General features: G+C 39.8%; 8 protein-coding genes across 15 annotated transcripts; 4 read left to right on the forward strand and 4 right to left on the reverse strand.

Moving 5' to 3' along the window:
• Positions 1–1,093: 1,093 nt before the first annotated feature.
• LOC115785524 (creatine kinase U-type, mitochondrial-like) lies at positions 1,094–7,794 on the forward strand. The gene is made up of 10 exons (XM_030737230.1): positions 1,094–1,239; positions 3,357–3,519; positions 3,815–4,013; positions 4,100–4,195; positions 4,274–4,495; positions 4,624–4,709; positions 5,774–5,897; positions 6,125–6,259; positions 6,384–6,509; positions 7,522–7,794. Exons 2-10 carry the CDS (start codon positions 3,380–3,382, stop codon positions 7,636–7,638), a joined length of 1,245 nt encoding a protein of 414 aa, XP_030593090.1. The 5' UTR covers positions 1,094–1,239; positions 3,357–3,379; the 3' UTR covers positions 7,639–7,794.
• Positions 7,795–14,868: 7,074 nt separating this feature from the next.
• Positions 14,869–22,268, reverse strand: LOC115785797 (corticotropin-releasing factor-binding protein-like). The gene is made up of 7 exons (XM_030737662.1): positions 22,142–22,268; positions 21,909–21,996; positions 20,960–21,117; positions 19,862–20,072; positions 18,612–18,766; positions 15,775–15,895; positions 14,869–15,456 (listed from the first exon to the last, which is right to left on the reverse strand). Exons 1-7 carry the CDS (start codon positions 22,220–22,222, stop codon positions 15,302–15,304), a joined length of 969 nt encoding a protein of 322 aa, XP_030593522.1. The 5' UTR covers positions 22,223–22,268; the 3' UTR covers positions 14,869–15,301.
• A 12,209-nt stretch (positions 22,269–34,477) lies between these two features.
• Positions 34,478–44,457, reverse strand: LOC115786069 (homeobox protein orthopedia B-like). 3 transcript variants are annotated; one of them, XM_030738094.1, is made up of 3 exons: positions 44,385–44,457; positions 38,209–38,603; positions 34,478–35,793 (listed from the first exon to the last, which is right to left on the reverse strand). In XM_030738094.1, exons 2-3 carry the CDS (start codon positions 38,599–38,601, stop codon positions 35,290–35,292), a joined length of 897 nt encoding a protein of 298 aa, XP_030593954.1. In that variant the 5' UTR covers positions 38,602–38,603; positions 44,385–44,457; the 3' UTR covers positions 34,478–35,289. The 3 variants fall into 3 exon arrangements, with proteins under 3 accessions (XP_030593954.1, XP_030593952.1, XP_030593953.1); XM_030738092.1 differs by lacking the exon at positions 44,385–44,457 and adding an exon at positions 38,899–39,119; XM_030738093.1 differs by lacking the exon at positions 44,385–44,457 and adding an exon at positions 38,938–39,117.
• Positions 44,458–94,518: 50,061 nt separating this feature from the next.
• On the forward strand, positions 94,519–106,117 carry LOC115785476 (secretory carrier-associated membrane protein 1-like). 4 transcript variants are annotated; one of them, XM_030737138.1, is made up of 10 exons: positions 94,527–94,773; positions 95,635–95,715; positions 95,949–96,059; positions 97,696–97,707; positions 98,018–98,129; positions 100,428–100,556; positions 100,814–100,973; positions 101,644–101,745; positions 101,832–101,949; positions 103,366–106,117. In XM_030737138.1, the coding sequence occupies exons 1-10, from the start codon at positions 94,717–94,719 to the stop codon at positions 103,525–103,527; spliced, it is 1,044 nt and encodes a 347-aa protein (XP_030592998.1). In that variant the 5' UTR covers positions 94,527–94,716; the 3' UTR covers positions 103,528–106,117. The 4 variants fall into 4 exon arrangements, with proteins under 4 accessions (XP_030593001.1, XP_030592999.1, XP_030592998.1 ...); XM_030737139.1 differs by lacking the exon at positions 97,696–97,707 and having other exon boundaries at positions 94,522–94,773; XM_030737140.1 differs by lacking the exon at positions 95,635–95,715.
• A 156-nt stretch (positions 106,118–106,273) lies between these two features.
• Positions 106,274–119,154, reverse strand: LOC115785916 (LHFPL tetraspan subfamily member 2a protein-like). 2 transcript variants are annotated; one of them, XM_030737851.1, is made up of 3 exons: positions 119,054–119,154; positions 109,847–110,550; positions 106,274–108,764 (listed from the first exon to the last, which is right to left on the reverse strand). In XM_030737851.1, the coding sequence occupies exons 2-3, from the start codon at positions 110,250–110,252 to the stop codon at positions 108,508–108,510; spliced, it is 663 nt and encodes a 220-aa protein (XP_030593711.1). In that variant the 5' UTR covers positions 110,253–110,550; positions 119,054–119,154; the 3' UTR covers positions 106,274–108,507. The 2 variants fall into 2 exon arrangements, with proteins under 2 accessions (XP_030593711.1, XP_030593712.1); XM_030737852.1 differs by lacking the exon at positions 119,054–119,154 and adding an exon at positions 116,284–116,393.
• Positions 119,155–129,976: 10,822 nt separating this feature from the next.
• LOC115785573 (betaine--homocysteine S-methyltransferase 1-like) lies at positions 129,977–133,373 on the forward strand. The gene is made up of 8 exons (XM_030737311.1): positions 129,977–130,079; positions 130,854–130,986; positions 131,148–131,260; positions 131,366–131,557; positions 131,696–131,843; positions 132,160–132,342; positions 132,543–132,771; positions 132,929–133,373. Exons 1-8 carry the CDS (start codon positions 130,062–130,064, stop codon positions 133,104–133,106), a joined length of 1,194 nt encoding a protein of 397 aa, XP_030593171.1. The 5' UTR covers positions 129,977–130,061; the 3' UTR covers positions 133,107–133,373.
• Positions 133,374–134,425: 1,052 nt separating this feature from the next.
• On the forward strand, positions 134,426–138,247 carry kgd4 (alpha-ketoglutarate dehydrogenase subunit 4). Of its 2 annotated transcripts, XM_030738158.1 has the most exons (6): positions 134,426–134,611; positions 134,689–134,751; positions 134,923–135,077; positions 137,246–137,309; positions 137,480–137,682; positions 138,009–138,247. In XM_030738158.1, exons 3-6 carry the CDS (start codon positions 135,024–135,026, stop codon positions 138,024–138,026), a joined length of 339 nt encoding a protein of 112 aa, XP_030594018.1. In that variant the 5' UTR covers positions 134,426–134,611; positions 134,689–134,751; positions 134,923–135,023; the 3' UTR covers positions 138,027–138,247. The 2 variants fall into 2 exon arrangements, with proteins under 2 accessions (XP_030594018.1, XP_030594017.1); XM_030738157.1 differs by having other exon boundaries at positions 134,426–134,751.
• A 387-nt stretch (positions 138,248–138,634) lies between these two features.
• On the reverse strand, positions 138,635–141,616 carry pdxp (pyridoxal (pyridoxine, vitamin B6) phosphatase). Its single transcript, XM_030738159.1, has 2 exons — positions 140,834–141,616; positions 138,635–139,762 (listed from the first exon to the last, which is right to left on the reverse strand). The coding sequence occupies exons 1-2, from the start codon at positions 141,429–141,431 to the stop codon at positions 139,416–139,418; spliced, it is 945 nt and encodes a 314-aa protein (XP_030594019.1). The 5' UTR covers positions 141,432–141,616; the 3' UTR covers positions 138,635–139,415.
• Positions 141,617–143,454: the final 1,838 nt, after the last annotated feature.

The following is a 143,454-nucleotide window of genomic DNA, read 5'->3' on the forward strand; positions in this document are numbered from 1 at the left end:
TGGGTGAAATATTTAATTGTATGTTGCAGCTTCATGGACAAGTATTATGTTATGGCCAGTAATAGTCTGAGATTCAGTGAAATTAACAAATATTAAAATAGAGAGCATTAAAGGGGCTGTGGACACCTAATATCATAGAGAGGAAAAGCTTTATTAAATAATTAATCAGTGATTGAATTTTTAGCCAACCAATTAACATATCAAAGTGAGATTAAAATATGAAAGGGTAACAATTTTCAATCCAGTAGAAGCTACAATGACAATAATTCATGCTACTTCTGTGTTTGTTGCAGGAGAAAATCTGGCAGTGCTGAAGGGGGAGAAACAGAGTGTGGCAGTCATGATGAAGACAGAGTGAAAAAGAAAAATGGCATGTTGTGTATCTCAGACAAGTTCAGCTAGTGATAAAGTCATCATTCAAACGGTTGCTGAGAGGATGTGACAAGTTGTTAGTGCCGGATCTGCTGTCAGTTTTTAGTGCGGATAAACAGACTGAGGGAGGGTGGCAGCTCTAGGTTGCAAGCATTTGTCTCTCAGTAGGGATTTTGTAGCAGATCAACCATCACAACTCCTGCTTCTGAGGGGCAGATGGACAACAGTTGAAGTTTATGACAACACTGTGACGATTTGTAACGCTGAAAGAGAGGGTATCTGAATTTGGAGAGACGATTGATACATAATGATGAATAAAACAGTGGTTAAAAACTCCAAATCAAATTTTAAATTACTAAATTATTTTTGATTGTATGTTAAATGTACACACCATGACAGGTATATTTCTGCAGAAGGATAACTTTTTAAACATTTGTAGACCTTCAGACCCTGGGAATCTGAAAGATATAATTCCTTCAAAATAATGTTTAGAATAATTGCAGTAAAATTAATCTGATACGTCTACAGCTGACTGATCAGCCCACTTTTGTTATTAATGTGCATGGAGGATGGAGCCAGTTTAAGCAGTGTTTTTCTGCTTTGTAAGGAAAAACAGGTGCATTTTTACCTATACATGAAAGCGCTCATGTGCATGAGTGCAGGTATAAACAGGCGGCCCGACATGATGACTGACAGCAGAAAGAGGATTTTCTGTTTGTTGCCCAGTGAGAGGCTAATCCTGAGCCAGTGGCCCCATCTTCCTCTGATCCCATTCCTGTTCTTCTATCTGCTCTCACTCTGCAGGTTGAGCCTCCTTGGACTGAGTTGCAGGTCCTTCTGCTCCCTCCACTCTTCAGCTTTCCTAAGGTAAGCAACTGACTTTGCATTGTTAATTTTTCAGCTCCCTTCCTCATCTACATTTCCTGGCTGCTTCTGCACCTCTCTTGGAGAAGCGCAGTAGCTGTCACACCATCTGAATAGACTTTTTCAGTCATTACATGATTTCTTTATTTTCCAGTTTGATACTTTTATTATTCTAAAACAAAAATACCAAAAACTGAACTGGCTCCATTAATTAATATTTACAGCTCACAATATATTACACACACAGCCACTTGCATTAAGGCCACTTAAGTTGCCTTCTATTCCCAGGTACCTGCCATCTGTCAGCTACAATTCTCCTTAATTTATATTTGTTGTCTAGCATCCAGCAGTGTTTCATACACCTAAGTTAATCTAATCTTAATTTATTAGAAAAAAAAACACACTAAATAAATCAGTCAAACTGTCTGTAGACGTAGTTGTATGTCCTTACACATACTGATGGTAAGAAGGTGCAGGTGCCTCCCCCTCTACTTACTATGTACTCCCTGATGGAAATCCCGTTAATCCCACTTTTTCCCATGACTTTAAAATGTCCTTTAAGACCCTTTCTCCTTTACATTTCATCCCTCTTCTTGGTGTTTTTTCTTTCTAGGGCTTTCTGACTAATCTGTTTTGTTTTTCTAAAAAAAACAAAACAAAACAAAACACAAAAAAATCCTTTGCGTATTTCCATGAAATATGACTTTGACCAGATGGCCTCTCACTACATCTGTTTGTTTTTTTGCTCCCAGTTTGTCCTGTGTAAGCGTGTCCTGTGTAAGCCCCCCTCAGAATGTCAGAAAGAATCATGTGTTTTTTCCAGGGATGATTCCAGCTCTAAGCTGGCACTTTAGCTTAACTTCACTAACCCCTACTATCAGTCTGTGTGTGTGTGTGTGTGTGTGCACGTGTGAGTGTGTGTATGTGTCTGTGCATGTGTGTGAAAGAGAAAGAGCAATGCAAGTTTGACTCCTAATGTAATGTGGAACAATACAGCAGAATCTCATCTAGAGCTGTAATGTCATGTTAATGTATGTTGCTATATATAAAATGCTCATTATACTTTTAATCTCGAGTAGCACAAAAAAAGTTGCATAGAAAATAAAATGAATTGTCCTTCTTTGCAAAATGTAATCATAGACTGACAAACCTTACATGGAACCAAGACAAAAATAATTATTGGACAAATTATTGCTTTTTTTCTAGGCATCCAATCACAAATTACCTGATCACCTGAGCCAGTGACTCTGTCAGGGTGACCAATCAGAAGGCTTCCGTGTGCTTCACGAGTAATCTCATCACCCAGACTGCAGGCATATCTGTTACTTAAGCAGTTCATAGCTTAAGACTATTAGTGGTTTTGTCTGAGTATGTACTTATGAAGACGTGTGTGAACACATCTTAATTTAATAAGTCGTAAACTTAAAGTGATTTTTGAACTTTATGACAAAATGCAGAAAAATACCACCAGCTTCAGTCTGAATCCTCACAAACTTTAATACAAAGCTTTTTTTCTGCTTTAATGATTTCTCCCTCTGAATATCACGGTCACATTGCAACAGTGTGGCCACAGCCACCACTATCTGCACTGCAAAACAAAAATAGGTTATATCAAGTCTCATTATTGTAAGACTTTCGAAGAAAAATGCACAGACTTGTATAACTCTGTAGAACAAATACTTTGCAATGCTTTAAATAGCTTACAGGTTAACTACTCTTTCTGCTCTCCTTTGGGTGCTGTCTGGTTTAACGATCTGATTCCCAATTATCAGCTTTCCCTGAATGCCACCTGTGACCTTTGGGCTAGATGCCTGTAAAGTTCAGCCTTTGTTAAACCAGAAGCTCAGTATGCTATAAGATAGTGCACAAAGACCTAAAAGACATGGCCTGAAACACTCTAATGATACTTTAACCATTAGAATAACGTGTTTTCCAGGGATGATCGTATTCAATATGGATTATAACAATTAAAACTCAGTTGCAGTACATTCCCACACAAATACAACTTGGCGTGGTGCTTAAACCACCAGACTGGAAATTGTATTTGTACTATTCTGGGCCAATATATCACATTTTAGAAGTTCCTAAAGAGTAATATTTGTCCTCTGCACTTTCACCAGATAACAACTCAGACCTCATAAGAATGGCAAGCTCTTTCACCCGTGTGATTTCTGGCCGTAACACTGCAGTGATGTTGGCCATGGGAGCTGGCACTCTGACATCTGGATACCTCCTCAGTAACAGCACTGAAGCTGCTGAGAGAAGAAAGTGCTATCCACCCAGGTACTTCAGTATGAGTGTGTATGTGTGTATTGGTGAGTGCCATAAAGTGAAGGGAGATAAAATTGACAGTTTGTCTAGATAGCTGGTGAATTTTAACAGTACTGTTCCGGTCACCTGCAGGCCTACATTGCAGAACTTCTTGGCAAAACTCTCTTTGAATTATAGTGGATAGCAGAAAGACTGTTTTCCCCAATACTACTAAAGCACCACTACAACAAAGTAATTTATTTCAAACATTATTTAGCTGGTTACAAGCTGTGCGATGAAAATGACTTATCTTTCTAATTTTCTACAGTGCTGATTTCCCTGACCTGAGGAAGCACAACAACTGCATGGCATCGGCCTTGACCCCAAGCATTTATGCACGTCTGAAGGATAAGAGCACACCCAATAACTGGACCCTGGACCAGTGCATCCAGACTGGAGTGGACAACCCTGGGCACCCTTTTATTAAGACTGTGGGAATGGTAGCTGGAGATGAGGAGACCTATGAGGTAAGAGTTCAGATTTGCACTATGTTAATGTGTTTTTTGTCCAAATAAAATGGGGAATTAAATGCTTGATTCTTTTTTTTAATCAGGTGTTTGCTGAGCTTTTTGACCCTGTTATCAAGGATAGACACAATGGCTACGACCCTCGCACAATGAAGCACCCAACTGACCTGGATGCTTCCAAGGTTATACTTTGCTTCTCTTCACTCCTTTATTATCTACTCTTACATGCCTAACATAACTCAAAGCTTTGTCCTCCTCAGATCACCTCAGGATTTTTTGATGAGCGCTATGTGTTGTCCTCTCGTGTCCGTACTGGTCGTAGTATCCGTGGACTGAGTCTCCCCCCTGCGTGCACGCGCGCCGAGCGTCGTGAAGTGGAGCGTGTGGTTGTGACAGCTCTGGCTGGCCTGAAGGGAGACTTGGCTGGTCGATACTACAGCCTGGGAGAGATGAATGAAAGAGAGCAGCAACAGCTTATCGATGTTAGTGAAGAATCACATATATATGCACACATAATCACTCAGACACAAGGTATGTTTTTGTTTTTGTCTTGATTACTTTTGCTCTCTAATGTCCCCATGATTCCTGTGTCCCCATACTGGCCAATCAGGAGCACTTCTTGTTTGATAAACCTGTGTCACCACTGCTCACGGCAGCTGGGATGGCCAGAGATTGGCCTGATGCTCGTGGGATCTGGTAAGACTAGGAGTATGATAAACATAGAAGAAATATAGTTATTTTGTAGCTCAATAATCTACTTAGAAACCTAGTTTGGGAGATTTTGAGTTAGAGACTTACAGAAGAATAGTATTCTTTCACATAAGACAATAGTGCCTGTGCACCTTGCTGGACACGCCCAGTTTGCACGATAACTCAGCTTGCTTGCAAGCAGCAGCCAGCAGTAGCTGCAGCTTCTCAGTATCAGTGTTCTCCAGGAGGATATGTTGATTAGAGAATGAACAACAGAAGTTCCAGATGAACTACCTGTCACTGCTCCCTCAACAACACTGCCTCACCTCTCCTCCTGGAGACAAGCTAAAACCACACCCCACCACACATGTGGTTCAGAGAAGCAGAACACAAACAAGACAAATGCTAATTTGTGCCCATTATAACTTCTTTTCATCAATTCAGCAGTACGTTATTAGATCATGTACCAGTTTGTTAATTACAGTAGGTAAGTTTAGGGATACTGTCTGACATCAGATGCCATTAAATATCAGCTGTACACTGTACACACTAAAGCGATTAGAAAGATGTTTCTGTAAAGTTATGAAAGAACAAACTGTAACAAAAACAATAACGGGTAATATACTGTACAAAACAATGCAATGTCCCAGTTATGATTATATTATATGTGTTCTGGGAGTGACCCAGCAACAGGGAGACTTCAGCAGTACACTGTGGTGAAATGGTGAATGCATCATGTGTGAGGCTATCAAATCATCTTGTTGTAATGAAAGTTTTTGTTTCATTTCAGCATATATAAAACTAACTATATTACACTTACTATTTATTACAGTAAATCAATGAGAAACAAGTAACCTATAAAAGAAAATATATCTGGGACATGGAATTTTTTCACCTTTTAGAAGCATCTTTACTTACTTACTTCCTTTTTAAAACATGTCATTTTTCTCCCTCATGTGTGCTTTGTTGACTTTTGCTATATTGAATGCGACTGTATGACCTGGTGTGTTAACATGGCTATCAAAACATAGTTTTGAGCTGGAGTTTAATTCTTTCTTCCTGGTACTCAGGCACAACAATGAGAAAAACTTCCTGATCTGGATCAATGAAGAGGATCACACAAGGATCATATCCATGGAGAAAGGTGGAAACATGAAGAGAGTGTTTGAAAGATTCTGCAGAGGTCTGAAACAGGTGTGAATTTTTTCAATGAAATGTTGATTCATTCGGTTTATAGTTAGTCCTTTGGTCATTTCTGGTTACAGGACTGAATTGAAGCAAGTTTCAAGAAATAGCCTGTAATAGAATGAACAAAAATCAAGAAACAAGACATTGTCTGCTAAAATTTTAGTTTTTTTCTCTGCCCAGAAAAACCCTGGGATCCACATGTAAATATTATTAGTCTTTCTCATAACTTCTAGGTTGAGCATCTAATTCAGGAGCGAGGATGGGAGTTCATGTGGAATGAACGTCTGGGCTACGTCCTTACCTGCCCCTCAAATCTTGGCACGGGCCTTAGGGCTGGTGTGCACGTTCGTCTGCCCCTCCTCAACAAGGTAATTCAGGAATCATTCTGACATTTCATATCACATCAGCTGCATTTACATGCACACACTGAGTCATCAATTTTTCTTCTCATATCTGACCAAAACTTGAATTTGTTTGGTGTTTATAATCTAGGATCCTCGCTTCAAAAAGATTCTGGATAATCTGAGACTGCAGAAGAGAGGCACAGGAGGTGTTGATACAGCTGCTACTGGTGATATCTTTGACATCTCTAACCTTGACCGTCTGGGCAAGTCAGAGGTAAAGGCTCAGGGAATGAAGACAACAGCTAAAGCAAGTAAAGCTCAAAATGAACAGCAGACAAATGGAGACAGAGTCAGACAGAGGAGAGCAGACATTTGTAGCAGAACAGGTGCAAGCTTTGAATAAGTGTACCCCTGCTGTTCCTTAATCTGTAATCCAGGCAGGGATGCGCCAGTAAAGGTTAAATGGCTGCCGTTTCCTGAGTGGAATTTCTTTGCAGGCTGTATCAGATGCTGTGAAAAGACCTCAGTGTGCGAGGTCAGGGCTGTAGTGGGGGGGTGGTTCCCTCCACTGAGCCCAAAGGGGGCAGAATTTGTGAATGGCCTCAAGGGAAGCCCCTGTCTGACAAGGGTAATCTTAGGGGGTACAAGTTCAACTTGCCTCTTATAAAAGGTGGCTCGCTTATATACCTTTGCAGTGCAATTACAGCTTACCAGGTGCATACTGGTGTTGGAAGGGTTGATGGCAAAGGAATCAGGTATTCTAGTACTGCAAGCAACAATGAGGTTTTATTTAAAGTAACTTCAAATGAAGAAACAAAAGGAACTGTTATCTTAGCTGCAGGTTTTCTCAATGTCACTGTCCTTACTTTCAATGTTGCATTCTTTTTATATTTAATTTTCTACACCGCATATACAGATTACAAGTTGCTATTACTGTTTTTCTGGTGTTTCACACAAGATGTTAAACCTACATAACTTTGAAGGTCAACAAAACAAATACTGTAATTGTGTTTAAAACTCCAGACTTTTGCCATATGTCACGCATAATAAACAAGAAAAAACTGATTTATAAAGTACATATGATGACATTATTCTTTTTTTTATGCAACCAAGCTACATTATTTCATTTATTTCAACTCCTTCAACTTGTAAGAAGATCTACTCTTTGATATCAGTTCTGTTAACATTAAATGATGTATTCAGGGTCAGATTGTGGTGTGGTGAAGCAACTTTTTACATGCTGATAAGGCAGTTCTTGCTGACACTGGCTACATATACTTTCACAGGTTGAACTGGTGCAGTTAGTGATTGATGGCGTAAACTACCTCATTGAATGTGAGAAGAGGCTGGAGAGGGGGCAGGACATCAAGATCCCATCCCCAGTTCCTCAGTTCAGGAAGTAAGAATCACCGCTACTGGGAATCCTGGAGTAGCGCACGCCCTCCAGTCACTGGTCGTTGAACTAATATTTTTGGCATGTATGACACTGTACTTACATGCATAATAATTCATTACATGTACATGACTTCTGAAATTAATAAAGTCCCATGATGAATTAAGTTCTGTTGTTGTTTGGTGGTGGTGTTACAGCCGTTTAGGTGGTAACTGCAGAAAGACCACAAATATAAAACTAACTTGTGAACAATGGTAGAAAGGAACTTAGTACATTTACACAGCATTATGTACATTTGGACTCCATTTCAGAGGGATTCATTTACTTTTACTATTTACTAGCTTAAAACAAGTGGACAAAAAAGAAAAGAAAAAAGAAAGCCACCAAGTACCAAGGGTTTATAAGATCTCAATGAAACATTTCATAATAATAAAGTTTTATAATAGACTGGTTCATCCTCAATAAAATACCCCTTATACACTTAATGTCAGTCTCTGCACTCTAATAAAAGTCAAAAGGCCACTTTTGTGCTAAAGTTTGCTATTAACAATTTTTAAGCAAGGTTTTAAATTTGGGACTTTTAGTGGTGTATTTGAGCATTAGTGTATTAGTACTTAAACAGATGAGACTTCCTCACAAGTACTTATCAATCAAATTACCAAAAAAAAATGTGTTAATGTAATTAAACATGTCCTCCTAATTTCTTAACTCATAAAACTGATAAAACTATAATACCACAAATGCAAAACAAGGCTATAAAAAAGAATGCCATCAGAGCCAAACAATGATTAAAGTACAGCTCAAGGGACGATATTATAAACGATCAAACTTGACCCCAAAGAGCCACTAGTTCCCCCTCTTTTTCAGACACAGGAGGAAGAGAAGCATTGTTATCCTTCTTTGGCTTGGTGCCAGATTTGATAAGAAGGACCTATATAGGACAATAATGTCATGACCTTTACAGCTCTATAATTAAGTGCTGAACCCCGCTTGTCCTGCACTTTGACTCACAAAGAAGACTAACTACTCTTACTGCACCGAGTCCATATTCTTCTGATGATAAGCCTTGTTTCTGACTCCTAACTATAAAAAAAGAACAAATATGTCTGCAATAAAAGAAAAAGAACAAATAAGAATGAAAAAAGAACGACAATCTGAGGTTAATGTGACATTCTATCCTCAGCCTCTAAAATGCCACCTACATGAGGCCTATAATCCACTGGTAAAAGGCTAAGCTCATTACTGATGGCTGGATAGAGTAGACAGGCCAAACAAAGGCGGGCTGGTTTATGGCATATAGAGCCAGTTACAGCTTATTTGCAGTCTTTGGCAAGAAGAAGGAGGGATTATATTTTATAACTAAAGGCATCCTGCCAGTCCAAACTGATGATTTAATTATTTGGGTAAGTTGTCTCTTTAAATTGTGCTGCTCTGAGAGCATTTCTAAGTCACTCTTCCTTTTCTGGGAGCAGATTAATGACGTAGATCTATTAATGCTATTATAGATCAGCAGTAACAAGCTCAGACGCTGTGTGTGTATGGCTGCTGTTAGGAGAGAATTATCCCTGCCATTGTTACATTTTGAATTAAACTAGAATTTATTTGATGGATGCTAAAACTAGGCTCTCTAAGAGGAAGTGCCAGATTGTTGCACGCGGACTGGGATGCATCATCAGCACACTTGTGCTATATCTAGAAAGCCTGCAGAGCTTTTACAGCCATGGCAAGAATATTACAGTCATTGCTGATATATGCACAAATATGTGACTTCACTCTGGCTAATCAGATGCTTATTGGCATGGGAATTCCTGGCAAATGGATTGATAATGAATTGGTGGAACTCTAGAGAGCAATCACTTGAAACAATAAAATGTGCAGCGTGATGGAGAACTTTCATTTGAGACCAAAGGTATCACAGGTTTCCGGTTCTCCGTACTTTCCCAAAATGAGGCTGTTTGTGTCTTTTGCTGTCATCTGTATTATTTTTTATTCTTTTTTCTTGGTCAGACTTTGTGAACTATTTTTGTTTGCCTTCAGTATATGGTTACAATGTTTCATCTGCCAGGGCGGAAATCCCAATAGCTGTAATCAAAAGTGGAATTGTCCTCACGGTTAGAACCACTGCCCCACCACCATAAGTAGGCTTAATTTAAAATCATGAGAGGCTCTAATATGTGCATTTTATAACACACTGATAACCAAAGAACCTTTTAAGGATGTGTGATTTTTGAACTTTGTTTGTAGCTTCAAGGAAGGCATTGAAATCTAAAAGTGATCCATTGAGAGGAATTTGATTTTGGTTTTGTTTATCCCCAGTTATTCTCTATAGTATGCTTTTCCTCTAATGTTTGACCTATTTAACATATACTGTATTTTTAACATACTGCACCTTATTACTTCAGACTTCACTGTCTTTTTCATTATATGCAAATAATTATCTAAATGTAAAGTAGCGGATGGATGGATGGATGGATGGATGGATGGATAGATGGATGGATGGAAGGATAGATAAACCAACCAATCAACTAGTTTATTCAGACAACATATTCTTCAACTGGTACATACCATGCTTCATTTTCTGTGTAGATTAAGAAGCCATGCAGCAGAGGGCAGTGTGGGAAAAATCCAAAGGTGGCTCTTGAGTTTCCTGAGATTATCACTGCTAAATACTGTGAGCTGTATATGATATAAACACGACCAAACCTATTGTGTGTGATTCTGTTGTTACATGCAAATTATGATGGCTATCATTTGGCTTCTTGTATTTGGCAGTTTCTTTAATAAATATGTTCTATTCCTAAGTTAAAGTGTTTACAGACTGATTTAGAGGGATATTTATAGCTGTACATTTAAATCAGCTTTCGCGAAGTGGAGCCATAGCATTAATGACCAATTCTGCACTTCTGAAGGAGAAGGTCAAGTTCACACCAAGCTGGTTATCACTTATCAAACTCTATTCAGAGTGGGATATTGCTTTGTTCAGTTTCTCTTGAGCCAATGAAAACGAAAGAAATTGGAATTTGACCTTAAATACACTCCAGTTTCTGAATGTTACTTTTCTTCTCATAGCTGTGTGGAAAATCGAATCTTCATCACTCAAGAAAATCATCCTTTGATGGCTGTACATGGTTAAAAACTGACAAATTAATATGTAGTAAAAATAGCAGTAGAAAATAGTAGAAAAAAATAAGTATTATAATTAGGCTCACTAAAACTGGAGTACAATCTTCCAAAGTGGTCTGTACCACACAGCAGGCCATTTTATTTGTCAGATAATTTCAGTTCAGTGACCCCAGTTAGAGGAGGTGAGGCCTAGGCTTCAGCTCCCTGTGTCCACCTGTCAATCAAAGCAACCACACCCATAACTTTACACTCCCTTAACAGTTCTCAAATGGATGAATTCACTCAACCTACAGCTGTAAACAGGGACAACCTCTGGAGCTGAAAAATGAAGCCAATGCCGAGGTATCAAGAACTGTAGTTCCTTTTAGCGAAATTTTTGTTTTGAGGCTGTTTCCAAACAGGAGTCAATCCCCATAGACCCCATAGTGTTAAAATGTCCAAATTCACACCATTAAAAAGCATATTTGAAGCATGGTATAACATGGTATTGGCCTCTGTGGATAGTTGCCTACTTCAGAACAGCTTTGTCAAGGTGATTTTAAAAAAAAAATAACTCATCCACTTTGATAGCTGCAGCCGCCATCGCAGACTTTGATCGGCAGTTGGAGCCAATCAAAGTCTGATAGGATTCAACCACTACTACAAGTCATTAAAGTGGACATCCTCAGTGTGTGTGTTTGTGTGTGTGTGTGTGTGTGTGTGTGTGTGTGTGTGTGTGTGTGTGGGGGGGGGGGGGGGGGGGGCATTTTTAATAGATTATCTGACTAATATCTGCATGGTACAGATCATCCCAGAAGTTTGTGCTTTAGTTTTTGTGAGTGAAATTCTAGTATTTTATTAGTCCATTGCTTAGGACTAATTAGCCTATATGGCTGTCTGTGTGTTCTACCTGTATATTTTACAAATGCAGCTTGCTAACCAAGTTTGCTAGTGCTAGCTGATAAATTAGCACTTCACCGTTTCATCCATATAAGGTAACTTCTGACTCCAAAAAAACCAACATGGCAGCAGACAATAATGCTAATACTGAAGATTCAAAATGGTAGTCTAGAACCAATGAGTGATATTATGGTGGCTCAGTACATCTTTTTCTTTACTAAAGTTCTATCCACAGAGATCAAAACAGTTTTTGTTTAGTAGTTTTAACATGGGAGCTAATGGCATTGACTTATTTGACTTTGCTATTCCAGGAACTGCAGTTTTTTTTTATGGCTGTTGCTTGATTTAAACACACGTAGAAATATCTTCCATGAGGTGTATCCATACAATACACTCAAATAAAATGAAGAGTTTACTGTAAATTTTGTTTTGTGACTCATGATGTCAGTTAGCTGATTAAGACAAAGCTATTTGGCATTGTAATTCCTTATAATGTCTCAAATTCTCAAATGAATGGAAAGGTGCACAATAGGAGAGTAGTAGAGTACAGCATAACTATGATTTTTAAGAATCATAGTAGATGCAACATTGATAACCAACTGATACACCTGAGTATATCACAGTAGTGAGTGAAAAATGTACTGGATGTAATGCATTGCATATGTTTTCTCTGCAGGCCAGTTGCTCTTGTTAACTGAAGTAGACTGATTTATGTTAGATGTGTGTGTGTGTGTGTGTGTGTGTGTGTGTGTGTGTGTGTGTGTGTGTGTGTGTGTGTGTGTGTGTGTGTGTGTGTGTGTGTGTGTGTGTGTGTTCACTCATAAAAGTTACATTGTCAGTTTAATGTACTGCCTTTATTTGTCTTGCAGTGGAATGAAGTTGATCCATGTGCCTTCCATCGTAAAACATTCACATATAAAAATCAGTCGGGGATTATTTGCTGCTGGTCTCTCCAGCTCCCAACATGAGTCAAGCTGTTTGATAAAAACAGCTTGACTTATTGAGATCATGTTATTTTTCTCTCTGCTTGTCTCTATCAATAGGACTATTACATTTCATATTTTATATGTTTGCAAATTGTATCGATGTAAATTAATGTATAAAGCTTCTTTTTAGTCATTCAGTTAAATAGTTATACAGATTTGCATTAACGTGCAATAAATTATTAGCAAAACAATAAATGATAAACACAAATCTCAAATTTGCTGAGTGACCTCCATGATAACAATCATTGCAAACTGAGGATATTATTCATATTAAGTAGTACACCAAATTAGCTTGTGCTATCATGTTTTATTATCACAGGCGATAAGCCAGTGGCCACAACTCTAAAATGTGATCTAAGTGTACAAAGGCTGAATTTCTAACAACTTACAAAACTGCTGCTGCCACTGAAAACACTTCATTTTTACTATAGTAACACGTGTAAAACACAGGAATGTTTATATAATCGCTTAGAGGGTTATTAATGCCTTTAACCTTTAACTATCAAGATCTGTACACTCTCAGAAATAGGGGTACAGTAAAAGTCCATTTCTGTGCCTACAGATACAATCTACACAAATGTACCACCTAGCAATACACTTCAAGGTGTGTGTGTGTGTGTGTGTACATTTTTGAGGGCCTTTATAAAAGGAAAAGACAAAAAAATTGGATTATATGCTACTAATCGCATACTGTGGAGAACAGCTTTTTGGGGATAGATGGAGAAAGTGACAGAAAGGAGGATGGTGCTGAATAGGATTAACAGATTTTTCTCTCTGATGTGTATTCACCAACCAGTCCAGTGTAAATAATAGCTTAAATAAACATTACTTTCTCGTTCCCTTACATCAGTGTTAATAATAATAATATAAGCAGGCCTCTTTCTGTACAGGGCCACACTTCATCCACAAGGACTCGTGACCCATTTTAGCCTGACAAACTCATTTTCAGTCCACCATCACAGGCCACTATAAATACATTAGGGAGTATTCAAGGCTGATGTGCTTAGCACTAGAAACAACCCCCCCCCCCCCCCCCCCCCCAAAATCTGACTATTTTCCTTTCAATGGCACCCAAAATGCATTTCATTCTCTAATGAAGACTGAAAATTACAACAGATCGAGCGAAAAAAAAGACATCCGCTGGTTAATTGAATCATCGCGGCTGAGCAGGTTTGAGATTAATTCCACGTAAGGAGAAGATCAAAAGCGAGCCACTCAGAAGGATGTCAAGAGGAATAAGAATGCTGAGGCTTGTGGGATAATCCCATTAAGAGCTGCACATTCATTCAGACTTATGATCCACAGTTGTAGGCCTATAGTATATAAGAGATTAGGGTTAAACAGTCAGTGACGGAGAGGGGTCACAGTTTTAGAAAACTGTGGTGTTATAATTATGTGCCGTCTGTATTAATCCCTTTTAATTATGAGCATTGATCAGCCACTATGAAAGCTATTTTAGAGTTTGCATCTGGAACCAACTGGATTATAAAAAATAAATAAATAAAAGAAATGCTTGCGTCATTGCTTAATACTTATTGCCAGGAACATAATCTTAATACAGTGAAATGCACACATGTTTAAATTGTAAATACACACTATGATCACTGTCATTTAAGCTATATTATGGACATTTTCTCTGATTAAACTGCACATTAATCTGATCTAAAATTAGACTTTATTTTTTAGAGTCTTGCTATAAAGTGTGTGTGTGTGTGCAATAATATGAACATTTCACTGGTGGAAATAATTCACATTAGCAGATGCTAAAGAAACAAATTTTCCACTTGCAATGATCAATGCCATCCATCAATGTTTTTTAACCACTTATCCAATTCAGGGTCACAGGGTGGACAACTGTGAGATGTTATTTCACCATATGACATGTCACAGATGTTATAGGGTGAAAGGTGGGGTATACCCTGGACAGGTTGTCAGTCCATCACAGGGCTAACACAGAAACAATTCACACTCACACCTACGACCGACGTACATGTCTATGGACTGCTGGAAAAAGTTGGGTACTTGAAGAAAACCGACAAAGGTACTCATGAGCAAATCACTTTATGTAATAATATATTGTTGACCAAACTAAAGCCTTTTTTTTCCCAGCTCTATAAAAATGTGGTTGTGGGTCAGATGTGTGGATCTCACAGAAACATACCAATAAAACAAAGCACTGAGGGAATATCCAGTTATATAATGAAATCAAAGAAGACTTGGAAAAGGAGAGCTGCTCATAAAAACAGTGAAAATGTGCTTCATCATGCAGTTCATATTTATTTCTTAAATTGTCAAGGCAATATAAAGAAATGAGGCTTCAGGGATGTCAAAATAACTAAAAACGACAAACAACAGATGGAAGGTTGAAATTAAAGTCCTAACCAAGCAGCACAACGTATTACAGCGTTTAATAACAAATAATTAAAAAGAAAAAAATCCACCACCATCTATAAATTTGAGAATAATATTATTTTTCAATAAATATGCTATGATCAAAGCTAACATAATAGCTTTCTAAAAAAAATATTTGGCAAATACGATACAAAATACTTACTAATACAATTAGTTAAATGCAACACTTTCATTAAAGTGGCTTTTTTTACAGAGAGAGATGAATGACTGTGTATATATAGATCTATGTATATGTGTGTGCATGTGTGTGTCTGTGTGTGATGCTGTGACATCTTATTCCACAGTACAGACGTTTTCCACACTGTTCTCTCGGGCTTTGGGAAGCTCATTGTGTTCCAGTAGTCTGTACTGGAAGGAAACACGGTTGATGTAGTTCCCACTGGACACCAGCCTGACCACTGAGTTATCACAACCAATCTTCATCTGGGCTGGAGAGCCACAAGGAGAGAAAAACACATACTTTATGCTCTACCACCCCAGAATTCTTGTTCCGTAGCCAACTGCACTTATTCTGTTTGCATGGGCAACAATAACATTTACTTTTTTCTTTATTGCATTGGTATTGCAGTATTTCTCCCAATAAAAATAGCAAAGATGTGTAATATATACAAAATATGATTTGCAAGTATTTGGATATTTCACCACATGGGATGTTATTATTTTAAAGGACTCATTTATAGCATGTCATAATTACTAATAATGGAAGTGTTTCTTGGATACAGTAAATTGGATGGGCGTAGACTCACCAAGTCCACTGAGGGAAAAACAGAGGTCAGCGACAGGGAACATCTTACTGGTATCCACCCCATTCCCTCCCAGCAGCTCCACATAATCACCTGACCCCGAACAGCCGGACCCCACCAGTCTCTGTAAAAAATTATCAACAAAATATTTTAATAGTAAAGTCCAAATAAGGCAAATACTTACTTTACCATATGGAAAACTGCCATAAAAAGGGTTTCCTGTGGAGATCTTTGGACCAATAATAACACAATATGTAGCAAGCAAGGCCTGATTTGGTTTGTATATTGTGTCTATTTTTATATTATGAGGACACACAGGTGAGGCAATACATAATTCTTTGAGATGGAGTGTTTAGTAAGGCTGCCACAAAACAGGAAACAAGACAACCAAGTGGAGAGGCATCCCAGGGTTTCATGCTTCTCCACTGAGTGACAGTTGGTGGTTGTAATACAACAGAAAAGTAACAATGCAAATAATTAAAATCAAGTAAAGATGACTGATTATCAATCTGGATGTTAAAATTTAAAAGTATTCCAAAATCAATATAGCAAATGGTTGATCTAGAAGAAAATGCATTTGACTGTTTTTCAGAATACTGATGCCACTTAGTATAAAAGTAAATGCATCAGTTTCAGTTTCAGCCTTTGGTCCATCATGATTTTGTTTTTATATAAAACTTTATTATATAACTTTATTTGAGTGTAAAATTATTTATACAAATCATTTCTGTAACACTTGAATTTGGAACACTGTTCCTCAGACTTTGAATAGAAATAAGCTGACAGGTTGTTGTTTCTGAATAATTCAAAATGTATAATTTACCAGAATGTCAGCAGTCTAACAGCCACTATCAAACCAACTGCCAACATCCACAGGAATGATTTTATTCACTCTTTATGATCAGGATTTATACCACTTTTCTCCTTTTCTTAGTCAAAGAGATTTGCACTGTCTATAACTGACAGACTTTGTAACTAGATTGGAGCTACTGAGTATGTATTTTTTACATTTATATAAGCTATATACAGAGTATATAGCTATATACAGAGTAGGTAAGGAGGACAGGAAGTCAGGGACAGGAACATTTGGTCAAAATCTGGTCAATTTTCAAAATAAAGGATCCACTGCAGACTACACTCTGCCTTTGAAACACTGTGATTTGAAGCCCCGCACGGAACAAAACTGCATTAGAGATAAAAAGTCTAAGATGCAGTTTATTTCAGGGGTAAGACTTAAATATTCAGTTCAATTTTATTTATATAGTGCCAAATCACAACAGTCACCTCAAGGCACATTATTTTGTGAGGTAAAGACCATACAATAATTACAGAGAAAACTCAACAGTCAAAACGACCCCCTATGAGCAAGCGCTTGGCGACAGTGGGAAGGAAAAATTCCCCATTTACAGGAAGAAACCTCCGGCAGAGAGAGACGGGACAAAAGACATGCTGTGGATATAACTGGTAAATGCTCACCTGTGTTCATCTCCTAACTTTTAAAAAAAATAAAAAATTCATTTCATAAACTGTTAAAATAATTGATTTTTTTTTAATTAACAGTTTTGACTCAATTAGTCATTACTATGCTTTATTAGAGCATTCAGAACTGGGCATCATGCTCTTCAAAGTATGTGGGTTTAACATTATAAACTACATAAAATGTTTAATATTTAGTTTAGCTAGCATAGCTGACTTCTATTTATTCATCCGCAGCAGTGTTTTCATTTAGCCTCATTAGACCTTTTGCCACTGAGGTTTTTTTTTTTTGTCACCTGTTGGAGCAGGACTTATGAACACAGTAATTTACAACAGCAGTGTGGCTCAGCAGCCAAACAAAACTTTGCTTTTGGATGACTCTCCAAAACTCCTGGATTACATTCAATGACAATATTTTTAGTTGACTGTATAACCTCAGCATGTGGTGAATACAACAGAAAGATTGGAAACTATCCCAGTAGGAACCTGGATGAGTGGAACGGTCATCAGTCTGTTACAGGGCTAACATAGTGGGACAGAGGACCATTCATAATTTAAAATCACCAATTAACCCAGTACTTCTCAAACTTTTCCAGGAATTCCCTACTTCAAGGTGAAAAAGGTTCATGTGCCACTTTTTGCCAGTCATTAAGAATATAAACCTCCTGTTTATTTGTATTTTTTTTATTTTATTTTATTTTATTTTTATTAAAGAGGTCATATTTATTCAACTTTGTTTCACTTTATATTCTTTTCCCTTGGACTTCCATGCTCCACCTGCAGTGGGTGTGTTCTGAACCCACCCCACAGTTGGAGGACCGCTGAATTAAGCCAACCTAACATAGTGTACCTTTGGCATGTGTGGAGAAGCCTGAATATCTGAAGAAAACCCTCTCAGGCATGAGAGAACATAAAAGGCTCTAGTTCAGCTCCAGGTTTCACTTTAGTTTAATATCAGTCTTATAACTGCCTGTTTTTTTATGTTCCTATTTTTATCAGTTTAGTTAAATAGATGTAGAAAGATCACATCCTACTGCTAATCACACCTATTGAGCTCTGATTGGTCAGTTAAGGTGTCTCCCCTGTTATACTTCAGAAAATGGAATTAGTTTTCATTAGAGGTCATAAATCTTAATACTGAATTAAAATTATATTGAATTAAAATAATTTGCAAACCAATACTAAAATTTGTGCATCATAGACAAACATGCAAATCTCATAATGGCTTAAAAAAAAAAAAACACTCTTGAAGTGTTTACAGTGTTCAAATAAATCTAAAAGTCTATTTAAAGTATCATACTCTGTAAGAAAAGAAGTTTGTGTGCATGTGAACACATGTACGTGCAAGTGTGTGTGTGATATACCTGTGGACTTAGCTCATTGCTTTTGGCCTGCCCCAGGCTCAGTTCTGTCAGTCGGATCTCCACAGGGTAAATGATGGAGAAGCTGCAGTTCTTGCGCTGATGTGGCATCACCATGGTGAAGCTTCCCTCTGGACTCTGAGACATGATGTTACAGGCTTTCCACATGAACAAATAGACACATGCACACACAGAAGAAGAGATTTCAAATTTCCAGTTCCCCATAACCTGAGAAACTCATTATTGACACTTCATGTCACAAAGAGGACATAATCGGGGGGGATGGCAGAAGGAAAAGAATATAATGGAAATCCAATTCCAGTTCTGATGGAAGGAAAGAGAGGAAGAGGAAGAAAGCTGAATTGATAACAGCATTATAGTCAAGGGAGTCTGAAAATGTTGCCCCTTCTGGCATGTTGCTCACTATACATTTTTGTGATAAACAAACTGGGTTAATCAAATGCGAAGTGAGACTTTTGGAGGTGAGATTTGTATATGTTGTATGTGTATCAGTTTCCTCCTATTTTTAGTAACTGTTCTCAGTCACAATCACCATCTGGACTTCTTACAGCTTACCATTTATCAGTTATGGTAAATTTCAACCATAAGTAACCATTCAGTCGCCACTTTTCCTTCTCCTCCATTTCACAGGTATTCATTTCACTCAGTTTATCCACTGTGTTTAGCAAGCTTTAGACTGTGGTGTTAGTTTACAATTTCAACTGTTTATCAATACTTTTATGAAGCTGTTTCAGCTCCATCCTGGTAGCTAGCCAAACCTTTAGATAAAAAGGAATGTTCTAGAAACATGTTGATTGTTTATATGTATTAAATGTGTTTGATCTGATGATATATAAGGCCTGGACTGCAGATGGCTGGAGTTAGTGGTCAACAATGGAATAAATACTGGTATCCTATAAATAATTCATGGAAACTGCTGTTTTTGTGTCTGTGGTCTTTATTTCTTTGTCTTACAGCCAGACAGTGATTGTTATGTTTCTTGACACAGTGTTACCACTGTGCTCGTCAAACAGCTGGAAAACAGGTGCATTCGTCTCAATCTGTTCCTCTCGCTCTTGGCTTTGATTAAAGCTCGACCAAGCACAAATGTCCAGGAAGTACACACATGCATGCACACAAATGTAGCCCTCATTTCACAAGACACATACAAAAAAGCAAACACAAATCTGACTTTTATGCAAGGCCTTGGAACTGGCCATAAATTGATCTTAGTGATTCTTAACAAGACTCACGGAAAGGGTTGTGCAGCTTCTTGACAGCAAGGGTGAAGCCACTGTCAGCGCTGTGGATGCGAAAGAAGACCATGGCGACATTCTGAGAAGAGCGGCTGGTGGCTCCTGGCGCTGCGGAGGAACAGTAGTCTGTGTAGCGCTGGTACATAGGCAAAGGGTGGTCCTGACTGCTGGGGAACTTCTCTCCCTTCAGAACCCAGCCATCAAATATCTTGAGCAGGAATATATGACATGGAAAAAAAAAAAAGTAATCTTTACTCACTTGATGTAATTTCAGTAAACCTATTCCCCACTCCTGAGAGAGCGCGGGAGTGGGGAATACATACACAATATGGAGCAGTGGCTAAAAAGAAGCCTTATTTTATAAAATGTGGAAGAGGACCTTAGAACAGATGGCAAAGAAGCCATCAGGAGCCAGCATGTTCAAACTAAATATTTTTAAAAAAAAAAAGAGAGAGATGTATATCTGCTCTAGTATGTAACCAATGAGTTGATGAACATGCTAAAAAAAATCTTGTTTTCTACTACCCTTTGCTAGTTAAGACATGACTCATCACTTTGTGTTTTATCGGATAATCCGACATGACATACAGCACATTCTGCACTGCTGTGCTATGAATTCTATTTAATTACATGCATAATCCAACATGAATTTCATTCTAAAAATATTCTGTAAATCTCATCTCTTAAAATGAGGTGTGCTGTTTTGTTATGTTCAGCACATTCATCCTGCTAATATTTACATAAAACTGCTCTTGGTTTCTAGATCGCATGCCTGCAAACCCAGGTATTATGAAATTCTAATGTCCCTCTTTCCCTCTGCCATGAACTAAAATCTGCACTGTAACTGGCAGGCTTGGCTTCAGAACTAAAGCTCTCTCTTCCCACACTTGCTCTGGGTAATGTGACCAATGCAGAAAGGATCCAGTGTGGTGTTTGGCCCTTAAACGCTGCCTTAACCCCTTTTGGCATGATTTTAATCACAAGAAAAAGATGAAATAGAATTCGGGTTTAAACCGAAAAGCCTCAAACTTCCTGCCTTTCACTTGAAAGAGAGTTTGGAGATGTGTGGGAGTTATTTTTAGTGAGTAGGCCAACCTTTATGAAGTCTCCAGCGCTGCAGTCGATACTGACGTCAGAGAGCTCCAGACTGATGACTTCACTGGGCTCAGCTATGATGAAAGCTGCACACGCCAGCTGTGGCTTTGATGCCACAAAGGTGAAGAAGCCGTCAGTAGCCAGCATGTCCAAGCATCCTACAAACCACAAACACACACAGAGTCAGGTTTCCATTTCAGAGAAAAATACACAGGTTTGTATAAATTTACTAGAGACCAGTACCTACGTAGGGCTTTTCTGCTCCAATTGAGCACTCAAAGTGCTCTCTACTACAAGCCTTATTCATCCAGATGCTTTTTATCTTACACACTTACACACACACACAGAGTTGGATGCGTCAGGGGAAACTCAGGGTTCAGTATCTTGCCCAAGGTTCCTTCAACATGCAGACTGGAGGAGCCTCAAACTGGTAGATAGCCCTTGTTATCTCCTGCACAGATGGCCCTAAAACCTGATCATAATCATAACTAACCTTAAGCCAGTCCCAAACCTACCCTGACCAAACCAAGTAAAGTAAAGTTTAAGGATTTTCATACAGGATGAAAAATGGATGAAAGTCAAGTCACCGCAACCATATTTACATTCCCAGAACCAAGGTGAGGCAAACGCGCGCGCGCGCGCGCACGCACGCACGCACGCACGCACACACACTCCCACAAAGAATGGGTTCAAAACATAATGGATTTGAGGTTACTCTTAACAATTGCTCATGAGGTCAAAGTATGATGTAATTACCTTCAAAACACAACTTCCGTAGTCATTTAAAAAAATGTTTGCTTGGATTAATTATTTATTATTTAACGTGTTTAGTTCCAATTAAATGACTGCACGGGTAGTGGTGCATAAACAAACATTTTCACAATTACAGTTTTAAATGCAGCTATTGTTATAATTAGATGATTAAAAGCTATTATTAAGCAGCTCTTACTGAGAGGTCGGCGGAAAATAAAATCCTCTGATTCTCTTTTCTGGGCCAAACTTAGCAGAGAATATAATCCATCTGAAGCTTCGTTGTCCTGAAGGGAAGAAGCAGAAGAAGAAGAAACGCAGACTTCAGATGTCAGTGGGCTGCCCACAAAAACTTGACAGACATAAGTTTAGACCGCCTTACTTAATCAATAATTTCACTTTGTTTGAGATTAACTACAAATTAGAGCGTACCTCGATGTAGCGAGTGAGCCCCATCCTTAATGAAAGGGAGATCAGAAAGAGAAACAGCTGTGTGCGCAGAGCCACCGACATGCTGAATGAAGTGTGTCTCTCGAGGAGTGTTTCCTGAAGCGGAGGGGGGAATAACGGCGCTGCCTGTGAGATCGCAGCTTTTATAGCAGCCCAGAAGGGCAGGCAGGCCGACATCAGAGGGTTAGTGACAAACAATTAGCCGGGCGGACTTACAATGACTTTGATAATCAGAGAATAAAAGCGGTCATTCAAATCTTTATTGGGGGATTTAGATGTGCTTGACTGTGTAGAAACGAGCAATTATTGCATATGAATTCATTAAAATAAATGTAACAATGTGAACCTGACAAATTTCATAAAATTGCTACACAGCATAACATTGGTTAGGCAGGCTAATATACTGCTTTGTGCTCAATTTGGTGATATTTAATGAAAAATATAATCAGCAACATATTTGAACGGCCACATACTATTGGCAGTGATTTCTCTTGTCTCTAGAGCGCTGACAGAAAGATGAACCATAACTACTGCAAAAGATATTCCTTCATTTGATGTTTTGGTGGTGATGGAAACACATTGGTCCAGAAACTATCACAGATTTCAACAAGGCTGAAATCTGGTGACTGTTCCAGGAAAGTTGAATAAATCACATCATTTTCATATTTAGCAAATCCTTCTGTGACATCTCTTGCCCCGTGGATAGAGGTCCTGGAAGAGACCACTCCCATAAGAATAGAAACGATTCATTGTAGGATAACTAGGTAGGACAGGGCAACTAGGATCACCCAGGATAACTTTATTTTGATTTGCCGTGATCCTTAACTCTAAGGAAACAAATGCACCCAAACAGTGATAGCAAAATGCTCTTGAGGCTTCACAGAGACTCTGGATCCCCTCACTGTGGAGGTCAAGCATTCATGCCTGTGCCAGTCTCTGTCTGTGCGTCACACTTGCCCATCTGTGAGAATAGGGTGAACGATGACTCATCTGATATCACTTTTTCCACGTCTCCCCAGACCAGTGCCTGTGGTTCTTGCACCACTGAACCCTTCAATACGCATTCATTTTTGTAATGAGGATGCACTTCAGGCTTAATAAAATATGACTGTATTTTTTTTTTTTTTTTTGATGGACTCTTCTTACTGATACAGTCAGGAGGAAGAACTCTCTCTTTGTTTTTACTTGCATATCACACCAGTGCAGGAGCATCAAATATGAAATGACAGAGCAGATTTTCTGCATTTTTCATAGATCTAAATGCTGATGTCACCTTATCATTCCTATGAAAACACCTGTTAATGGAATAGAGCTATTTGACTGAAGCACCTGCCATCTGTGCCCCAACAATGAGCCCTCTTCCAAACTCACTTCGGGCTTTTCCTCTTGCCCTCTTGATGCAGAAGCAGAATTGAATGGGCCTGCTCTGCATTTTTATAGATGACTGGATGTTAACTGCTTAATTGTATGGTGCAGTGGTCCAGGGTGGAAGCATCTGCGCTCTTCATTTTTTCCTCTAGTTTGGCACACAAATGAATATATTGAGACTTTGGCGAAGAGAAAAATGAACCTCATGTGCTCTTTTATATATACACTTTTCGGACATGAATGCTCAAATTGCAAAAGTTATGAATTCTCAGACGTCTTTTGAGATGCTGAATGACTCAGAGTTTATGCAGTGCCAGTCATGAGTCAACCTCGAGCTTAAGAAGCACTTTCAATTTGGTGTCAGTGTAATTCTTGTGCCTGGCATTTGGGCATTGGGGGGGGGGGGGGGGGGGGGGGGGGGGGGGGGGCACAGAAGTGCAGTGGTTAGGCTCTGGGTTTGAATCTTCTAGCTGGTTAGGGGTTTTTCTAAGCATGTATACTCTGACTTCCTCTCACAGTCCATAAACATGCATGTTAGAGTAATTGCTAATCTAGAATTGTTTTTTTGGTTGTAATTGTATGCTGTATCCTGTTTATAGTGCACTCAACTGGGATAGGCTGGAGTTATCAGCTATTGTGTCTTTTGTCTCCTCTTCCTCGTGTCTGTGCTTCTCCTCTCTGGTCAGTAACGTGTGGTCTGATATGACTAATATTCATGACAACTATTGATTCACTTGCTGGTTACTATTATAGATAAGACTCAAGAGAAATCTGTGACAACTGAGCGCACTTTCTTTTTTAAGAACCTGTTTTAGCTCCCTGTCTCTAATAGAAAAATTATGAGCAAGCATTCACGTATAATCAGATTAGACTGTTAGAAGTTTGATAAAAATTACTTTGTTTTCCACTGTTTCAGATGCTGTTAGAGGTGGAGTAGGATACCACCAGATTTAGCTTGAGACATGGTTGTGTTATAACCTGCTTGTATCTGTGTTTAGAGAGATTCACAATATGATTGCTTGCTCAGTTCAGTTTTTTTTTTTTTTAAACTTGTTTTTGCTTGCCAACTCAACAGCCAGGGAATCAAAACGGACAGCTGTAGTCAAAATAACATCTTTGGACAAACTGAGAACAAACTGAGGAATGAGTCATACTGTATCCTGTACAAAAAATAAAAAAAAGACCAGAATAGGTGTCCGGAAGGAGAAAGTGAGAAAGAACAAGGGAGAGCGAGAGGTTGTGATGCAGTTCAGCTTGTTTTAACATAGGAAAGTCATTTAGATTAGACCACTTTTGGTTTTCTGTGCCGTCACTGTGAAAGGTCAAACTCAGATGTAGCTGAGAGTCAGAGACGATGATCAGCCTGTCAGCACTCATACACACATCTGATAAAACAGCCCTCACTTTCTCTCATTCATCTGAAATGAAGATGAGAGATTGTGCACAGAATTATCTTGAACTAATGATAGCTGACATTTTTTTTCATAGTTATTGAGGTCTGTGACGCCACACTGGACAACGAACCACAAAAAATAAATAAATAATGGACATAATGAATAACATTTAGTGTAACAGTCCCTCAGCCTGTTGACTTACAATGCTGATGACCTATTCGAGGTGTATTACTTTCATCTAAAAGCCAGTAGTCAGTGTTAATAATTAGTTGCCTCGCAGAGTCATTGTGTTGTGAAGATGTCTCAACCTATTAGCCAGAGTCTCACTATTTAATGTGTGTTTTGCTAATCTGAATGACAGCACAGGAAAGGGAAAATGTTAGCAAAATGCTATGTGGTGTGTGCATGCGTGTGTATGTGTGTATTTCCATGTGCTAAGTGCTTGTCCCTTAGCAATTTCACGCAAATGTTGTGATGTGTGTGTGATGTGGAGCTGTGATACATACAGTACTTGTTAAAATCCAATTTATTAAATGAATTGATAGAATTTAATGAACACGTAACCCCAGGGTTTCATTATACTGCTCTAAATGATGAAGAGATACGGCAATTCCCTTAGTGCTGGTCTATTTGCAGAGTTCATCTTCTAATCTAATAATCATATCTAACCACCGTTCGTCTCCTATTACCACCCCCACTGCATCACACTTGCTGAATGGAAGGTGAGAAAGGATGGATGGATTCACGTCCTATGCTACCCATGGATGAACTTTCTCTGCAAATGTGTCACACCTGGGAAACCATAATTTAAAAAAAAAAAATCCAGGACTGGCATGACTAAACCAAGAAGTACACGGAGTGAACAGGGCAGCACTCAAAAGCATAGCATTATTTGTGATATGAAAACACTGACTGAAAAGCAAATGCAGTACATTTGAATTTAGCTGTTAAAATCTGAACATGAAATTCAGACACAGTTAAAATGTATTAAATTTAGAAACTATGAATATCATCACTCAAGTGGAGGAGCCAGCTGAATCTGTCTCCACAAGACAAAAGGCTACAACACCATCTGGTGGCAAATATAGAAACAGGTCTATTTTTGATTTATCAGGCTGCAAGAAATGCATGAATCAGTGGTAACTTCTCAATGATGCTACAAGTGGCAATGACAAATCCTTCCTACAGCTTTCTTAAAAAGGCAGCTGATTTGGTTCATCAGGATTTTCCTGAAGATAAAAGCAGCTAAGAAAACTTGAAGGAGTGTGATTTGCTGCATCTGTGATGATTGCCCCAGCTGGTGAGATGTGACAGTCACCCCTCCATGTGGTTAAAGATAAATCACAGTGATTGTTGACTACAGGCATTAGTGTCTTAACCCTGCCTTACTGCCCAGCATGCAACCTCCTTTTGAACACCTGCTCCCTGGCAAACATGGCACATATAGCTAAGTATTTTTGATTTTTTTGTTCATTGTGTGTTGCCTCCTTCACTCACACATGAACGCACACTTCTTGTGTGGATCTGCCTGTCAACACAGCAGTCCAGCCTGGCTCTCCCCACTGCCTGACTGACCCATTCATCTCCTGTGAGGGCTGTAATGAGCTGACCCTCCCCATTTGGACCAACCTGACAGAGAGAGATTACTTTGAAGTCTGCATGGATCTTCTCCTTTGTCTCCTCCTCCCCATTCCTCTCCCTTGAAAGTGGTTAATTCAAAGCACATTAATGAGGAGCAATGGATAACACACTCTTCTTTTAATTACCTTCCAACCGAGTTCTTCAGAGGAGGTCTGGTGACTCCCATCTGACACTGGCCTGTTTATTTGGTTTGCTTTTACCAGTTAAAGTCTTTTGTGTAATGTATTATGCAGTCAGAAGAAATTATAATGAAGCATGTATGGGTCAGAGGTACTACACAAATAATGGATGCAGAAAAGGCATTTTCATAAAAACTGTTTTAGTTTAACTCACATCTTTTTCATATTCGGCCTGTTAATGGTACTGAGGTATCGACCAGACTGAAATGAGCCACTGGAACATGTTGTGAAGAGATTTTTGTTGTCTATTTCCTGGTAAGCACATTCACAAATTATACAGGGATGATTGATAGTGCATGCAGATGATGAGAATGATTCTACATAATAGTATAATTACAAAGTGTGATGCAAAATAATTGTTCTGGAGCCAACAGGGACCGCTTTTCCCAAAGAAACACAATTAGGCAAACTGACATAAACAGAGAGCAAGATTTCACATAAAAGCTGAGGAAGGAAGATCATCGCTTAAAACTAATTAACTCCTGTTTTGTCTGAGTGAGAAAATAGATGTTTCAACCTAAAAAGGATCCCACTTTCATTTGTATACTCCTACTGTACTTGTGTAATATTGCATAACTCTAACTAACTCAAGCTTGATCCTGAATGCCAGTGATCTCCAAACTTGGCTTGGTGAAATAACACATGCCAAAGTTGAAACTACAGACACGGTGTCTTGTAAGAGTGCTTTCTGTTGTAAACAAAGGCACACATCACCCTCAATCACAGGGATTCAGATGCTGTTGTTTTTGCAAAAAAGGTTAATAATTTAGGATCACTTTTTATTGTTCTGGAACACACTTTGATTCTCCAGGCCATGCTCTTATTTGTACAAACCCTCAGGAGGCTCCTGCATGTCAGGCAGTGGCCTTTCAGCTCATATCTTGGAAATCATTTTTTCAATTGCAAACAGTGACTGCAAAAAAAATAAAATAAAATGAAAATAAATAAAAGGCAGACACTTGTTTTGTTTTTTTTTAACCAGGGTGAGTCAGTGGCTAACTCAAGCACCTGTCTGCCACTGTGTACCAACTGTGCAACCAGATTTTCATGGTTACCTGGGACCCAGGTTTGGGTGTGGCTGGTTTAAGGGAGCTTGTGAGTAACTTGTGCCGTGACACTTACAAATACACTCCAATGCTATTGCCATTTTTGAGGCAGAAGCTGTGCAATAGGCCTTTAAGTGGCTTTTAAAACCTCTTACTCTTTTAGTACAAATGACCTCAGGTCAGTTCCAAATACTTCTGGCTGAGCCCTGGACTGCAGTATTTAACTCTTAACAACATAGAGGAGAGAGAATTTTTCTTGCTGTATATACTGAACGAGCTTCCTTGAATGCCAGCATAATTCAATTCTTTTAACTCAGCTCATACTGAACTTGTACAATCAGTTTAAAAAAAATAAAAAGTCTTTGTCCCATCAACATATAATTTTAAGTTCCCTGGTTTGAATTTCCTTACACTCTACTACTCGAGGCAGGTGGGTGGGCCTTTAAATGTGTTCCTTCATCATTCAGGCTCACTGTGGTCTAGCCAGTCTCATCCAGCCTAATAAACATTGATTAGTCCACATAATCAATGCACTCAATGACAATGATTCAGTGCACTGCATAAATTTATTGACTGCATTCAGCTATAAACAGCAGCTCTTTTGTTCATACATTTTTTATTTTATTAGCTCTGTTCTGATGGGAAAATAATTATCTGCAGAGTTAACAGACATATTTCATTAAGTGATTAAGTGATACCAAGATGAAATAAAATCTATTGACCATCTGTCTAGACTGTCTTAAAAGAAAAAAGAAAACTAAAAAATGGCATGAATGATTAAAAAAAAAAAAAAAACAGTACAGCGAGCTACCAAACAGCTACCAGAAGGTGGCATTGTTTAGCCGCTGTTGGCTTCAATGACAGCTCTTTGTTATTTTTTCAACCCATCCAAGCGTTTCACACTGAATTATATTTCTGTGTCTTAATAAGGGTGAGTGAACTGAGAAAAGCAAGAAATACAAGCAAAAAATATGATTTATGCATGCTTACAATTCAGTTCTAATAGGGGGCGGGGGGGGGGGGGGGGGGGGGGGGGGGGGGGGGGGTGGGGGGGGGGGGGGTTAGGCATCACAACTGTTGGATGATTTAGCCACAGACCTGCTTTGTGTTGTAATACTAAACTAGTTTAGCCAGCTGCATTCTGCTTTAACATTTATGGGGAAAAAAAAATCTAACCTTTCAATCTAGGTGAGAAAAGTTTTTGGGGAATACCATAACCCAAATGAAACAGAATGCCAAGTGATATATCATTTTTCCACTAGACAGTTGAATAAAAAAGAAAAAAAAGTGCAGTAGGAAAACCCCAATGTGAGGCATGTAACTTTGCTACTCCTGGTTTCCTTGGCCATGCATGACCAGGTCATGTAATGAATGTTGATAAAGTAGAAAAGCCGCTTTAATCAGGACGGATCACTGTGCAGAGGTGGAGAATGTCAGAGAGAGCAGGCACAGCTGCTTAGTGAGAAATTCAATATTGACTGTCGGGATAAATGTCCTGCATATTCTCTCATCTGTCCCAGGGGCCGTGGTATTATGCCTCTCACGTTAGCACTCCTAATTGGATTAAAAATGGCTTGTTATTGGGAGAAAAATGACTGAAAAAACTATCATGATTATTGCCTCTCAACATCGTTGGCTCCCAGAGCTGAAGAGGTGAGGTGATTGTCAAATAAGCAGTTTTCTTTTGGAAACAAACTCGCTTTGATTAATTATATTTTAAGATCAGACTAATGTGGACAATGCCTTCGAATTCAATGCCAAATATGTTGACTATTCCTGGTATTATAAAGCAAGGACTGTCATATCAAATTCTGGCATTTCTGGTATTTGTTTCCTTTTTGTTTACATATCAAATTAGCACTTCATTTGTTTTCAGATTTCTAAAAACAAAAAAATCAAATAAACTGTGCATCTGTATGTGTGTGTGTGTGTTTAAAGGTGGATATGTAGTGTATGCATGCACGCCTGGCTGTGAATGCATGCGTGAACAGAAATGAAACAGACAAATCCATCAGACGTCCACTGGGTTTTGGTTTGTGTACCACCAGGAGCACCCATTAACAGAAAATAAATGCTTGACGTCATAAACCTGACAGAGTCTCATTCATACTGACATTCGGGCTAAATTACACATAAAAGCACTGATAACATCATCATTAAATATTGATTTCTAAGGCTGGTTTAAACAAAAACATGTCTGCACATAATCAGCAGATGAGGGAATTTGGACTGAGCAGACGGAGGAGACTTGTATAAAAAACGTGCCTCTTTTCATAACCATCTTTGGACAGAACAAGTGCAAAAGAAGAGCTGGTGAGTCTAAGAAAGGGGAAGAGAGGGTGGATAGAAGAGAGAGGTAAAGGGTTGGGGGAGTAGAAAGAGATTTAAGGCTGAGGCTCAGAGCAGATGTTAGTGTTGATGATGATGGATGTAGGTTGTTGAGATGCAGAGTTGTTATCATGAGAGGCACTCGCAGACTCCTCACAGCACACTTTCCCCCAGATGTCACTGTGTGTGTGTGTGTGTGTGTGTGTGTGTGTGTGTGTGTGTGTGTGTGTGTGTGTGTGTGTGTGTGTGTGTGTGTGTGTGTGTGTGTGTTACACAGCAACAGAGAGGAACATGCTGAAATGAGCAAGCTACGTGCTCAAATTAGACACTAAATGTACTTTATCGAAGCTGTTTCTTTTTTTTTCATTATTTTAATGAAATTTTGGATTCAGTCTTTAATGAAAGAAATTTCCTCTTTACATCAAGTACAAGTAATAATAACAATGAAGAGAAGCAATGAGATACAACAAAGGGGAGTTTAGAGACTGATTGGCATAGATGAGGCTAATGAACAACTATCTTTTGCACTCTGGGGTGCAGACATGGTGAAAAGCAACTTCCTCTAAAGGCCTAAATTGGGTTAATTTTAAGATTTTCACCTTTATTAGAAAGGTTACATTCTCTATCAGTAAACAGTGTGTCCCTGGGCTACCACATACATCTCTGCAATAATCCAAATCAACCAGAAACCACACACACACACAGGCAGCAGGTGGTCTGTATGTGTGTGTGTGAATGGGACATGTCGAGTGGTGGTAACCTGCTCTACACTCTAACCACATAAAAGGTGCAGGACAGAAACATGTCGGTAATTGATTGCTAATTAGTTCTTTTGTTGTTGGCCATTGTGTCCTGACAGAGCTTTGCCCTGGGCTGTCTATTCACACACAGGCTCTGTGCCCTCACAGCAAAGCAAAAAGCATAGTCAGTCCCTAATGAGAAAGTCATATGTAACCCCAGCAGATGACAGAAGCTGCACTACAAACCTTCTGCGATGGAACTCTTGAGCAAATGCAGAAGACTTGACAGTGGAAATTGTGGCTTTTTTTATGAATTCGAGGCCTTTAGAAAAACATCTACAGTATGTGAGTATTGGTGATAAAACTCCTCCCCACGAGCTGCATTTTGCTTTACAGTATATGCTGCAGCAAACTATGTGCCATTTCTACTAACTTGGTGTACCCACATCTCTCTCTCCCTCTCTCATCAGTGCATGAGAAATTACCTAATGAGGAATGGGTCGCACATTTCCACAAACTCATTAACCCGCGAGCGAGTGAGACTAATTGCAGCGTTTGGGTAATGTGATTTCACATCTGTTACTGCAGCCCAGGACACAGTAGTCAGCACAGGGCCGGATCTGGTGGGCTGAGCCATGCATAGAACTAGATTTAGCAGAAACACAACACACACTCAGGCTGACACCACTGCAGCTCCACTCAACATGGGTGGAGCAGCAGTCATTTTGGCTGTGGTTATAGTTTTTGATCAACTGTCATGCAGTATCTGATAATTGCATGTCTCTGCAGAGTGGGTGTGTCACCTGCATTCATTGACTGACTCCTGCTAGGGTGTAAATAATGTTTACAGGACAGATAAGCAAAGGTCTGAGTTACAGTGGAAACAGTCAGTTAAAAGAAAAACTTGGTGTTAATCAGTTTTATGTTTCTGTTTCACAGAAGGTGACCATTTATTTTGAAATGTAATGTGAAATCAAAAAGGCTGGTCCAATGGGTTTAACACCTGTTTATGTGACTCAGGTTTACAAAGGTGCTGGATTACAGTGCTTGCCTGTAATATTCAGCCAGTATAAATGGCTAATCGCAGTTTGTTTGTTTTTTTACTGTACATTTATAATTATTGCAATGGCTTTCAGTTGTTTTAGGCTTTCTTTTCCCTGTGCATAATGTTGCTGTATTCTATACTGTGAAATAATACAATGTAACTGTTACTGTAGCTGCTTGTAATCCTGCCTGGGCTACATGACATATTCTAAAATACCATAAGTCAAAAAAGTTTTTTCATTGTATGCTGGAAAACTTTGTTTAGGCCCTCTCGTTCAAGCTAATTTACCCAAACATAAACACAGTCTTTTTTTCTCTGGCTCTCTCATACATACACACAGAATGAAATAAATGAATTTTTCAGGGTCTTGACTTGAGTTGGTATTTTCAATAACTCCATAAATGACTGCAAAAAAATATGCTAATAGAAAAGGTGTGAGCCAACTGTTTAATATGAGGAAAGTAATATACTTTTGTTAATTATGATTAATCCTTTGTTTAACCTCCCAGCATTGTTACAGAAACTCCAATTATAAGTTTACAGGCAGTGGGACTGCTTATGGTAATGCCATATCTCATCAATTACCATCCCGTGACCATAAATTGGCCTCAGCACTGGCAGCGAGATGAGGTTAACACGCTGATTAATTTGAGCTACTGTGATTTCAGGCTAAGCTGACACTTACACTCTTTGACACAGACAGTGAGGTCTGCTAACTTTCACAATGGAAAATTTTTATTTACCACATTCAGTGCTGCTTCTGAGGCTATAGACATCACACCTCACATCAGGATAATTTAAAATCAGAGCAACATAAACAAGCTGTGAGGTTTTCCTGTCACAAAACTGATCGCAAGTAATTTTAGATAAATGTCAAATGATCAAAAGCGAAAATGCTTTATACTGTTGATCTGTATTTTTAGTTGTGATACGCATGTAATATTATAAACATTGTAGAGCTAATCATGAATCAGACATAATGAAAACATGTCATTTTACCAGATTTAGGATGATAATGAGTTTTGATTCATAAGTGCCTCACGGGGGTGTGTTTTAAAAACATATAATTGGAATTCAATTATAAATTTCTGCTTTTACAATTTTAGTCACTGACTCTGTACACAGTAACGCTAGCTCTGTTGTGCAGGTAAAATTAAGCACATGGTTCAGTTTTCTCCTCTGTGAAAATATGTATATTGCCCATTTTTCATAAGAAAAAGTCCTGAGAAAATACCCAGAACAACATGTAAAATATTATTCAATTTATAATTTATACCATTGCTTATTGGGTTTATGACTTTGTTAAGGTGCTGATTGGCAGGCACACATACAGTGATTTGCCCATGAACATGTTATTGTTAATAACGTGGGACAGAATGAAGTGCATAACATTGAGCTCCATGTTTAAGGTTTGCATGGTGTATTGCTGTATTTTCACCATCATTTAAAAATCATAGATGTTGCTGGTATGTGTTTGGAGTGTTTTCTACCTCACTGATAATCCCACTTTTCTCAGGTACTTCTATTTACATTGGTATAACCCAACATGGTGGTCTAAAAAAAAAAAAAAATTGCTAGATACCACCATTATTTAAATTATAATCGTGTGAGCAATCATGGGGAAACTATACGCTGATTCAAATATTATAAACTATAATTAATGAAACAGGTTTTCATATCTATTATCAATATATTTAAAAAATTATACATATCCATTTGGCCACCACCTAAAATGGTAGAAATATACCATGTCTGTTCTTTGGTTGTGGTTGGCTCCATATTAGACTAAACTTTAAACTTAAATTATGGATAAAATAAAGTGGTTGCTGCTTTCCACCGTGCTGTATTTGTTCCATTAATGTAGGAATATGTGGAGAGTATTTTAATTTCATCTGGCATTTCCTGTAATAACTTGTTTAGATATTATAATAAAGTTATTTTTCCTTTATCTTTTTTTTTTTTTAAAGCGTGTTAGGATCATAGCAGCCAACCTTTACCTAAACCTATAAGTTACATAGACTGGGCTTGTGTATTCCTTTGAGCCGTAGCCTTGCGATCCCTCCTTTTAGTTTGAGTCCATCCAGTGTGCTCAGTGGGATGACCGTCATGGTTAAAATCAATGACCGTCACATCACAGCGCTGACATCTCAGCCTGGTATCTTTACCGCTGCTGCCTGCCACCATAAGACCATTCACCCTTCATAAACCCTTTAACCCTGTCACCTCATAAACACTGCAAAAACAACTCCGTAGGTCACCGAGCAATAACCACAAAAATATAATTTGTGCAACAAAATTATATCATACAGCAGTCAGACGTGGACTGGTAAAGTGTATCGCCATAATCCCACTGTGTTTCCCATGGATAGTCCAAGTCACCTTAACTGAACATATCTACAATAAGCTATTTAAAAACAAAAATCCACAATAATGCTTCAGTTGGGCCCTAATATCGATCATAGCATACTCGTCGCAGTCTATGGAAATGTATACAAAATAATAATTATATTTAAATTTAATGGAGACATACATCATTCTTGTTTTGACATTCTTGAAAATTATTTTTTATTTGTTTTCTCATTTTAAATCGGTACAAACCCGTCAATGTGGTGCATTTCGATGTAAGATCAAACATTTAAGAAATGTGTCAAGTAATATCACATACAATAAGTTAAAACATGTCACAAAAAAGACCAGCGGGTACATAGCAAGAATGTTTTATCTACACAAAACATCCTAAAACAGAGTAGGCCTACTAAAAGATCGTTGTGTGTGTGATCCCGTCTCATACAGACGAGACTGAGGTCACCTAACAAAAGCACCTGTTCAGTCTGAGTGGGCACCATTATCTCCTTTAATTATTAAATCCACATGCACAGTGCATGCCCGAGACCCGGTTCAGTAGGCTCACCGTCAGTTTGGTGCGTGTGTGGCAGGCTGCTATCAAAATACCCAATCTTATAAATAACCGTTTGACATAACACAACCTCACCTGAACACAATAACGTGCGCGTAAAGACACGCTCAATGACAACGTAAATACGACGATTGTTTGGCTCTCGGTAATTAGGGCCTATAGTCTAAAGATCATTACAATATTATTTATCAGCAATAACTGATTTAAAAAAAATCCATTTGAATTAACGAGATAAATAACCCCAGTTTTTTCTTCCGTTTGTCAATAAATGTTGTCCTTTTAATATTATTATTGTTATTTGGTCTTTATGAAGTGGCATTTACCTCCATTTTTCACATTTCAGGCCTGATTAGCTCATTCGTTCTCTCGTTTTCATCTAAATAGCTGGATTAAAAACTGAAGAAAAAAAGAGCCGGGCGGGGCGGGGGAGAGGGGAGTTTGGTAGAATAGGGTGCAGTGTGGTCAAAAGTCACTAAGTGAAACTCATGGACACTGTGTGCTCCAGCGCTTTGCGCCGCAGAGACGCGATGCTTGTTCCTCTCCACATGTCACTGTCCGGGGAGCTACACAGCTGTGGGGAGCCCGATACGTTCGTGGGGCCGGAGAGGGAGGCCGACATTCCTGGAAAAGGCGTCTGGTAGAGGTGGGACTGCAGACCGGAGCCGTTGGAGGACAGACCGTTAGAGAGACCCATGGAGTTTGGTGGTGGGCCTGGACCAAGGCTGCACTGTGACAGTGACTGCGCCATGCCTGGTTGGCGACCCAGAGCCGGGGGAAGCTGCAGCTGGGAGACCCCCGGCATCCCCGTAGCCCAGCGAGAGTCGTTGGCGTGGAAGGAGCACAGGCTGTTCTCCATGGCGGCCGCTGCAGAAAACTGTGGCAGGCCCGGCGTGGGGAGCAGCGTACCCGGTGCACGGAAAACATTAGTGGTCTTCTTCCTTTTCTTCCACTTAGCGCGTCTATTCTGGAACCAAACCTGAAATCAGAGACACACAGCCGCTGTCAGAGGTACTGCGAAACATAAATATGTATATGTTTCTTGGGCAGCAGTTGTTTATATTATGCAACAAAGAGGCCGATAAGGTGGATGTCCTCTTCAGTATGCAAACATGTTACAATTGGACACGATAATATCAAGCACATTTATTCACCACTACAATCTGAATTTGGCCTATTGGACTTTTCTTGAGCTGGAACAAACTAAATTAAATGAAATTAATAGACCTCTTCTGTTGGCCCAGGACTGCCTTCCTAAGGCGAACAGGTACATTTAGTGGCTGCTATCCAACAGTCAGTGTAATTCATGAATCTTACTTGCATTCATTAGTATGCTTATAACCCAAAGAGGCGCTTCTCAAAATACGGTTTTGGCTATGTTACAGCTGATTTCAGCTAAATGTCCCGAATCTCTATGGGTGAACTGAAAGAGAGTGGAAGAGAAAATATCAAAAATGTTGCTGTAAAGAAAATCCAAACAGCAGAATACAGAAATAGCCTTGGTGTAAAAATGCGTGCGTCAGAGGGGGTTGTTACTCGTGTTCCGCAGCAGTGGGTCGAGCAATTTATCTTTTTCCCGTCTTATTTACAAGCATATTAACTGAAAATTGCCCTAAATATTGTGCGTGCTTAAATACAAATGGCCCGCATCGCTGTACATGTGAAAATGTGAAAATAAAACATGCCCGTCCGTTGGCTATAAGAGAAAACCCACAAACACCCCGACCCACACAGCTAAAATCGCACGCGCCAAGCCGCTGGGCTTTATAAAGATTTCATCGTCGGGTGTGATTAATGCGCGCAAGAGGCCGTGAGTCGATGCCTCCGTATTAAAAGTGAAATCTCGCTCTCATTCCGCTCAGCCAGCCGTGAAACGTCGCCCAAACCCATTACACTCGGGGGGAAAGAAAATGCAATTTCTCATTCCATTAAAAAAGTACAATATATTCTTGAGTCCTATTAAGACGTCGCTGATAGAGCATTTTAAAGGAGAGAGGCTGTGTGGAGGCATGCACTCGGGCCAATACGCCCACCAAAGGCTGCACCTGCACGGCCTGCACTAATGTTTACCAACAACGAGCAGGCACGCACCGAGCGGTTAGGATCCTGCACTAGTTGGAATAAAGAATGGATTATTACGGTGACTAATGATTATACTGGTTTTATTGCTTTCAGAGGGATAATTTGCATGAATTTCACATCACTGTTTAATAACCCGTTCACTGTTATAAATAAGACTGAAATTGGTTGATAATGTGTTTTGTTTATTAGAGCCTAGTATGTTCCTTCTATCTTTAGTTTACGCAAAATTGTCAAATAATAATGCGCGACTAATTCCCAAAAATGTAATTTTGTACAGAGGTGGAAGCATATTTTAAATTTTTATAGATGCAGTGGGGAAAAATCTTTGGCTCGGAATTCTTCCTGTATTTGATATTATTTTTTTTTTTAAATATACATAAATATAAATAAATAAAAATCAAACATAATTATCAAACCCATAATGCCTCTTGTGTTATTGGGAGCACAAATTTCAAAGTTGCACAAAGACAAAATGAAAAGAAAGAAAGGAAAGGAAAAAAAAACGCAAGTTTCCATAGGTGACGCATTTTTAAAAAAGATTTGTGCAAAACCAGGTGACCACTCGATTCCAGCTCATCTTCAGCTGAGAAGTGTTTCAGTACCTTGGACAGAGCCCGTTGTGCACCGCTGAGGTACAGATTCTCATAATTATATACTGCTTTGCTAAATATCAGGTTAAAGTTGAATATATTATAGGATATTTGAGTCATACAATTCAATTTCAAAAACAATATTTCTAAAACAGCTATTATTGGAAAATCTGAACACAACGAAGCTATGCTTCAGGTTTTACGCACAGTGATTTTCATGTGAGTGTACTGAGGAGCGATATTTAACAGACTGTACCTGAAACACCAAAATTTATTCTTTCACCTAAAGTATATTGTGTATTTTACAATATGCCATTTAAGTCTAAGTTTATTGCAACTTAGATTAAGCAAGTGGTGCCTTTTCGACCGGTCTCTTTGAAACTCCAAGCATGTCATCAAAACTTTAAAACGAAGGGCCACAAAATACAGAGAAAAGTGAAAAATAACTACAAATTGACTAGGCTAAAATGACAAATTATTAAAAATGAACATGTCTTTTACAAACACACAGAATTACATAGCTTTCCTTTGCAATACAGCTCATTTTGCTCACTGCCTTCCAGACGAATTTAAAGTTGTTTTGTTTTGGTTTTTTTGTTTGTTTGTTTTTTGCCTTTTTTGTTGTTTTTGTCTTTTTCAATTGGACATTCACAGACCGTTCCAATCTGTGCCCAAAGCCACACCCTGCCTTGTTAAGCAAGTCTCTGCATCATAGTATTTACCTGAACTCTGGACTCGGTAAGGCCGATCCTCAGCGCCAATTCCTCCCTCATGAAGATATCAGGGTAGTGGGTTTTGGCGAAGCTTCGCTCCAGCTCATTAAGCTGCGCCGGTGTGAAACGTGTCCTGTGCCGCTTCTGTTTCTGCTGGCTTGCAGGCTGGCCGGAGTTCTGCTGCGGCTGTTGCTGCTGCTTCTCCTGCTCCTTCCCGTTCACCGGCATACCGGCAGAGTTGGATCCCACAGTGGCGATGTCTTCACCCGGCAGGAGAGTGGTTCCTTCGACAGAATCGGAACCAGGAGGCATGTCTCCCGGATGCCCCTGGTCTGGCACTCCACCTCCCAACCGGCACTTGAGAGCCTCTCGGTGTCCGAGTAAGTCTGCAGCATCTTTCATCCCTGAGAGGATGAGTAGGAGAGAGACGATTAGAGTAAATACGCCATATAGCGCAGCGTCTTTTAATGAAAGTTATATGAAATGCTTTGAGTCTTTAAAATATAACAGGCAGTCTAGATACCTTTAAAAATATAATATACAAAATGCACATTGATATTTCATGCCATAATTTTGCTGTGCTGTTAAATCACTGTAAATAATTGCTTCGACGAACGATAAACCACTTAGTTGTTAACACAATTAACCACACAGACTATTCATCACTTCACAAGGTTAAACAAGAAGTTGAAATCTTACACTGGAGTTTAGGGCCGGAGTTTAGTGATGATAACTCACCGAGCCGAGCATCCAGGAGGTCGGCATGAGAGAGCATTGCGTACCGCTCCAGGGCGAAATGCGCTCCAAAAAAATCCTACAACTTTGGGTCAATTTAAAAAGTATATATGGTCTAAATGAACGAAAATTCGGTTTGTGGTTAAAAAAGGAGGTCCCTTGCATTATAATGTCCTTTAGACCGATGGGGAGGCGCTTATTAGTTGAAAGAACCCGTGAGCTTCCTCAAATAAGAGCCAATCAGAGCGGGAGCTTGGAAATGTCAGCGACGTGACTCCCCCTTCTTTTTCTTTTTTTTTTAACACAGGCGCGCACGTAAGCACGCGCGCGCAGACCCAAACGCGCACGAAATACTACAATTCAATCCTCTGCCATTCCGTCCTCTGATTTATTAGCTTTTCATGCTCAAATTATCCCACGTTAAACATCTTAATGTGTTTGTTTAATCTCATATAGCCCGTGCCGTGACAGGACTTCTGTTAGTACATAGAAACACATGTAAAATACAGGAGGGGAGAACATACAGAGACTTGTTTTACTTTGTTCGAGGAGCTAACGGTTATTTGAAAGGGAAACTGTATTGTCATTCTAATTGAATACATCAAAATATTAATTTTTAAATCACTGGGCTGTCTAATTTAGACTGTTCTTTCAGTAAAGCCAGGGTTCATTTCGCAAATTAACGGACAGAAATCTACGATTCTAAATTTAAAGCTGGTTGCCCTTTAATTATTAAGGACAGCAAATTGAGTCTCTTTTGTATTTATCAGTTTGGACTTTGGTCGTCAAAAATACATAAAGGAGATAAGAACAAGAAACCTCATCACGCCAGACTTCCTTCTAACCCCTCGGAGCCCCTATTCCCTCCCGTCCTTGGCTCACAAACAAAACAAATATAGCTCCCATTCCCCCATGGCAGGTGATTTGTGGAGACAAATCGAGGAAATAAATAAATAAACGAGTACAGATGGATTTAAACACCGTCAGTGATCGGCCGCTTTAACTCCCATCGACTTTTCATCAACACGGGTGCAATTAAAGGTATTTAGGCCTGTTTGGTTCAAACAAAATCAGACGTGGTGGACCCTAAACGATTGTGCCCCTTTAGCAGAAGTCCATAAGTAGGTCTATTATACAATTAACAGGACAGCGCATTGATCTGCGCTCCACTCTTACTTCTCCAGACAGTGCTGGTTAGAGTGGGCTTTTGGCAGATGTCAGGGTGAGCCTGGTGAATAGACCACCGCCTGGGACTAAATAGGTTTCTTTTCAGCCACACAAAGGAGGCGTCCGAGCGAGGACTCCTCTCTCTCTCGCTCCTCCTGCACCACATGGAGGCAGCTCATCTTTTATGCTCCTCAACAACGATCTGCCGGGACGCGGGGAAGTAGCCTATATGTGGCACAGCGTGAAAACTTAAGGAAATGGACTGGTGCATGGTCCACTGAGATGAGGAAAGCTGTGACCAGCTCCCGAAGGTTCAGGAGAAGCAATCAGCAGCAGCAGCAGCAGCAGACGCTCGATTCGCTTGATTCAGACGTGTAGACCAGGAGAGAAGAGAGGGACTCACTTTGTTGGGAGTTATAAGGCCAACACTGCGTTTGTGAAGGCCCTGAGCCAGGAGATGGTCTGTAGGTCTGTATGCTGTGGAAGGTGCTTATATATATATATATATATATATATATATATATATATATATATATATATATATATATATATATATATATATATATATATATATATATATATATATATATATATATATATATATATATATATATATATAAACTGTATTTTTTGTCAATTTATTTGTTATACAGGTTTTCCTTTTACAGCAATCACAAGAGAACAATTTAAAAACAAATGAAATAATAATAAACTTTTATTATGGAAATGTGTTTGAAGCTGTCTTTTCAGTAGACAAAGTCTAATTTAAATTTCTCTATATGGACATAAGATGAGTCATGTTACAAATCGTTTGTAGCCTACTTCTCTGAAGATCTGCATGATATTGTGGTTTATTGAAAACGGCCTGGATGACAGATATCCCCTCAGCTGTCCGATCCACGGACTGTAACTTATTGCTGTAATAAGAAGAACCCACTTGAAATGGGTCTATGTCTCACTCAGCACTCAGCCTCCCTAACTGGACCACATCAATCTTCCCCAGTAAAAACACACTCACACAGGCCTACAATCCTCCCGGGTTAATGCGGCGCATCTGAGTGCGGAACGGCTGTTTACACGCGAGGAGACACTTTTAATGGAAGCGCACCAAAAACAAATGCAATTTTGTAGAGCAATTTCAAAGATCAAGAATTCCGTGTCCACCCTCTCCGCGGTTTTTTAGCAATCAAACTGCGTTAAATCCATTGCTCATACGAGCCTTTGCAGAACAGGTTACAATAACAGAAGCAACAAAAGGCAGATGCAGGGATAAGAGCCTTTGCACCGCAAGTGAACTGTAACCCGAGCCAGTAAGCAAATTGGTTGTTTCTTATGTTAGGGCCTATCGCATCGCCTTGCAGGCATCTGCATTCACTCAGTTATATAAATCTAAAAGGAAAATCGATTTTCCATCTGCACAAACGGTTCTTTAACAAATCACACTGTAGTTTTGTGCAGGTGATTTGACAGTCTGAGGAATAAGAAGCAGACCAATAAGTGCGTTGCATTAGAGCCCGAGAGAGACGAGAGCGAAGAGCCAAAGACACGCGAACCCATTAGAGGCTTTCCTCTCCGGCCACCCAGCCTGGCTGCACCACCCCGTGCATCTCATGCTCCAATTAGGCCCGTTGCCCTCCGCCTGGTGTCCGTTACTGCTTGATGTGGTGCACAGAGTGGTAATCACGGCATCAAATAAAATAATCAGCAAAGAAGAGCGATTTCCTTAATGAGAAAGAAGAGGCGTGTGTCACGGAGAAGGTGGTGCGGCGTTCTTGAGTGCATGTGTGTGCGGATGCACGCGTGAGCACGCATGTGTGCGTGCTTGTGTGTTTGAGAGGTTATTAAAATAGCAATGAAAGTCACAATAGGTGTCATTTACATTTTGGTGATCAAAGTCTCAAGAGCTTTAAAAACGTCTCATTATTTGTGGTGTTAAAAGACGACCCCATGCTCAGGTGGTCAGTGTGTTGGATGCTCTGATTGTTCATTCATTTGCAATCAAGAGAAACAATGTGAACAACCTCATGATATTCCATATATATATATATATATATATATATATATATATATATATATATATATACATGGAATATTTCAACATGTTTATTGGCTCAGTAAGAATAAAGAAAAGTATGTTCATACATACATGCAACACCTTTCTAGGTATGTTTGTGTACACTTCTGTAAGTTCACCATCAAATTATACAGTTGTTGATCAAAAATGAATTAAAAAAGTCTTGCTTCTTGCACTTTTATATCCAATCCAATTTTCTTGATTGGCTCAAATTCTGTCTTCAGTGTAAGTGTCTCAAACATCTCTGCTGGTGAATGCAGAAAGGCAATTTTGTACCATGTGCTTAATGACAAGACCATATTTGTGGTGTTGTGATGATTTTGATATTAAATAAAAATATTCTTCATAGACTAGTTATGACCTTCTATATACTGCCCAGTTTCTCTGAGCTGACCAAATCAGTCACCTAATTGACTTAATTTGAGCAACTTTTATGCTGACATTTCTGCATCCTGTGAAATTATTAAATTATTGAGAATTCACAGGAAAATTATTTGAATCAGAGGTGCCAGAACTGGCCAGCCAAAGGGTCCAGTGCAGCCCACTGGATTGTTTTGCAAAGTCTTAGAGCGGTCATTGTTTATCTTCAGTTTTTCAGTGAAATAAACAGCAACACCCCATGAAGTGAAGCAACAAAAGAGTGAAAATGTAGAAAGATGAAACTTCTTCTAGAGCTAAACAAGTTATTCACATCATAGACTAAAGCTCTATAATTGTTTAGTTCCAAAAACTCTACATGTTAATTTGAACTACTGTGGTCTATAATAACACGTGTAATAAGACACTCTGTCTAAAGTGCACCATTTTTCATGCATCGCAAGCTGTTCAGCATCTGTTCTGTAAAAGGGTGGTTTACTAAATATGACTGCTTTTGAACAAACTTGTAATTCTTTAAAAGAAGGTTATTATAGAACAGTTTTAATGGTCAGGGCCACATGAGATCAAACTGGGCTGTAAGTGGCCCACAGGCTTATATGAGTGACACCCTGTTTTGAAAAAAATTGGGACAAACTTTAAATTAAATCCCTTTGACTCTCTTTCACATTCCAAATGAAGAGATTACTCATAGAACAAAAATATTCAGCTTGGTTACTGAGAGAATCTGAGCTGTCTGACTTTGATAAAAACTTGATTCTACTTTATCATGAGCCTTGTGTATTTTCATTAACTGTTACTGCTCTCAGTGAAAACTATACTTTCAATGATTCTTCGCACTTAAAACAGAAGCTGAAAATTTGAGAAACAAGATTAGACTATTAAGCACAGCCTGTTGATCCACTGTATTTACAGTCTGACCTCAGTCACTTAAGCTTCTCCAGTTATCTGCAGATCTGATCCCTTTTTCCTCCCTGACACCTTGACTTTCGCTCTTGTTCTGCTCCAGCTATTAGAATATGTTCTTTCTTAAGTCCGGTCATTAGTTAGGTCTATTACTGTGGCTCCATCATTAGGAAGCTGTAATGCATCATTGAAGGTAATGAGTTCCTTACGTTACAGGTGCCAGCCAGTCTTGGGCACAGTGAACAAGACCCTTTGCTATCTGTAGTTTGAAAACAAAGCCAGTTCAAGTCATTTTAAGCACAAAGTTGCCAGATTAAAGTCACAGTGGTATAATAAAGGCTAGTATTTATTAACATGCCATATTTATTAACATGTTATGTAAGATTTTTTTTGCACAAACATATGAACTGTATACTAAACTGGCAAAATGAAGAAAATAAACACAATAACTGTAGAAAGTGTGAACAATTTGGAGAGATTACTCTTGTATTTTTTTTTTAAAAAGCACACACACAAATGTTAGCAGGTTTACCTTCTACACACAACTGTGCTCCTAAAACAGCAGATAAATGGGAGGACTTGGGTCAGTAGTGTCTCTGAGTAGCTTGAAATTAGAAACATGTGCTGGTAATTATGAAACTGCAGCAAAGCCACATCATGCAATTTAATGCCTCAGCAAATTAAAGAATAAATGGGATCAGTCTCTTTGACCTTGCTCAGTCTGATTTGCCGAACTTGAGCTACCTGATACTCCAAGTGTGTGTCTCACTCACGCTGAGACACATACAGGCGCACATAAAAAACAAAAGTATAGGCGGACTGTGACAGCAATGCAGCAACACCTGTAAAAATAAATCAGGCACACACACACATTGTTGTATTTCTGTGTTGTTGCACAGCTTCCCTGTGTTTTCAGTGCGTTACTCACCAGCCAGTTCAGCTCCTCTTTCACTTCACAAATCCCACGCTTTTCCCATCCATCCATTCTCTTTATCACCCTCTCCTCGTCTCCTCCCTCTCTCTCCTCCCTCCTCTCCGCCACATTTCTGCTGCTTCTCTTCTAAACACGGCGCACCACCCCTCCCAAGATTAATTGATCATCAATTTAGCTCTAATTTGGACCAAGTCAGCTGGTAAATGGGGCAGTTTTCCCTGATTGTTAGTGAAATGTGTGCAAGTACATTGATAAATTTTGATTATTTATCAATTACAACCAAATGAACTAAATCTATTGAATAAATTCTAGCCTGATTGCCATAATAGAGTTTGAAAATATGGCTATTGATAATGATTCCGGCTAATAGTCTTTTCCGGCCGTGGTTGCTGGCTTGTCGGAATGACAACACAAAACTCATTTTTCACAGAATCAGCTGAGTGAGTGCGAGGCCGATCTTTCATTAATCAGTCACATTACGGAGCTGATACGCCATAATACGCGACGCTTTCCTCAGAAAGCCTCTAACACTTTGTCATATTTTATGTCAATTACCAGTCATTTCGTTGTGTTCCATCAAGACATCTTGTAATAGTTAACATATGCTAAGGTAAAGCTCCCCTGTCCCGCCCTCCGGGAGCTCTGCCGGAGGATGCCGTCTCTGCGTTTGGGCTAGACAGGGTCTGATGATGAAATGGGCCCTGCTCTTAATTTCTTATTTTCCGGCGCTGAAACGCTTATGGGAAGGGTGGGGCACGGGCTTTTTAAATGGACCTGCCACCGTGTTTTCCCAAAGTTAATGGAAAAGCAGCTTGCTGGAAAATAGGAGAGGGAAAAATGGAATTAGGTTCAGAGGTTTTCACACACAATAACAAGAGATAAGTATGAGCTACGGGCCTATTTCCCCACAGACATACAAATTAGACTTGTCATTTCCTCACAGCCTGACGCTATTAACTAAAAATGCTGTTTTAGTTTTATATTTAGAAATGTATGCTAAAGGTGACTGACGCGATTGCATGGTCTGAAATCGGATTAAAAATAAACCAAAATGGCAAAATCCCATTAAACATGGACCATGTAGAAAAGGTAGCATGAAATATTGCTGCGCAGTGTTCAGCGAACAGAACTGATTCGATCTTACATCCGCCCTCTTCAGTCTGACCGCTGGGGGGGGGAGGAAGGAGCTGAAATAACTGCGATATCAGCCTTCCTTTTTAATCAATGATATGAGCCCCTCTGCACCAATCATGGCTGCTGGAAGCAACTTAATGATCAGCATTTAGAGTGGGCAGGTAAACCAGCGCGCTATGGAGCCAACACAGGGGCCAACTGCAGGTGAATTAACCCAGTCCAGATCTAATATGCTGGTGTCAGCTCTGGTTAGTGGATGGCTAACTGTAGCCTGTATTGGCAGTGGCATAGCATCCAACATTGTCTCCCTCATATGCCAGCAGGTAGCTATCTATAATCAATGGCCACTTTTAATTGGACAGGCTGTCTGTTAGTGGACACCGCAGGTTTTGCAGGAGAAGCAAAACTGTGTTTACCACATGCTTATTGGAGATAACGTCAGAGATTTTCTCTTTAAATGAGTTATAATTCCTTCTGCTGTTGCATGACAATCAGTAATATTTCACATTCCAGTCATAAATCTGCACGAAATTGTATAGACTAAAATAGTACTGTTTTATTTGTCGATCAAAATGCAACAAGGATTTGTTTTCCAAAACTGCACCATGTTTTTTCTGCAGCGCAACTGCTCACAGCAAATATAATCCCCGATGAACTAAGGCCAGTTAAATTACATTAACTCAGAAACAACCAATGGTTTTCTGAGGAAATGAGGAAACTACCATTATGCAAATGAAATTTAAACCTAATTGAACGGAGTGGGTCTGTTATACCCAAACACAACTTGTTCCATTCCTCTAAAAATATAGGTAGATTGGTGTTTAAGATGTGGATGCAATAAGGTTAGATAGAAATATATCCGCTAATGTGACGAGTAAATGAAATCAGCGACTATTAGCCTCATTTCTACCGAGGCAAAGAGGTCAGAGACGAGGAAAAATGTGAATTAATTTCCTCCTAGCCGGAGCGACCTACTGACGGTGTGTTGAAAGGCTTTCATTCTGTGTCCACATACTGTTCATTTCTGCAGTGAACTCCGCAGAGGTAGGCTACATTGCCTTGACTAATAGGCCTCTAAGTGACTTTTCCTTAATTTTGCCTCTTGATTTGAGCTTCTGAAGTGCGCGAGCCTGGGCACGATAAGAAATGTCACTCAGATCTGGGACTTCATAAGTTTAAATTTGGCCTACAAGTTACTTGCAGTAGCAGAGGCACCATAGGATGAATATTGTTCTAACTGTCCCTACTAATTTCCCCCATACGGTTGGTGTTCGTTATTCCCTATTCCATACTTTTATTCTTGTCTCCCCTTCCTTTACTGTTCTCTTTATTATTTATTTATTTATCTATTTTAAGCAGAGGAGTGCAGACGTTGTGAGGAGGCTGGAATCAGGAGACGGGGGGCCACCGGTGGACTTGCTGCTTTTGGCGCAGCCTCTAATTGATATTGAGCGAGCTGCTGGTGAGGAGTGCGCAGGGCCACTGCTGGCTAATCTATGCTTTAATCAGCGTCTGTAATGAGAGTGGCGGCATGCTCGGAGAGAAAAGAGACTTACAAGCGACGTCTGTCAGAGTCTGGGGGAAAATATTGGGTCTAATTGTCGTGGTTAAAGAAAGCTAGAGGAAAAAAGGGGCTGTTCTTTCTTTCTTTCTTTCTTTCTTTCTTTCTTTCTTTCTTTCTTTCCAAGAAGGGGGACGAGGAGTGAAGGTCTATGCTTTAAGTTAGCAATACCTGGACGATGCAACGAGGCGCTGTCCAAGGTGCTGAAGTTGTAGGCCTAAAGTTCACATACCCACGTACCCGAATGGCCTTGGGCCACAAGAGATAACAATAATAATTATAATAATCATTGGTATCTTAGTCTTTCAAATCAATATTTTTGCAGTTATTTCTGTTACATCCTACAAGAGAACCTGATCGCAATTCTGGTGAGGTAAACTAATTAGTGAATGAGACTGCTGCGGTTGTAACAGAACAATTCGTGCCGGAGAGAGAAAGAGAGAGAGAGAGCGAAGAGTAGAGGCAGGAGGAAGGCAGGCCACAGACTGAATAGCAAGCGGAACATTAGCAGAGGTGTGTGTAGGAACACTGTCAGGCAATTAACAGGGCATTAGAGATGACGCGCACACTCACATGTAACTGCGCACATGCTCTTCACATGACATGGCCCGTCGTTTACAAAACCCACGTATTCAAATCTTCAGCTGTTGTGTGCCCACACTAGCACGAGTGGTCAAATACTAGGAACCCCTGTGGAATGTAAAATAAACACCGCCTTTATGAAACCTGTATTTTTAAAATAAAATTTATTTTGTTTTATTTGATTTTTTGCTGACACTGTGTTAAATGTGTTGATTGAATTGGTGTTTGTAATAGTTTCGATCCGTCGTGGGATAATACAAAACATGAATAAGATTTTAAGTATGTGTGAAAAATGAAAGTAACCAGTTTTAATACCAAACACTAAAATGGCAGTTTAAGCAATAGCTGTAAATTTGATTTTGGGTTAGGTTTGCTTTAGTAGGCTGTTGGGTTTCACTGCATGCCATAGTACGTGTATCTTATTTTTCTGGTCAAGGTTTGTCTAACCAAAGGGAGTTTAAAAAAAAAAATCAGCGCGTGGCAGCCGTGCACCATTTTACACACAGAACCTCAGCAAAGCTGTCTGACAGCCTGCCTGCGGCTGAGATTAGCCTCATCTATCCGATGTCAGTGACGGTCGTGTCCAGAAAATCACAGTATAAACGGGGCTGACTGAAGTCTGTGTGTGTGTGTGTGTGTGTGTGTGTGTGTGTGTGTGTGTGTGTGTGTGTGTGTGTGTGTGTGTGTGTGTGTGAGAGAGAGAGAGAGGGAGTGAGTGAGTGAGAGAGGAAGGGAGGGAGAAAGAGGGTGAGGTCAACTGATTACTCATACAAACAGACTGAAATAGACAGTGTTGTGGGAATGCGAGGGGAGGGGAGGAATGGAGGGATGAATTGGGTTTCCATGTGACAGAAACACCTCACCTCAGTCTTCCCCGGCAGGGTCCACTTCCTGTCTCTGGTGCTAACACTTTGTCCTTTCATCAATCACACCAGCACGACCCTAGAGTGTAAGAACAATACACACTCACGAACACACACACACACATATTCCTGTCTTCTTTTAGTACAAACAACGCAACTGATGTGCAGATAGATCCTGTATTTCGAGTCGGCAGATTTTGTTATAAGGAGGGATTTCCCCGAGCAAAATGAGATATCCACAAGTCCACAAAAATGACAACTTCCCTAACAAAATGATTGATGGCACAAACTGAAAAAATATCATGACACTTTTAAAGCTTAGGAGGCAACGGAATCACTGACTGACAAAATGATTACATTTACAAAAAGTGGCTCCTGTAATTTTAGGATTTATGACTGATGTCCCTTTATAATAAATGTTATTGTTTTTAAAATGTCATCTAGTCGTCTTAATAAAATTGTAACTATTTCCTTCAAAATGATAGAAGAAGAAAATCCTGGGGAAACAAACTTAAATCACATATGTAAATTTAATGAAATACATATTTCCCTAGTAGCAATTTTCAATAGTCAATAGTGCTCAAAATGCAGGGTATTAGAAATAGGTAAAAATGTATAATACGTAATTGTAAATATGTTGATTTTACCTACACGTTTATTTTGATATATTCATAAATAATTTTAGACTTGGCCAGGCTGTACTCTGCCTATGTCAAGTGTGACAGGCTCCAGCCCCCACCCCCACCCGACCATAAGATTGATAAACGCTTAAGAAAAAGGATGGGTAAATCATTCTAAAAACAAACACTGGAGCGTTTGCTCTCTGTCGCTGTGCTCCCCATTTATACAATGTCCGGCGGGGCGGAGAAATGGAGATATCAGAAGCGGTCGTATTTATGAGGCTTTCTGACAAATAGGCGCAGTTACGCTCCGCGGGCGCCCTGTTTACATAGACCAGCTCCATTTCAGTTCCAGGCGTTTATGGACCGTGCGTGCGTGTTGACGTGGATGAGTGTGCAGCCTGTTTGTGTGTCTCGCGCACAGATGGCCTGATGACCTTGGAGAGGGTCACCTGTGAGGACTTCATGCATTGCAGAGAGTCAGAAGACAAACCAGAGCATCGCGTATGCAGAAACTCCCGTAAAACTGCTGAAGTTTTGAAGGTGACTGTGTGATTTTACCTCAGGCGTCTGGAAATGCCAACGTCTTATATGCACTCTGCCTCTCCTTAGTTCCCCTGCGCGCTAACTGTCTGTTATTACTCATACTGGAACGACCTGGAGTTATTTCCTATACAAATAAAGTGCCTTTGAAAGAGATTAGAAAAATATGTATGAATTTCAGTTTAATTTATTTGATCATTCCACATTACCAAGCTGCGTAGTGCTCAAATGTGATAACAAGTTTTCAGTTCCTTTCATTATGTAAGAGAAATTAGACCTCAATAGGATTTCACAGGGGCGCGGTGTTTCCTCGGGTGAAATGTAATTTGTGGGGAGAATTTGTTGTATCTGTCACAAATATTCCCAATTAGCCGCGTAATTATTTGAGGGTTTCTGCAATTACGGCTTAAACCGGTAAATTTGAAGCTGTGGCTGCCCCTAATTGGTCTAGATTTGATATTTTGCATATTTGCATAATGAGGAAATTGGGAGGAAATTGTGTTCATCCATTTGTGAAAAATTCTATGAATTTTATGAATCTGAAAGCCATCCCCTTGCGGTCGGTGACTTTGTCTCAGCTCCCAGAGGAAGCTGGGCGGGGGTGTGCAGGGCACGGTCACGTCTCCTTGTGCGCTCCAGAAGCACTCGAGGTTTGGGGTGAGTGCAAGAGTTTTACGGTTCTCTGTGGAGGAAATGTTGCAGAAATCCATGCATGTAAAAAAAAAAAAAAGAATATTATAAAAATATATTTGAATAATATTTAATCCAATAAATAATTGCACTATACTGCAGCAGTATGAATAAGAATAGATATTTGTGACAAACTATGTGATGGAATTTGCTTTATGTTTGCTCATTTATTACGCATTAGATGGGCCACAGTTATCTTTTCCAGTTTCCATCAGTTAACAAACAATATGGCTTCAAGGGTTTTATTAAGAAGCCTTTGATTTTGTCATTAGGTTTATATTAGATAATTCATCCAGATTGGTCCGTGAGACTTAATTATGCATTATCACAGTGTGCTGATTGATATTGAGAAAGCTAAGTGTTCTATGTAATTGGTAATAAAGAAGGTAATTTTAGAAATTTGTCCAATCAGTAATGATTATGAGGCTGTGAGCAGGTAATGATGTTAACCCTAGTTGCCTCTTACACAGTCCACCTCGAGCATATCAGATATTAAATATAATAAGCACCGCAAAAAGAGGAAATACCCTTTTCAAACATATTAATTATAAATGTGGCTTTTATAAGTCAGTGAAAATGTAAATAAAAAATAGGGGTTAGTGAGACACTCCACCATTGTGGTGTACTTTAGAAAGAATATTACATGAAGGATCCACCTGGTTGGTAACAGTGCTGGTGGAGTGTGTGTCCTCATGTAAGAGCTTTAGCCCACTGAGAGCCGTATATCAGAAAGCTGTAAAGAGGGATGCTAAGAGCACTGATGAATGTCTGAGAGATAGATGTGTTAAGTGACCTTGCTACATTACACTCTCCTTCAAAGCTGCAGCAAAGACGCTTGTGTCTTATCTTGCTATGTAAAGTATGCTTGCGTGCATATCTGTGTGCCTGTGTTTATGAGCAGTGTCTATACTCACAATCCAGATTCTGTTACAGGAATGACAGCTTTTCATCTTCATGAAACGGTAAAAAAAAAATGGTTGATTTTATAGATCATAAAGTGGTAACATATTGAAGTTGTTGGCTAACACCTGCTGTGGGAATGACTGCTTATTATGCAAAGAAAGAAATATTTTTGATTGAGTCTGCAAAGCAAAGGCCCTCGATTACTGCAACTGTTATTTTATTAAGAGGGAGAAGAAAGCAAGCCAAAAAACAAACACAATCACAATGATTTATGTGAGGGATGTCACACAAAATATCCTTCTTTAATATTCACAGGCAGCTCATAAAATTGGCTGCATAATAATTTCACCATTTCATGGGATATTAGACCATAATGACCATAGTCCACCCCTCTACACCCCACAGTACTACAGGCTATACACACATGCAGATATACACCTCAACCCCTGGGCAGACCAGTGTCGTGGCTAATTTATAGGTGAAAATGAAAGGCAAGCTTAATGTAATGGCTTCTTAGCTCCATGATATTATTCGCCCCATCACTCCATGGGTGCAGGAAGAGGAAGGTTTTGAAACAAGAAGGAATGTGGATAATAGGAGGAAGACAGTCAAGTGAGGGAAAGAGGCGGGAGATAGGGACTAAACACATCAACTCAGGGATTGGAGGGCTCACAGCACACATTTTGCGTTTTCTTTTTCTTTTTTTTTTTCCAGGGACAAAAACAACAGCAGCCATGAATGTGTTCCCAATGAATCTACAACTACAAGCCTGAACAAATAGAATCACACACACACACACACAAACAGCAGCAACAACAGCAGCAGCAGCTGAAACTGGCGTATTCTACTCTTTGAGTTAATGGGAATAAAATACCTCAGTGGATGAGTGCAGATGTGTTTGATACAAATAGTCATTTTCCTATTTGCTGCCTCATTGGGCATGATGAATGATGGAAGTCAGGGAGGCGGTGTGATAAATGGCAGCACCTTGGCTCTACTGCATGGCCTATTGATTCTCCTTCTTTATTACCCCTCCAACCCAGCTGGCTGCTCTGCCCCATACGAGCACACACACACACACACACACACACACACACACACACACACACACACACACACACACACACACACACACACGCACGCACGCACACACACACACACACACACACGCATGCATGCATGCAGTGCTCCCAGAGAAACAAATAAACACGTGCATGCAGCCATGTGCTCAGTGACTACACACACACACATGCAAAGCATGCAACACATGCCTATTTGGAGATCCACAGAGCAATGGAAGGTAATGAGAGGCAGCAAGAAAAAGCACAAAGTAATACATATTTGGAGGAAGTGTAAAGAGAGCAATGTTTTCATAGTTATGATTTGATATGTTTAGATGGAAATTCAAAAATCCAACAAAAAGAGGAAGTCGAAACCTACAGATGACTCAATTAAAGTGTTTTGTGAAGAGGATTCAATTGTCCTGAAAATGTTTGGTTCATTTATAAATTCTAAGCTGTCAGTTACTGTGCAGTTTGATGAAGGATTGGCCTGTGAGTACAACACCATCAGTCACACAGACAAAGCGGCCAGGATAAATCAGTGATATGACCATCTACTGAGCTCTTCATCATGAGGTAATGAGGGTGATATCCTCCTCTGCACAATAACAACCAAGCAGATTGCAAACAGGCAATCAGACAAGTCCAGACAATGTAATTGTGTTTGCTGAACTTTTGCACACACTGAAAACACTCACACAGACATTAACAGTGTCAGTGTGGCAGGTGTATTCTCTGCGAAACATGTGCAGAGGTGAGAATCTGCTTCCTGTTGGCCAGCAGAAGGAGACAAGGGTCAGAGGGAATGATCTTAGAAGTAGCTGAAGAGAGATGAGACCCATGAAAGATTAAGTAAGGAAATGTCTTTAATCATCAACATTTAAAGAAGGAAAGCACTGGATAATTCTGCCTTCATCTCTCGGACTGGGTAGAACAGAGAGCTCAAACCCTGCTGACCTCTCAGACTTCAATTTACCTGCTGCATCTCCTTGACCTTGAAGCACAGAGATAATTCAGAGTCTTGGGCAGGTGATGAATGGTTTGTGTGCATGTGTGCATGTGTGCATGTGCCTGTGTCTGAGTCTGTGTGCTCACACCTTATTCACAAAAATGATACCCAAACAAATGGAGAGGCAGTGAGCTAAACAAACAGTGAAGCACACATGGACAGCTGTGTTTATTTATTTTATTTTATTTTGGGGGGAGAGGGGGTGTTTTTGCTTATTTTTTTTATTTTATTTTTGTGTGTGTGTGGGGGGGAGGTTGTTTTTTGTTGTTTTTAAGCAGAATAATACATTTTTTTGAATATGTGCTTTACGTTATGCTTCCTTTAGTTTCCTATTTTTGCTAATTGAACTTAGTGCAGTGTTGGTCAGATGAAATGTTTGCATTGACTCTTTTTAGAAACCACTGAAAAAAAATTCTCTAACATGAGTTTTTAAGTTGTAACTTGCCTTTATTAACTGTAAATTAATCACTCACTGGTGATGTATAGAGCAGTCAAAAGCTATTAACAAGAACAGATTTGGGGTTGCCAGACTGAATTAAAAACTTTGGCTGGTGTTTATCCTTTCTATTTGGTAATTAAATTTGGAATAATGTTGGTAATAAGTGATTAATAAATGTGCCTCTCAAACTGTAGTAATGCAACAGTGATTAACAGTGATGGATGAATTATTAAGATGCTTTCTCTAAGTAAAAGTATCAGTATTGTAATATAAAAAATATTCAAACTACTCTCTTTTAAAATGAATAATGGTACATATTATAATAAATCTTTTTCTTTTTAAATGTAAATGCTCTCGAAGGATCATCTTTTGGTTTTTATATAAATTATGACTGCGTAGAGTAATTTAAAAATATTTCCCTTTGTACTGAGATAGTATTAGTAGAAGTACATGAAATTAAAAGTAGCTTAAATTCACATGCAAATACATTATCATTGTACCGCTAATCTTAAAAGCAGGGCTTTATCAAAAATCTATTTCTGTCATAGATGAAAACCTAAAATAATAAGCTGCTGATGAAGGAACTTAAACAACAGAAGGATTGATTTTATTAATGGTTTATAAATCTATTAAATTTTACTGATAAACCTCTTAAATTAAATAACTCTTGTTTGGTGACACTTTTACATGTAAACATTCACTAAATGATTTATAACATACAAAAACATTGCCATGAGTGTGTGCCATTAAAACTTTTGTCAGTGCCTATCCTGAGTATATAGGCTGGTGTAGGAAGCAATAAATGAATGATAGATAATATGAAAAAATATCAAATGAGAAGTCATAATTGTTGACAGATTAAAGTGGACACAAAAACATTAATTCCAAAAAATGTCCTTATATCAGAATTCCCCAACAACAGTTTATGTTGTAAGTCTTTTGGGAAATATTTAAAAAGAGCTCATAAATGCTTAAAAATCGGACGAGGCTGAAATAAATGATTTCTTTCATAAAAAGGTTTCATAGGCCTGCGCAGCTTGCAGGGGTCAGTCCACGAGCACGTGCGTGCACATGTGCTGATGGCTTCCACCTCATGCTCTCTGCTTTAAAAGTCCATTTGGACTCCTGCCTACAATCACCTTCCCGTCGTCGCTGTGGTAACGGAGCCAGGCCTAATTAGTATGCATTATCAATTAACAAACTTAATAGCCGGCAGATTGATTAGATCCTCAGTTATAGGGGCAGAACTCAGGCGAAACACGGAATGAAAAATAATCATATACACAAGCCTGTGCACTCACTCTCTCTCTTCCTTTCTCTCTCACACACAGCAGCAGCTCACTAACCTTCTCCTCCTCCTCACTTGTGTAATTACTGTATGCATATGGCGGTGAGTGGATTGGGAATGAGGCAGTGTGAGATTTTAAATAAACCTTCAGCTTATAATGAGTCAGGCCGCCATGGCTAGTTTAGCTCTGATTGTGCTCCACTCTAATGAATGACAAACCTTCTCCACTGCACATGCACGCACACATACACACACACACACACACACACACACACACACACACACACACGGAAATTGTTTGTGTACCAACACAACAAAGACATGTTCAGTATGTGGAGAAATGTATAAGGTGCATCCTTCACAGTCACACATTCACCATAAACAATGTATGTATGCACACACAGACATAAACACGCAAATTTGTACACACATCCACACACACACACTGAGAATGTAATCAGGCGTTAGGTTTACCCTCCTATCAGTGTAATGGAGGTTAATGAATGATTAGGTCTAATAATTTTAGAGTGGAGCTCTGGCTTATCCACATGATACATCAAATGGTGAACAGAGTGAGAGCAAAAACAGTGAGCGAGTGCCAGCAGCGACAAGCTTAGCAGCAGCGATATGATGATGACACGAAAGTCAAGAAGATAAAGTCCAAAAATGTGATAACATGTCGACTCTGTCTGCTTAAGCTTCTCCGTACTGACAACTGTCTGTGAAATAATTGTGATCAGAGTTTCGGCTGCAGGGAAAACATTTGACCATTAAATAAATTCAACCAATTTGTGTGCCCAGTCCCTGTTTAAAGAAACTAATGCATCATTTGTAGTGACCATCTTCACTCAGATTCCTGTCATTAGCTAGTTGATCACGAGATGACACTAAGCTGATTTTAAGCATTTAAAGTCTATATCAGAAAATTAATGTGACTTAAAAAAAATGTTTACCTGGACTGATAATGTGTTATTACTGACAAGTTCATGGAAACAATGCATCAGAGCAAACTGAGACCATGTCTGCAATCTGTTGTGACAGATCACAGAAGCATGACGGGGATATTTTGTAAATTTCATTTTGAAACACTGATGATGCTCTTGACACTCAGAAAGCTCATGATAGTGAGGCAGTAGGACATGAATTTCCTTCCTAAATCTTGGCTAGTAAATGCAGGGCTATAGGCCCAGCATAGCAGCAGTGACCTACCACATCAGTGAAAGGCCAATAAATGGACATTAAAATGCAAACGCGTGCATATTTCATAGTGTTAAATTTTATGAAGCATTTAAAGCACCATCCCTCCAGTAGTAAATCCTAATGGTCTTATTTCCGATTCATAATATTCATACTCACCACCTCTAAGCAGTGACATTAAAAAATGTTTGCATCTCCACCAAGTTAAAGGTTGAAATTAAAGTGAGCCTGGCAGTGAAGAGACATACATATTTACATGTAATCACACCCAGACACACATACACAGCGTTACTTCAGTGCAGATGTGAGCATGGTCTCCTCTGCTGCATTGTGGCCCAGTTTGCAGCCATCTCCCTCTGATGTATAACTCGTTGTCCAAGCCTTAATGTTGATTTATTATCCATCCATAAATTAGAAAAATATGTTTGAGAATTCCGTGGTGCAGCCAGGCTCTGCGGACCGTCTGGGGATTGGCTGACGTGTCAGAGGCGCATATTGGCTCGCCGGGCAGCCTTTTGTTTCCCTGCACCAGCAGGCATTTAATGAGTGCTGATGGCTTAAGGTAAATGTGTTAGGACAGACAGCAACAACAGCCACAAAAACAGCCTGCTACATGGGAGAGACGTAGAGCTGCTCAACAGAAGAAACTTGCTCCTTTTCCTCACAGACCTCTGAGCATGTTAAACAGCACAACAATTATGGATCATTTAGCTATTTTGTTAATATTTAAATGTAGTTTTATTAGCAGCTGATAACCACAAACTTCACAAACAGTGTCTTTGTGTTGGTAGTTTTACAGAGTCTGCTTTCCATTCAGCTGTTCAATAATATTCCTCTCCAGAGCCAACTCATCATATTAGCTCCAGTTTCAGCAGTATGCAAGCCTATTTTTCTCTTATCTTGCTATTATCGAATAAGGCTGATTATTACTGGTGATGATTCTCCAGACGTTCCTGGCTGACTTGTGTACCGACATACATACTAATTTCTAATAAAGCCTCAGACATCTCTGGGGGTAACATGTTGCAGCATAAACCAGCCTGCGCCACGGTCCTTTCAGAAATGTTTTTGTGCAGTTCCTATTAATCATAGAAGTAATCATAGGTCAAGGTTTAATTTTGTGACATAAAAAGCTGCCATGGTGTACGCTGGAGCTTCATTCCCCATTTATTCAGAACAGCTTCGAGCTCCATGAGACACACTGAACAGTGCATAATCAACTCACTGAGACAGAAACATCATTGTCATCTTGTCTTGAGCTGACACTGTCACTTCATTGTCATGGCTGTTAGGTCTGCTGTGCTGATGTCCTGCTCCACTGTTTATGTTACAGATGTTGCAGTAATCAGAGCAGCAGCGTGTGAAGGACTCAGCCTGCAACCCCGGCCATCATCATGCTGGCAAAGGTCATTGTGGAAATGCTGGATGATGGTGATGGCTGGGATAGAATGAGACGTGGTTCCACTGTGATAACCTGTTTTACCTCACATTGATACGGTCCCCATTTTCTTAACTCTTTAGATGCTCCTGGTTTTTCCCAGATAACTTTAAACACACACACACACACACAAAGAAAAGGCTTTGCACTAACAATATAATTATTTTCATTTTTTGAAACTTTACTAAGTGCCTCAGAGCCAAGCATCTTGTCTTGGTGGCTCAGTGCAATAGCATCTATTAAGCTCTTTCAGCTGGACAATGATAAGGATGGTAAAGCGCTCATGTGTTTCTCATTGTTCATAATCCATTACCATATTTTAATCATCTTGTTAGAATTTTGAGCCAATTACAGAGCTTGTCACAACATTAGCTGGCCAGTTTACTCTCAGAATAGTGCCACGCATTAGCTGGGATTTAGAGTGACTTTTCTCATCTAGAAAACAATGAATCTTCCTGGTACAAATCTATATCCGTCAAGGCACATTGTTGTTGTGATGCCAGCTTAGGCTGAGGCAACAACTGCTGCAGTTTTGAGGGGAAAAATGATGCCTGTGGGGCACACTTATTGTCCGTCAGCAGGGTTAGCTATGTCTCAGTCTGAGCATTTATCCTGGGCCATAATGGGGTGCTGAGCTGCTAGTGGCGTCCATTGTTTAATGATCTCCTTGGGCTCTGGGAGTAAACTACTGCAGTAATCAGAAGGGTAAACTCAGCTATATTTCAATTTGGAGAGCCGCTCTTCCGTTCAGAGAGGCCGCTCAGAGACAATAAATAATAGGACTATTTAGCCTATCCCACAGGCTGCCTCTCTGACACCTACCCAAACACACACACATATATATAAGTCATCCTATAACAATCCATGTCCCATCCATAAATCAGCCTCACTAAAAGCAGGCGATTAGCGACATCATTTAGCCCCTAAAACCCAAACAGCGACAACTGTTTCCTTCCCTGTTTTAGGGAGAAGATGGAGAGATGCACAGATGGTAAATTGGTTAGAGGGGAATGAACTGTAGCTGGATGACTGGACCTGGGGATGTAGAATAAATTCAGTGCAGGTTTCAGGTCTTGTTGTGACCAGTGACGGTTTTGACCTTGTGGGTTATGACATGATCAAATAGGAGATGAGATTGTTCTTTTTCTTGTTTAGAAGCTGGACATTTTTTTTAAAATGATGACTGTGTTTGTAATTAGTTGAATTGATTACTACATAATTTTATAATGTTTTATGATGTTATAATCTTTGTAGTTTATTCTGTACTCTAATTCCCACACTGTTTATATTCCTATTGTTTCTATTTCATGATGTGGGCAAAGAACCGACCAACACAATCTAATATGCCTAAGATATTATTGTGATTAAATATTTTGTGTGTATTTTCAGTACTTTTAACTTAATGTATTTTGTTATGTTTGTCCTTTGCTCACTGACATACAAAAAATGACAAGATTCAATTGCAAAGTTAAGTTAACTCACCCTTTACAACACATAGCAGACCCACAGGTGAAGAATAAAATGAAACATCTTGTTATGCACTCTTGTCTTCCTTCTGAAACCCGGTTCTAGTATTACTTGTGGTGCATGTGGTGCCTTTAAATTAATGTTTTTATCACGAAATATAGACAATTACTTTGCAATGTTCCTCCTCTTATTTTCTTGTCACAAGCTCAGTGAGACTATATGAGGAATTTTTTTTTTTTATCATCTCTACATCAGCAGTGGAAGCATTTTTCCAAATTACGGTAGGCCACCGCTACAGCGTGAAACACTCCTGTTGTTTATTTGTTCTGGAGAATGTCACGTTGAGAAGCTGAAGACTGAAGTTCATAGTGGCAGTGAACACTCAAAACAAAATAAAAACAGTTGATGGCTCCACACAGTGTTTTATGAATGTAATATATTATGTCTGAGAGTAAAGACAATGAAACACAAGGTAGTTCTGGCCTGGTACACAGCATAAGGGAGTATTTACATTTTACTAATTCTCTATTCTCTTGTTTCTTTTAAAATACATTAAAGCAACAAAGACCTTGGCACAAGACGAGACTTTTTTTTTTTTTTTTACTTTGTTTAGTAAAGGAGAAGAAAGAAGAAGTAGTCACAAAAACAAATGAAAGTTTTACTGCAGCATTACTTCAACTTGTCCTTGATTTGCGGCTATGGGTCTTTTAAAACAGACCATTATACATGCAGATTGCATTAAGCATCACATTTTTTAAATTGCAGAAATTAAATTCTAATTGATCCACTTTTGCTCACTCAAACAAGCAATCAGCTGTTAGGCAGAAGAGAAATAAGAGTATTTTACAGCCAATAACATCCTTGTTTTTTTCTCTTTTATAACAACTGATTTACTAGCACCAATAAAATGAAAGACATTAAACTACCTAAGCCAACAACTTCCTCATCTACCATTCTGCAATGCTGGTCTACTGGCCTCAGTGGAGAAGGATCAGACGTGTGTCTGATGATGGCTTCCTAAAGAGCTTCAATTAATGGCCTGTCACTTATCATTAGAACTGCTGAAAGGCGGGACACCGGGGAGCATGATGCAAACAAAGGCACGTTTTAGAACGTCAGTTCTAAAAGCACCCATTGACTCTCTATTCTCGCGGCCAGCCTCTGAGGCCCTCGTCCCCACTGGCTCTGAGCCCTGCTGTCTCTCCTGGGGGATTAGAGGGATCTGCAGAAATTAGCCGTTTGGATGACAAGCAGAGGCCAAAGGACGAGCGGGTGTTAATGTCCCCTTTTACGGGAACAAAAGCAGTGGGGATTTTAAATAACACGTCTCCATTGCCGCCTGCGGCCACTCTAGCCACAGTGTGTGTGGTAGGTTACTCAGCGGTGTTAATTGATTGAAGCCCTGTGCTAACAGAAGGAACTGATGTTGTATCTGATAACCTACCGTGCCTTCCATCTGTGGCTCAGAACCCTACGGTATTTTTAAAGAACCATCTGAGAAGTAAAAGCTGGAATTTTGACTCAAATTGTGGGCCAAATGGAGTAGCATAACACTAAAAAATGTTACCCAACTGGTGGCAATTTAAGAAGAAACACTTCTCCAGTACTGTGACAATGAATAACATTTCCTGAGGCCTTTCTTAAAAACTGAATTAATTCTTTTTCAAAAATCTTTCTGTTAGGGGTTAAAGGTGCAAGATGTCATACACTTCCTAATGCCGTCCAACTACCTTTGGTCTAGCACTAGCAAGGTTGTTTACTCTTCATTACAGTTTCAGACTGAGGCAGGGAGATCCTCAAAGAGAACATCCACAACAACATCCTCTTGACTGGGGCTCTGCAGTGCTGCTTTTGTCCATTACGCTTGGCCTCCTCATTGACAGCCAATAAATCATTCATTTAGAGGCAAAGCAGGGAGAGAATCAAACAGCCATTTCAGAGCCTGAGGCCTTTCACTGTAGTGGCTGCTGCAGGCCACAGATCTAATGTAGAGTGGCTAGGCTGCAGGCGGGTGGAAGGGCTCTTAAGAGACAGGAGCGCATTGTTTGGAGAGACGGGAAACGCTGCTCTCATTAGACCTGGAGCTGAAAACCAACCTGAAAGGCCTGCTTCAATTTACCTGCCCTGTGCTCGGAATAAATCACCCCCGCGTATGTGTGTTTGTGTGTGGTGCGCACATTCAAAGCAGACACGTACAAAGGGCTTTATACATGCGTTTGAGAGCGCACCTCTTCAGGTTCAGAGTTGTTTTAGTGCAGCTCTTGTTAAAGGTAAAACCTTTTACCTCTCAGCCTCCAATGGCCCCTTTATGAAGGTGCTTTTTCATTCAAATCAGAATCACAATTAAGCCAGTCCTGACTTGTATTCTTTTTTTTCTTTTCTCCTGTAGATTTGAGCACTTCTTTGCACTCACGGCTGAGTAAGACTGTCAGCAGCGCCCAGATGCCACAACGAGAGCTCCATCTGGGAAGTGTAAGCATAACAAAAAAAAAGACATACCATTTCTGTGGAATATTACCAGAAAAATTTTGGATAATTCTGAATTCATATTTAGACTTTTGCATGGTGACAGGCTACATTTCACAAGAGCCAAAACTCATTTGACGCAGCCAAAGTAAAGAGAATCTAATACTTTACACCAGGTAGTCAGACACAGCAGGTAACACTCTGTGACAAATCCCAACACACACTGAGACAAAACAAAGAAAAGAAAGTGAATAAGTCACCCAGTCACTGATATAAAGACAAGAAAATGGAATTGACAGAGCAATAGTGAAAGAAGGAGAAGGATGGATAGGATTTAAGAAAAAGGACAGGAGGAAAAAGAAGAGAGCTGGAAAAATGGAAGTGGATAGCAGCAAGCCCCTGCTGAAATGTGATGGCAGAGATGTCAGACTATTTAAATACTGATGAGGCCCTGTGTCTCTCCTCGTCTCTGCTAATGACATGCTCGTCAAAGCCAGACAAAAGACCCTGCAGCCTGCTCCACCATGCCTGTCACAACACACACGCAGTCGACGCATCAGGGTACATCTGTGTTTATGAGTGAGTGTGTCGGGGGGATTCTCACATTCCTGTTCTGTCAGGGTTAAGGTACCACTGAGAAGTGATAAATCTCCTCTTCCCTGTCAAAGAGTGCTGGCACTGCTTTCCCAGACTTAAACCTCAAACTAACAAAGCAACAAAATTTTAAAAACTGCTCTTTAGCATTTCTTTCTCCTCTTTCTTCACTTCTCCTTTTCCTCATTCCCTCATCCATTCCTTCTCTCGGCCTGCTGTGTCTCCACCAGCATTGAAAATTAAGTTGTCACACTAGAGTAGATGGATTACACACAAATGCACAGAGTCACACTCACAACTCATAAATGAGCCGAAATGGAATCAGACTCTTATTGAATACCTGCTTGAAAAACTCTGTGGTGTCCATAAGCACTATACTCAGTTTCAAGCCGTAACGATCCCTGCTTGTTATTTGTTTTTGAGTGAATAGTGCGTACATGTTTGGACTAACTAGAAGGTCTTTGTCTCTCTGACTGCTGACAGGAAACAGCAGGTGATAGACCAACATCAGGAAAGGAATGGCCTGCTATAAAACAGGCGATAAGCACCACAGAAATGGTTGCCCCACAAAACACATCAGTCTGTTTGATGCATGAACACAGAATCGTGTAACACAATAAAGTGTCCATGCAACAGACACTAAGATGAACTGGGGGGGAAATATATTTGTTTGGGATTCAGTGTGTGACCACATTTTCAATTGTTATTGCAGCTAGAAACAAAACTTTTATTGTAAATTGGCTTTAAAAAGACATAATAAAACTGTCTCTCCACCTTTCATCGCCTCTCCTCATCTTCTTCCTTCGTCTCCTCTTTGTGACTTTAGCTCTAAAGCAGAGGAGATTGTCAGCGAGTGTTCTGTTTGATTCAGTGCTATCTAACCTTGCTTTATGAAAGCATTAAATTGATGGTTCCAGGCCAGCCCAGAGAAAATGCACATAAAACTGAAACTAACTGAGAGATAATAGTCCTCATAAACTGGTCTAAGAGCTCTATAACTCAAATCGTCCTCAACTTGTTCTGTCTTACACAGCACAAGCTGTCACATACAAAATACTGATGGCCCAGTGACACAAACTGCAATGCAACTACAAACAGGAGGAAATCCTCCCTATCTGGAATGAGAAACACAAAACCAAAACCTGCAACAATTTTTAAATACCGTCATGTGAAAAATAAACTGCATCCTCTTTCTTTTCTAAGCTTTTATTCACCAGGATATGTCAAAGAATCATCTGAACCTTCCCAGGTCTTAAAATTAGAGGAATACATACTTGTATGAACATCAGCACTTGACATATTACACCATGTTAATTTAAAGGTGCATTATATCATTTTTTGAGGTTATTTAATAGAAAAAAGAATATTGTATTAATAAATATACATTGATTAGTATGCAATTACATCTTCCAACCAACAGATGCATTCTCCTAATCTTAGAATTAAGTTTGATTCAGTCCATTAAAAATACATAGGAGCCACCTTGTTGCCACACCATCTTGAATACTGTGGCTGAGATGGACCTCACCGTCCCACATAATCACGTTTTATGTATGTGGCTATATACGTAGTACACCCAATATTGTCACAATTACTTATTGTCAAAAGATTAGATATGCGACCCTCCCATCTTCAGAGAGCTGACAGCGAGCCGGCCAAACAACAACAACAACAGCTGGTTATAAGCTAACATTATGCTGGCTAATGTTAGGTTCGAGAGTCCTAAAAATCACACTTTACCTTTGATAAGCAGTTTGATTACATTCTCGCATCATATGAGAGTTCATTCACTATGTATCTCAGTACAACAATATTAGACCCACTTAAAAAAAGTTTCACTGAAATCGTCTAACAGCGGCAAAAACAGCAGCGCTTACTGACAGAAAAGTTCGAGATATCCTCAACAACTCACTTCAGTATCTCAGAAGGGAGTTTCACAGACTCATCAACTCGTATCAGACTCCTTTCACAACATTTTACAGTGTCCTCCAGAGTAAATAGACATGGACACCTGGCATATTGACAGCTGAGGTAAACAGTGGACTGACAGCCTGCACTTGCTAAAGATGAATGGCAGCCAGAGTTTTTGAGGTGACACGTATCCCTTTTTTAGACTTGATTTACTGCTAAGTGTTGATATTATTCAAATATGTTCAAATATAGTGTGTACAAATTTTTTTTATACACAAACAGTACTAGAAATACACGGACAGCCGTGGCCTTTATGGGGAAATGCAAAGCGGTCGGCCACACCCGTTATGGGGTACAGTCTAAATTCAATGTTTTTGATCACTCTTGGCTGACTAAAATGTGTTTGTTCTACAGCAGCCACCATGGCTAGGATTATGCACTTAAATTGGGAGGGGTAAGAAAAGAAATCAGTTGTCTGCAATCTGCAATCTACTGACATCTAGCAGTGAGATTTTACACACAGTAACTTTAACAAAAACTAAGCTTAAATGCAAAAGCAGTGTGTGAAAAACTAAGTGCACCTCATGATTAAATAGCTTGCAGAACCACTTTTAGCAGCAATAACTTGAAGTAATTGTATCCTGTATGACTTTATCAGTTTCTCACGTGGCTGTGGAGGAATTTGGGCCCATTCTTCTTTACAGCATTGGTTCAGATCATTAAGGTTTGCAGCCATTCGTTTATGCACAGCTCTCTTAAGATCCCAGCACAGCATTTCAATCAGGTTGAGGTCTGGATTTTGATTGGGCCTTGATTTTTTTTCCTTTTTTTAGCCATTCTGTTGTAGATTTACTGATGCGCTTGGGATCATTGTCTTGTTGTGTGACACAATTTCTGCCAAGCTTAAGCAGACACATGGACCCCAGAATACTTTGGTATACAGAGGAATGGTAGACTCAATGACTGCAAGTTGCCCAGGTCCTGTTGCTGCAAAACAAGTTCAAATCATCACCCCCTCTATCACCGTTCTTGGAAGCTGGTATGAGGTGTTTGTACTAATATGCACCTAATTCACCTAATGTGGCATTATTTATTATGGTCTCATCTGTCCAAAGAACATTGTTCCAGGAGTCTTGTGGTTTGTTCAGACACAACTTTGAAAACCTAAGCTATGCTGCCATTTTCTTTTTAGAGGGAAGGACTTTCTCCTGGTAGCCCTTCCAAACAAGCCATGTTTATTGAGTGTTCTTCTAATTGCACTGTCACTTTAACATTTAACATGATAACTGAGGCCTGTAGAGTCAGAGATGTAGCTCTTGGGGGGGTTTGCAATTTCTCTGAGAATTGCACAGTCTGATCTTGGAGCGAATTTGCTGGGATGTACACTCTGGGAATATTAGGAATTGTCTTGAATGCTTTCTACTTGTGGATAATCTTTCTCACTGTAAAATGATGGATTTCAGTTTGTTTGAAAATGGTCTTATGACCCTTCCCAGACTTACGGGCAGTAACAATTGTTTCTCCAAGATCATTGCTAATGGCTTTCCTCCTTGGCATCATGTTAACACACACCTGAATGCAGACCTGCAAACTGCCAAAACTTCTGCTTTTATAGAGGTGCTCACACTTGCTGATGATCAATTAATGAACTGCATTTGATTAGCAGCACCTGGCTGCTAATTACTCTCGTAATTCTTATGGAAGCAGTAAAAGTGTACTTGATTTTCTGCACATTGTTTCAACATTTTAGCTTAGTTTTTATTTTTTTAATAAATAATCACACAGTGTAATATTTCATGTGTTATTTTCCATCTGAGGTTGTATTTACCCAATTTTAAGACCTGCTAAGGATCAGGTGATTTTTTTTTATGTACTGACACATAAAATCTTAAAGTGAAAGAGGCTGTACTTTCTTTTACATGGCTGTATATCAAACAGTCTTTAAAGACTTGAGTCAAAACTAGACAACAAAATCTTTAACAAAGTCTTTAACAGTGGTGATGTTTGTAATTATTTGTTTACATCACTGGCAACAAAAAAAAAAATAACTTGCATTACTGAAGACTGAGAAACACAAAACAATCTGTTGGCTGTATGACTCAGACCTTTAAAGCTTAGCATTTTGTTTACTTTCTAACAGAAGATGAAATTGATTGATGTCAAGTCTGAAGATGGAGCCATTAAAGTGCATCTTGTTATGCTGTTTTCTTTTTTCTCCTCCCTTTTCCCGTCTCCCAACCAGTTTCCCTTCGCAAGCCTGTTTTGTCTGAGATTTCTTCCTTTTAAGTTTTTTTTCTTCCCCTCTGTCACCAAGTGCTGGCTTAGAGAAGATGACTGGATCACTGGATTTGTCTCTATAATGTTGAAAGATCTCTCATACATTTTAAGGTGACTTAAGATGACTGTAGTTTATAAATTGAGGCTAGATAAATAAAAATTAATTTTAATTAAACTGACTGGAAATGGCTAGCTCGACTCAATGCAAAGGCAACTATACCCAGCTACCACCCCACTAACTGATGTGTAAAGCTACTTTCTGCTGCTCCCTTGTCACAGAGGGTCACCACACCAGGTAGCTCAGCATGTTTGATTTAGCAGCGTTTTATGCAGGGTGCCCTTCCTGATGTATTCCCACTAGGAATTTGTGACCCTAGCTGGAATCAAATCAGGGACCTTTCCATTGAACTATGAAGCCACTACTAACTGATGTATAAGATTTGTTTGTTTTTTTAACATTGTTGTTCTTTAAATAATCATTTTGTGATTCGGTTATATGGCAGACATTTTTCTTGAGTGCTATTTGCCTAGAAGCTGCTGCCAGCCAAGAAGAAACCAAAAGGGACATTTCACACCTTTTTTTTTTTTAATTTTATGGGGATGAACAAATATTAAACAAAGTGTTGTTACTATTATTGTCTACTTGTGTCTGTGTGAATTGTGTCTTTAAGTTCTAGGTGTTCGCCTTTGATGACAGACACAGGACACCTGTGAAGCATATGGGCTGGGCCTATTCCAGCGGCCTCCTCCTCAGCTCACAGTCTCTCTGGCTCTCTTGCCCTCCCTTGCTGCCCAGCCATCACACTGGATACCTCATTGGATGCATGATTTTGTTAATAAATGATGCTGATTAGAGACTAAACTGGCGCTGTGTTTCTCCTTGTGTTGCGGCCTTTCAAGCCAGCCGTAACAGTGTTAATGTAACAAATCAATAATTTCAATTGTGCGCTGTCTGACTGAAACATGTTTGTGTCTTTGTTTGTTTTGCACATAGGCATTTTCCCAACTGCTCTGTTGGATTACTATTTTTGTAATCAATATTAAACTACACAAATACATTCATAGGCTACTGTTCTAATATAGTAGCATCCAAGTGATGAGGTTTCCCAGCAGAACATAGCTTGAAAACACCCTTATTTTGTTTTCATTCAGTAAACCTGTCAGTGGTTTTACATTTGTGACAGAACAAGCATATATTTTACCACAATTTGGAGCCATAGACCTAAATACAGTGTGCCTTCCAAAATGTTTACCACAGTTGGTTTTTATATTATTCACTATAAAATATGATGGCAATTTCTGTGAATGTAAACATTAAAGAAGTAATAGTAGCAGTTTCTGACAACAAGATGAGTGATGAGCCATGTACAGGGCATAACAGTAGCCTTAAGTGTGTGTGAGAGAGTTTATCTAGTAAGAGAGAAGATAAAGACATTTTCACACCAGCACTAAATTCTTTTAGGTCTGCTCAGCACCCTTAAACCAACTTCTTTTGGATCCCTTTTCTTTCTTAAATATATCCATTTCCTCCACCTGCTGCTTGTTCAGTTTGTCTTTGTAGGCCAATACAACCCCAGCTGGGTTTTATAGGTCAATTGAAATTCCTACACAAGAATAAATATATATGATAGTGAGTGGTTTTCCATATGTACACAAGGATTGCACCCAGAAAATGCATGAAATCTATGAGTCCGTTTTACGTCTTTGCAGGTTGCACAGGGTGGTAATGGATGGCCGGTGGGTGCCCGCTGACGTGTTATTCTTTTATAAAACATTGCCTCTGCGTACCAGAGCACAGGGGAGAGTGTGTCATGCTTGTGATGAATGACCAGAGGGTAACATCTTCACTCCTGACCCCTAATACAAGCATGCAAGCTTACACATAGATACACACAAACATATAAGCAGAAATACATAGAGACTTACACAAAATCAAGGATGCACATTCAAATTAGTAAACAGATTTTTTTTTTCCCCCTCTTTATGAAAGCACACTGATACAGTCAATTCACTAAGCAGATGGTTATCCAGATGCAGGCGGTGACCTCTTCAGTGTACCATCCTTTTGACTGTGTGGTGAATACAGAAAGACACTCGATCTTTGTAGGTTGTTTTTTTGTTGTTGTTGTTGCTGGTTTGGGTTTTTTTTTTTTTTTTTTTTGCATCACTTTTATTGCTGTATTTTTTCATCTCATAGATGAATCTTTTAAAAGACCCTTCCTTGCTTGCTCTTATTTACCATACAGCTTGAGTAACAGGCCTGCAGTCATCAAAGGTATCTCTAGCCATGTCCCCAAACAAAGCATGAAAGACCAGCAGCATCAAAAGAAGCTCCAAGTAACGCAGACAGAGCTGGAGTGGCTGGACAATGCAGAGGAGCTGGAGAGGTGAGTAATAGGCGCTGACCCTCTCCCTGTACACCACCAACACTTGAACACAGCATGTGGGCAATATAACAAGCAGCAGTGAATAACTGAGCCCAACATTGCTATACCTGAAGATGTGAAGCAGTAGAAAAAGAAAAGAAAAAGAGAGACAGAGGAAGAGATAGAAAGAGAAGGAGACATGATAGGGAGGAAAACGAGACAGAGGGGATGAGGGGGGAGACAATGAGACAAGGAGACAGAGACAGAGTGGGTGAAGGTGGTGGATGAAGCAGCAGAGCTTTGGTGGGGAGGGGAACAGGCAGCCAGTCTATTATCAGGGGTCTATAGAGAAGCATTTAGGGACAAATAGGACACCACCCCCCTGTCACCCCAAACCATTCAGCCCCTGTCAGCCCAGCCCATTCAGCCAAACCCCAGGGGGAAGTGGCATAGGGAGGACAGGGGGAAGCAAGCAGGATCGGGGTTGTGGGGGGGTGCTGAAGATGGAGTACCCAAGTACCACCCCTCCATGATGCTTCAGATGCTGTATCTTAGCAACGGCACTCAGGGTGTGACCTGTAGTCATATGGCTCCATTCAGTTTCACAGTTCATGAACATACACAGGAGCCAAAACAGGCTCTCATGTACAACAATTAGCGAGATCATGCCTCCCACCCGTCTCCTCCAACCTGGCCATAGCAGCAACCCCACAGGGAGGCAGCATAATTTCCATCAACAGACAGAGGGGAGTTTTTCTTTACACACTTAAGATGATCCACTTTGCACTCACTGACGAGCACACACATATACAGAGAGAAAGAGAGAGAGAGGGTGTGATCCTATTCAGAAACTTTCCATTTCAGCATGCTGTCAATCACAAACTGATTAAAGCAGCGTATTGATGGCATTCTTCTCTCCCCAATTTTCATATGGAATTAGTATTTAATGAATTGTGTGCAGATTAATTATAACATAATGATATTTAATTGTTACCAACTAATTGTTGTGGCACGCTTTGCTTTGCAGTTGGTGGGAACTTTGTTTAGTTTTAGTTCAGAAAGGAACAGTTGGCTCGAAAACACTTCATTAAGCACCATTTAAACCTGAAACATTTCAGTAAAAGAGTCTTTTAATCACAATCAAACTTTCTTCTCTTTTTTTGGTGTGTAAAAAATAAATGTGTTTCGTGTCGTCAAAGATGAGCGTTAATAAAGTTGCAAGGCATGTTGTGGGCACAACATGCGCCCACAACATGCGCTAATAAACATGTGATTTCTTAAAATCTGGCTATCTCTGCTGCCTGCTTCATAGTTTAAGACAGACAGATGCATTCATGCACTCAGACACACAGTGTGTCTGTTTGGTAATCCCCCTTTCAGAGGGATAAATGTCTTTATCAGCCTTGGTCCAGTAATAGATTTATATACTTCATCTATTATTTATCCAAGCATTATCACTATTGCCTAAAGCTAGAGATGTACAATGTTTACCGTGACCTTGGGCCACACACACACACACACACACACACACACACAACACACTCAATTTGACATGGAATTAGAGAGTGATAATAAACATGCATGCAATAATTGTCCCAAAGTCACTTTGATCTTTTTCAACCCTGAGGAACCTTGCAAGCTAAGAGGCCCATTGAATAAGACTGTCTACTGAGTCTTTATGACTACTCATTAAAACACACTTTTATCATTTGTTATAATATAGCACACTCCTCTCCAAATGACATCATTAAACATAATTCAATCTTTACCTCTTCTTCATGTGTGCTGGTTTTGCTGATTTATCCCCACTTTTATTTTATTTTCTCTCCTGGTCCACAGCAGCTGCAAATTGCTGCACTGCCCCTCTGTGGACGGTTGCAGAGCTGCAGGGTTTCCAACACAACCAACAAAAAGGCAAAGATCACTTACCAAAACTGTCCGCTCAACTTAAACTGATCTGCGATAATACTGAAATACAAAGAGACAACATCAAGTTTCCACAAATGTTGCCAAGGACAAAAACGTACATCGCACTCACCTAAACACACACTCATAAACAATTACTGTATATATCTATATACACATATAGATATATACACAAATATACACAGAGCAATTTACAAAATGTCATCAGGTCTGCAGAAAGAGAGGGAAATAGGCCTGCCTCCCATCTTTGTATCGGGAACACAGGTGAGATTGATGAGTAGCGTCTGTTTATGATATCGGTTATTCAGGATGAAAGATGAGGGTTTGTAGAGGGGTTCCTCCCATTCACTGTCATTGATTTACACACACAAACACGCATACACACACAAGAACATACCCACAGTGAGTGTCCTTGCTTTGTCAATAGTCAAGGTTATATCATATGCAGCAAAATATTTGACTAATATGCTAAGATCAAACACAGCAAATAAAAATTACTTTTGTTCAAGACGACAGAACAAAGAGTGACTTCTTAAGGGACACGTTTATAAGGAAGTAAGTAGAGTGTACAGTGAACATCCATCAGAAAAAAACCTCCATAAAACTGAGGTTTAAAAGCAATAAAAGACGGCAGGGAAATTTGTGAAGAGCCGTCAGGGCAGAAAACGAAGCACTCAAGCTGGAGCCAATTCTGTTCTGGTGAATTAAAACCTAAACCTCCTTCACATTAACATCCACAGAGAGACAAGTGCTATGGTAAGTGAATGTGTTGCCTGTGTTTGTGTCAAAAGCCTGTTTCTCTTCCTCGGCCAATTAGAGTGACTACAGCACAAAGGCAGCTAATTTTGTCAAGCTCCTGTAAATGGAATGATGGATGCTGACATGGGGGAGAGGGGGGGATCAAGTGAGTGAATGTACGCCTAGTGGTTACCCAGCAAGCCCCCCCCCCCCCCCCCCCCCCCCCCCCCTTCTTATTAAAGCTTCTTCCGGAGGAACACAAGCAGGCAGAAACAGTGAGAGAGATGCACAAACATTCCCTATTCATGATGAATTAAAAACCTACAACACACTACTTTTCACAAGAGAGCATTCATTATCTGGCCCTAATGTAATGGCATAAAGCAGAGGAGCAACAGCCTATCAAGTGCAGCGATTTGGCTTTTTTCACTTGTGCTGTTTCGTTGCTATAGGGTAATTTGTAGCACTCAGCAGGGCAGGGGAAAGTGAATCAAGATTAATTTACATGCAGGCGAACACTTAGGCAAGGCAGAGCTGGTAAGCAAACGCACCGTTTCTACAGCTGAGCGGAAGGATAACAGAAAGGCAGAAGGGGGGGGAAAGTGTTGATAATTAAGGAGCATCAAATTGCTGAAGGTAGTTAAAAGGCCACAACATGCCGACTCGGGTTGCTCTCAGAATGCAGCCTCTGCGTTTTAGTCAAGCTGCATTGATGGAAGCATAGATTCTAATGGGAACAACAGCCTTACAGCCAAAGAGCCACTTCAGGTTCAGTCTTCATTAATTGTGGTTTAGAGTCTTTCCTCTAAGCATATAATTCCAATGCATTAGTTTGTCTTCATTTGGGAAGAAGAGTGCCACACTCAGGGCTGCGCCAAACCAAACGGTGTACTACAGCGCTACAGTCCTTTGGAGAGTCTAGGAACCCGTGTACGATGCAAAAAGCAAGGGTTATTCAATTTAAACACTTGAGTTAAATAACACATTGTAACATACCATGGTGACACAAAGACAAAGCAAAGAGTCCCAGAAGATACGAGGTTGAAGTGACAAGTCTAACTTGGACAAACTGCTGCAAACATCAGATACAAATGTAACTACAAGTCCAGTAAAAAGAGGGGAATGAAAATACTAAATGAGCTGTTTGAGTGGGGTGTGCATCTCAGAGAAGCAATGGATGCTGAATCCTTGCACCACTGAACAGACTTAACATATCAGAAAGAGAAAGAGATCACTGGGATGGGATAAAAAGAGAATAGCTGGTAGACTTTTTCCCCTCTGTCGCTCAGTGGTAATGGACTCTGGACCAAGCCTGTGGCAGGGGAATCTGATCAACCATGCCATCCTAGAAACACATGCGCACACTTCACGCACACACATTCACACACAGAATCATTCTGTCAAATCTGAATAAACACAAGCACACATCGGTTGGATTGCGGGATGCAGCTTGGGGATTTGGGGAGAGCGTCTAGCATATTTGGCCATCTCAGATCTCCTGTCAGGGCCTGAATGCGGGATGACAGCAAGAGAGAGCCCGCAGCGTCTGGAGACCTGTCTCCATCTATGCATCTCTCACATAAACAAATTCTCCCATCGCTGTATTCAGACTAGCCTCTCTGCTCTATTACACACAACACACAGCTGCCACAAGCACTCAGACACCCAATCAACAACCACAGTGAGAGAGAAAGAAAGCGGGAAGGAGAAAAGGAAGGGGAGAAGGATAAGAAAAAGGAAAGAAGAAAAGGGGGAGAAGGGCAGTGAAAGGAGATGGAATAGAGGAGAAAGCGAGACAGGAGCAGCGTCGGGGGGATGCTGAGATGAGAATGTTGAGAAGAGGCCAGCGCTCCGGAACTGTGCTCAGCGTTCTGTCTGGCCAAGCAGGAACCTCCTAAAAAGCAGGACCAGCACGAATGAAAGAGAAATGGGCTCTTGTGGGATGAGGAATAAACAAGGGGCCAGAGTTGGGGGCTAAGGGCTGCAAACACACTGAACGCATGAAATATTAGGACTACCTGCTCTGTCCATGAAATAGGTGGATCAGGGGAATGCAGCAACTGAGGCCAAATGTTAGGAGTTATCCCGGTGTTTTGTGTTATCAAAGTTGTTCAGTCACCAGCAATCTCACGTTATAGCAGTAAAGGAACTACATTTCATTCCTGCTCTCTGCATGTTTGTTTTTTTTCACTGCACAATTTAGTTATAACTCACAGGAGATGCAGACAATATCAAGCTATATCGGTCTTTATCTTTGGAATTCATACATCATGTTAAATTTAAAAATTGAAAACAACTTTTAGAGAAGCTGATAGAGGTGAGTCTTTGACCAATGGCACAATCCATACAATCTGAATATAAGGTGAGGTATTTTAAATGGTTTTCTCAACCAGAGGTCTTACACTGGAATGAGGCTAATAATTACTTTGTTTTTGTCTTTTTTTTTATGATTAATCTCCCTATTATTTTGTTTATATAAAGACAAAAAAAAGCAAAACATGCCCATCATGGCAATGTCAACTAATATTTTATTAATAAAATTAATTGATGTAAATTTAAATTTTATATTAAATTATTTGGGTATTGTAACTTTTCAAAAAATACCCCTTTTTACAAACACCAGCTTGGAAGCAGTTATAGGTGGCTGAGAACAATAAATATGGAGAAACACCAATCAGCTCGGTCACTGTTACCCGCTCCTGGTTACTTTAATACTATGTGTTTGATAGATAAGTGTTCAGTGTCTTCAACTTCCTAGATAGTGATTTAACTTTTTAATTGCCTTAAACTGTGACATTTGTGCTGGCTATCTCTCAGGTGCTCAACCTGAGAGATAGATTGGTAAGTTGTATAAAGTGTCGCCGTGCATTGTGGGATAGACTTGTGACTCTGAAGGGAAGGGGGAAAGCATAAGAATTTGTAGCAATCATCAGCCTCTTCTGAATTCTTCATGCAACTGCACACAGCAGCTGATGAAATGTAGTTTAGCAGCAAAGCTATCGTGGTCACCATTTTGGAATGTAATAGGTGGGCTAGAACACACCCAGAAACTGTGCCGTTCGGCCAGATTGATCTGCCACATTAGAAAACATTCCTCCTCCTTCCTCTGCATCCCTTCTTTCTGCTCCCACCTCCTCTGATCAAAGAATTGATCCCTGGACCAGTCGATCAGTTGCTACTCTGTGATCTGGGCTGGGCCAATTACTTCAGTGAGTAATAGTGATTAGTTTGCATCTAGATCAATCCACACGTATACAGGGAGAGAGCCTGTGGACAGAGCCAAGGGAACCAATGACTATTCACATCAACACCAGATTTGTGAACCAACAGCATTGTCGATTCAAGATCCTGTGCTAGCTTGTATGTAATTGTTTCATCATATTATCGAACCTCCACAGCTAACACAATGTATCTCAGCTTAGAGGATGACTCAAGGCCTACAAAGGGTTTCGGAAAATATAATAAAAACCTTTTAAAAGGTGAGACTTATTTAGAAACTAGAAACAGAGAAAGTGAGTGCACACTGCATACACAGGCTTATACACATCAATCCATCACATAGTGGTTAAATCTCAGCTTGTGGCATTGGTTTGACATTGTACAGGTCATTAAAGGAAAACTAGTACTAATGTCGAAGGCAAATCTATTTATGTTGATAATATTCATGGCCAATCTTTCCATAACATTGATCAACACAGTTTGTCTAATAGGAAAATAATAAACAATTACTCCTGCAGACGAGAAGGGTAATTGATTTTCTTCTGTAAATTACTACCACCATCAGCCCTGCATACACAGAAAGGTGATCATCTGCATAAAATCAATGGGATATGATCCTATCTGTATGATAATCATGGAATGTAGCCAAGGAGCTTTTCTTAGACTAAGAGACAGAGAGAGAACGTGGAGGGTAAAACAAAGAAGGAGCATGGAAGAAGGAAAACTTCAAACAGATGTAAAGGAGTTGTCTTCTTAATCAACTGATGTAACTGCCGATGCAGTACCTTCTACATTTTCAGAAATTAGAGCAGTGTCAGAACACTAGAATAGTTTATTTAGCACATTTCTGAACCCTTAAGATGTTTTGGCCAAATCTGATCCCAAGTCTGATCTTGAAAACTGGAATCATTTTCTAGCCAAACCACATGCTGCTATATGAAGACTGTGTATATATGTGAAGATTGCATAAAGTCCCAGAATTGCAGAGACAAAGGCTGCATTAAATCTCTCTGATTAATCTCTGATGGGTGCCCACACCACCCCTGGTGTTCCCAGCCTGACACTGACTTATGGTGATTGGTAAGCCCACCATCGGACAGCTGTATGTATGACTGTGTGCAGGCCTCCCGATCAATATTGCTACCAAAATTAATATCAGCGTGTATGTCAACAAGCGAGTAACTGTCTGCAATAAGAATGAATGGAATGGATATGACTTACTACCACTATTAGTTGTTTTAAATCACAAAGCAAACAAAACAAAAAATGACATGTAGCCATTTTCTCTCTCTCCTTCAAAAATAGACACCACGAGTCTCTTAAAAAAAAAAACACTTCACCTTTTTATGTTTGTTTGACAAGCTTGGGTGTAGAAATAACGACCATTCTCCCTCACAAGAATGTGAACTGGATTTTTTTAAAATACACTTTACATTTTAGAATTAAAAGTGTATGTGAGAAGCAGATTTAAACAAACCCATCCATCCATCCATCCATTTTCTTCCGCTTATCCGGGGCCGGGTCGCGGGGGCAGAAGCCTAAGCAGAGAAGCCCAGGCTTCCCTCTCCCCAGCCACCTCCTCCAGCTCATCCGGAGGGACCCCAAGGCGTTCCCAGGCCAGCCGAGATACATAATCTCTCCAGCGTGTCCTGGGTCTACCACGGGGCCTCTTCCCGGTGGGACATGCCCGGAACACCTCACCCAGGAGGCGGCCAGGAGGCATCCTAATCAGATGCCCGAGCCACCTCAACTGGCTCCTTTCGATGTGGAGGAGCAGCGGCTCTACTCTGAGCCCCTCCCGGATGGCCGCACTCCTCACCTTATCTCTAAGGGAGAGGCCAGCCACCCTTCGAAGGAAACTCATTTCTGCCGCTTGTATTCGCGATCTTATTCTTTCGGTCACTACCCAAAGCTCGTGACCATAGGTGAGGGTAGGAACGTAGATCAACCGGTAAATGGAGAGCTTCGCTTTTACGCTAAGCTCCCTCTTCACCACGACGGACCGGTGCAGCGTCCGCATCACTGCAGAAGCAGCCCCGATCCGCCTGTCGATCTCCCGTTCCCTTCTCCCATCACTCGTGAACAAGACCCCGAGATACTTAAACTCCTCCACTTGAGGCAAGAACTCGTTCCTGAGCCGGAGATGGCACTCCACCCTTTTCCGGCTGAGGACCATGGCCTCAGACTTAGAGGTGCTGATTCTCATGCCAGCCGCTTCACACTCGGCTGCGAACCGTTCCACTGCGAGCTGGAGGCCCCCCCCTGATGAAGCCAACAGAACCGCATCATCTGCAAAAAGCAGAGATGAGACTCTGAGGCCACCAAGGAAGAAGCCTTCCGCCACCTGGCTACGCCTAGAAATTCTGTCCATAAAAATTATGAACAGAATCGGTGACAAAGGGCAGCCCTGACGGAGTCCAACACCCACAGGAAACAAATCTGACTTATTACCGGCTATACGGACCAAGCTCTCACTGTGGTTGTACAAGGACTGAATGGCCCGCAACAATGGGCCAGACACCCCATACTCCCGCAGAACCTCCCAAAGAACACCCCGAGGAACACGGTCGAATGCCTTCTCCAAGTCCACAAAGCACATGTAGACTGGTTGGGCAAACTCCCACGCACACTCAAATATCCTTGAGAGGATAAAGAGCTGGTCCAGCGTTCCACGACCAGGACGAAAACCGCATTGTTCCTCCTGAATCCGAGGTTCGACTAACGGACGCACCCTCCTTTCCAGCACCCTTGCATAGACCTTACCGGGGAGGCTGAGTAGTGTGATCCCCCGAAAGTTGGAGCACACCCTCCGGTCTCCCTTCTTAAAGATGGGGACCACCACCCCGGTCTGCCAATCCAATGGCACTGCCCCAGATCTCCACGCGATGTTGCAGAGGCGTGTCAACCAAGACAGCCCTACAACATCCAGAGCCTTCAGGAACTCAGGGCGAATCTCGTCCACCCCAGGGGCTCTGCCACCAAGGAGTTGTTTAACTACCTCAGTGACCTCACCCCCAGTGATGGTCAAGTCATCCCCCTCATCCCCAGACTCTGCTTCCACTACAGAAGGCGTGTCAGTGGGATTCAGAAGGTCCTCGAAGTATTCCTTCCACCGTCCGACTATAGCCTCAGTTAAACAAACCCAACTTGTTTAAAAAAAAAAAAAAAAAAAAGTTTCAGTAAATCTCAAAATGTTTCCACCATGCACCACAATGATGTGGAATAGGCTTCAGGTTGAGTCAGTCAGCTGCATTACGCATATCAGACTACACATAATAACAATATATTCCAAGAGTGCAGTAAATAACTAGTATCCTCCCTTTAATTTGAATAATTTTTTTTTTCAGTTAATTCTCCCCTGCAAATATACAATTTACTTTTACTGGCTGCAGCTCAGTAGGTAGAGCAGGTCACCTACTAATCGGAAGGTCAGCGGTTCGAATCCTGGCTACTCCAGGCTACATGCCAATGTATCCTTGGGCAAGATACTTAACCCCAAGTTGCTCTCCAACCGTTCTGTCTGAGTATGAATGCGTGTGAATGTTAGTTAATTAAAAGCACTTAGCTTTGTAAAAATGGAAGTGCTTGTATGAATGGGAGTGCATGGGTGAATGCAAACATGTTGTATAAGCGCTTTGAGTGCTCATACTGAGTAGAAAAGCGCTATATAAGAACTAGTCCATTTACCATTTACCATTTAAATGACTCCAAGCCAAAGAACACAATGTGAACCTGGGGCATTTGTCAGCTTTGCTTAGTAGTTTATCCAGCCTTGGGTGTCTGAACAAACAGTTTTCAGTCCATTTACAGTGTCTGAAACTGCTATATGGTTTGTAGAGACTAAGACTACTGGGACAGGAAGTGAATAGTTTTGAGAGCTTTCAGTGTGATTACTTCACCGTACATCCATATTCCTATGAACCACCTTCTGTTCTATTTAGTAGTCAAACACAGACATATTGTATAATAAATCTATTTTAGGCACAGACGGCACTCAAACCCTTTTCATTCTGTGTTCAAGGAGGAAAATGTGGTACACAATTTTGTTAGACCCTAAAACCAAATACAGGCCTTTTCAATAATAAAGGTTTGGTGCTTTTAAAGTTGGGAGAATGAGTAGCTGGAGACATACAGTGAGACAGGGCTTTCAGGATATTAGCTTCTCAAATCAAATCACCATGAAGAGAAGACAGAACCAGCATTTAACACAAGAGGAAGCCTGGACACAGAAGAATAAGGTGAACGCTCTGTTTGAATCGGTCCTCCCTTCACAGATTTTAATGGCCTACAGTAAAGTGAAGCTTGTTAAAACTTGGTAACTACATTAGGCTGAGAGTATTTTTTTAACATACAGAGTGAGTATTTATCATTTCCTTTAAAGCTGTTCAAGCTGTGTGAAGTGTGGTTTGAGTCCAGCCACTCTTGGTCATATGTTTTGGACCTGTTCCTCTCTATCCTCATTTTGGAAATCTGTCTTTAACTCACTTTCTGGAATCACCTTAACCACAATACAGCCCTCTCCACTCACTGCTTTATTCGGGGTCCTCCCTAAAACTCAATTACTGTCACCCTATCTTGCTGACTTTGTGGCCTTCCTTACATTGTTAGCTAGACGTGTTACTTTGATGCACTGGAAAAATCCTCTCCCACCTACACATTCTCACTGGATAAAAGATGCCCTCTTCTTCATGAAACTGGAAAAAATTAGGTACTCCGAAACCACATTCTCAAAAATCTGGTCACCGCTCTTGAATCATGTTATGTCTTTGACACTGGATGTGACTCCATGAGTGGTGCTATCTCCACTCATCCCAGCTGTAGCTGCGCATACCTGGTACATAACTCTTATCAATTATAGTAGCACAGAATACATTAAGCCCTTTATCTGTTTTCTTTTTAGTGTACACCCCCTTTTTTTTTCCTTTCTACTTTTTATTTTCTATGAAAATTATGAAATGTTTGTTTACTTCCCCTTTTTGTTTGATTTTTTTCCTCTTCTCTCTTTTTTTTTTCTCTCACCAACCTATTTTGGTATGGATATATGTATGTGTGTGTATGTGTATATATATATATATATATATATATATATATATATATATATATATATATATATATATATATATATATATATATATATATATATATATATATATATATATATACACATATATATATATATGTGTGTGTATATATGCATATTTGGTTTTTTTTGTTTTTGTGTCAGTTACTGGTTCATGTTTATTATTCCAATTAATGTCTTATGTTATAACTGGAATTTTTGTCTGTTCTGATGTTCACTATTGTGTAAAATCAGAAATAAATGATACTTAAAGCTGTACATTGCACTAGATTAAATCAAAAACACTGACACATTCATTCTGTATCCTGTTATCAAATTATCCTGATTTATTAAAATAAGTTAATTTGGAGGACTAGGTGGAATAAAAAGGTACAGACTGATGCATATGCACTAATTCACAGTCAACAAATCACTTCACAATGAAGTGTAGTTTGCAGGTTTGGATATAGTGAATGCACAGCTGAATTATAGTTGTTGAAGAACTAGCTTTGCCCAGATTGATGTCCTGCTTCCGTCATGACCGACTGGAAGGCTGAGATCACTCAATACTAATCAACAGGCTGGACACGAGCTGGTCTTTATCACTTTGTCCCCTTTATATGACTCCCAACCTTGGCTGTGCGACCAGTTGCCTGATTTCTCATTTTGTTGCACTGCGAGTGACAGTGAGCGGCTCTGATTGAGGGGATCCATTAGGGATCAGCCTGAGGAAAGCCTGTTTGATGGATGAGACCAGCAGTCACCTTCAGAGCTTGCTAACAACACCTGTATCCTCTCTGTCACACACACACACACACACACACACACACACACACACACACACACACACACACACACACACACACACACACACACATTGTACACTTTAGCTGACACATAACAATTCACACATATTGAGTGAGAGATCAAATTTTAAAAGATGAAAACTTACTAACTGCTCAGTTAAACCTTTAGCCCAAACATATAACTGGTGAAACTACAATAAAGAAGCTACAAAGAAGCATTTTTTTACCCAAACCCTGAGTTTCATTTTAGAGATAACAGTAAAGAAAAAAAATGTTTATTTAGTCATTTGCAAGTCCTAACACAAGCTAAAACAAACAAAAGCAATATTTGGAAATGATTACATTTCAGGGAATTCAGCTTTAATAAGTGTTATGCTTTCATATTTTAATTAGCACCCAAAAATATCCTTTACATCAACATATTTTAACAGTGATCAAGTTTTAAAAGCAACCTTTATTTCCACTTTAAGTGTCAGTTGTTTTCTCCATGCAACATACATTGTGTATATGACTATACACACTGGTACGTGTGTGAGTCTACATCTGTTGATGTGAATAGTCTTCTGCCGCTAGCAGGCTAATTGCACTCAGCAGTATTACCTCATTAGGGCCCATCAGCATTTGACATTTAAATACAGAGCTGCTAAAAGCCTCTCTGCTTATTTAACATTAGCATTACCATCCACCGCATCCTCTGGAGAGGCAGGGCAGGCACAGGCCTTGGTCTTCTTAGCTCTTTTCCTCTTCTGGGTAATTTTTCCTTAAATAGCCAGTTGATGCATTTAATAAGAATAATGTTGCTAATAGCTGCAGTGTGAGGATGGCAAAAGTGAGCACAATAATACCAATAAGACGCAAATGCCACGACAAGCGAAGGTAAGCAGGACAGTGAAACAGAAGATGAGAGCACGAAAAGAGAAGAGGTGGGAGAGGGCGAAACACAGGGAGGGAGGTCAGCAGAGCAGTGTTAGAGAGGGAAGGTAGAGCCTGATGGGCACCAAATGAACAAATTATGACGGGCTCCATTTTGTAGGATGGGGTCACCCTCCCCCTCTCCCCTCCCCTCTATCTCACCCTCTTCTCTCTTCCACTCCTCCTCTCTCCTCTTCTCTCTCCTGACAGTTCAATTTCCCCCTCTCGCCTCCCTGCTCCTGCCTGCTAATTGTGAGTGAAGCCTTATCACTGGGCCCCCCATCCACCCTCGGTCCGAGGTATCGCAGTGTCTGAGAGAGGAGACTGGAATGTCAAAATGTTATCCGAGACAGCAAACAGCCTGAGAGACGGAGGTCACACACAATAAGACCGGATGTTCATCTGAATGCACAAGCACAGGCATACTGCCTCTCACAGGATGCATGGACAAAAAAAAAAAAAAAAAAAAGAGTAAATGCTGCAACACAACTATCTGAAGAAAGCACAACTCACAAATTCAGAGCTTTTACATTTTATATATGAGCTCTTCTGCAAATGTGATAACAAAATGATCTCCACATGGGTGTTCTTGTGATCTGAAGCTTCTTGTCGGTGATCTCAAAAATTGGTCACAGCGAACAATAACTGAGTGTCAGGTGTCAATCAAACACAATCTTTAGAAAACAGCTCTGTTACTCCTGGGGTAATAAATCTTTGATCCAGTATATTCTTACCTAAAAGATATTGGATTCTCAGACAATGAAATCAAGCTCAACCATTCATGATAGGAGCAAATTCTTGGGGCTGGACTCATTTGTGTGCTTTATAAAAAAAAAATAAAATACCTGGAGGGTGGGTAAAACCCACACAGTCACATGCATGCATGCACCCTGGCCTCTGCTCAGAGCACGTGGCTCCTGTGTGCAAAGTGGAGCTGAGGCATGTTATTTACAGACTAGAGGAGGCCAGGTTTAAATGACACCTGAGCATAAAGCTCATCTCACACCAGTGCTCAGCTCTCTGTCTCTACTTTGTCATGTGAAATTGAAGCATTGTGAAGAGCATTTGCTCATGGTCTCCTTCTTTTAGTCGCACTGTTCACTCTGTTCATATGAGACAGAGACAGATAGACAAACAAGCTGAGAGATATGAGGCAATCTTGACTCTGAGGGGAGCAGCTGGCTTTTGAATAGGTTGGGGTTTAAAGTGGTTTAACGGTCAGCCAACAGGGCTGATCTAAGGTCAGAATAATCTGAATGCAGGAAGAGCTGTCAGGGGCGACACAGGACAGAATCACTGACCCCAGACGTCCCCCATCACAGAAAGCTAGATGGAGGGTAAAAACGGGATAGAAGGAAGACGAGTCAGAGCAAGATGGGGGAGAGAAAGTGTTCATCTATATTCCAATGCTGGTAATGAGGGTTAATTCATTGGTTAAGGATTAACAAGGTGCAAGAATATGATAGGCAAGCAGTTGGCTTCTCGAATATAGGTTTAAATCAACCCCATTATGTGTGATGTAATTTCAGCTCCAGAGCCCTGCCTAGTGGGAAAGTAATTATGGTGTGACTTTAGGGACTCTTCTTAAAGTACAACTCCAAACCTGTGGTGCGCTGGTGCCAAGAGTTCAAACACAAGTCAGTCATTTTCATTGTCTCCTTCCCTAATCTCCTCTTTTCATACGTCATAAAACATGTCACATTGTACAATTAAGTCTGTGTGAAAGCCATTTAACCCAGGGTTAAATTGTGTTTGGTGTCCACTAATCTATACATAAAATAAATTCTATGTTATGTGCCACACACAAGGGAAAAACATATCAACAGCATCACATTTACTGTGTATTACATAGTTGTTGCATTTACTGTGTCTGTCGCACTGTTGACAGGGCACACCAGGCTAAGTGAAGGTTGTGCACATGCTAAGATTGTGTGATGACTGCTCTTCACTTTGTTTCTATTGAGTTGAACATTTTTAAATGCTGCAGCTTTTACATTTGATAATATTTACACCCATTCTTTAGGAAAATGTAATTTAATTGCATGTAAAGTCTTTATCCACGTATATTACATAGTTAAACATAAACAAAGTAAATATTGTTATGCATATTTATCAGTCATATAAATAGGAAAGTGTGTGATAATATTAATAAAACCAATGTGGATTAAATATATAAAAATTCAGAATTCAAACATGCTGGGCTGTTAGAACCATAACATGTTTATTTTATTTATCTTTAACTTTGACAAACGTGCGTCACATTCATTTGACTTTTTATGTAATTCAAATGGACAGAAAATGTATATGGATAAAGAATAAAAAATGCATAATTTAAAATATTATAAAACGCAGCACAGCATGATGGTGCAGTGGTTAGTGCCTCACAGCAAGAAGGTCCTGGGTTTGAATCCAGTCTGGGGCATTTCTGTGTGGAGTTTCAATGTTCTCCCTGTGTCTATGTGGGATTTTTCTGAGTACTCTGGCTCCTTCCCACAGTCCAAAGGCACGCATGGTGTTAATTGGTGATTCTAAATTTGCCGTAGGTGTGAGTGGTTGTCTGTTTCTATGTGTTACGTGTTAGCCCCGAGACAGACCTATGACATCTGGGATAGTCTCCAGCCCCTTGTGACTCTGAATTGGATAAGCAGAAGAAGATGGATTATAAAGTGTACATTGTATATATTAATTATGTGGTGATGTAACTGTAGCAGATCATTAATACTAATAAGCTTTAGATGTGTAAATGTATCATAATGGTGATCTTACTGTAGGCAGCAGACATATGATACTTCTGCATGTGTAATCTGCTCAGAGGTAAAAAGATTCCAGGTGACATTTTACGTGGCCTAATGTGACATAATTAATGCCTTCTGTATAATTCAGGAGGGGAAAAAAAGGTTAAAACATGTATGCAAAAATGAAGAAACACACCATACTTTACTTGCAATTATGATTCTGAAAATGTAAATTAGATTTTTAAATTATACCTTTACTAAAGAGTTTGTGAATGAAAACTTATAAAGGTACAAAAAAAGCCAAAAGAGAATGTGTTTCCTAATTTGTTCCACCAGCATGCACCGGTTTCATCTTAGCTCTATATACACATAAAATAATTAATGCCCTCTGTATAATTCCAGATATGCCCCCAACACACACACAGAAATACACACTAACTATAGTTTCTCACTCCACACTGTCAACTATCAAATAAAGGATAAAAAGTCCATAAAAAGTACATCAGGACAATCTAAGCAGATAAAAGGAGACATTTAATAATTTAAAGAGCAAATTAAAGGAAAGCTTTGCATTAAAGCTGCAGTAGGCTTTGAAATGTGCTTTTTCACAAAGTGATAAAATTAAGAAATTAATCTGCGCATTCAGTTAATAACTGGGTTTGATCTATGTGTGTGCAAAATAAAAGGAATCTGACCTCCAAGGCAATCCCAGACTAACTAATGGCACCCTGAGCTAAGCTAATATTTCATCATCACCTAGCCAGTGTGAGAATGATCTTGATGCTATTAGCAGCCCTAATGGCTAAATACTCCGGCGCTGCTAAAGAGGAGCCTGCCACAGACACACTTAGCATCCATTGGCTCGTTTAGCATGGACATAAATGAGTGTGTGAAATGAAGACATGAGGGGGATTGGCACACCAGTGACCCCTACATATATACATGCACGTATACAGACACATACAGCACCACACACAAGCACGGACATGGTGACCCCTGCACAGTTGATGAGACGGGAGCTGATATGCGAGTCAGACAGAGCCACATTTGTAAAAAGCGATAGCCAATTACAGCAGCGCAGGCTGGGGGATAATAGCCTGCCTGTCAGGCTCTGTGTGCTGTATATGCGAGTGCATGTATGTGTGTGTCTCTGCCCGAGCACGTAGTACCCAAGAGTGAATATCGGGTTCCTATTCTCATCTATTTGCCCTATATCTCCATTTCTAAGATATTAATTTCAGAGCAGTGCTGCAGCAGCGGGCCCAGGTCATTAGCGTGATTCATCAGGGGTTCATCCAAAATGGGTTTGAAAAAGACAGAAGAGTAAGCCATGTCTACCAAAATGGGAGGCATATTTCTGTAAGATTTCAGCTCTATGGAATAATAGGGAGGTTTTTATTCATAACACTCTCTATCCCTACAAATGATGTACAATACTAGATAAAGCAGAACATAAAGATGGAAGATAAAAAAGATAGTTGAAATATAAAGATCATCAGAAGAAAGAGAAAAAATTGCACGTATAACCATTCAAATGGATAACACAGATAGTGTATTATCTCCTACACTGTATACAACACCTCAGAGGACTCTAACAATGCAAAATCATGAATCACATTTATGTGCCAAGCCACGGACCTCTGTCATAGAGACATTGTACGTAAAATGCAGTGAAGGCAGAGGGAAATAGGCAACATCAGGGACAGTGGTTTGAAAGCTCAAACATCAGTGCTTGTCCTGTACTTTCCACAGACACATGATCTCCTCAAGGACTTGGCCCTGTCAGCCACAGTGGCCAGCCACCTGAAACAAAGGAATGATAGACTATCAGAGGAAGGGAAACTGTTCAAGGGAATTGTGTGGATTTAGTGGTCTAGTGCTGACACATGGCTTTGAGCATGGTAGAAAAGCACTTTAACTCTTGAGTGCTTTTATCACATGTACACACCCCATAAAACATAGGTTTGTGTCGCAGCATGACTCACACACACACACACACACACACACAGCATGACACGTATATAATGTATACATAAGACTATCTCAGAAGCAGGAAGGCTGTTAGACTGAACCAAATGTTTTTCATTCTTTTTTCAAACAGTTTAGCATCTTGCATAAGTGTCTCCTCAGTGTTAAGTAAATTATTTAAAAAGACTGACAACAGACTGGAGAAAAGTGTCCAAAAAAAAAAAAAAGCTTGTAAAACTGCTGGAAATGCTGAAAGTTCACATCATGTGTGGTACAACACTACCACTTCAATGGGTTTCTACTTCCCATATAATCTGCGGAAAGGTTCAAACAGTCATGAGCGTGATGAGACCGCAACATAAAAGAGTTTTAACCCGACCCATTATTAAAGTGTTGAGTCTTGTTAGAGCCTTTTTTTCTCTGAGAGCAGTAACCGGATCTCGTTGTGTTATCCGCATTTATTTCAGCTGTAAACAAACAGAGAGACAGAGAGAGATTCTTGTGGACACACATCCAGCAAAGCTCTTGTATTTAGAAATGCATTTTCCCTGCTGTTCCCTGCCATCTTATCATTTCCATAAAATCAAATCAAAGAGACAGGGGGGGAAAACAAAGACCCAACAGAACTAAAACACCACAGCGAAACTGTTATGGCGTTGCTTTTTATAGCTTTACTTGATGGATTTTAAAGCAGTTCTCTATAAAATTTCATTAGGACAAATACATTATTTTTTCAATAGCCTGCAGCATACACGCGCATGAATTTTAAATTTGTTGAGAAGCTGAAAACAGTTTCTTCTTGTATATATTTATTTGTTTTGTGACACTGGAGAAGAGTGTGGTGACAATATGGTGATTTATGAAGGTTTTGACAATATTAATTTTCATCAACAAGCTACCCTTGTACATTTATAAACATAATTCATATGTACTTAAAAGAAATCCCAGATTGGGGCTCTAATGCTGAAAACAAACAATGAAGTTAGACCGTATCCTATGTGATATTCCCCTCTCTCCTATTCATCTCCGTAATAGAGATGCAAGCTCCGTAATGCTCACTGGGAGCCAAGCATGAGATTGAGGATTTCTCACACACCATGCATTATTCATAGTCCAGAGCAACAGAGTGTGTAAGATGAGAATTACACAGCATGAAGAGAACAGGGGAGAGGGGACTGAGGGGAGGAGAGGGGGAGAAGGGAGGAAGGAGAGAGGAGCAAAGGTGAGAGACGGTGTGGAAGAGAAAGAGATAAAGGAGAAGAAAAAAAAGGGAGAGATAGTGGACACTGTCAGATCTTCATTTCCTATCCCTTTCAGGTTAACCCCAGGACTGTTTCTTGAGTTTGTGAACAGTGGGGTGGAGGAAATGAATATGGAACCAGGAGCCCAGATAGCTCAACCAGATTGGCTCACAATTTGCATTTGTTAAATGTGCATCTTGTGAGTTGGTTTGTATTCTGAGCACAAACTGAATAGTGAGCAGGAAATTTCAGGGTTCTGTTACGATTCGTGTCCGGCCTTCGTTCTTCATAATGAAAAACAGTGGGAAGTGAGTCAGGGTTGGAATTGATTTGTTTAAACAATGGAAATGAAACAAAGTAGGAGGCATGGACCAAAACAAGAGGCATGCTATCTAAAATGAAAGCTCGAGACCAAGAAATTGCAAGATTGTGGTTGATACAATTTGACAAATGACTTGTACAGAATGATATAGAGCATTTTTCATCAGAGTAATTGGAAGATGGATAAAAACACATTTTATGTCTATTACTGTGCAAAATAATTCCTGTGCTTACATACATTAGGCTGACCAATAAACTCAGTGCACTTAGTTTACATCTCAAAAAGTTACTGCTAAAAAAGCTTGATGCAGTTGTCCAGTGGCGGTGTAATTTATCAGCAGCCATTTTCTGATAGCAATTATTAAATCAAAGCAGAACATGTAATATGAAACAGCAGCAATAAAACGTTTTGATATTCTTCTGATGACCCCATTTGGTGGGGGTCTGAGAGCCTTTCAACATAACGCTAATCTTATTAGTATGCTTAGTTAATGAAATATTCTATTATATAATTTCTTCCCAACCTAAATATGTGTGCATGGCTGTGAGTCTCTGTGTGTGTGTGTGTGTACATTTCTCCACAGATGCAGTCTTAATGACAAGAATGTGATGGTTACTGGCTTTTTAGCTTCTCAGTGATGAAAAGCCAGTATTAATTTAGGCTACAGATTTCATTTGTTCCGAACAGGAAAAACAATATAAATCACTTTTAGAGTGATTAGAGAGAGGGTTAGATTAATCCAGGCCTGATTAGGGCATTATGCTGGCTTGTTATGGACACACAGGGTGACTGACGGTAATTACTGTCTGTAATAGGAGAGCACACACTCTGTCAAGGCATGAGAGCCGCGGGCACAGTGTATGTGAATTCATGTGTGTGCAATTATGTACTGTATGTGTGCTCACCGACTGAAACTGAATTGAAAATGTTTGATTTTCACCAATTACACACTGAAATATGTAGACTGCATGCAGTCAGATTATAAACTAAGAGCAGCCTTGTGTGAGAGGCGGACAGAGGTGCTGTGAGGAGTACACGGGGGGAGAGGTGAAAGAGTCATTGCTTTGTTTATGATTATTGATATCCTTAGACAAACATATTCACCTGGATAATAAAAACAGATGGCAGGTAGGTTAAGGCAAATATTACCATGCAGAAAATTAGAGAGGTGCTAAATCAGCAAATCGAACCTCACTGTTTGGCAACACACACACATACAAAATGCACACACACACACATCTAATCCATAAATGCAATATAGACAAGATCTAAGTGGAATTTCTACATTTGAAAAAAAAAACCTGATTAATCTCTATCAATTTCACATAATTTTCATGTAAAGATACAACTTTCATTTTCATTTGTTACAAGCTGCATTAATACAGAGGCTGTCTGACTGCCATTAGAAAGCATCCAGCAGATTCAGCAGAGTCTGCCAATATTGTCTTTATTACGGGGAATTTCCTGCAGGTGTGAAGCTAAATATCTTTTACAGTTTGGAAGCAGACATAAGGCACTCAATGAGATGTGTCCCATTAAAGGCATGGAAAATAACTATGCATATTTAGTAGGACACTGCACAGCTCTCCTCCAGCTGTGCACTCTCACCACCCAAAGAACTCAGTCTCTCTCTCTTCATACTCTTTTCCTCCTTCTTCCCATTCTTCTTTCTCCTCTTTTTTTATGGCATCAATTGTTCCTTTTCATCACATCATTGGTTGAAAGAGAACTTTAACACGCTGTTGGCTCAGCAAGAGCGCCACATGATTTGATAGGCTGAGAGCCCTCTGTCTCTTTGGGCTGTAAAACAACAGTCGAGAAGCTTATTTTATGAGTGCACGCCTCTGCTCTTTGCATGTTTATGTCAAATATTTGGAACAAATGGCATCCATTGGCTGGAACAACATAGATAAATCTAGTCAATTCACAGGCAAGGAGAACAGCACAGGCCACTGAGAAAGTGGCCCACTTGATGGCTGACAAGAGGAGTGCTTGCATTATTCAATTAATACCTGAAAGGGTACATTTTATGCAGCATTTACAAAAGCATCCACTAGTCTATGTACGCACATAAATACACAAACACACACATACTCTCACACAAACACGGGGACTTGTGTTTGCATCCTGGGAAAAGACTGGACTCCCCTTCCATTTTGCCAAATCAAATATACAGTGAGAGCAAGCTAAAAGGCACTTTCAATCAGCCGCTCTGGGTCTGTCTGTCAATCTGGGAACAACAACAATCTAGCCTACTTGGAGTGGTCTAGTCAACATCCATTCCCCAATAAATTCAATCAGTGATGCTTTGTGTGTGTGTGTGTGTGTGTGTGCAGGCGCGTGTGGGTGTGCATCAAGGTGCGAGTGTTTATGAGAGAGGCAGAGTGAAAGAAAGAGACCATTTCTGACAGGGTTGTTTTAGAACAACAAAATATCACTTTAAAGTGATGTCTGCATGTATGGACAAAGTTGAATATTTAAGGAAAAATATATAGACACATACAAGTTAGGAAATGCTGGAAATACAGAAGTGAATGAATTTTACTTTGAGGGCTTTTCTATTCCTCACTCGAAGCGACAATAGGAATCTCTAGTTCACCAAATAATCTTAGAAAGGCAAGTAGCAGAGTTAACAGGCCTGAGCTAATGACATTGATGTGGAGGGCTGCACGCTGGAGTGATTGTCTGACTGCCTGAGACCCAAAAGAAGCACTAGCAGCCTCATCATGGACCCGCACTCTCATTATTTGGCCACAAATGGAAATGCAAATCGCTCGCTTTGCTGCGGACGCCTCAAATTTATTAAACTAAAAGGTTTAATTTCCATTTTTCTCTGCATCAGCTTTATTTATAAATGTCGTGCCCTATGAAGACCCTGTTATTTTCTCCCACTCCTGCAGGCTCTTAACAAATCTGCTCATTAATATGGAAATGGAGAATCAATCGCTTTTCCGGCGACAGAGGGCTGTTTCCCTCTGCGGTGTGTAATGTGTTCTGACTGGTCATCAGCACAAACAAACTCGCATGCATACACACAGCATACATCAAGCTATAATACCCTATATCTATATACAGAAGATCTCCATCCCTATATTTAGATAAGCATAGCACATTCTGCATTGTATTTTACCATCTATTCATAACATCAGTTGAATACTGAATTTTTTCATCCCCTTTAGACATTGTCAGGCTATTGCCAGAATGGCACCAGATGTTGCAGCATTAGTAAGCCATAATATCAAGTGCTGCTTATCCAACCTTTCAGAGCCCTAAAATAACACTCATAGACCTTAATGAGATCTAATTATGCACAAGGTTCTTATTCAGAGCAATATGATGATAATTGCATCCGTGGCTTTTTACACTTGGTCGTCATGTTGGCCAGTAAATTGCTTCTGTTTTTCCCGCACCGTCTGTCCGCCCTTCCCTTCCCTCTCTCTCTCTCTCCCCCCTCTCTCTCTTTCTCTCACTCTCTCCCCCTCTCTCTCTCTCACTCTCTCCCCCTCTATCTCTTTTTCTGTCTTTCTACAGTCAACAGTAGGGAGTGAACTATCTCACCTATCCACTCTGGTCTGCGACCTAATGAACATTTCTAAATGGCCATGACCAGCTGGTTAAGAGACTAATGTAGCAGCTATTAGCCAAAGCGGTTGTTTCCTCACAGAGTCATCTAAGGAAAGCAGCATTAGACGACCGGGAGAAAGTGGACAAGGACGGGCAGATCCCCGTTTTCACACCTTTTCTCCCCCCATACACACATATACAGTACATGCATGCACACACATTGCACAGCCTAGCACAGCATGTTTATCTTTCACATTCTACAGCAAACAAACCATGTGACGTATTTTCAACCCACAGTGCATTAGAGCTTATTAGGGCCACAAGGTGTGTGATTGTGTGTGTGATTGTGTGTGTGTGTGTGTGTGTGTGTGTGTGTGTGTGTGTGTGTGTCTTATTAGGAAAATTCAGTTTCACTCAAGGTCTCAGCACTGCGGTTGCAGACCACTGGCCATTGATTATTCATAGAGTCTGTGATTGGCTCCATTAATACAAGATTAGGGGAGGAACCGATGCTCATTTTGTGTGTGTGTGTGTGTGTGTGTGTGTGTGTGTGTGTGTGTGTGTGTGTGTGTGTGTGTGTGTGTGTGTGTGTGTGTGTGTGTGTGTGTGTGTGTGTGTTGAAGTTGAATTGTAATGAATTCGCAGTTTGTGTTTATCTAGCATCCATCCAGACAATCATTAGATAGGTACAGTATATAAGGCAAAAGAAGCACATTAACTGGCTATGAAGGTGTTTAGCTGCTTATTAACAAAAGCCCATTAGTTTGATTTAAAGGTATTAGGTGTTAAGCTGCTATAAAACTAAAGAAACGTGGTGTCTTTGTTTAAAAATGAGCAGCAGAATTCAAACAGTAAAAAGGGAATATTTTAACCACCATCATTTACAACATACTGTAAGATTTCAACCTAATAGCATTTGTTCTTCAATTGAAACTTAATCTGGGTAAATGGTGCTTAAATGTTTAAATCACATTTACAGGCTGTCAACTGATCTGATGTTCTTCACATGGTCACCCTTGGTTTGAATGAAAATAAATTGATGGAAAATGAGAAAGGATTCTGCAAACCACGGTTGGAGAGACCTTTTGGATGGTAGCTCCCCCAAGTGGGCATTTTTGACAAATAACAGAATCTTGAAGTCAGTGAGGAAAAACACACATACACCACAGGAGCTCTCAAGGGGGGCTGGTACTTCTTATATGTGGACAAGTGAGATAAAATGATTTCCAGTAAATTGTTTGGGATTGCTCCAGATAAAGAGGTCACTGTTACATATCATGAAATAGGCAGTCTAGGGTTTTCCTATCCACTTCTTTCACACGGGCACAAACAACAAAGTGCGCAGTAGACACTTCCATATATCACCATCCTCATCATCATTATCATCATTAATGTAATCATCTTAATCATCAAGTAGAGGAGATTGCTTTGTTATTTGACCTACAGGAGCTCAAATATTACAGTTTACTGAATAATCACAAGGATAATGTAAGAAAAAAATTTTTTTTTTTTTGTTTCACTTTAGTCCAGGTGTGCAAGTTTTGCCTTTTCGTTCCACTTGTGCTTTGAGGTAGTAAAGTTTTAAGTTTTAAAATGGAGATGGTAAGAGAAAGTAAAAGCAACTATAGGTTTAGGTTGATTTCTTTGTTTGGGAACTGAAAGGTTAAAAATACTTAATTTATTGCCTTGCTGTATGGGTGCAGACATGCTATGAAAAGAATCTTGAGAGCTTAAAAGTAACAACTCATTTCAAAATACTGTATTAAAAGCAACATACCTTCACTGGAAATGTAATTTAATATAGAAGAAATGAATGGAGAGTAAGGTGCACTTAAAATAATAGCAAAAAGTTACATTCTTTAGGTCATTCTTAATGATTAACTATTTACAGATAATTAGGTGAGCAGCAATGTTGCAATTCGAGCATTTTACCTGTGAGAAAAGTGAAAAAGAAATTAAAATGTTGACCCGGTGACCTGTTGATTTTTTTTTTTTAATACTGTGGCATAGTGGCAAAATGGTTACACCAAGAAGGTCCTGGGTTCAAATCCACTGGCTGGTTTGGGCCTTTCCCTCTGACTACCTGGATTCTTTCTGGGTTTTCTGGCTTCATCTCACATTCCAAAGGCATACAAGTTAGTTTAACTGGTGATTCTAAATTGGCCACAGGTGTGAGGTGAATGGTCTGTCTTTATGACAGACTAGCTGTGCAGGGTAAATTTTGTACCCCACCTCTCACCCCATGACAACTGGCATAAGCACAAAGAATTAGATGAATGGCTGGGAAATAAAGTGGAGCAAACAGTACAATATTTACTTTCAAAATGTAAGGGAGTACACACAGACACACACAGAAAAAAAAAAAGTACAGTACTTGAATAAATATACCCCAGATTACCCATTTGGCAGAGTAATCTTGGATGTGGGACAACTGGAAAGCTGGTCAGGTGATCACCAGCTCCTCTAGTCTACATGCTGAAATATCCTCAGGCAAGATTCTGAGCCCTAAGTAGTCCCCGATGCAGCCCCTGGCATGTGTGTATGTGAATGTTAGGTTAAAAGTGCATGGGGATAGAAAAAGGCACTTGTATGAATGTTTGTGTGAATGGGGCCTGAAGTAAGAAAGCATTATATAAGTAGCAGTCCGTTTACCATTGGTTTATAGTTGTTATAGAATTTGCACCAGTAAGTTCAGTAAAAACATGAAATGGATGTAGCTCACTCTGCTGATAAAGACAGTGTGGCATGTTAGCAGGTTTTCAAATTCAACCAGATCCTCCACTCGGTAAAGTACAGCAATCAGTGATGTGGGGTCTACAATCTAACTGTGAGATCACTTCTGGTAAATTTCCTTATATTATCAGTCAAGGAATTTGCACCAGTAAGTTCAATATGATCCAGAGGGATCTTGTGTTCTGCATACAGTGTAAATAAAGATCTGTTTACTTACATGAAATCAAAAAGCTGGCACAGAGTCAGGCAGCGCGTGGACTGGATCAACTTGGTGATAAACTCTCATGTAATGTTTTGCACACTGCACTCTGGAAATCTGGAGTCTGAATGCAACATGTGAATCTGTAATCATCCATGTTTAACTCTCAAAAACTCACATACAGATTTACAATACACCAGAGGTCTCTCGTGCAGTGCACCGCACCTATGAACTCTGAGGTACCGCACCTGTCCGGGCATCAGGCTGTCCGCGGTGCTGAAACAGTGACGTAGAGGGTTCTGTTAATCACGCATCCTCTCCTCTCCTGCCATTTTTGTGCTACTGGCTAACTTGCTAATCAAGGGGTCTCCATCGGCAGGAGGCGGAGAAGACTGCAGGCGGCAGAGAGAAGCAGTCAAATCAAAGGATCTGAGTCTTCCCTGGAGAATCGGGGAGTTCCCGCACACAGGAAGCTGTTGTTAGAAAGGCTACACGATGTCCGATTTTGACAGCAACCCGTTCGCAGACCCGGATTTCAGCAATCCTTTTCAGGTAGCTGACACGGCTAGCTAGCTAGCATACGCTTGAAAACCCAGTGAGGCCAGTCTTACTTTAGCATCCCTGCTTGCCGAATGAGCTAATCGTCAAATTTAATACCTCGATAGTTTTGTAGAGGAAGTACCGAACAGTTACATGGCTACACCGCACTGTTGCTGAGGGTGTCTGTTTATAACGTCTTTAAAGGGATTATTTAAGCCATTTAAGAACAAAGACACATGATGTCAATGCTGGTTAGCATTAGCTCTGCCCACCGTCTGTAAACATTTGCTGGCCCCTGCTAGCTTGATAGACAGCTTACCGGCTGGTTGGCTTCAGATTCGTTTTTGTGCTCAAATCACACTGAGTATAGTTTCACAGTGCAGCAAACGTTTAGGTGCCTTTGCAATAACGTAGACTAATATTGTGGAAACACTGCCATTGTCTTTGTTTTCGATATTAGGTAAATGAAGGGAACAAGCCATTTATGCTACAGCTGGCAGTTTATTCTACCTATTATACTAGACCACACGCTGCCAGAAGTCTGCAGGCTTTCACCTCAGCAGGTGTTGACTCCCTTTACTTGAAGTTGTTTATGAAAGTGTGTAAAGCTGCAGGCTGTTGGCTTTTCATGACACATGGTGGGCTGCCCTGTGAATCCCACTTTATAGTGTTTCAAATGGCCTCAAGATTAGTACAATGCCATCATTAAAGTGATGCATGTGAATCTTGTTTTGTGTGAACCTATCAACTTCTCAGAGCTTGGTTTTCAGAAAACTACAGGCTGTCTTAACAGCATCAAATGAATGAAGGTTTTGGATTTGCAGCTTTAGTTTTAAACCCCTAAATTCCTGTGTGGACCTCTCTGCCCTGTAGGATCCTTCGGTGACCCAGGTGACACGATCTGCCCCTCCTGGTGGTCTGGAGGAGTATAACCCCTTCACAGACGCCAGAACGGTCAGCTTTACTGGCATCTCCATTGATGAATAGTGTGCATGCATGCGTTTATGTGCTTCTGAGTCAGTGACCTCATTTTTATCTCTTACCCTCTTTCTCCTCTCCTCCTCCGCCTCTCAGTCACAGAGGATTTCAGTGACAAAATATGACTGTGGCCTAATTACACTTTTTTATTCAGTGTCTTTCTTCCGGTTTCACAAGTATTAACATAGTTAATCTCTGCTGGTTTACAGGCAGCCCCAAGAAGTGCCCCCAAATCTACTCCCGCACCTTCCCAGAACACACAACCTGCCATCATGAAGCCCACAGAAGAGCCACCGGCTTACTCACAGCAACAGACTCAAGTAATACACACAGAAACAGTCATATACAGTGAATCGCATCTAGTTTGCTTTTATTTGTCTAGATTAAGGTGACAGCCTATATTCCTATTATTTGCGGTTCAAACTACACATATTTTGTTAGTCACACATTTTTTTCCCTCTTCTCTTTGCTTCAGCACATTCAGTTCATCGAAGAAAAATGGATAATAGGTTTAAGTTTTGAATTTTGCAAAACTCAATATAAAAAGAGCTGTGTGTGTGTGTTATATGGCCATTAAACACACAGTGCCCAAAGTGCAAGTGCTGAAAAGTAATTGAACACATGGCTACTAAATATTTCTCTGGAAGTGGTGTGTTGTTTCATCATTAGCGAAATGCAATAATGCTAACATCTAGCCTGGAGTTGATGAAGAGTTGGAGTTGTCTGTTAGCATGAGGAATAAAGAACGTGACCATGCAGGTGAAGACGATAAAAGAGAAAAAGGCTCAAAAACCAAAAATCTGTCAGAAAGAGGTGGTTAGCTTGTCAACAGCTGGATTTGTTCTGGAAAAACAGGCATATGCAAGAAAAATATAAATGTGACCTCGTAGGCTAAGGAGCACAGGTGTGTGGATGATAACAAAATCCTTGTTTGTCTTGTTAAGTACACAAGACACAACCTGATGAATGTAACTGGAAGTTTTATCATTTCTGTGGACTTATGGAGCAAAAATCAACCTCAGTCCAATATTATTGCTGACAGAAGCAACAGGATGAACCTAAGCTTAGAGCCAAAGTGGATAAAAAGTGCTTTAGGGAGAATATGTGGTATAGTGCGAACTGATCCTAGTTTGACTGAGAAGTTTTCCACATGTTGAAAAGCAGACTAAAGTAAACTATAGAAAAAACTCAGGGGAGTCAGCTAGTCTAAAAGTAATAAAAGACTCAGAAAACTGTTGAAGTTAAACACTGTCAAAAGAAATTCTGCATATGTATTTATGAGCTGTTTTAAATAGTTAATCAGATTTGTTGAAAATCAAATAGTATTTTTAGTGTTGCTGAAATAACTGGGGCTTTGCGCCGCACCTTTAATACGCAGTGTTGGATTAGTTTGACAAGTGTGGCTAATGTTAGCGGTGTTATCAGCAGCAGCTTTCGTTCCTTACGTGTCTTTCAGAATATGGTTAAACATTCTTCCGGTCAGTGGTTATATGTCGGTTTACTCTGACACATCCTACATACGAGTACTGCTATTACATACATATATACACTCATACAACTGTTCATTTTCTAGGTTAAAGTCCTACAAACCACTCCGGTTTGCACAGCTATCTGTCTCATTTTCTACCTGCTTGTTTACAGTTTCCCATCAGAGAATGGGAGAGAGGTGCTGCTCTCTGTGGTGGGTCGCTTAGTTGACCAGTATTTCTGTTGCGGAATAACAAGAGCAGCAATGTTTAATTGCCTTGTTAACTAGCTGTATAGAAGAAGATGGTTAGTGACTCCCAGGGATCCTTGACTTTGGGCTCTATATGTTAATGGGAATAAAAATTGAAGAAAAGGAGCAAAAAAATGTGCAACTGTCCACATACTTAGAATAGCACTATAATTTACTACACTTTGGTTCACTTTCCTCTTTTTCTTCATATACTTATCTGTTTTCTGATGGCCCAACAGCAGCGTAATGAGGTACTGACATTTCATTTACCCTTTCATTTTACTGTCTTGAATAATCTTGTTCTATTTAACACCCTTTCCTAGCTGTAGCTTTCAACTTACAGCAGCACTTTAAAGTTGTTTAGAACTAGCTGATAGAGACAAGCGAGTGAACTGCAGCAGCTGATCTGTTAAAATCAAAACCCTTCTTTTCTCTTGTTAAACTAATTTGTAAGTTTTCTCTAAGTTGAAAAAAAAAAGCCCTTCATTATTTACATTATTGGACTTCATATCATCCGTAAGATACTGGATCGTGAGTTTTAAGAGTTTGTATTGATCTCAGGACCAAGCACGTGCTCAGGCTGAGTTGTTGAGAAGGCAGGAGGAGTTGGAGAAGAAAGCAGCAGAGCTTGATCGTCGAGAGAGAGAGTTACAGTCCCACGGAGCCGCAGGAGGTCAGTCAGTCCATCAGTCAGTCCATCAGTTACCCATTTGAATCACTCACATACTTTAACCTCAAAGTCTGAATTATGGTTCCCACTTAGAGCTGTATTAGCAACAGTATTGATCGGAAAGTTGACGTCTTTTACCATGGCACTGACTTATCTGTCATGGCATTAAATTTGTGAAGAACATTTTAACTCTGAGCATATACAATATTAAAGTATGGAACAATAAATGATCCAGTTCATGTTTTGCATTTAGCCAATAAACGTCCAGGTGATCAAATGGATCAGTGCTAGAAGCACAAATATTGAGCAGGATTGTTTTCATCGTATGACTGTACTTAACCTAATTTAAATCCCCTGTCACTGGGAGAAGAGTCTTTCCTCCAAAAGCCTCTGTTCTGTGTAACAGAAGTGCCATGTTTATGCTATATTATAATTTTTATTGTGTTGTGTTTGTAAATTATAGATTGGATAATTCAGTTCAATTCAATTTTATTTATAAAGCGTTTTTTTTTCTTTTTATAGAGCAGTAAATTCTTTTTCCAGGCTAAATGAAGATCTTCTAAATTAGTGAGACACCATTTCCTTTCCTGTCTGCTTTAAGCTGCGCGTTTGCGAATTATACCACGGAGTCAGGCACTTCTGATTTGAGGCTTTCGTTTTCAGAGGAGCCACAGTATCCAGAGTCATACACCGTGAGGATGTAAAACTATTGACGAGATAATCTACTTCTCTGGGAGCAGAGTTTAGGTAGCTGCTCTGCACTGTGTTGGCACATGGCACTGAAGAGCATAATGAAGAAATTGTATTCTTAAACGTAGTTACAGCACTTTCAGAAAGACTTCTACTGTAATAAAACTTGTTCCCCACTGCTGTGTAGTTAAAGTAAATGTAAATGTTATTAAGAAATGATCAGACAGGAGGTGGCTTTCAGGGAATACTGTTAAGTCTTCAGTTTTTATGTCATATCCAGGATCCAGAGAGTGGTTAAAGTGGTGGGTGGGCTCATTTACATTCTGAGAGAAGCCATCTGAATCTAATAATAGATTAAATGCAGTGTTGAGGCTGTCATTTTCAGCATCTGCATGGACATTAAAATCACCCACTGTAATTATTTTATCTGAACTGAGTACTAAATCAAATAAAAAGCATAACAAATAACAAATAAAACAGGTTTTTTGAGTTTTCCAATTAGGGTGGACAAGGCTAAGAGTCAGGCTTTCAAGCAGAGAGACGTTTAAGACATCAGGTCTTTGCGGGACTTTTGTACGTAACTGGAAATCACATTTAAACCCCATGTGGTAATCACAATCCTTGCAGGCTGCGTCATCCTGATGTCTAGTTAAATTTCTAGACAAGTGCGCATCAGGTTACGGCATAGGGTTCGGGGGGATTTCCTCTTGCGTACATAGGGTCAACACAGAAGTCTAATTCAGGCCTAAGACTGCAGCTCTGCTTCCTGGTTTCAACCCTGGGTAGTCACGTTTTGGGGGGTTTAATAAATTCGGCTAGATTTCTAGAGATGAGTGCTGCTCCATCCTAAGTGGGATGGATGCCGTCTCTCCTAACAAGACCAGGTTTTCCCCAGAAAGTTTCCCATTTATCTATAAAGCCCACATCGTCTTTTGGACTCCACTCAGGCAGCCAGCAGTTCAAGGAGATAACAGGAATATCTTTGGACTGAGTCTCACCGCCTCACTTTTTTGTTTGTTTTTTTGGGGGGGTTTTTGTTTTTGTTTTTTTTGTTTGATTTTTGTTTGATTAGCCACAGAGGCAATCTGCAGGAGCCAGAATTGGGTTGTAGGGGATCAAATACTTATTTCACTCAAAGACATGCTAATCAATTTATAACTTTTATGTGTGTTTTTCTGGATTTTTGGTTAATATTCTGTCTTTCTCTCTCTCTCTCTCTCTCTTAAACTACCATAAAAATCAGAGACTGTTTATTTCTGTTTTAAGTGAGCAAACTTACAAATTCAGCAGGGGATCAAATAATTATTAGTATAGGTAGTAGTGTAGATTTCCTGACAGGTTCTTAATTATATCTCGGGTACTTCCAAAGTGATCCAGGCCAAGTAACAAACATTTCATGTCAATCATTCATACCTTACTCACATTTACTTATTATAGGGAATATATATGGTGGTGGTGGTGGTGATGTAGAGTGCAACGTATTGTGATTTTTCTGGCTTTGTTTTGACTTGTTCAGATTCTTGCAGACAAATCCATTAGTATCCTTCATAATATATTAGCTTAAGATGAAAATGGCTCAACATCTGAACACTGCTTCGCTTGTCCACGCAGGGCGTAAGAACAACTGGCCTCCACTGCCGGAGAAGTTCCCTGTTGGCCCATGTTTCTACCACGATATTGCAGTTGACATTCCTGTAGAGTTCCAGAAGACCGTAAAGATTATGTACAACCTTTGGATGTGTAAGTGGACCATTGAGCACACCTTTAAATGCAATTCCTCCAATCTTATTGTTTGTTTTAGTTCTTTAACACTCCCCCCACATCAAGCGGGGTCTACAAGTGAAACCAAGTGATCTCCAACATTTCTCACTTAAAAAGATCAACCATCTTCTCATTCATAAGAATTTGATTTGAAAATGTTGCTTAGTATCACTTGAGGTTTACACTGTCCTTTTACTATTGTGACACTGAAGTTCTTTGTCATTTTTGTTTATCAGTCCATGCAGGCACGCTCTTTGTGAACATGTTTGGCTGCTTGGCCTGGTTCTGTGTGGATGCATCTCGTGGTGTAGATTTTGGCCTAGCCATGCTCTGGTTTCTGCTTTTTACCCCCTGTTCTTTCGTCTGCTGGTACAGACCACTTTATGGGGCTTTCAGGTAAATTGAAACAAAACACTACCTTTTCACTGAGGTTTGAGGTCGAAGTCTATATAGAGGTGTGGGTTTCATTGCTATATTTGGAAAATGATAAGTAGTGTGAGTGGGAAGGATGAAAAAAGACACAAAAAAAAAGATTAGGACATTAGATGTAAGTGAAAATGGACCTGCAGGTATGTCCTCCAAAATCTTTTCTGCCTGTTCACCTGTAGCTGTGGCCAATCAAAAAAAAAAGTGCCTGCATCTTCTTAAAGGGTCAGGCTGACTGAAAACCGCGGTGCCCAGAAACACAAACAGCATTTCTCAAACATCACAAATTCAACAGATGTGCAAAAGAAATGCCCATCTTCCCTTCAACATACATAAATTAACTTATGGCAATTACAGATTGGGAGATATGAAAGTAATCTCTCTGACAAACACTTCTCTGTGGACAACCATTATGTGATGATGAAGGTAAAGATAATCGTTTCCCAAATATGAAACTGGGAGTTTTGACTTTGCCGTGTTCTTACCCTGCACTCAACTATTTCACGCATAAAGGCTTTGAGAGAATGAAGGAAAGATTAAGTAATTAATGTTTAATGGAGGATGAACTAGTGGCATAGTTGAACTTTATTCTCTCCACATTGCTTTCTTACAGTTTCTTTTTTTTTTTTTTCCACTGCAGGAGCGACAGTTCATTCCGCTTCTTTGTCTTCTTCTTCGTCTACATCTGTCAGTTCGGAGTTCATGTTCTACAAACCATTGGCATTACGGGTTGGGGAACATGGTGAGTATTTTGTGCTTGAACTGATCCAGGCCCTCTGTAAGTGTAGACTGAAGCTCCCATTGTCATCTTTTTTTTTGTCTTGCCAGCGGTTGGATTGCAGCTCTAACTGGTCTGAACACCAGTATCCCAGTAGGGATCATCATGCTGCTCATCGCAGCCCTCTTCACTGCGCTGTCTGTGGGCTCGCTCATTATGTTTAAAAAGGTAACACAACACAAAGTCAGCATCATTATAATTGTTTTAAAAACAACATCAGTAGATACTACCCAGTGTTGTCATACTCAGTCATAAATTACTAAATCACAAAGACTAGAAATGTGTTTTATTGACTTTTAAAAACTGTAAAATATGATTTTATATTTTTATTTAAAGATGAAATCCATACAGATATTGACATATATAGTCTGGATATATTTTATTCAGCTTATGTACACTAATATCATCCTTTAAAAAAAATTAAATGAAAAAAAAGAAAAACATTTGAATTGTATATGTGTATGTGATTTTTGTGTAGGGTTTGTGGTTCACTTTGCATTATTATGAGTATTTTAATTTAAAATAAAAAAGACAATGAATGTGGTAATTGTTTATACCTGAGTACCAAATTTCATCATGATAGATGAAAAATTCACTGAGATATGAATTTAAAAATTTTGCCAATGATGAAAGGAATTTTTTTTTTAATTAAAAAAAAAATAGCAACCTTGACCTTTGAACTTGAAAATTAAATCATATGTTCTTGGGCCCCTAAAGAATATTTCCACAAAGTTTTAACAGTTTTGGTTCAAAACGTTTTGAGTTGAGATAAACAAACAGAGGTGAAAACATAACCTCCCTCCACCTCTCGGTAGGCAAAGTAATAAACGCGAGATGTGGCACTCAGAAACTCTGTGGGAGAATTTCGGGATACTGAAGATAGCAGGTGTGCTGAGCAATTCGACACCTGAACCGGGGAACATGAGAACCAGTTATGTTGTTGTACTGATGCGTGTGCACAGTAGAGGTTCACAGCAGTTTTAACTGTGCAGTGGCAGGCAGATATACTTGTAACTGTAGTAAAGAGTTAGATTAGTGTACTCATTAGCACAGTTTGGAGGAGGCAGAGACACTGATCATGTCGGCTGTCTGGATTCAAACATAAATGAGGTCATTAAGTTGGGTGACTTTGTAAACATGTAGTAGAAATATAACTTGCACAAAGAAAAATAGCTTTTTAACTCTTAATCTGGGCAAAGTCACCAAATCAAATTTGAAAGTCCAGTCAGTTCAGTTTTTATGTGCTGGTAACCACTGAAATTAAAGCTATGGCTCCCTCCCCATTCATTTAAATGGGAGGCTTGGTTTCATTAGCTTAGAATAACTGTCCAGAGATGTTGCCAAGACAGCTGCCAATTTGGAAGACTAGGAGGATTTTCATGGACCGAAAGAAGGCAAAGGTCTAGACAATCTAGAAGTGTGTTGGGAATAAACAGAGAATTGTTGCAAAAGAGAATCAGTGCTGTGACTGGACAGGAAGAGAAACATCTTTCCAATCAATCGTGCAATGCTGCGATGCAGGTCTTGTGGTAGATTTATACAAAATAATTTTAACTTAACTAATTTCTTGTCTTCTGTTCACAGGTGCATGCACTGTATCGCACCACTGGTGCTAGTTTTGAGAAGGCTCAGCAGGAGTTTGCAACTGGGGTCATGTCTAACAAGACCGTTCAGACTGCAGCTGCCAACGCTGCAGCCAATGCTGCATCCAATGCTGCTCGCGGGGCCTTCAAAGCTCATCCATAAACACGTGTGGTTCACATGCTCAGTGCTCACACAAACACATATACACTCATACACATACACACTGACAACATGAAGATGCACAACTCTGACCCTGCTGGTCCTCAGATCAAATTGATATTTATGAATGTTTGCCCTGCACCTACACGCTTTGCTTAAAAAGTGTGACGCAAAATAACCAACAAGTGGCCAGAGTTGTCCATCTTCACTTTAAATCATATATCAGCTTTCCTACATCCACCCGGTTAGCTTTTCAGTCAGGTGACTATCTGCTCACATCCCACAAAACATCCACCAAGTGACTCGAGGTGTGCTCTGACTGTGTGAGATTTCATCCCACGCACTTACACACTCCTTTCCTTTCCTTGTCCGTCTGTCCCCTCAAGGTGATCTTAGGTCAGGTAAGGGTCACAGTTCTAGCATACCTTATTTTTGTGAGGGTGATGGCCTCCAAATAGCTTCTTGCCTGATAAATGAAAAGTGATCTGATCATGGTGTTTTGCACAGTTTGGTTTTGTTGCCCATATACTGAAAATGGCTGGGCCTCTGTGCAAATGTCTGCTTCACTTTAAGAAAATTGTGGCTCTGACTCTTTTTTTTTTTATTATTCTTTTTTTTAATAATCCAGTACTTGGTCATTAAGCTCTGAAAGGTAAATTGTACCTTGTCCTATATCTGTGCTTCTGTTGTGAGACAAGTACCATTCTTACTATGGTAAAAGGAAAAAAAAAATCATATGAATAGGAATATGTCTGTATGTTCTTATTTAAGGACCTGCCCCTAACGACACCTGCCAGTTGAACAATTACTCCTGCTCTGTGTGCTACTTCGATTGACAACGTGGGCTGGTTCAGCATCTGTAGATTTGACAGCATGATAGCAGCATGCATGTTTAGCACACCCAAGGTAGCTAAGTCTTTGGCAAAGTCATTCTATCCACTTCCTTTTGTTTCCAGCTACAGGTGGCTGGTTTTGGGTGAATGTCCGCCTACTTATTTTCCCTCAGTTTTCTGGGAGGACTGTTTGCATGTCCCGGGGGCTGCCTGACTGAAGACGACGGTTAAAATTTTCATGGTTCAGTGCACTAAATGGGGAAAGAAAACTGGAAATACTTGCTTTTTCCTTTATGTGTGTATTACCGCAGAAACTATGTGGTCCTCATTTGTTTTTGTAGCTCTTCATACTCAAAAACTAACGCTGCTATGAATCTGAGAGGGGCTCTGTCGTGGCCTCCCATTGTCGTATTTCCTGTTGAAAAGGACGCATACCATTCATAGGGATTTGACCTGCCTTTTTCTCGCAGAAGAATCACTGTCCATGGTCCTGGATAAAGTGATGAAACTACCATTTTTTTTTCCTGAGATTAACCTGCAAACATAAACTTGTAAAAACACTCACACTGTGCATATGTACACCACATAGGCTAACACTCTTTTTTTTTTCTCTGTCAGTAACGGATTACTGGCATTTGAAGTTTTATAGCCAAAATAAGCAGTAATATAACAGAAGATTGGACTTTTGGTGACGTCACTATGATACACTAATTTATATACAATAATAACAGTGTTATTCAGCACCAAGTTGTACAGACTACTGTCACTGATGTGAAATATGGACGTGGGTTTTATTTCTTTTGGGGTTTTTTTGTACTTTAGCACATCTCATAGTGGTGGTGACTATGTGAAGATGTGCATGGTAGATGATGGGTGATGACTGGCACTGCTGTTATTAAAAATGTATAGCATGAACTTTATAGTGGACAAAATACTGTCAGTGGTAGTTAGCTGAGGGTCGGTGATTTGTCCTGAAAGAATAAGCTTACATCTCAGCAGTATTGTTTTGGTTTGGTTCATTGCACATTTCTTGTTTTATGTTGAACTTAGCCCAAGAGAAAAACACGTTTTTATTTATGGTGTAATTTAAGCTGTTTTTAATTTTGTTTTATTTGGATTTTTTTTGTTTGTTTGTTTGTGTGGTTTTGTAATGATACAGTCATAGCATCGGCTAGATTTAAAAAGTTTTAAAAAGGTGTTCAGTGACTTTGCAACTTGACCTTGTAAGAGGTGTGCTTGTTGTATGAGGATGTGTGTATATGATGGGTATGAAAGAGTAAAAAAAAAAAAATCTCCAAGTGTCATTCTGTGTCCTGAAAAGCTGTGAGAAATCTACCAAATGTCCATAAAGATTTGTTTTCAAATCTGTTTGTGATGCAATTCCTTCCCATGTTTTACTTTGAGGTATTATTTTTTCTTACATACATCCACGTGATTCCCATGTATCTATAGTTTTAATCAGTTGTTTGATGAAGCCATGCCGCAGTTGGTAATTTCTTGATGTATTTGATGAGCTGGTCAGCAGTACGGGACAACATGTTTGAAGTTTGCTAACAGGAAACTGTGTTTTTGGCCTGTGACCATGTTCTTTCACTGAATCAGAGAGAAAAAATAAACTCATCTAAAAGGGACACTTGTATATTTTGTAAAGTTGAAAAATTGATCCCCATTATCAATCATGTGTAAAAAGAAGTAATGCACTCTTGTCTGGCCTTTGTCGCATGTGAAATAGTTTGAGTTTTGTATATTTATGGTATTAACATTAAATAAAATTTGAAAGAAATGGTTGTGGACTTGTTATATAATTACAACTTCTATCCACTTCCTGTGCAAATTAAAAAAAAAAAAATCTTAAGAATGAACTCATTTAACTTAAATTTCTCATACACCTCATACAATCAATGGGCACTTTATTAGGTACATCTGTTCAGCCGCTTGTTAATGCAAGTATCTAATGAGCCAGTCACATGGCAGCAACTTAATACATTTATGCATGTAAAAATGATCAAGACTACCTGCTCAAATTCAAACTGAGTATTAGAATGGGAGAAAAAAAGGTGGTTAACTTAACATGGCATGGCTGTTGGTGCCAGATTGGCTGCTCTGATTAATTCAGAGACCGCTGATCTACTGGGATTTTTCTGCACCACCATCTCTAGGGTTTACAGAGAGTGGTCTGAAAATATCCAGTGAGCAGCAGTTCTCTGGGCACAAGTGCCTTGTTGATGGCAGGGGTCAGAGGATAATGGTTATACTGCATCAAGTCGATAGGAAGGCATCAGTAACTCTCATATCTTGGCTGTAACTGCGCATTACAACCAAGATAAGATGCAGAAGAGAATCTTTGAACATACAACACATCAAACCATAAAACAGATGGGAATCACTTTAAAACAGTGATTCCAGGGCAGGTCACAGGTCGAAGGCTGTGGGTGAAAGACCAGGAGAAATATAAAAAGTTTTAGAACCACTCCTTAAAAATGTGACTCATCACACTTTGCAAAGTATCGCACTGAGATGCTTAGAGTTGAATAGATTCAAGAGAGTTCGAAAAGTTAAACATAAATGGATTTAATATGAAATTAAAAATTTGCCAGTAAAAAAACCAAAATGTGTTAATCATCTCATTTCCCCTCAAATTTACCTTACAAACCGCTTTGGTTTTTTGTTGTTTTTTTTGTTTTTTTTTACACAACTAATGTCCACCTTCTATCTCTAGATGTCAGTGTTTCATCAGGACGTTTGGGCAAAGTGGAAACAGATTTTACACATTTCTAACAAACTGACTAAAGAAGTCCTGGTTTATTTAAGCACAGGTTATCTCTCCTCAGATATATCAACCTCTCATACATGAAGCCTCATACAGTGTTCCACTTATGTTAATAATCTTTTGTTAATGTAACAAAAATAGCAGACAGCATTTTTATTCACAGACATACTCGAAATGCGTTTTGATGCAAATCCATACCACGAGTTCACTTTCATTCTCTCGGTCCTTTCACTCTCAGAAAACAACACTATAGTGGAATTATTGCACATTAATCTACAACGAATAGAAGCACTGCACCACATGAATCCTAACATATACAGTGACATATAGCATGGATGAAACACAAATGAATATAATACACAGCAATGTGAAATGATTGAAGGGCCAAGTGCAAAATGCAAAAGGTTACAAAAATCTACCTATGAAGGAGGTCCACTTTTATCAGTTTTGCAAAAGTGTCCAAATCACACTAACGTGGGAATGAAGTGTAATCACCTGGTGGGCGTGTTTGTTTTTTTTAACCATTATCTTTACCTTTTGGGCATCTTTATAAAGCCAGAACCTGTGTTTATGGCTCTCTGCATGTCATACAGTATTTCATGATAACCTATGCTGCAACCTGCTTTATCTCGCTGCTTTATCTCTTCATGAAAGCCCACACAGTGAAACATCTGGCAGAACTTTTTTTTTTTCCTTTCTGCACACACTCTTACAGTTATTAAGCTGCACAATCAGTTAAGCCAGAGAAACTCCCTTTGAAGCGTACGATCCCTCAGCAAGAGAGCTCAATGTTCTGCGACCATAGAATCAGAGCACAACAGACCTCAAGAGTTAACCTCTCACAAACATACACTGGCACTCAACAGGACAAATGCAAGCTGTTGTTGGGTGTTTGAGTAGACAAATCTGCCAGTGGTCAGTGGTGGAACCCCATGAATGAGCATAAATGATAAAAAAATGCAGTCTTTCTAAAACCTATTCACAACCAATTTCTTTGACCAATCTGCTATTCCAGTACATTGGTTTGTTTAAGGCAATAGCAAAAATAAACAGTCAACTTGTTCAGAAACAGGGATAAGCATTCCTCTTTCTGCGGCTTTGCCAGAGGTTTTAAACTGAAGTTATAAAAGGTGGAAAAGCATTTTTTCCCCTCCCCTTCCTCTTGCTCATCAGGTAGGCTTCAGCAGAAGAGAACACCATGCCTAATAAAAAAGCTGTTATCAAGGCTTCTACACTTTCTACAATCAGCTGATTTTATCCAGACAATCATGAGGAAAAACCCGCAGAGAAACATCTGTCTTCCCTCCGCCGAGTTGCAGTCTACATCAGAGAAATTGCACCATGGGTGATTTTGTGCAGCTTCCTAGGGTTTCTGAGGGCTCAGAGCAGGCAGATCAGACTTTTCCCCTCCTCAATCTCCTCCTGAACCTTATCGCTGGAAGTAGCGATCTCAGCCTGTGCAGACAGAACAGCACATAAGAAGGTCACCAGCGTTCCTCCTATCGCTGTGTAGAACGCCCAGCCGAGCGAACACTGAAATGGCCGAAACGGCGATGCCTCTTTGCCGCAGTAGTCGATCACCTTGTCTGAACCCCAACCAGCAGGGTACAGCATGAGGCCCACCATCAGTAACAGGCCTGGAGGGAGAGCAGGTGATGATATGAGAGGTTTAGTCATGTCAGAGCTGAAAGGTATGAACAAATCACAGTGCAGGTGGGAGAATGGTGAGTCAACTTTGCTAAAGATAACACCAGCTGACAAGCTGAATTGTGATGGGTGGACAGACCTAATCTGACCATCATCCTCAGCGGTGATGTCACATAATTACAGACTGTCGACTCAACAAAAGCTGTGCAGTCAAAACCACCTGTTTGATTCATTGTAAAAATATACAGTTGGATTAATAAACTTAGTAAAGTATGATGAACATCAGATGTTGTAAAGTTAGATGTTGTAACTTGTCAAGACATCAGCAGCACTGACATTCCTTACACATTATGGCATGATTTTAAAACATCGAGCTTGAAGCTTGAACAGTCTTTGCTTGCACAGACTTGATGTGATAGGCTCCTCCCATTAGCAGTGGCTCAGGAGCAAGTGATGTGCTATTTCTCAGTTTCTTGAATTTGACCATGATTCAGCACTGCTATTCCAGAACATATAGTATGTAACATATAATGTTTAAAGTATGTGGGAACTTCCACTTTCCTTCCTCTAGCATTAACTAACTAACCCACAAAAAGAATGATAATGGGGGGAAAAGTATATTTATACATTTGGTGTGTTTGTAGCCTTTCATGGTAAGTCAGCTATGATAGATTGCAGTGGGCTTGAACTGAAGTTCAGCATTTTTCCCTTTAGTTTTCTCTACAGATTCTGTATAAAAGGATGTACCTTCTGGAAGTGAAAAATGAGGAAATGCAGATACAGTATGTATCAATCCAGCATTTTCTCAAATGGCCAGCAGAGGGAGACTTATATGGTTACAAAAAGCAGCTTTGCTTCATATCTTCACACTTTTTTTTTTAGGTTTTTCAGAAAAGAAAAAAAAAATGAACCAAACATTGAAAATATGAGGATTTAGACAAAAATAAAACTTTTGTATAAAAAAAATGACTTTGGCCATCATTTTAAGTGGGTGACGATATGACCGTTCACACTATATTTTATTCCCATATACTACACAATTACAGATAAAAAATTTTTTTTAATATTTTACCTCCGACAGCCTGAAGCAGTCCACAGATGTTGAATATGCTCTTCTTCAGGATGCTCTGAAAACACAGGCTGAAGATGGAGATGCAGGCCACACACCCGAGCACTAATGTCCCTGCTGCCAGAAACAACATGGAAGCCTGCCAGAAACCACTGGCCACTTCTCCAAATGTCGTGGCGTAGGGCCCGCAGGTCACCTGTTTGTTCCCAATACGAAGGCAGCGGTTGTAAAGGCCGAGAGACGGCCGGTACTCCCTGGAGTCCACTCCTGCCCCGCTCACGCCGCTGTCAGCCCGAGGAAATCCCAACAACCAATCCGGGCTCATGAATGCAATGAGCTCAGCAAAGGCCACTACAATACTGAGTAGGGTCCACAGCATGGAACGGCATGTTACAATAACATGGCACATGGCTTTAGCTCTGAGAAGGTAAAAACCAATGATAAAAAAAAGTAATAAAAATTCTTGAAACCCTTGAAGCTATTGAAGAGTTTCAGTTCCCTTCTTTATAAAGAGAAAGGTCTGGTAGGTTCCCTGCTTGGTTCCAGATGGGCTCCTGATCTTATCCTCTGAGAGCAGATGTTGTCCCTCCTCTCACCTCTTCTTTGATTTCTTCCTCTTTGAGGCAATGTTTGGCTTCGGTCATCCCAAACAGCTACAGCGCACCAAAACAGCTTCCTTTAGTCATGGTACCACATGAACAGCAAGCCTAAATGAACAGAGACACACTGGAGTCAGACACATATAATGGAGGTAACACAACAGGGACACAGTATAAGAAACATTTACAAATGATTCTCCAGCCATGAATCATCACATGGCCCCACAGTGTCCAATTTGTACCTCTGTCATCAAACATTCATCTTTCCCAAAAGACCTGCCCCCAAAGTGCTACTTCAAAGCCACAAGCAGCCTGTTGTTAGTGTGTAATAAGACAAACGTCCCAATGTGCGTTGGAACAGTCATGATGAATCACAATGCAAAGTTTACTGTCATCGTTTTACTCATGATCGACCTCTGGGTGGTTGATTTTATCTGCACTAGTATAGGAACTTTGTGTGCTTTGCCACCAAGCAGTTGTTAGCACAGAGCAGTGCACAGCTCGGTCACAGCATGCCACATTTGACAGTATCACATAATATAAGCTACTTTCAGCTGCTCCCTTATTCACCACAGCAGGTGGCTCCCCATTTTTGATTTGGTAGATTATTTTCACCAGATGCCTTTCCTGATGCAACCCCCCCCCCAAAGGGATTTGTGTTCCATCCCAGAATGAAACCAGGAATCTTTCGCATGATGAATGTGTAAACCACTACACTATGGAGTCACTGACAGTTTATAGTCTGAATAAATGAAATACATCAGCATTGGTTATTGGCTTTCCTCAAGCTTTTTATTGGTAAAAGTAAAGCAATTTTTTAAAATTCTTTATTCAATAGCAGTAAAAACTTTTGAATCATTGCTTGTGTGGCTGTATGTGTGAAGTGGGCACAGGTCCCAACAATCAGTGACATTGTTGCCATGTGATGATTTAGTTGCTGTGACCCTGCTGGCCTCGACACAGCCATGGTCTTATGGGAGCAATGAAGCTTCTCGGAAGCACTATGATGTCATGAACCAGCTATATGATGCATAGCGGAAAATATGCATGATGTATTATATCCACTATCTTGGCAGATCTCACTGACAGAGCCGAGGGAAGCTTCAGTCTGTTTATTCCCCAAAAACATTTTTAAGATTCTACTGACCTATGTTATCCACCCATCCATCTTCTTAACCACTTATCCAATTCATGTTTGCTGGGGGGCTGGAGCCTATCCCAGCATGCCGAGAGGGAGGATACACCAGTCTGTCACATGACTAACACAGAGAAACCAATTTGGAACCACAAATTAACCTGATAAGCACGTCTTTGAACTGTAGGAGGGAGCCAGAGTGGTTCAAACCAGGAACTTCCTAGCTGTGAGGCAACAGGCCTAACCAAAACACCTCCGCGCTGCCCTGCACTTCACAAATCTATTTGAAAAACTAATTTGCAGCTTACCATAAAGAAATTGCATCACTGATCAGCTGCGATGCTACTACATGTGGTGCAGACACTGCTCAGAGTATTGTAGAGGACTGAGAGCAGCTGTGTTGGACAAGCAAAAAAAAAAAAATGGATGGATGGATGGATACAAATTTTACAAATACTTTTTTTATACTAAATAAAGTTTGGGACACACACTGTAAACTATCTTATGAATGCTGTGCTGTGTTGCCCAGTTCCACCCAGTTCCCTGGGTAAAAATAAACTAAACTAACTAAACCTTCAAACTGTTGACAGTAAGTTTGTTTCTTCAGTTCTCCAAACTCAGAGGTCCAGAGTTTGAGATCTCTGATATTTCAGAGATCTCAAACTCTGGAAACATAAAACCAAATGAATATTTCTGGCATGGCTTTGATAACACTGGAGTTAAGACAGAAGGGGTTCTCCAGTCAGTGCCAGTTATGAGAAACCATTAATCAGGCATTTTATAGAGCTATAACTTTCACATAGAAGGGAGTAGAGGCTTGTTTAACTAATAAAAGTTGACATTATTGCTCTAATTCTTGCTGAATGTGTCATTTTGCCAGCAATGAGAAGTTCAACACAAAAACATTAATTAAGAGCTATAATTCACTCTGGTGACCTGCTGGGAATATTGCAAGTACAGCACCAGGTTTCACATAATCAACCCTCCAGACAGTAAATCATTCCACCACATCTGTACAAAATTAACACTGACACAATACTTGTCTGTTACGATCTGAGTCATTTCAAGGAAAAACACTTCAGAAATTTCCAAACCGAGTACAGTACCAGTCAAAAGTATGGACACACACTCTGAGTGTGTCCATACTTTTGACTGGTTATTATTATTATCAATTGCAGCTAAAATGGGTGACTGAATCGTGTGAAGCTGGGATTAACCAGGTCATAATAACAAAGCCAAAGGCATGACGACATTTGAGGAGCAGGTATGAGATTTGAGACGGTTAAGATGAAGGTGAGATTCAGTTCAGGGGGATTCAGTCATGTCTGCAGTTCACTGTTGTGTTTAAAAGTCGTGACAGGGTGTGTTTGTAGTTTGCGCACAGGTTCGCTTTGATTTTACTGTGACAGTGATGCCTATCTTGAACATTCCTAGTTAATCTCATCTCATCTGCTTGTGCTCGGGCAGAAATTCAGTGCTTCAGGACACTTAAAACGTTCTTTATTCCTTACTACAGTTTCACATACTAATTAGAGATCACAACAAATTCCAGACAAAATACACTGTCTACAAATAATTACCCAGCAGGAGGATAAACAGGGGGAGTGCATTTCAATTACAACTGGGCTGAGTAAACATGAAGATGCAGCAACGTCACTGTTCATTATCAGCCCCATACGGAAATAGCAGAAATAAACAGGAAGCAACCGGGAAGCATCAGTGTCCGGGCAAACGTCTCCGAGACACAGTCGTGCATTGTGAGGATGACCTGTCAAACTATCTTGTCTTCAATCTAAACCGTCATTTCACACACACACACACACACACACACACACACACACAAACACACACACACACACACACACACACACACACACACACACACATGCACACACATGCATTTCTGCAGATTATTAACCTAAAGTCTGAATGAACTGGGGATTCTCCTATCAGGGAATTGTGGCTATAAAGAAAAGACAGAGAACAATATAATCAGGCATTTGAAGTGTTTGTGTGCTTGAGGACAGTTTAGGGAGTGCCCTCTTCTATTACAGTCCTTGAGTTTGTTCCAGGCCTCTTCACGTACAATGGCTCCTTATTGTTATTACAGTTTCCATTCTGTTAGTAGTTTCACACAACAGTAGTCAATCACCCGCACTCACCACACAGGCAGTTTTTTTTTTTTTTACCTCTATTTATAGCAGCCATTACAACACAGAAATGTAGGTTTTAAGTGGTGTGCATCAGTGTGTGTAAAGTGGATCTTTCAAGTGTGCAAACAGAATGTATGTGTGCACATTTGTTTGTATGAGCTTTTGTTTTCAGCTACCCAGGCTACACTTTTAGTTACTCTGGAGTTTGAGTCTTCTGTTTGCAGCTGATTATAGTTCATCCAGCCTGAGCATGGTGCTCTCTGTTAAGACTACAATGGCCACAAATTAGCAGCTCTGCCTCCTTAAAGTACAGAGATGGAGCCTAAAAACATACCTCACTGAGGCAGTCAGCAGGCACCTTGTGTGATCTCCTTCAGTTCTAGATACTTTTTTTATTAGAGCTGAGTATTGTGAGGTGTTATGTGTGCCTGTATTTAAAGGTGAAAATTAAGAGGGCCTACAGATTAATCTGCAAGAGACTTTTTGGAAGTGATTATCTTCCAACAGCTACAATAACCCAGAGTAACAATTTGCATGAGTCTATGGATTCTCACACACACACACACACACACATATATATATATATATATATATATATATATATATATATATATATATATATATATATATACATACACACACACACACACACTGCATGTTTTAGAGTGTTTGCTGCAGTGCTGTTAAATGAGCATAAAGGTCAGTACATCCTGAAATTGATGAATACTTTCCGCTTGTTTGCTGGTTGTTCTGGGAAAGTGCTTCAGCAGCACTTCCTCAGCAAGGTCAAGATTTTCTGTGTGTTTATATGAGCACTGGGGACGGAGTATTTTACACTTAATGGAACATCAGACACTCAGAATTATGACTTATTCATAACCCAACGATCAAGGTGCTGTGGGTGAGAGGCCTTTGCTTCCCTGTTGCTTTTGATAGATATGTATCTTCAAACAGCCAGATCTTTGTTACTGCCGCTCTCCATGTGCCTGTGGAGTCACTGTCATTGATATGCATCATCCCTAACATTGACAGACCATGGAGTCTCTTTCATGAATCCTCCCTGATGCTGAGTTTTACTGATGTTATGGTAGATATGCAACAAGATGAAAGATGTTCAGCAGTAATGTGGTTCTACATCTGATCTGGACCTGCTTTATCCCACACTGCTCTCCTGTCCTGACACAAACCAAGCCTGCCGCACAGCATTACAAGCATGTAGTGAGGGCCCCAAGCCAACTTACACACAGCCTTCTAATACTTCATTCAGCGAGCCAACATGAACAGTCTCCTTGCTGCTATGAGACAAACTTTCTCTCGTGGAATTTGCAAAAAAATACAGTCTGTAGGCCAACAGCCAGCCGTGTGGACCACAGGTTAGACGTGAAACCTGTTGGCCAAGCAGCTTGCATGCTCAATAAAATGTCTGCTAATGATCCGAAACGTCAGTTTGACTCCAAGCCCCAGACAAAGCAGCAGATACGTATGTGGGTCAGTCAGCTAGCCGTTAGAGGAAGCCGCTGAGGAGTTAATTGGTCTGAGATATCAGCAACAGTGCTGGTAGAATGCCAAGGCGCTGAGGTAATGAGTGCAGGCCACTGCAATCTGTTCTGACGGGTAAAAGTGAATGAGGACTGAAGGTGGGTGGTTGAGAGAGCTGAAGCATTTTGACCCAGATTATTCTGTAATGGGGAGGTTAGACACAGCCATTATCAGTTTGCAAGAAACAAAGCTGATTCATGGACATAAGCTCAGAGATTATGGAAATGTTTTTGTTTTTCCTGTAATGAGCATGTTAAGAAAAGCATGTTTTAGCTGGTAGATCAGCCACTCAGATCAGATGACCTCTCAGTTAATCTGGGCAGAGAGATCCCCCCCAGTAGCTAATTTTTCATAACCTGAACCAGAAATCTTAAGTCAAGCTCTGCTCTGGTCATTTTGGAGGAAGGGCCTCAAACTGAGGCCACACAAAAGGTTGTCTCACTATTTTTAGGGCAACACAGGGGCTCACACAGTGTGTGAACAATGAGCACACACAAATGATAAAATCTCCCTTCTGTAACACCACAAATCAGATATATTTTTAAGTGCATTTAAACTAGTCTGATACCAGATTAGAGTTGGGCAGGACCAAACATATCATAAAACCCTCTATAATAATAATAATAAAAAAAAAGGAAGTAGCTGAATATGAAGTAAGAGAAAATGAAGCAATGTGCTTTACAACTGAAAATACAGCACCCACACTGGAAAAAAGAAATTAAAAGTCAACCGCAAGTATTATTATCCAATTAATTCCAGTACATTATTAATAAAGGCTAAATTCTCAGTGCTTCATCAAGACCCTGTTCACGCCCAGCAGAGCCAAAACACCAATCAGAATAAAGACACTTGTGGCTGCTCATTTTTATCTACTGAACAAAAACACGTCAGCGTCGTGCACCTCCAGCAAGCTTGTGAAACGCAAGCTGCATCATAAATGTCAGCCTCTTAAACAAAAAGAAAAACATGAAAAATTAGAGAAGCTGCACACAGCATTAATGGGTTTTTACTTACGGGTCCGTTTGATTGCCACACCTAAACTTAAAGCCTCAGGGAATTAACCATCCACCTTATTCCAGAGTCTGCTTCAACAAGAGAGGAAAGAGAGCACCTAAGAGTGAGTCACACGAGGCATACCAAGCACCAAAGACAATAAGCACAAAGATAAGTTAGGTTTCTTTGGTTTACTTGCTCAATTGTCCCAGATATTATGAAACAAGAGCTGTTCTCTTCAAGAATTTTCTCTTGCTAACCATAACCATGTGAGCTGCTGCTTTTGTTGCCCTCCATAAAGAGCAAAATGAAAGAGCTGCAAGAGGAGAAAATGTTTCCCATGGATTGGCATTTACCACAGTTTGTCTCATAACTTCAGCCACTGAGTGATGGCCACCATCAAATGCATGTTTAGCACTCCAGAGTGAGTTAGATTTATGTTACAGACCCAGATTAAACACAATAAAGCTATTCAAGCTGCAAAAGGCCATTACTGCTGATGAGCAAATGCCAGCATTTCTAACTTTCATATACAACCATTGAGCCTAAGGTTTCGATGACAATAGAGGGGACTAAAAATGTAAACAGTAGGTTGACAGTGAGAAGCCCTCCAACATCATGCCAAAACAATAGATCCCACTTTACTGACAAACAAACACAAACACAAATACGCACTCATAAACAGTGCCAGCCCATGTTCACTCAACCTGGGTATGATTACATCAAAAAACACATGACTTCCCCAGAGAAAAGTATCAGCCAGACTCATTTGTGTGTGTGTGTGTGTGTGTGTGTGTGCGCGCGTGCCAAGAAAACGGAATAAAATCGGCCCTCTTCATCTGGTAGGACTCACCTCAACAAAGGCAGCACAAAGACATGCCGACACCAGCCCCCTCACTCACTCTAGCTCTCAAAGACATGCCACCGTTGGCCCAGAATGCACTTCTTCACTTTCAAAGACAGGTCACTGTGGCCCCTAACCTATTCAATCTGTGCAACACCCCGGCCCCACACTCCCCATGCAGACTCTGTTGTGGTCTCACAGTTTCTGACACACAAAGGCCTAAAGTGACCCTCACATTTCACTTACACAAAGACAGGCATGACACGGGCTGCCTCTACTCCTTCGTCCCTCCTGCTCTCCAGTTTGTTTCTCAAAGGATGATGGATGCACACACCTTTCTTTAAAAGATCATGAGCCCTTGGTGTTCATTTGTAGGTTTTTTTATTCTTTAAAACTACTTCATATATACATTTTGGAAGCTTTTAAATTTTGAACTCTTTAAAATCTTGCTTGTATGTGTGTCATTTCCTTTTGTTGCATTTACAGTCTGAGATTAGATTCAATATCCAAAAAAAATGCTGCACAACATATCTGTGTTAGTCTATGAAAAGAGTTGCAATAATAACTTGAGTATCCACCTGTGGCTGCATCATAAGGTTTAAATAGCAAAGAATCTATGAAGGACAGTGTATAATTCACAAGCTGATTTATGCACTTCAGTGAATTCAGTGAAGAACAGGAGTCTCATAGAAGGAAGCAAATCCACTAAAAAATAATCCAAACCCAGAGTAAGCATCAATATGAAGAACTGTATGTGATAACTGGATATAAAAATGCTTTTCCTACAATAATTAGAAGCGTCTCGATTGTATCCCCGACTCAACACTTGTGCTGATGTTAAAAACTGACGTGAAGTCATTCACATAGGAGGGAGTTACCAGTTTCATTAGTGTCTGATGAAAATCTCAACACATCAATATGATTCATGGCCACAGGATATTTCCTGCGTTCAGAACGAAGCGCAGTTCGTGTTTTCACTGCTTTAAAAAAAATCTCCCTTGGCTATCATTATCACATTGCTCCATCCAATGACAAGTAACAAGTTTGCACTTGTCATAGCTCACTCATAGGAAAAGCAGGCAGGCTAGAGCAATCACGCTAAAGGAAATTACAGCATAACTGCATAATCTTTAAACAGTGACTGGAATTTGTTGAACATTGTAGAGTTGTAAGTGCAAAAAAATGTTGATTTGATCACTTGATATGAAGTCATGAGGAAAGGTCTTTACTCAAGTAAGTCATTACTCACTTTTGTCATTATTTTTGCTAAAGTTTGTTCTTGATGTCAGCTTGAATAAACACTGCAGATGTTTCTTGATTTGTTTAGTTTATGATGTAGTCCCACTTCCCCCTCTCAGCGCAATGTATGTCAAGCAGTGAGAGCTACAGTACATGGGTGGCTTTCCAAAGATGGACCTCCACCCTGCACCGCACTTCAAGGACATGGGGTTGTGGTGGAAAGAGAAGGGGGACAAAGGGCTGATGAGTGGACGTGTGTGAAATACAGATAAATATGTAAAAACCATTAAAATATTGACTTTTTCCAACTGCTGCCACATGTTGTATCTGAACGCAGAGCCAGTTGCGACTGCTGATCACTCTGAAAAAAAATACTGTTTCCTCTCTTAATACACAACCCTCCAGTAAGCCTTTACGTGGCAATATCTCTATATATTAAAACTCAGTGAAGCATACAAACTCAAAATACGTAAAACTGCAAATAATCAATTAAGAGCTTTCTGGCGTAAGAAATCAGCTGACAGATGAACGCTGGGCTAAGCAGGATTTCATGCATTGTGTGTGTGCGTGTGTGTGTGTGTGTGCACAGCTGTAAATCAATCCAAAAACAACTGTCCCATTAATGACACCTTCAGCGCTGAGATTCTCATCTGCCAGCCAAAAAAAAAAAAAAAAGAGTATTTCCTTGTTACAAATTCTTCTACTTACGCGAAGTCGAAATGCAGAGAAGTTTTGAAACACAGCTTCGTTTCCCGGGGCAGCCTCAGCTTTCCAGGCGCTCATTCACTCCTTTCTTCGGGACGTTACTCTCTTTCCTCCCTCCCACAAACCCGCCCCACTACCATCTGACGCCGTCCTTTCTCCCCCGTTGACTCCCCTCTCTCCTCCGCCCCCCTGCTCCCATCCCCCACCCCGTTTGTCCGACAGAAAGAAGAGAAAAGGTTGTGAGAGATGATGAGACAGATGATGACCAGTTCCTGGATTTTCTCTAAACTCTTAGAGTAAATACGTCGAGAGTGATCTGTTTTTGTCTGTTTTTGTTTGTTTGTTTGTTTGTTTTGTTTCATCTTTGCAGCTCTTAAAATGGGTACTGCTAAAATCAGATCAGATTTTGTCACATAAATTATCGTGCAGGTTAAAAATAATCATCGGGTATATTGAATCTACAGTTATATCAGTGAAATCCTAAATACATATATAGATATACACAGAAAAAAATAAATTTTACTGGGCCATTTGATATATATATATATATATATATATATATATATATATATATATATATATATATATTTTTTTTTTTTTTTTTTTTTTTTTTTTATGCTACTGGCTGGTTTAGGACAGCTGTTTATAGCTGGAGGGCTAGAAACTGTCTCCAAAAGTAAAGCTGTGGTTCTAAACAGGCTTAAATTGGACATCTCTTTTCTGAGTATCATATTCTGACAGTCTGAAATTACCTGCATGAATATTAATTTACCATATTTAAAGTATGCATATTTTCTGTCATATATATATGTACTGTTCGAATGGTGGTTGCTCATACTAAACATGACTAAAGTTTCAAATCAGAGGTCAGCATATGTTTAAGTAATCCATGTGAGCCAAAAGCTCTGGTTTCAGGCGGCTTTGAATGTTAGCTTTCAGATCATTTTTCTGCTCTTGCCTCTGTGTGATGTAAAAAAAAAGAAAAAGGGAAAAAAAATATATTCTTATGATATGCGATATGCTTAATACTGACCTCTCAGGCACACAGCTCTGGCTATGATTACAGCAGGAACTGTTCAAAGCTTTTGTTTATGAGGGGCAGCCAATAAGAAGAAAGAAAGAGAGCAGCTAAAATATCCGCTTTATGGCAGACAGTGAACTAGGTGGCAGCATTAAGGCCCGGGAGTAAATGTACCCTTTTTTGTCAAGGGTTAGGCAACATGGAAACACTGATATCACTCTGATGTCAGTATGTCAAATATGGAATTAAAGTCAGCAGCTGTTTAGTTTAGTTTAGTTTAGTTTAGTTTAGTTTAGTTTACTTTAGTTTAGTTTAGCAAAAGACTGTTAAAAATGTTTTAAACTGGCTTTTGTGAGACCATGAGGATTGTTTTTAATCATCATATCAAACTATTTGTGACAATGCAAAAAAAGTCATATTTATCAAAATCTTTAACAAGTAAGGATTTGTGATTTGAATGTTTATGACTGCTCTAGTGCTCGAGTTGAAGGAAGTTTGGCTTCTTTTAGGTTCTTGAATGTGTTTTCTTCAAGACAACGTTTTCAGAGCTGAAGAAACCTTTCAGACGAGAGGTTAAACATCTTCGAGAACCTAAAAGAAGCCTAGTTGTTTTTGGGTTAAGTACTTTAGAATGGCATGACTGAACTGGATGGCTGAGAACCTACACAGATGATGTTTATGAATGGTTTTGCTGGATCAGGTCAGAGTACTCATCTAACCTAAGATAGCCTTAAGTCCCAATCATTTAAGGCTCCAGAGGAATTTTCACACATAAGCTTTCCTCTGCATGATCAGTGTAGTTTGACCTAGACTAGAGCTATCCTTTATAGGCATGTTTGTAAAACAAGTTCATAGTGTCATAGTCTATTTTCTCAGGTCTCTGTACTGATTTCTGAGTACTGAGTGTAATGGGAGGTTTACTGATTTATTTTTTTCTTTTAAAACAGTGCAGGACCTCCCACAGTGCCCTGTGCACTTCTCCCCCACTCTACTCTTTTCACTCCCCATGTAGTTTAAATGCCATCATTGATTTTCATTAGGTTTTGTCTGCTCTCTCCTGTAGTTTATGTTGTCAGTAGTCTCCCTATGCTCCACTTTTCTGTCTTCTCTTTCCCCACAACCACCAGCTGGTCACAGCAGATGGCTGCCTCTCCCTGAGACTGGTTTTGCTGGAGTTCTCTTTCTGTTACAAAGGAGTTATACCTCCCCAGTATTGCCACAGTTCACCTTACATTATAAAATGCCTTGAGATGACTGCTGTAGTCTCAAAGCTCAAGGCACTTTATATCATTTGAGAACTCCGACTTAAATTCATGGGATTGCTTTTTTGTTTATTTTGTATTTTGGCAAAGCAGTTCCCCAAGCCTTATTAAGCCTTATCACAGATAAGCTCTATAGTTTTTCATTTTGGTAAGAAAAGGCAACATATAGCCAAGACATGGTCCAGTTTGTATCTCCTAGTTTCACGTGTCACTGTGATATACTGTTTGGTGTTTCTTTCTATATTTTGAATGTTTGTGACTAGGCCACTCAAGCTTCACCACATTGGTTTGCACTGCATTCCTGTTGCATACATTTTGAACACGCCATACACAAAACCTAATGATTAAAAAAAAGGGAAAGAAACTCCCCTTCCTTGCTTGTTAACTCCAGATTTCATTTCCTCTCTGGGATGCTGCCGTGGGATTTCTTTCTTCTTCTTCTTTTTTTTTGCTGCATTCTTCACAGACGCACACTTTACAGTTTGTTTCCTCACTCACACGATGCCACAGTTCTGCGCTGCAGCTGAGCCACTGTATCATTTGGGTTGCCCTGCCTTCAGGACTTCCTCTTTCCACACCAGTGCTGTCTGTGTGTCTCATCTTGGTGAGAACACTGTGGGAGGCAGAAAACTCTGTAAATAGAGACGTGTGGTCATGACATAGCCAGGAAGATGTTCTTAGCTGCTGGGTAACGCCATGAGAAATCCAGACAGGACTTAGGAGACACTGGGAAAGATGAGTGGGTTTGATGGTTAGTGACTGTGGGGAGGAAGTTATGATGCCATTCCTGGTGCATGTGTTTACAGATTTGGATGTGGGTGTATGTGAAAATAATGGCTGCCTGGTATAATTGTGTTAATTGCAGTAGGGATTTTAATATGTAGCCCTACCCTTTCTAAAACTATCAATACATAAATCATGCCAGAAAAAAAAAGAAATGATCTAAATGGTGGTTTTTAAGTTTCTATTAAGAAGCTGAAGTTGTAGGTTATTGCACTAGTGGTTATACTTTTTTAATATTTGCCAGTGTATTTATCATATAATTTTGCGTGCATAACCAGTATCCTTATATAGCTTTCAGAACAGAGGCTAACATCACACACACACAAACAGACATACTTGAGTCAAAAACACACAAGACTTTCCATGCATCCTTTTTTTTAATGCTTTTTCTATTACATTGGACAGTATTGTTCAAAATAATTAGCCCTTGTTAGCTAAATGCTCAAAGGCAGCTGCCGTGATGTGTAGCAGGAAGCTGAATTCAATTTCAGGAAACAGGCAGCAGTAACAAAAAAATAACCTTTTACTGAGGTCAAATTCAGAAAGATCCAAAATGGCATGAGACCAAAGAGCAAATCTTACAAAGACAAAGGGAGACTGCAACTATATATACAGAGAAGGGTAATTAGGAAAAGTGGAGACATCTGGGAAACTACACATAGACCTGGGGAAGTAAAACAAGAGAAAAATGTTTATCAAAATAAAACAGGAAATAGCATAAAAGAGGAACACCTAACACAGAGCCAAAGACTTGACAACACAATTCAAGGAACACTGGGGATGCCAGACTAAAAACCTGATACAAAAAAAGATAAGGAATGAAAAAGGGCAGAAGTAAGAAAACATGAACCTAAACTCATAAGAGATTAATGGTAACAGAAGTAAAGAAATCCCGGACTGTAAACTAAGGACTCCAAACAACAAAAAACAAGAACCATAAGTCCAAAAACACAAAATCCAGGACCATGAAAATGGTTTGGTATTATGAAATTGGCAAAAGAATGACCTGCATGTGGGGACAACATGCCATTTTACACCATGTTTGCCCCACTAAGGACCCTCTGTTTATCCTTTATCCAAAACCTCACTCTTTCTCCTTTCATTTAAGATTGTAAAAAACACACACACAAAAAATGACAACTTTATCTATTAACCCATAATCTCATGATATTTTTTAATTGAAACAACTCAAAAAACTTTGGGAAAACAACTTCCTAGGATTCTTTTAACCTAGTTCCAGTGTTCTTAAATACATAAGCAGTGTGTATTTAGGAACACAAGACATCAGGCAACAATGAGTATAAAGGGCAAAGGTTAAAAAAAAACAAAAATCTATGGGATACCACATATTTTATTAATTTGTTTTTACTTATGTGTTGGGGTTGGAGTCATTGACTTACTGACAAAGTTAGGGTAATTTAGGGTAATAACCATTTAGCATAATTGTTGTTGTTAGTTTGTTTGTGGAGACCAAAACAGATTTAAAGGCGGGGGTTTATACATGTTCAGTCTTTTTCAAATTGTACTGTCATGAACTTTAACACTTAACATGCTAACTGCATGCTCATAGCCCACATGACTATGTGTAAGGCTTGTTACAAAACCTCTGCTTTCTGGGGCTTCAAGAGATGATGAGATAGATTTTCAGGCTACAACATTTCACACTTACAGCCCGAAGGAACAGCATGTTAACGCTGTTAACACTAATACCCCATCTATCAGCTGATTCTGATAGACTTTGATAGTAAGAGAGCTTCAATCGTGTAAACAAAAATGTCATTGTAACACAACAGAATAGTCAATTTTTTTCATCCAGCCAGTCCTTTAGAAAATAATCTGGTTAACTGAAGGTTTAGTGAGAAAAACATAAGCATACAACAGGCGACAGTGTGGTCACAGACCTGGCATTTAGAGAAAAGGAGAATACATCATGTCCAATTTTGTTTAGTGGGATTTCCCAGCAGTGTACAGTTTGATGTTGGAAATGAGGTCAGAGACAAAGACACAAATAAAGCATGGCATAGAGGTGACAGAAGACTTTGGACCGCTTAAACACAGCAAAGACGCCATGACGACTTTGTAAGGAAGAAAATGCTCTCATGTCCTTGCTGTGGCCAAAGACTCATTTCACCCCAATGGATGATTACATTCTCATTTTATCTAAAAACAAAAGCAGACACTCAGTCTGGGTCTGACTCATACATTTGCACACAAATGCATAAGCAAAATCAACTTATTTGGCCATTTTAAAGAGAACGTTTTCAATTTTTTTTTGACTTGCTGCGTATCCAAATTTCAGCAAATTAATCGACTCCCGGGAATGAAATGAAATGCTGCAGCATCTCCAGACGCAAAAATCACATGACGCATTCAAACCTCGCTAGGATAACACCAACAGTGTTGCACTGCACTGCTTGCTTCGCCAAAATAAATACAGCTCTTGGAAGCAGGTGACTTCATGATCTGTGTTTGGACAACACATCTGCAGTTGCTAGCAAACAAAAAAGAAACAAGATAATTCTTCAGCAGCTCTTTCTTTCATACTGAAAATATACACAGACAACATTATGCTGTGATCCAGGGTCTGCTCTTTGAGCTATAATGAACCAGAATTTATTGCTTTTCTTAGCTAATATGTTTTACGGCATGTTTCTTAGTGCTGGTAATTTTTGTATACTATGCTGTTGCTATTCATGTTTCTGCTGAGTCATTATGGTGAGATTAGAGTCACTGTAAACTTATATATAGCGTACACACTAAGAGGTAATAAAAAGAAGAAGATAATGAAAAGCTCTGGACCTGCCACATTACAGTGAACTAGCTGGCCCCGCTTTTACTTTAACCCTCACACACAGTTCATATTTCATGCTGTCACAGTATGGACCCAGGCCAAGAATTCCCTCATAAGTGTTTATACTGAATTTTGAACTACATATTTATTTAGAATGTATACATAGCCTATCTGACATTAATAAGTGGATAATTAATTCTTTATAAACATTCCAGAAAACAAGGAGAGTGTATTTTTTTAAGGTTTTACAACACTATTAATACACAATATCATGCTCTGTTTTACCAAAGACATGAAAACATAACAGCCATAATGATTTAAATATATTTTATTGAAAATGAAAATGGTAACAACATTCTGAAACTGCTGGGATTTAGGTAACCACATGTAGCCATTACAATCGTTAAACACTGTCCTCACTATATCATAAAAGCATATCCATAACTACCAGTGGTAGGAAACATTGGGTTTGTGGGACATGCACCTGTGTTTCCCAAACTTATAGCCGCTCAGTTACCGTTACAATCTTATTATCTTTGAACCAGGACCCTTCTTTCAGGAGTGCTATAATGCTAACCACTCCACACCATGCCACCCATTACAGATCATTACAAACTCCCTCTGTCAAGGCACACCGTGACCTCTGTGTGACCTCTTTTCCTTATGCGCACCATGTATGCTCACTCCTATGCAGTTTTACTATTTCACATTTAAGATTTAATAATCATTCTCCAACCTTAAAATAATTACCAAATAAAGTGACAAAAAAAAAGAGAACAGTTGTCAAACATACAGTATTTTTTATACATTTTAAGCATGAATGCACAAGCTTGGACGCTTGAAAGCAGTGCAATCCCAAATGTCTGCCTGTACAAAGGTTTAGAATTTCCTTTTACCTTTTAGCATCTAAACTTTGGCGTAAAAAGTACACATATTAAAACACTCTGTCACTTCTCTACATTGAAATATGCCGCCAAAACATTAAACTGATATTGCTGACAAATTCTGAAAGCCAATCAGAATCTGTAATTTTTGTTTGGGAGAGTGTCACCAAGAAACAATGCCAGCATTTTCAAAAGAACAAAAGAAAATTCATCCAAAATATCCTGATGTGAATGTAAAATATAACATTCACATCTTTCTAATGTGCAGCAAACCACTGAGTGGCCTCTTGTGTCTGAATCAGAGCCACTGTTCTTACCAACACAAGGGTCCTATCTTGCCCTCTTGTGTCTGAAAGTAGTGTTACGTTGTAGAATGAGTACCACCTTTTTTGTTGTTAAAGGAGATTTCTTACAAAGCTATTCAACATTAAAAAAAAGATAAGAAAGAAGCCTACAAAAACTAGAATAAGTTTATTAGGTCACACAGTGACCTCTTTTTTGACCTAATTTTCTTTGACTGAGTCAATGCACCTCTCCACAAAGAAGGACGATTTTAGCTGAACACCTTTTTCAGCTTGAGTTGTGATTGGAGCAGAGGAGGGGGAGGAGGTAAACAGGGGGTTACAGCAGCGGCACAGGCGGGGAGTCTATCGACAACCGGACACAAGAAAGTGAAGCAACACAGAAAACACTGGCAGAAACATCAATGTGAAAAATATATCATATATTTCATACTGAAAAATAAAAAATTATTATTAGTGTGTTATAAAAGACAAACATGAACATTTTGCTGTGTTGTGCCAACTTTTCTCTTTTTATATTCGTGTGGCCACCTGACCACATGAGCATGTGACAAGTTTAACACTTGATCAGTTTGTCAGGAGTCAATAGTTAACCACAGTTTTATCAGCGTGAGCCAAAATCATCACCAAAATCATTCACCTCCTCAACTCTCATATATCAAATAAAACAAACAAAAAGACCAAATATCTGCTCTTTCAAACTCCACACAGCAAGAGGCTGGGGCCAAGGTAGAAACGAACCCAGACCTTCTAGATGTCATTCTAGCCGTGAGGCAGCAGTGCTAACCACTACGCCACCGTGCTGCTGCATATTAAACCAGTCTGTTAAAACTAGTATAAACTAGATTTTTAGCAGGTGCAAAACCTGCTAATGATATTAAGTTGTTTGAACTCAAACACATAATTACAATAAGATAGACCATCAAACATACAGTCTACTCAGCATTAACAAGTAATGTTCACATTCTAGGTAATTTTAGGTCATATGAACTCAATATTTTTAAGTCGAATCAAAATCTGGGTTTACAGTGTACATCAAATATGGACTTCTTTTCCTCACTTCAGACTCACTTCCACTCCTCACCTCTAAACACATCCACCTTAAAGTCAGCTGTAAAGAGTTCCTCCCCTCTGGTCACCAATCAGTTCCTGGTCCCTCTTTCACCCTCAGCCTTTGGTCACTTAAACTGAATGAATGATCTCAGTTCCAGCCTCAGCCTGCAAGAACTAGCTGTGGCTACAAGAGGACAATGTTATTCTGTCCAACTGCTGGTCAGTGTCTGATACTCTGACTGGAATAGCTGGAATGATTCAGAAGAAACTGGATATTGCAGATATTAATTATAAAAATCATTGCTTGTAAAGCTTGATGTAGCTGGTGTAACCCTTTTTGGATGGGATGAGAAAAGAAGAAAGCGAAGAGAGCAGACGCCCCTTAATTAATAAGGAGTAGCTGAAAAAATAAGATGTGAAAAATCAGGTGATTGCAAAACTTTTTTTAATAATTATTCCAAGTTTCTTTGTTTCTTCAAGCAATGTGTAATATGGCCAGTGGGTACAGTAAGCAGTACTTATTCTGGTGTACCTCAAAATTTAAAGCTTCCACCTTCTGAAATCTGCTGCCTGGATGCGTAACGTAGTAGCACACTGGATTTCTTTCTGCCCTTAGACACAAATCTACATAAATAAATGTGTGTGAATCAAGGTTCAATAAAAGTGTACCTGTAAAGACTTCTGCTTGAGAGAAGAAGTTCAGAGGGTTCATTTTGGTGTTGTCTTTGCAAGTGAAACTACTGCACCTTGTAGTAAACAGTCTGGTCTTTCTAACTATAACCAGTGTAAACCCCAAAATACAATAGCTAAGAGGAGAAATTAGCTTCTGTCTGATTATTAATGGGGCAGTATGCAGTCATATTTATTCATTCATTTATTTGCATCCTTTAGTACACATTCACCCCAAATCCTGCAAAATCTGTTCTTTGGAAAAATGTGGTATCACCTCTAAAAATTTTTCCATAAATATAGTCCTTTGATTGTAGCACAGAATTAAGTGGGAACCAATGAGGAAAATGGGTTACTTTAAAATAAACAGCTGTTCTGCAAATAGGTGCCAGAATTAATTTTCGGAGGCGTGTAGTGCAGAGAAAAATGTGATCAGTGCTCGAATACGAGCTGATGAAGTCCTATGAACTATACAGACTGGAGGTGGTTTTCCGAACTTTGACTCTGTTGATAAACACTTTGGGAGGCCTCTCTGTAACATTCCTCCTAAAACTGGATAGACCCGGCTCTGACAGCATAACACCACCACACTGCTGAAGGTCAATTTCTCCATATCTGTGTGCATAACATAGAAAAATAGTGACGACTGTGTGAAGAAAATGAGGTGTTAGCAGCGGTTGTAAATCTGCACTAATGCCAGTCAAAGAAGGCTCTGGTTAAAACAGTGTGAAGGACTTAATCTAGTGTCATTGTTAATCTAATTAATCTGTTATTTTTCATTGATTTGCATGATCTAAAGGCAGAAAAAAATCAATCACTCTCCTTAAAGTGGCAAAGGTCATCAAATTTCCCACTCACTTTATGTAAATATAATTTTTGATAGATTTGTTGTAGTTCTGTATCCATTATGCATATGCATATGCATGCATACATTTTTCTGTATACTATATACTTTATCAGTCCGTACAGTTTCAGTCATTTATGACACATTGCACTGGGGCTTGAGCTGCAAACACTGCTAGTCTTATATGTCCTGGGCCTCAACACGAATAAATGTGCAAATGTGCACAAGTTCATGTCTTTAGGCCTGAGCAGAAGCTTCCAACAGCAAGGACAGACTATGTAATATCCCAAAGCTAGATCCTTCAAGACACAAACACATGTATACACTCTTTGAAATGCATTTGCACACTCAGGCTAAACCCTGAAAAAAATTATGTTACATGTTACTGTGATGCAGAATTTTTGAAATTATGTTTTAAGGAAAAAAAATGCCTTGGTAGTAAGATAATGTTAAGGTTAGCCTGCTGTTATAATCACACCATGTACACCAAATCTTGAGTCAGAGCCACGTAAAGTATTTTAAATAATTACCCCATTTTAGTGATAAAATTCTTCAGTATCGGTCACCTTAACTGCACTTTTCTCCTCTAAGTCCCATCACGAATACAGGTAGAAGTTTTTGCCCGCGTCCGATCGACCTAAGTGCGCATCCATGTCCACACCAGGAGGCTGGGGTGTGACCAAGGGTGATGCTGACCTGCTGCAGTGCAAAGAGGCCAACACCACCCAGGAAATGAAGTATGTGCTGGAGATGCAGTAGAAGGCCAGGTCCTCTGCATGAGAATGAGATTATAAACAAAATCAATACACCCCTCCTTCCAGTCAGTCAACAAGAGAGGGACACGGGGGAGGGGGGGTGAGTGAGGTCTTTTCCAGTTCAGTTTAGTAATGAAAAGTACTTGTAACAGCAATGCTCCAATTGTGGAGCGTTAAACTGCAAACCCCAAAACAATAAGCATGAATTTGTTACTTTATTTACAGCTTTGTGTTGTCTGTCTGGAACATGTGCTTGGACTGCTCCAACAAACAAACTACTCCAAAATATGCGTTACAAATTTCACCCATGCAGGGATATGTGAAGGGATCTAGTCTTTGATTTATTTCTTAATGACTGTCTGCTATCAGGTTAAACCCAGAAACCCCAAACTATGAGGGAATTCAGCAACAACACCAAGAACCATCCGGACCAAACTAGTATCGCACAGTCACAATACTCTCATTCAGTTAAAGAGGGGAGGGTAAAAAACATAGAAGTTACGTAACCTTTCACTTGCCAATCAGAGCAGCTCTTTCTTAGATCCTCCCCTTCTTCAGAGAGATTTAATCTGGCCCTCTGCCTCACATCAGTGTTGCTTCAGCATCTCAAGGTCTGAGCAGTCAGGGGTCCACACAGCTGCAAGATTATGGCACCAACAAAGAAGGTATGTGTGGACTTTTGTCCAGAGGTGGACTACGTTGTCAGAAGAGTTCCACAGAAGATCTAAATACCAGAACAGTGATAGCTTTATGAAATTCCAACAGTAATCATTTGTGTGACACTAAAGCTCCAAAGTAAGGCTGATATTTGTGTCTGAGCTTTCTGCTCCCATCCCACGCTGTAAGCTAAATCAGGGTGAAGGGTTGTGAAGCTGGGTGTCATACTGTGTGTTTATGGTTGTCTTTTTGAGTGGCGTGTATTCTGAGCAGAGTAGCTGTAGTACTCTGAATGCATCTTTTGCACAACTGACATGTCAGGTCAAATTTCTCAGACCATTGAACCCATGTTAATAGAGACGTATAGTAAGACCAATGAAGCTCATTTTATTTATTCCATTTTTAATTTGTTTAAAAAGTAAGGGTAGTTTAAAAGGATTAACTTAGGGTGTCACGCTGTAGGCACATTTATATTTATATTATGCACTGGTCAGTTTTAATATTTTGGCCTATTTTGCTTCTATTGCTAGACTAAATATAATGTATTCCATGTGTAGCAGGGATTTTATTCAAATTAGCACATAATTAATGAAATAATACTTAATTTTCTCATTTAAAAATAAGATTTCATTAATATGGTATTACAATAAATGTTTTCTTCATTAAGCAATCACCCTATATTAACACTTAACGTGATTGCTTTGTGATGACATTTGCAGCTCAACTACTCGTTATCCTCAGTTACTGGTATTGTTCTAAGTTCACACTGATTAATATCACAGGGAATCTTGGAGCGTCTTAACGCTGGGGAGGTGGTGATTGGCGATGGAGGCTTTGTGTTTGCCCTCGAGAAGAGAGGCTATGTGAAGGCAGGTCCCTGGACCCCTGAAGCTGCTGTACAGTACCCTGAAGCAGGTGAGGGCAGACTGCTGTACCAAAACTGGTACTCCATAACATCTTAAAATTGGGTTTTCATTATCCTTTGCAGGGGCTCTCTCGAAATACTTTTTATTGTGTGTTACATTTTAGATTGCTTTAGCGCAGCGTTTGTTTTATGACACAACCTCAATTTTCAGTGCGACAGTTGCACAGGGAGTTCCTGAGAGCTGGGTCCAACGTCATGCAGACCTTCACCTTCTATGCCAGTGATGACAAACTTGAGAACAGAGGCAACAACCTCAAACTGACTGTAAGTTAAAAGGGAAATTACAACAAGTTTCAATCTTTATCAAAACAGAAATATTCCTTAATGTGTGTATTTGAATCGTCTGTTTGATATGACTTCTTTCTGCAGGGAGCTCAGATCAATGAGGCTGCCTGTGATTTAGCCCGTGAGGTTGCCAATGAGGGGGATGGTGTTGTTGCTGGAGGAGTGTCCCAAACTCCATCCTATCTGAGCAGCAAGAGCGAGGCAGATGTGAAAGCCATCTTCAGAAAACAGTTGAACGTGTTCATCAAGAAAAATGTGGACTTCCTGATTGCTGAGGTAGATACACTGAATGTTTTGCCAGTTTAAAAAAAAAAAAACTTTCTGGAGGATTCCAGAAGTCTGAAAACATTGTTTTGAATATTTCTTATTTGTTGAGAGGAATACAGTTTGAGTGTTAATGCCTCTGTCGTTCAGTACTTTGAGCATGTTGAAGAAGCCGTGTGGGCTGTGGAGGTGCTGAAGGAGACAGGGAAGCCGGTCGCTGCTTCTATGTGTATTGGACCAAAGGGCGACATGCATGGTGTGCCAGCTGGAGAGTGTGCGGTCAGGTTGGTCAAAGCCGGTGGGTGTAGCGATCTTTGATTACTCAGCAGAAAAGAATAACAGCCTGCCTAAAAATGAGATGATATATGTTCTTGATTTACTTATGTTGGGATTTTTGTTTTTCCTGGGATGATCCTGCAAAGGCCACAACAGTGGCCAGTAGTTATTTTGTTCAGTCATCTGCACAAAAATGTTCCCATTAAAAACAAACAAACAAAAATAAATAAATACATTTGAGGACCTCATGACCACAACTGCAAACCATGGCTGATTTTGGGACAGTCGTGTACTTTTTCACACTCTAACACACTGTTCATGTTGTGTTTTTGCTACAGGTGCCCAGATTGTGGGAGTCAACTGCCACTTTGACCCCATGACCTGTGTGGAGACTGTGAAACTGATGAAGGAGGCAGTGGAGAAGGCTGGACTGAAGGCTCACTACATGGTGCAGCCCCTGGCATACCACACTCCTGACTGCAACCGTCAGGGATTCATTGACCTGCCAGAGTTCCCCTTTGGTAATAAAACACTGTCCTGTATTATACAGTAAATCTGCCATTCCAACTGCTCTGGATAAGTGCTTTCTTCAGATACGCCCTCTGCTGGTGAATATACTGTATTGCCTTGCAGAAAGGTCATCCAGCCAACACTCAAGTGCAAGTTTTCACCACAAACTACAAAACTGTAATTTAAATGTGTGTATTTTTTTTTCTGTCAGGTCTGGAGCCCAGGATTCTGACTCGCTGGGACATGCACAAGTATGCCAGAGAAGCTTACAATGCTGGCATTCGCTACATTGGCGGCTGCTGTGGATTTGAGCCCTATCACATCAGGGCTGTGGCAGAGGAACTGGCTCCTGAGAGAGGCTTCCTTCCAGCTGCATCAGAGAAACATGGCTCCTGGGGTGCTGGTCTGGAAATGCACACCAAGCCTTGGGTCAGAGCCAGGTCAGAACAGAAGCAACTATTAATGTTAATCTGACAGCAAACAACATAAAAATACTTTGTAAAATGTGAGCTTGGGTCTTTATTACCTGTAAGCACTAACTAAATTGATTATTCTTGTTTTGTTTTTTTTAATTATTATTTGTCTGTTTTCCTTTAGAGCCCGACGTGAGTACTGGGAGAACCTGAAGCCAGCCTCCGGTCGTCCCCAATGTCCCTCCATGTCTGTCCCCGATTCTTGGGGTGTCACCAAGGGCCACACTGATCTCATGCAACAGAAAGAGGCGACTTCTAAAGAAGAACTCAAACAGCTGTTTGACAAATCAAAAACCCACTGAGTCAGTCGGTCTGTTTCAGACTCAGCAGCTGACACAAGCCGAACAGCTACCAATCCAGAGCTACAGTGCTTCACCTAACAAACACAGCACCACTTGTTGATGTTGACATGAGCACTGCTCTGTGTATCTATAGACTGTAAACCTGGGGCCAAACCTGGTGTCTGAAAGATAAGAGTTGGCCCCTGGTAAGACAGTGACCATTTTGGTTTTCCAACCCTGGATTAGTTTTTTAATAATAAAATAACATCTAATAAAATATAAATGGTCTGTTTGGTTGCAGTTTCTTTCTGTGGTTGGGTGGCAGTGGGGGGTGTGGGGGGGTGCAAGGGTGGCTATATTTTTTTTTCTCTACTTTATCAACACTGGAAAGAATATTTAGCGTTAAGTGTGTTGTAATAGAGCAATGCTTCACCACCATAAGAAGTGGTATTACATAATAAAACTTATATTAGTGGGATTTGTAGCAGTAGTGATTATGATTTGCATTATTTATTTTTGTAATGAGAAAAGACACTGAACTCTCTGATTAACTGTAGGCCTGACACTCGAAGCAGAGTTAATCTTTACCAACAGAACACCTGAATATATCTCTGCAGTCTGCACAATATGATTTAAGAATGTGCCAGAAAGGATTAGAAACTTTTTTCTTTTTTTCTCACACACTGTTTCAAGTATTGGACATGGCTTTTATGGCTTATGTTTAGTCATTAAACTTTAGTCTACAAGGCTTTAGAGAACTGTGCAATGGAGAAACCCCAAATTAAAGCTGTTCTCATATTGCCCTGTAACCCATCTTGCAAAGCTCATTTAGAAAATAGGCTGGGATTATGTTATTTTCTTTAAAATATATATATATATATATATATATATATATATATATATATACATACATACATACATACATACATACAGAGCATTCACATATACTTGTCCAAGAAGCCCCTAATGAAAGATGTTAATAGGTTATATTAAAAAATTAATTGCACAGAGACCTAAACTATGAGGCTGCAGCAGTTTGACAATGATTTTAAAAATCACATATCCAACCTCTGCTATTTTTTCCTCACTTGTGAGCCCCAAATATTCAGGAACTTATTAATATTAAATAGCTAACTGCACAGTCTTTTATTTATGCCGTGCATTCGGTGTATATCTAATTATACTATAAATATTACAGTGTGTGCAACGCAGGAATGAGGGGGAAAGCGATATTCCTGCTGGTGATACATCCTCATAAATAAAAGAGCTCTGCTGCTTATCTCGTTCATGACTGGACGAGCTTTGCCCACGTGACGAGGTTATCCGGCTTTTTTTTTTTTAAAGGGGTGAAATTAAAGATAGATATTTTTGCGTTTACCTACAGTAGCAGGCACCTTGTATTGACATTTCTCTTATCACACGACAATATTCGATCAATGTTATCGCTTTGTGAGGAGTAATGGGCTTCTGAACCTTTCCGGAGATCGACTGGTTTTACGTTATAAGCGGGCTGAAAGCTTTTAGAGGTACAGGTTTGATTTTATTTTATTTTTTGCTTACAGAGAAGGCTAATAGAAGGCTGTAATATGGCTTCATCTAACAGGAGAGACAACACATTTACCGGCTACCTGCCACAATAGACAGAGGGCAAAATACACACCTAGAGGTAAGCTGTAGCTCATAAACTGTGGCTTCAGTGTTAATGCACACCTTCCGCTCAAAATGCACGTTAAGGTCTGAATCTTACCTAAAAGCTAAGCACTCGTCCCACATCATCTGTTCCTATTCCTATTCGTCTACACTTGCTTTCACATTATCTTAACTGTTATATCCGCAGGACCTCACTGTTTATGGTGACAGCAGCGCCATCCTGTGGGGGATTTTTGGTGCGTTTTGTTCCCCGCAGCGTCAAACCGGAAGTAAACCCTAGAGGTCGTCATGGGGAGCAAAGTCAGCTCCAAAATGGCAGCTCCCACGGCTCGAGTTATTCAGGTAACGTTAACTCCTTGAATCTTAATTTCTCCGGACTTCTTTGTGGTGCGTCCTGATAAAAAAGCAGTGAAGTAAAATGTTGCTTTTCCCGCTGTCCCAAACAGTAAATGACTTTTCTCCCTGTGGCCTCCTGGAGTGGCAAAGACCCGTCATACCCTTGTTAATGTCCTTGTTAATAAACCGCACAGCACACATTAATATAGTTTATTTTATCGCGTTGCGATAGCTGCTTTTTGTTCATTAAATTAGTACTTAGGCCATGTTACATTTTACCTGTTTTAGAGTCACTGTTGTTATGGCTGAGCAGAAGGCAAGTCTGTTGAGGAGTTAGAAAACTAATTAGCACTTTTCGCTTACCTGTGTTGTTCACCTGACGCACATCGGTGCAGAGGCTGGTCTTTATGACGGAGATCTTTGTACCACTGTAGCCCAGCAAAGTAGTTGGGGACTGCAGTGGTTATTTTCCCTAATCGATTAATCTTGATTGTTTTTTCAGTCAGTGCAGGAAATGATTGGTATGTAACGAATTGCATGTAATGTCAGAAAAAAAGATATTCTTTACAAATATATAAGTTAGTTCATTTAAACACTAAATTTATGCCATTTGTACTGAATAAATGACAAAATATGTAGCAATAGGTTTGTGTTGAAGGACTGGCTGTTGTGGATCAGAATAACTGCATTTCAGTTACAGTTAGGCCCATACATCTTTGGACTCTGATGGATTGGAGTTATAGTTATAAAACATCTGCTCAAAGTGCAGACTCGATAAACAATTGCACAGTTGACTCAAAAGCTGTTTCATGGACAAGTGTGGACTACACCTTCCTAATTTCTTCATAAATGAAACAGGCTTGCAGTTGATGCAGTGTGTGAGATTTGACAAGTTTGAAAGTTTTTGCTGTGAAGCTGCAACATGCAGTCAAAGGAGCTTTCAGTGGAAGGGAAATAGGCCGTCCTTACAAGGTGCAGAAACAAAGCAAATGAAGACCAAATCATTGATTGGACCAAATCAGTAGTTGGATATATTTTGAGAAAAATAATGTTCTGGTTAGGTTAGCAACATGACAAGGCTTTGACTTCATGGATGATTCTTTAAATGATTCTTTAAAGAAAAACCTCCTCACAACATTCAACCAACTGCATAACAGTCTCCAGAAGCTAGGTATACTGCTATCCAAGCTTACATTAAAGAGAAGGCCTCACTAAACTGAATACAGAGGGTTCACTACAAAGTCCAAATCATTTATCACTGTCATGAATAGAAGGGCCAGACTAGACTAAAATAAAGGTTCAGAAGCATACAGTATCACCTGTAAAACACAGGTACAGTGATACAGTGTCATGAAACAGAAAACAAAAGCAGCTGGATTTCTTCTGGCGTGTAAGAAGTTATGCTCAGTTGTTATCATAGAATCTGAATGTATTATGTACTGAAACTTATACACATCTATCATCCATTTGCAGTATTAACTGTACCTTTATGGACTGTTTTTCTTTGCACTAAAAAGCACTTTCAAGCTAGATACACTGATACATGTTATGGGTTGATCTGTTACATGCACTTGTATTTTGTATCATGTTGTGCTGTGATGTGTGTTGTTGGATGTGTCTTGTGGTGTATGTGAGCACACCAAGACAAATTCCTATCAATTATGATGTTGAATGGCTACAATAAACTTGGTATTTGAGGCCCTGATTTTAGGGGCCTGTGTATAAAGATATGTTGCAGTTCCTGAATGTCTCATATATTTTGTTTAGCTCCTTAAATTAAAGCTTTAAGTCCATGCTTGATTTGCCCCTTGATTGTTTAATTTCCAAAGTATTGTATTGGTATAGAGAGCCAAAATTATAAAAAGAATTTTGTGGCTGTCGAAATATTCCAGGACTAAACTGTACATTTCATGCATCTATACCAAAAAAAGCCACAGGTCATACCAAAATTCAATAGAAACCTAAATTCCCTCTTGTGGTCTTCATTCTTTTTCTACCAGTTGTGTTTGTTTTGATGGATCTGCTTTTGAGACACTGTGCTAGCAGGGAAAACTCAGTCCATCTGTACAGACAGTCTGGTTTAGCACACGTGGGAGAAAAAATAACTTGTCCATCTTGTCATGCCAATGAGCCTACCCTTTAACTGACCACTGTCTGATTTTGTGTTTTCTCAGGCTGTACGGCCTCATGCTCCTCTGATCAAGTTCCCCAACAGACAGGGCCTGGCCAGACCAAATGGTAAGCCTTTTTTTGTGTCTAACTAAATTAATGTGTTATTTTAAGTTCAGATTTTTCAGAAATTCAAGTTAAAACATCTGTTGCATCTTTTACATCTTTTTTTTGCCTTCCCTGGTGATTATTTCTTTAACTGTTTCCTCTACGTTACTCTTTTAACTTTCATCTTCTAGTCCAAGAGGCATTGAAAACGTTAGCACTAAACCTTCCACAACACAATGCTCCCACTTCGGCTGCAGCATCGCCTCAGTTATCAAGACCCCATGCACCTTTAATGCCAATCCCAGGCACGCCAGACACCCTGGCCTCTATTCAATTACTGCCTGCAAGGTACCGCAGGAGACCGTTAGCAGCAGATGAAATGGAATACATTCAGGTGAGGAACGCGTGCTCAGAGTGCTTACGCACAACAATTTGGGTCTGTAAAACCAAGTAGGGTGGGATGAGATAATGAAAGAGAGGGAAAAACATCAAATAAGCTAATGTCATCTAACCCAACCTTGAATATAAATGTCTACTTCTAGCAGTAGGGTTCAAAAGTACAAAAGGTTAACTGTATGCACTGATTGTAAACAGGAACATTTACTATAACATGCTGGTTTATAAGATTTTATAACTAGCTACAAAAACTGAGAATATAACGTTAAATAAAGTTGGAATATTTAAGGATATATTTTAGATTCTATTGTCTCTTTTTCACAGCGCGGTGGACCAGAGTGACATGAAGCGATGCCATCACTGCAACCAAAGTCCTTATCTGTTGGAGATCAGTATGTCTATAATCCTGTTCCTCAGCACAAGAGAACCTGATGCCACATGTAGGACAAAGTATTACATGGATCCTGCTAAAATGTACATATGTTTGTTGTTAGCTGTTAAATGTATTTTAAGTTCATACCAACAGGCATCTTCATTGTAATACACACTGCAAAGCCACACTAGCTTCTTGGTTTGTCTTTATTTAGTGTGCTGGCAGTGTTTTCCTGCAGGTTTGTTTTTGATCATTTTTAGTCATCAACTCATCTTCATTTATTGTTAATTTTGTTATGTAATTTGCTTAGTTTTACCTGCAACCAAAGTCCAAATAGAGGCTCTGGTATACAGAAGGAAATTGGCTTTTCACGTCTCTCAGTGCATTTAAACTGATTGGTTTTTGGAGTTAAAAGGTTGGCGAGACAGTGGATGCAACAATCCTGCATGAAATTACATTGAGTTCATGTGAACTGCTGGATTTAAATGATTAAAATGTATTATTTTAATGTTGCATTTTGATTGTGCAGACCCAAAACAAGCAGAAGATAAAGACACGTATAATAACAGGCCATCACTATCTTCAAGAAAATTTTAATTTAAGGTATTTATTGTTACCATTGCTGGCATGCTCTATATGGTAAACATTAACAACACTGAAAGTTCACAACAGTGCAGTATGATAGGCAACCATTACTGGCCTTCTAGCTATTAGTTCCAGTAAGCTGTTTACTCAGATGGATATTGGCACACGTAGAACAGACATGACAGAAAGGCCAGAAGTGAATGAACACTTTACCTGTCTGCCCGGCAGCTTGTCAGCTTAGTCTCTACCAGAGCTGAGAAAAGCTCACAGTTTTTATCTTCTCTTCTTCTCGTGAATTAAGTAGAAGTGACACCTAGGCAAACACACTCGAAGATAATTCAGCATTAGTAAGTACATGTCTGCTGTTTGGCAAAAAAAATTTAAACAGCCAGCTTCTAAACACATGAATTCAGAACAATTCATGGCTTTACAAAAATACCTCTGGATGTTTAAAACTCAATATCAAACACAATATGATCCGTCTGAACAAGAAATTGCCGTATAGTCATAGGTTATTATAAACACAGCTACAAGAAACTGTCAAGTCACAAATGGGCACAACACTAGAAGAAACATTGAGGTATGCACTGGATTACTCTGATTATGGAAATTACTTGCCCTAAATCAGTCTTGGTCACAACATAAACAGCGCCTTGTTATTAATATTTCATTGTGGATTGGAACTTTTTATTCTGCTGCAAATGAAAGACTCGACATTGCACTTAAAACATAATGGAAGCAATCTGTGCTCTGGACTGGAGGAAAAGGACTCCTCAGTTGCTCTGTTCGTCCACGTCCTCAAAAGCCGGTAAGAAATCAGCGATGGTGTCCACCACGTAGTCGGGCACCAAGCTGTGGTTGGTCGTTTGGTCACTATTTCTGTACTCCTGAGCCTCCTCGATCTGAGACACACCAGTCAGAGTGAGCATGGTGTCGAGGCCGCAATTGGACCCGAACAGCATGTCCGTCTCGAGGCGGTCCCCGACCATCAAGCACTGGGCAGGATCCACCCCCCTGAACTGACTGGAGATGCATTCGAACATGAAGCGGCTGGGCTTTCCGATCACAGTAGCCTTGCGCCCTGAGGCCACCTCCAAGGCTGCTGTGAGGGAGCCAGAACCTGCCGGGGAGGGAGTGAGGTAAAGATAAGAGCGAGATTAGATTACAGTGAATCTCCACAAACCACCTTCATTTGCAGCAGCAAGCAATTATCGTTTACGCAGGACATGTTTGGCTGCAAGTATGTCTCATGTACCTACCCCTGCTCAGTCAGTAGGTACAACCCCCAAATATTTTACAGATAGACACTTGTTTTGGAAAATAAAATCACCCTTCAGGTTTTTGGAATCTAATCCGGATTACTCAATGGGCCAAAATGACAACTGCCCCACAACATCACAGTTCCTGCGCCCTTGAAAGAGATGAGTGTGCCAGCTTATTTACAGTAATTTGACTGAGTACATTTGTATAATTATGTAAAGCCAATAAGGCAGCTCTTGTTTTTTTTACTCTTTTATATATATATATATATATATATATATATATATATATATATATATATATATATATATATATATATATATATATATATATATATATGGCATGCAGCTAAGACCCCGAGCTTGATTCTTAAACCCTCTGGTGTCTGTGTCACCCCATCATCACCTGATCTAAAAGCGCTGCACACTAGTTATTTCATATTATGATAAACTAATATAAGTCTGAGGCCAGGTGGTAGTTGTATTTACTACCTCAGGTTCTGGGTTAAATATACAGCAGTGATGCTTCCATGTGTATTCTGTGTGTGTACTGGTGGGCCCCTGAAGAGTGGTGCAGTGAAGAAAAAGAAAATCAACATGGGACCCCTATGCAGTCATGTTTGAGGTGTATAATGCAGCAGAAATCCTGCTAAGGCTTAAGCTGGACCTTTTGTTGTTTTAACTGTTTATCTGCAAGCCTTCCTATCACTGCATATTCGTGCTGATGAACCTTTAAAGAGAAACCTGTGATGCAGGTTGCACAAACACGACTATTTTTGCAAAATAAGTAAGGTTTAGGGCCCCCTGACCCCTTGGCATCCTAGACCCATGACCACTAAGGCCCTTTAATAATCTAACCATGTCTAGCAGAAAAATATGTCAAAAAACAAGGGGCAATACTGTGTGATACCAAAACATCATCCACAGCATACCTGGTAGTATCCTTCCACCTGACAGAGGGTGCCAGGGGTCGTTGTCGGTGGCCAGGAACAGGCACTCCGGGTCCTTCAGGTAACAGGAAGCTTTGGCCAGTTTGAGAAAAGTCATTTTGTCATCATGTCCAACCAGCACTGCCTTGACATCCGGAGCGAGAGCGCAGTCGTAGATGGTGGCGTCCGGATCATCCGCCTCCTCCACGCAGGGGATACCCGCTTCCTGCAGCTCCCTGCGCAGTCCGTCGCAACCAATAACAAACACCTGGCCGGGGACCTTGACTACGTCTCTCAGATAGAGAGCCGAGCAGTACGACGAGCTGAAGATCTGCTCCAGCATTACGTCGGTGAAGCCCAGCCGGTAGAACTTGTGCACGTAATTCTCCCGCGGCCTGGTGCAGTTGTTGGTGACGAACACTACGTTTTTGCCGCGCCGGATCAGCGAGCTCACCACTTTCGCGGCGCCAGTTATAGCATTCTCTCCGTGCCATATGACCCCGTCGCAGTCGAAGAGGAAGAAGTCCTTCGCCTCAAGCAGATTTCTAATCTGAGGTCCTCGAATTTTCTGGCAGCCTTTAAAGCCAAAGGCGCCTGCCATTCCGGCTTTTTCCTCGGTTTCTTCCGTCTTTCACCTTCTAGTGATCCCCCATGTCAAAGGCTGGTGCATAATGTGGTGAAGACAGCGGATTAAATGATATGAAAACAAATCAATGTCAGGAAATCACATTGCAGAGTCCTTGGTGCTGTTAAATACACCGACAGCGGGCTACAAAAACATTGACGTCTAACCACGCCCACGTTGTCAAGCCTGACCAATCAAACTGCCGCAATTTAGCCAATCAGGTTCATACATTATAAGACTAGCACCCTCTAAAAATGAAATTGCGCCCTCTTGGCTGCTGATGGACATAATCTTGCATTTTATTAAAAGTATATTAATAGAATAATTAAAAGTTTATAAACCAGAAGAACACTGGGACGGGGGGGGGGGGGGGGGGGGCACAATGAGAATATTCTTAAATGCACAGCGGCCCTGCTTTGCATTTTATTTACTGTATACAATCACCTGCCACTTTTTTAAGAACCTATTCAACTGCTCATTAACACAAATCAGCCAATCACATGGCAGCAACTCAGTCCCTTTAGGCAAGATTTAAGTGACTCTGAGCAGGGAATGGTTGTTAGTGCCAGATGGCTGCTCTGAGAATTAGAATCTGCTGGGATTTTCTCACACGACCATCTCCAGGGTTTACAGAGAATGGTCTGAAAAAGAGAAAATATCCAGTGAGCAGCAGCAAATAACAACTCATTACAACCAACACACAACACACTGAACCTTGAAGCTGATGGGCTACAGCAGCAGAAGACCACGCCAATTGCCACTGACACATGCTGGTGCCCTTTTTTTTTTTTTTTTTTTTTGCATACAGCTTCACAGTTTGCTCCAAAGTTCAGTTCTGAATCAATAACTGTTCCAAAAATATTTATATGATTCAACACATTCTGTGTTAATCTTAATGGACGGGACCTCTTTTGCATCAGTACTTTTCCTGAAATTACCTGTTCTGATACACATTTGTTTACAGGATAAATAATAATGGCAAGAGCATGAAGCTAGTTGAGGAGCAAACATTATCTGAGAGAATTCTATTTATCCTGACCCTTTCAGGCATATTTGTTAAAAAGTCAAAAATCCAGCCCACAAGATTGTTATTAAGGTCAAATTATTCTAAAAGCCAGCTGAATAAAATATGAGGCTAAACTGTGCCGAAGGCCAAAGAAAAATCAATGAACAGTCGTCGAACATGACAACTGTGGCATCTTCTCTCTGTGTGCCTGTAAGCAAAGTGCATGGGGTCAAGCATATGCTCAGTTTGCCTTAAAATCTCTGACCTCGCCAGTTTTTCACAGATTTTCATCAAGACTGTTGGAAACTCAACTCTTCTGTTCTTATAATAGACTGATGGATTAATATTACAGAGACAATAATGTGCTAACAACTTTTACATTTTATAGCCAGTTTAGATAGAGCTAATTTTAATATTTATTCATTCATATTCTCTTGGTATTTCTGCATAAAATGGAGCAATCGTTCATAAAGGAAGCATACTTGACTATAAAATCTATAAAATAACTGCTGTCAAATAATTATAGTAGGGTAAGAAATAGAGTATCTCTCTGAAATATACTGGAGTATATATAAAGTAGCAAGAACATCTTCATGAAGTAAAAGAAACATCATTATTATTAAGAGATATAAAAATGTTTGTAGTATTACTAATTGCACTAACATTAATAATGAGTTGACAGAAACATACCATGTCCTAAAAGACATAATTTTAAAATCAGTATGTAAATAGATTTATGTGGTTATAACATTTGTATTAATGAGTAGTTAGAGATGGCTCACTCTCAATGCAGTCCCTACCTCGGGTCACTAGATGGGGCTCTAACAGAAAAACGTCCCAGATTTGAACTTCAAAATCACCTATAAACCCAAAACACAATAGATTCATGCAGTCAGTCGGCTGTCATCCTTTTCCTGACAGGCACTGACCCGGCAGAATGTTACAGCCTATCACATTTATTCCTAATCTCCTAATTTTGTATTCAGCTCAATC

Source organism: Archocentrus centrarchus, chromosome 9 (genome assembly GCF_007364275.1).
Source record: "Archocentrus centrarchus isolate MPI-CPG fArcCen1 chromosome 9, fArcCen1, whole genome shotgun sequence".
Classification (NCBI taxonomy): domain Eukaryota; kingdom Metazoa; phylum Chordata; class Actinopteri; order Cichliformes; family Cichlidae; genus Archocentrus; species Archocentrus centrarchus.

Coding starts and splice junctions, on each gene's coding strand:
- LOC115785524 (XM_030737230.1), top strand. CDS start 3,380: ATGGCAAGCTCTTTCACCCGTGTGATTTCTGGCCGTAACACTGCAGTG. Junction 3,520..3,814: donor AGAAAGTGCTATCCACCCAG/GTACTTCAGTAT, acceptor AATTTTCTACAG/TGCTGATTTCCCTGACCTGA. Junction 4,014..4,099: donor GAGATGAGGAGACCTATGAG/GTAAGAGTTCAG, acceptor TTTTTTAATCAG/GTGTTTGCTGAGCTTTTTGA.
- LOC115785797 (XM_030737662.1), bottom strand. CDS start 22,222: ATGTCGGTGGCTCTGCGCACACAGCTGTTTCTCTTTCTGATCTCCCTT. Junction 20,073..20,959: donor GCGCTGGAGACTTCATAAAG/GTTGGCCTACTC, acceptor TTCCTGCTCAAG/ATATTTGATGGCTGGGTTCT. Junction 15,457..15,774: donor TTTTTCCCTCAGTGGACTTG/GTGAGTCTACGC, acceptor GTGGCTCTCCAG/CCCAGATGAAGATTGGTTGT.
- LOC115786069 (XM_030738092.1), bottom strand. CDS start 38,974: ATGCTCTCTCATGCCGACCTCCTGGATGCTCGGCTCGGTGAGTTATCA. Junction 38,604..38,898: donor CTCCGGCCCTAAACTCCAGT/GTAAGATTTCAA, acceptor TCATCCTCTCAG/GGATGAAAGATGCTGCAGAC. Junction 35,794..38,208: donor TTACCGAGTCCAGAGTTCAG/GTAAATACTATG, acceptor CTCTGATTTCAG/GTTTGGTTCCAGAATAGACG.
- LOC115785476 (XM_030737138.1), top strand. CDS start 94,717: ATGTCCGATTTTGACAGCAACCCGTTCGCAGACCCGGATTTCAGCAAT. Junction 95,716..95,948: donor CCTTCACAGACGCCAGAACG/GTCAGCTTTACT, acceptor GCTGGTTTACAG/GCAGCCCCAAGAAGTGCCCC. Junction 101,950..103,365: donor CGCTCATTATGTTTAAAAAG/GTAACACAACAC, acceptor TTCTGTTCACAG/GTGCATGCACTGTATCGCAC.
- LOC115785916 (XM_030737851.1), bottom strand. CDS start 110,252: ATGTGCCATGTTATTGTAACATGCCGTTCCATGCTGTGGACCCTACTC. Junction 108,765..109,846: donor ACTGCTTCAGGCTGTCGGAG/GTAAAATATTAA, acceptor CTCTCCCTCCAG/GCCTGTTACTGATGGTGGGC.
- LOC115785573 (XM_030737311.1), top strand. Junction 130,987..131,147: donor TGTACAGTACCCTGAAGCAG/GTGAGGGCAGAC, acceptor CTCAATTTTCAG/TGCGACAGTTGCACAGGGAG. Junction 131,261..131,365: donor GCAACAACCTCAAACTGACT/GTAAGTTAAAAG, acceptor TTCTTTCTGCAG/GGAGCTCAGATCAATGAGGC.
- kgd4 (XM_030738157.1), top strand. CDS start 135,024: ATGGGGAGCAAAGTCAGCTCCAAAATGGCAGCTCCCACGGCTCGAGTT. Junction 135,078..137,245: donor CCACGGCTCGAGTTATTCAG/GTAACGTTAACT, acceptor GTGTTTTCTCAG/GCTGTACGGCCTCATGCTCC. Junction 137,310..137,479: donor GGGCCTGGCCAGACCAAATG/GTAAGCCTTTTT, acceptor TTCATCTTCTAG/TCCAAGAGGCATTGAAAACG.
- pdxp (XM_030738159.1), bottom strand. CDS start 141,431: ATGGCAGGCGCCTTTGGCTTTAAAGGCTGCCAGAAAATTCGAGGACCT. Junction 139,763..140,833: donor AGGTGGAAGGATACTACCAG/GTATGCTGTGGA, acceptor CCTCCCCGGCAG/GTTCTGGCTCCCTCACAGCA.